Source organism: Anarrhichthys ocellatus, unplaced genomic scaffold (assembly GCF_004355925.1).
Source record: "Anarrhichthys ocellatus isolate YVR2014 unplaced genomic scaffold, GSC_Weel_1.0 scaffold1, whole genome shotgun sequence".
NCBI lineage: Eukaryota > Metazoa > Chordata > Actinopteri > Perciformes > Anarhichadidae > Anarrhichthys > Anarrhichthys ocellatus.
Genome location: NW_022280031.1, coordinates 15,501,906 through 15,646,084, shown reverse-complemented (window position 1 = coordinate 15,646,084; position 144,179 = coordinate 15,501,906). Strand labels below are relative to the sequence as shown.

General features: G+C 43.0%; 2 protein-coding genes across 6 annotated transcripts in view; both read right to left on the bottom strand.

Moving 5' to 3' along the window:
• Positions 1–23,513, bottom strand: part of cntn6 (contactin 6) — an 88,050-nt gene extending 64,537 nt beyond the window's left edge. For both annotated transcript variants that reach the window (XM_031866838.1, XM_031866999.1), the window contains exon 1: positions 23,375–23,513. The gene's annotated coding sequence lies outside the window, so the exon portion shown is untranslated. The remainder of the gene's footprint in view (positions 1–23,374) is intronic.
• Positions 23,514–76,708: 53,195 nt separating this feature from the next.
• chl1b (cell adhesion molecule L1-like b) lies at positions 76,709–138,947 on the bottom strand. Of its 4 annotated transcripts, none has more exons than XM_031853696.1 (27): positions 138,739–138,947; positions 104,295–104,484; positions 102,833–102,850; positions 101,394–101,502; positions 101,011–101,201; positions 100,341–100,463; positions 99,556–99,726; positions 99,257–99,283; positions 99,004–99,115; positions 98,678–98,859; positions 97,733–97,864; positions 96,785–96,925; positions 95,798–95,909; positions 95,353–95,519; positions 95,087–95,252; positions 94,842–94,966; positions 94,370–94,471; positions 93,851–94,048; positions 93,555–93,625; positions 92,555–92,777; positions 91,541–91,653; positions 91,176–91,380; positions 90,921–91,043; positions 87,305–87,484; positions 81,100–81,231; positions 80,079–80,151; positions 76,709–77,933 (listed from the first exon to the last, which is right to left on the bottom strand). In XM_031853696.1, the coding sequence occupies exons 2-27, from the start codon at positions 104,386–104,388 to the stop codon at positions 77,729–77,731; spliced, it is 3,495 nt and encodes a 1,164-aa protein (XP_031709556.1). In that variant the 5' UTR covers positions 104,389–104,484; positions 138,739–138,947; the 3' UTR covers positions 76,709–77,728. The 4 variants fall into 4 exon arrangements, with proteins under 4 accessions (XP_031709556.1, XP_031709646.1, XP_031709822.1 ...); XM_031853786.1 differs by lacking the exon at positions 138,739–138,947 and adding an exon at positions 113,734–114,171; XM_031853962.1 differs by lacking the exon at positions 99,257–99,283.
• Between the last annotated feature and the right edge of the window lie 5,232 nt (positions 138,948–144,179).

The window sequence follows — 144,179 nt, the reverse complement described above, 5'->3', positions numbered from 1 at the left end:
CTGTCGGAGCCTGTTGAACTATTTGAGGCTCCACACCAAGCCCAATTAGTTTGGTGGCAGGACTTATTGTAATGGAACCGGCGCGATGCAGAACAAGAACCAAAGCACTTCCTGGTAAAAAAATAATGTTTCATGTCAATCAAATGCATGTCGCACAGCGTCAGGGACAAAAAGTGAAACGAGGCTGATTCAAGCCGCTGCCACACTATGCGGTATTACTGCAAACACTTTACTGCTAAATGTCCTCCTTCCGTGCTTTCCGCTTGTGATGCGCATGCTGGTTATTTAATGTGGCAGGAAGTCACGCTATGACATTCATTAAATACACTACCGCTGCTTTGAAGCAGGCTCATATGATGCAATGGCATATTTCTGACAGCCAGTATGCTTTAACACTGTAAGTACCTTTAAGTCACTCTCTATTGAAGTCTATTGATGGTAAATGGAAATGGACTTGCATGTATGTAACAGAGTGCACAGGATGTAACCTGATGTCACAGCCACAACAGTAACAGCCAGAAAACCTTTGCTAGTGTTCACATCCTGGTCTCGCCAAATGGCGAATAAATGACTTCCCGATTTGTTACATCCTCCGGACCGCCATCTACGTAATACACTGAATATAGATAAGTAGCTCATTCAACCCCACTTCAACAAATCTCAACCATCTCTTTAATTCCCTCTTGTAACGACAGTTAACTCAACACCAACAACAACGCATCAACATGGCACACTCCACAGTTTCACAATGACCTTAAAACTTGCCCATGGCTCATGTTGTAAGAGATCACTTTCATACGTCTAGGTTGGATACATACTACAGTTTATAAGTGTGTAAACACCTGAGCAGGGTCAGTACAGGAATCACAAACAGGTATTTTATCTGACTTCAACACCTTATGAGTCAAGTTCTTTCGCGATCGGGTAAGAAAAGTTAAATGTGATGTCAATTACATGCCGCCAATGTAGTCCAGACCACAGATAACTGTCTGGGTCCTCAAAGCAACACCTAAGAAATAGACTGGTATTCATATGGAAGCTGTAATAAAACTATGTTCTTCAAAACAAGCGACATTTAAGACAATTCATCGAACTATAAAGCAAAATAAAGTCTGTGTGTCTGTCTGTGTGGGTATGTCCTTCGCATAGCTCGAGGACAATTCATCTGCTTCACACTTCACAAATACCTGCAGCGTCGAAATGTGGTTCAATTTGGACATGCTGCCTGTTCAATATTATCACACTGATTCATAACTGCGGTGATTATGTCAAGGCCAGCACTAATATGTCTACTTGGAAAATAATACATTCACTAAGTGTATTTGAGCCGGACTTGGGTGTTCTTTTTTCCCAATGAACCACAGCGTATTTCTTCGATGTTTCTGACTGTGAGAAGCCGGACTGGGGTTGTTTCCAGTGATATACAGTGAAGCACAGCGTATTTCATCGATGCTTCTGAGCACGAGAGCCAGACCTTTTGTTTCTCCTGTGAACCAGACTGGGAGAAGTTGTTTGTCTGAGCATTTCTGGAGAAAGCTGCGAGCAGCAAAACGACTGTGCGCCAAGCATTCCGAACAGGCTCGTCTTGGACGGGCACTGCACTAGTGATATAAATGTAGTCATATGTTGAAATAATTAAAATGGCAATTCAGCGGAAAAATATCTTTCTTCTGATTATTTCAGTCAACGTACAACCTCCCATGGTATACTCATCCCGTTCTTTCCAAGCAACATTGTTTGATAGCAGGTGCAGCTTGTTTTATATTCCATTGCTAGTCCAGTCCTGTAATTGGATTTGGTAGCACCGAGGTGTCCGTGACCTTTGTCGAGAGCCAGCTTGTTTAAACTGGAGATCTTGTAACCCCTGACACCTTTAAGTCCTCAGACAGTCTGATGACAGGCGAGATGACAACTCACCTGAAAGGTTAGTTCAGTGGTAATTTGTAAACCAAAGGGTCGCTCCCTTCTGAGTGGCAGCTGACAAAATGACTGCGAGAGCAACGAACAACACCAATGCAATCCTAATTGAGCTGAAAGTGAGTATATTCTGTGGATTTTGTCAAATAAAAGTTTATTTAACTATGCTAGGTTGTAAATTCAAGGAGTCAATTAGACTAATCCTCTAAGGTTGCTCTGTAAAATCTGAATATGTATTCAGGGATTTCTCGGGCTGTTATGAAAATGAATTATTAAAGCCTGTCCAGCGGCTGCAGATAGTAGCAGGAAACCTCTCACAGCTCAAGAGGATTTAACATGCATCATAGTTAATGGCCACCGCATGAATGTTTAAATATTTCAAAAGGTTATGTACCCTGTAGCCTTTTCAAAAGGTTATCCACCCCACGGCATCGGAGCCCATCACCTGGCGGAAGTCCTGAAGTAACGCTGGTCTGCTGTGTGTGTCTGGAAGCGAACTCAGATCAGTATTTGCCACTTCACTTTTCCTCAGGACTGGATTGAAGTCAGTGCAACAGTCTGTTGGGAGTGTTAGCCAGTGAGCTCTGGTGTGACTCTTTGGTGAGGCAGTTTTTCATTTCCCAGCTATATAATTGATAGATTATATAGATAGACCTCTCATCAGTCCTCAAAAACCCCTGCAACATCACATTCTCAAAGTCCTAAAGGTGGGTGGTGTATTTACTCAGGAACGTGTACTTTACTTCCAAAGATTATATTTTATATCTTTTAACTTAGAACATTTAAGAAAGAAAAATTGTACTTGGCCCACAACTTTACTGTTTTGCTTGCTGTCATAGTGTCATTTTCAGCCGCAGCTGTTTTCAGTGAAAAAGCTTTAAAAACTCCTCTGACAACTACCTGCTCAGCAGACAGACACACTTAGCAACTAGCTGGTGAACGTAGCGGAGCATTTAGCAGCTAAAGAGACAGCTATTTCCCTCAGGAGTTGCAGAGACAAAAAAAAAAAAACAGAATCAAAGGAGTGTGAATATTGGGAGAGAATAGGATCTGAATACTTCTTTCATCACAGCTACACTCAGCAAAAACTCCCCCATCCTATCATCCTAAATCTGCAACGCAGGAGAGCGTCTTACACCCACTGAGAGCGAACGCACAGTTTCGCCCTGTTCATCTAAATCAAATTTGGAAAGTGTATACAGTTCTTCGCCCCCACAGGCACAACAAATCCAAACTCACTGCTAAAGCAAAATTTCAAACTAACAGGAGCGGTAAACAAGAGCTGTGTCCAAAGAAGCCTGACTCATTAACACCTTTTGCTTCACTTTGCTGTGAGTCATCGCAGAGCAGTGTGAGGAAATAAGTGTTGCTGTGTGCAGTTTTTCTGACAACACCTTAGAGGATTTCAGCTTCTTCAAAATGTACATTTTGTCCCCGTTGGCCGTAGCATTTGAAGCGCTTAACACGAGAGGTGGCCTGCTTGCAGCTTCGGGTATAATAGACAGGTGTGGAGCCTAATCCAAGTCTTACTCATTACAGGTTTCCTAACTCATCAAATCCCCCCCGAGTGGATTTTCAGCATATTGCCAGCATTTGTAGACGGATCTGTTTTTACAAACGGTAAACCCCAACAACAGCATGAACATCACAGGAAGGTGATTTACAGACGTCTCTTTTGGCCTGTGAGGTGAGAGCGGGGAAATGGAAATATTATAGCAATTAATCTGGTCTGCAAACAAACAGTTTCATAAAATATTTGTAACCTGAGCGAACACAGTAATTATAGTATTGTTTCTATTTAAATATATATAAATCTCAAGATGAGTGTCAAGCAATATGATTGCATTGGTGGCGTACTGTATTACATGTAAAGCAAACACTTGTCCATCATCAGAAACGAATGCAAACGATTTTCCGTAATAACAACACATTCATCACCAAACAGCACTGGATCACAGCTGGTAATGAGTTTGGACTTTAATACATCATGCTCCATTAGAAGTCCATATATTACATGCACCCATAACCAAGCCACTTTGACGTGTCTACCGGTCCATACACAGGATATGCTTTATGTGCTGAAGGTCAGAAACGATCGGAGTCTGCAGCGCTGGTTGTTTGTTTTGAATATTATTTTCATCCGGGACAATTCAAATGGGAACGAGAGGCAAATACTTTAAAGCCGTGTGTTGCGCTGAACATCATTGAGATGCAGACAGAGACAAACCTTCTGAGACAAATTCCCATTTGACATTTATAGTCCTTGAGAGCATAATGCAATTTTTATCTTTCTAAACATGCGTATATCTCGGTGGGTTCTCGGTAGAATTAGGAGTTTTTTGACCGGCTGTGTATTATCGAAACTGCTCGTCATTGTTCAACTAATACTGGACTGAGTGAAGTTCAAAGATTTATACAGCGTTGTAGCAAACTGCAACCTCTCTTCTCTTTTTATCAATTAAGATCGTTTGACAGTACAAATGATGCACCGTGTTCGTAACAAAACAACTATTAGAACCGCTCATTTAAAGATCATACATTATGTTAATCTGCGTGAAGCAAGAATTGATTGCTGCTGGTTAAATTTGATGAACTGTTTGTAAACAAACCGACTGCACATCTTAAAGTCATCAGGAATTTTTGACACTATCAATAATGACCGATGAGACTACGATTACAATGGCTGTGGAAATGACAAACAGGACTGTGGCTTCATCTGTCCATATTAAGATAAGCTCCAGTGAGAATTGAGGAGCTTAGGAGAGGCATTCAGTCGGATGCTGATTTGAATATGATTAATGGAGGGCCAGGTCTTCAAATCCCATCCAGCTCCCACAGCCAGGCTGCCTCTGATAGGCCATGACTCAAAGTTGCTTTTGCTATCACAGCGAACACTCACCGTCTGTTTCTGCCCAGAGCTCAGGAGGGGGGGATGTCTGGGTGCTGTCTAAGCCCAGATCACAACATAAAGGGTCAGAGACGGTGTGTCCAGCTGGACTACAGTTCAGCGTTACAGCGGCTCAGCCAGTAAGAAGAAGCGGGCATGAAAGTTCTCAATCTGAGACATTCTGCTGTTTTGTTTCCCTCTACTCAGCCTTCACTGAGTTTAAAAAAGCAGCAGTGTTTTCTGTTCTCAACAGTCAAAATCTGATGGCTTTTTCATAGGAAAAGAATTCAGCTAGGGACAGGAAATGATGCCTTTATCATGGCTGTTCTGTCTGGAATATATAAAAGAAATAGGTCGACAGCATGAGGACAATTAGGTGCAAGGCCACGTCACATAGCCGGTGTGTCACCTGCAATCACGTCTGCTGACACGCAAGAAACGACACCAGAAATTGCTGCGTGCGTCAACGCTGGAAAATCCTGCGTCAGTTTCCTCATAACAGCCCCAGTGTACACTAGTTAGTTACACACCATTTAGGAGTGTATATATATATATTTACCAACAATGCAGCCAATATCACATTCCCATTCCCAGAAACTGCACTGTCAAATACGGTTCGAGGGAAACGCATTTCCTCCCGGATTACGGGTGTTATTGACCTATTACAAATATGTATCTATTGATAGTCTGCAATCGTCCACAAAGGGAGGAGATCGGGCTGGATAAATCAAACATCAGGACATCACCCTGGAGACAGCTGTTTGTGTCTCGTGTGAAACTAAAAGTCAGTGATGACTTACTTTATCTTCAGTCTGTAACTGTCACGGGGGTTCACAGTTAGGACCCAATAGCAAGACCACAGGAGACAGGAGTTGATATAAACAGGTTTTATTTAGCCTGAATAAAGAGGACAGGAAGGTGTGGAGCCCGTGGTCCAACACCAGAGAGTAGGCAGATCGACGGTGTGAGTCCCGTGGCTCGACACCGGAGGGCAGGCAGCTCGATGGTGTGATGTCCCGTGGCTCGACACCAGAGCGTAGGCAGATCGATGGTGTGAGTCCCGTGGCTCGACACCGGAGGGCAGGCAGCTCGACGGTGTGATGTCCCGTAGCTCGACACCGGAGGGTAGGCAGAGCGGCGGTGTGTAGTCCGTAACACAATGGAGGGCAGAGCGGCGGTGTGTAGTCTGTTAACACAAGGAGGGCACGGGGGATTCCCGGACCGACGGACACCAGAGGCAGGTGCTCCAGGCAGAAGGTGATACAGGGTTGAAGTGGGTGAAAGACGGCACGACCTGACAACCCCAGACTGCAGGACCAGAGTTTATATATTGCCAGGGGAATTGTTAGTGGGACCTGAGTCTGGTGTGTCAGCCTGCAGGAGGTGATTAGCTGAAGTAGCTGCAGCTGTGTGGCCATGGGAGGTGTCTGGTCTGACAGGGATCCTGACAGTAACTAAATCACCATAATGTTTTAGTAAACCTAACCAAGTAGTCTGGGTTGTATTTTTGTTCTTTGTTTCACTTTACAACTTTAACCAATTTTTCCCTCGAAATGTAAGAATGCAGTTTAGTTGCATGGGAACTTAATTGTGTAGGAGACAGGGCAGAACAATGCGTTGTTTTTTACAGTTGAATAAGTGACTTCGGCTACTGTTTTGGGAATAGCTCCCTCTAGAGGCCCCCCACCCCATCCGTCTTATATGTACGGCCCTGTCAGTGTCTCTGGGCACGTAAATGCAATCTCCTCAAAATTCATGACACATCTTTCTCCTCTATATGATGCAACATTAGGTACTTTTACTGTAAAAAAGAATTAATGATAACCGTATTAATATTGGAGGCCCTGGCATTACTTCGTATCAGATAGATATGATATTATTTCTGAGGTAAATTTTTTCAACTTTGGTGAACTTTGACATGCACATTTGCATGTTGACTGATTGCCTCAGTCGACATTTCCTTCTCCAATATATTGGGGCGTGAACAAAACTTCAGCCACTGAACTACCCACAAGTAGTCACACCGCTACGCTTCCGCCACTACCTCTTTCACAAGGATCCATAAATGTGTTTCATTGAGCCACTTTCCGGTGAGGCAGCAGACTTGGGCGTCACTGAACTAGAAATAAAACTTTACATAATGGTCCAGTGGACAGGGTGTTTGAATGACATCTGGGAGGTCAAGTATTCAAACGCCACAGCAATGACTATGGGCAGTAAAAAGAAATGTCAGCAGAAGGAAAAACAAATTCAACAAATGTTGCACTGGCTGATTGCTTGGAATTGAATCTGTCATATTTTCTCTGATAGCGCAGAAGAGAAAGCATCGACATATAAAACGAAGCAGGGAGTGATGTGGCCTGCTGAGAGCAATGAGGCTGTGGGGGAGATTAAAAGAAGATTGCCACACTTTGGACATTAAGGCAAGCCATGTGAAAGCCTTTTTTTGTCTTTCCAGGGAGCATGTCGTTCGCAATGAAGGTGAGGCTCATTGCAAACATTGCGAGATGATCAAATTTATTGGTTTGCCTTCCCTACAGGTTTTGTAGATTCATTTTAATCTCAGTAAGCTGAACTGACAAGCGTCTCACGGAAATACAGCGACGTTGTGGGAAAGCTAAGCCAGTTCACCACTTTCTCATTTGATGTTATCCCACTTCATCCCGTCTGGCTCACGCGGTCCAATATGTGCATATTAAAACGTGAACTGGCCTTTAGACATCTGGAATAACAGTCACTTGCTGTCTGTATTAAACATGAACTAATCAATTAAAATCACCACCTTTGAAGCGAACCATTAGCTTCAGGTGAGGGTGTATCTATGTGGTCAAGCCGGTTTGACTTTGTAAACGGAATGACCTCCTACGGTAAGTGTAAAAATGTAAAACAAAAGCTGTGCATCAGGGGATCCTGATATGATGAATCTTTGTCCAATGCTGAGTGATTTCACTCCACAACCGGACAAACATTTCATTCGGAGCACAAGCCGTGAACAGACAGACACAACAGCCAGCTGGTAACTTTAAACATTACAATCTGTCAATTTTGACACTCGGATAAAAAGTAAAGTAGAAAATGCAGTCAGCTGAAACCAGATGTTGTCCTCTGTCCCTTAGTCTAAAGTAGCAAATACAAAACAATGTAAAAACACACAGCCGAGCAAACGCATGATTTAAAGCGTAAGAAGCAGTTTTGATTGTCCACCGAGGTTGAAAACACGGACTAATGTCAATCAGGAAAATTCTTCTGATATTAACTACCTCGGCATGCTATTCTTTTCTTGGTCAACCCATAATTTAAAAGTACAGATATAAATGCATTCCAGCCCTTAAAACACTTACAAAGACTGCACTACTTCTATCTTTACTCTTTTTTTTATGTAACGTAACGTTTTTTTTGTGAAAATGAAGAGTTGAAATTGAGAAACTAAAGAAAAATAGCCTTTGGAGAGCTATGCTAGCTATTCTCCCTGTTTTTTGTCAAAGCTGAGCTAACTAGACACAGCTTCATATTTAGCACACAGACATGCAACAATGAAACCTAACACAAAGTAATGCAAGTAGGCTACATTTTACTTTACACTAAAGCAAAATTAGGTGGTATTTATTATCTCAATTACGAGTGTCCGGTGAGATGAAAGCTAATGTTGCCCAAGCTAATCACAATTAACATTAACAACCAATTTGCAGCTTTAGTCACTTTTAGCTTACTTTAGCGAAATGAGCTAATGAGTTGCTTGTGAACTAAAAGGAGAATGAAAACTTACATTAGTCAGGCGGCCAGAAAAGGACCCCAATGGGATGATAGTGTTGACTTTTTTCTCCTCGATACAAAGCAGTGTGTGGCCAGCAAATTTAGCTATTTAGCATGTTGATAGCAGCTCTTGACATGAAAGAACTTTTCAAATAATGGACACACTACGTAAACCTGAACAGCAGTCTACTTGCGGCATGTAATGTACTGTGCGTTTAGGCTAAATGTTAGCATGCTATCAAGAAGCACAACTCTTTATGGTCACAGTTGGTCTCCAGTCCTCTTTATCCGAGGCACGGCTGAAGGGAAAAGAATTATAACTTTTTTATGCACCCGTTTAATATATTTAATTTAACTTTAGCTGTTTTCTGAGTGTCTTTTTATATTGACTTGTGTTTCTTTTATATCTTCTCTTAAGGCCTGCCTTTTGTCCCGCCAGATGCTCGGAGCAGGAAACGCACAGTAACTTATATCGTTAACGATGGCTCTGTTCCACTAAAATGTTCCAGTAGGTCAAGCCGTCATTAATGTCATCATATGCTCTACACCTGTGGCTTTCCTGTTTTGGAATGTTGAGATGTCCACTGTTTAAAAATATGTACTGATTTGCAGTTGGTCACAGCCAGCCTTACTTAACAGAAATACTGCGACCAATATACAGAGATGAGGTTGGAAAAATGGTGAAGTGTCACTTTAAGGGAGGACAGCCTTACCTAAACAGAATCAGTATGGTGGCTGCTGAGTCTTACCTTCTAGTCCATGTCACTTTAAAAGACATCAAAGGCGATGTCAGCAGAGAGCATGTCATCCCTATCAAGCCATACACGCATTCAGGTCAACCTTGACAAAGTCAACATCATTCAGCTACTGAACTGGTCCAACCTGCAAACAACAGCTGACAGAGTCTTTATGGCTCTGCTCTTAGTACTTCCTAGAAACAACAGTACAGTGCAAAGCAAACACATTAAAATAACCACTACTAGCTAACCAATTTCTGAAAATGCACAGCAATTATGGACAAATTCAACCTCAGTCTCCAAGTCAAAACACATTTATCTTTGAAAAATCTTGTGTGGAAAATCTTGTGTGGTTGCCTTTTAGTGTGAGACTCACATACAGTGTCTATAAACACAGTTTTTACAACATGTCATTCCCCAAAAGCTTTATTCCTGTGTTGGAATACCTACTACACATGCGGCGAACTTCTAAAATAGGTCCGACCAACCTGTGTTTGTTTCACACAACCATCTGGCTGCTCTAATTTGCAAGGTCACTTTTCACGCCCATGCACTCCAAGCGTTCTCTCTAATTGTAATAAATCACTAAAGTGTGTCACAGAGAAATTAAATCTCTCATTTTTACAAGCTAATCTCGGGTCACTTGCATTTGGCAAACAGTTCTTCACAGTTCTCTTTGCAATTGCAGAATGCCTTTTTTTCAAAATAGTGTCAACGGGTGGAGAACATGTCCAGCTTTGCACAACTGCCACAGCGGCGTCGGTAACACATGGAGGCATTTGTTTGATAAATGCACTGAAATAGACTCAATCACAATTAATGCAGAACATTATGAGCGATGAGCAGTGGAAAACAATATAAATCCTCTGCCAACAAACATACAATCAAAGGCTGAGAAAACATATCTTCTTTCTGATCTAGATTAAACGAGACACCTGGTTCAGCTTGTGACGCTCGTCACTTGGCCAACTGTGCACCGGGGCTTTGGGATTTCTTAGTGAAACCAGAACTAATGGGGGTATTGTTAGTGTTTGCCACAGTTTTGACCTTTGAAAAAAAAAAAAAAGTTCGACTGAAAATGTCAGAAATAAAAAACAAAAAGAAGAAGCTTACTAGAGAACTTCAAGTCAAGCTTACTGTTGAGTCTGTTCTCAACCTGCTCACATCTGTACCTACGAAAAGTAATGTAATTCTTATAATTCCTATAAACTCAATTCGCACTTAATCTACACAATTGTGAACCAGGAAGTACGACGCCGGACTTTCACCTAGGAAACAGCTGTTCATGTCCTGTGCGAAACCGGTCACCACTGACATGTAACCTCTTAAGTAACACCACTTCTATAGTTATTTTAAGCCAAACCATCTTTTCCCAAATTCAACCAAGTACTCATGTTGTTGACTTTATTGTTAACTAATAGATAGCACCATGAAACTTCTCCAGCTGATTACCTACATTATGACAAATATTTTTGTTTTACAAGTTTTCTGAAATGGTATGTTTCAATATGCAAATGAGGCATTTTCTCATACAAACTTTTGGTGAATGTGGGAGAAATCTACAGAATGGACAGCGTGTGGTAAAATAAACACGTGAATGTGTGTAATAGATGTATTTTGACCACAAGTCTGAAAGAAGACATGCAAAATAGCCCCAAATCCAAGAAATTGACCAGTGCATGAAAAAAAACAATGTTTTTGCCTGTGGTGTCTCACCTTAAGGGCTCAGTCATGAACAACTAATATAATATACATAATAATATAAAATTAAGCGTTATGAGTACTAAAACACAGAAAGATGTATTATTACCGTCCAGTAAAATGAGAATGAAATCATCTAGTGTGAAAAATGAGGTTTCAAGATCGGGAGGAAATAAGCAGTCTCTGCTCAGAAACGCTGGAGGCGTGTCAGCCGATCAGAGGTGAGAGCTGTACACATTACATATGTACAGTTACAGTATATACAATATATTGGCTACTACTGCAGAATGTTAACACGCATGCTGTATTGGCAGAGCATGCTCACCAGAGACTTCCGCCGGCTAATTGCCATTTTAGCCCTATGACAACGTGAATGGGGATAAAATAATTCAATAAGCACGGCTTTTCTAGACATTCCAAATGTTATCGGACCGAACTGATCAAATTCTGGTGATGAAACGAATCATTTAGCGGGGGATGTGACACTCAAAACAATTCATCCACCGTTTAAGAGACGAAACAGTGGCGACAGAGTAGGCTACAGTGGAGGCTGTAACGTTAGCACACAAAGTGCTCCTTATGCTAAGGATGGCTCCTCAGCCATGATTTAAAAAATAATAATTCTAAACAAAAAAATGGTACAATTCTATATATAGTTCACATGTTTTCAGCAATTATTTTCTAACATCTGTAATGTGTTTAGAAACAAATCTCAGATTTTACTTGACAAGGATTTAAAATGTATTACCTCAATATATTTTAGTTAATACTTATGCAAAATGTAGAAATGTTCAGACCTTTTCTTGCAGTCGAGTACTTGGGTACACCTGGTCCCCTTTAATTCAGATAACCGACTGACCAACCAATACCCTCATTAAACATGTGAAGACAAGGAACCTCTTCCTATAAGCTACAGTGTAGGTATGGGTCATTAAAATGCTGTTTCATCTCTCTGTTTTTATTTAACAAGGGCCTGAGATCCTGCGCTCTCGCCCCACTGCACACTGTTAAAACACGAGGCACTCTGTGGTGTGCGACTCAGATAGGAAGTTGTATCTCATTTTAATTAGCGCACACGGAGGTATGATCATCTTCGCTCTACGTGTTCGTAGCCTTGAACACTTCCAGATTCTGATTTGTGATTATTTAATATTGTCTTATACTATAATTAGAACAATAATCATCAATCCCCAAAAAACTAAAAGAGGAGAACGGGACAAACAGAAGATCCTCACTCTCTCACACTCTGGTTACACGTCTTTAATCAAGACAAGGTATTATTATTAATAAATAATAAGGCTTGTCAATACTGTGCAAATGTCTGCATTATAATTGAAATTCCTGCATGCACAGGATTCAGCAATTTAACATTTTGGTGTTGAAGCGATAAAAGCAGATTGTAAATAACATTCACTCAATATTTATAAATTTATGCTGTTAATAATCTCAACAACAACAAAAAAATATCACGGTCAGATTACTATTATTTTTGCCACAAAAAAAGGATTTTTTTCAACACACACCTGCATAAAATCCTCTGAAAGGACACCATCTGTGCTCCTCCATCCATCCATTATATTCTATAATCGATACACAAACAGCGGAGCATGACACGCCTCTCAGGGTGGAGGCTCTGCGGACTCGGCCGAGTTCCCATCGCTGGGACTGTCCACTCGCACCAAGTAATGAGATCATCCTGGGTGAAGTGATGCTGAAAATGAATCATCTCCTCCCTATCCCCTAACGGCACGGTGGGCACATTTCTGCTGGACCTTGTACTCTGAGGCCATCCATCCTCCGCCACCGCGGCAAGGCGGTGGCTTCACTCATCACAGGCCATAGCCCAAACCCCCCCTCAATCATAGCTCCAGCAACAGCTTTTCTATAAGAAATATTATGACTTTTTTTATTTTTATTATGACCATTATGGGTGCTCATTCACTTAAATTCAACCACAAATTGTAGCAGCCAAGGTCCAGCTATTGTTGTGTTTGGCCGGGGTGACGATCTATATGTGTTTATAAAAGGTGTGTCGGCACAGTAGATACACAGAAATGCCCTTGTATCTCCGGGAAGTGTTTTCTCTACGAGGAAAATGGCGATTTTTAGTTCACCCAATTTTGAGATAAAAGTACAAGAACATTCCTGTGGGTAATGAAATCACAATGCACAATCAGTGGAAGGGGGTTGAAGGATGGCTGCGGTCTTAATGCATTAGACCCCGCAGCCTGTTTTCACGCTGCCCCGGTATTAGGACGAAGCGCATTGATGAATTCCTGCTAGGAGAGGCTTTTTTTTTTTTTTTTTTTTTTCTCTGGACGGACACAAACATAAACAATCCCGTGCAAAAAATAAGAGGTGCAATGTGGCCGTGAAGATAAAGCTTAATCCATCACAACTCAGTAAGTGTTATAGGAAGAGACAGTTTAAAGGTTTGGAATAATCACAGACGTCAGGGGCTATTTCTCATTGTGCAAAGGCTATGAGATTTCTCGGAAATCTTGAGGAGCCGGGCTGGGGCTGAGGCTGTTGCTTGGGGAAAGTCAGGGGGGGTAATTGGTGCAGGTCCCAGGGACAGGTGACATGACGGCGCCCCTGGAGATGAAAACAACGCAGCCAGGCTGCCAGTAGACGGACCCCTAACGGAGGACAAACGGGCCTTTGACCGGCTGACCTGCTCCAGAGAGCGGGGAGTATGCCCCGGTCTTAAAACAAAACTTGAGAAAAGCCGAGGCCGGTATTTGTGATGGATGACTCACTCTGGTCACACAAATTCACAGGAATGAGCCTGCGGTGGCTATTTGCCATGCAAATTCCCGACATAAAAAGAGCGGGAAGAGCCACACCACTGTCGGGGTGCCAGCTTAATGCGAGCGTAAGCAGCTCATCACACGACTGGTTCATTGCAAATCCATTTAGTGTGCAGTGCATTAATCATGCTGCAGGCTGCCAAGGTTCACCGTTTATGTTCCTCCGTAGATTACAAGAGAGGGGTGTTGGAAACTCTCTTTTAATGGAAAGGAAGCTCTCATTATGCTCCCTGCTTTCTCATTCATGTTTGCAATGTTGCGTGCAGTCTTTGAATGCACGCTCACAGAAGTGGGATGCATACAGCCGCTGACTGATACATTCGTGCACAGAATCCGCAAAGAATCTTTTAGATTCAGCCTCCTCTGCAAGCTAAGCATCGCGTTCACAGAAGTTTAAAAGATGTATTTCTGGGCCCATTTGTGGAAATAGCTCGCCGTACAGTAGACATAGATAACGTTACGAGATTCTCGATCCTCCATCGAACTCTCCGCGGCTCTCTCTCTAAATTACAGACTTCTTGCTGAGTGGGGTTCTGACATTAAATTCAGCACTGAGGTGATGTTACCACATCACAGAATGAGATTGCATTAGAGTAAGATTACGTGGGTTAACCCAGATGCAAAAATAGCAGACAAATGCACCCACCCCAAAGCACCCCACACATGCATACAGCTACCTGGGTGTACACTTATTGGATTAATAGTTTTCCATTACGAATCATGCAGCGGGAAAGCAGCTGATTGTCAAATGCTATCACGATCACTTAGCCAAGGTGTCACACTTGATCAGAACCAACCCCCGTCCTTCAGAGCTGAGGCAAGAATACATGTATATTAAAAATAGCTGGGGCATCGAGCATCAAGGAGCATGTGGAATTCATAAAACATCACACGCGCTCACATTGTTTGTCAACATCTGATAGGACTTAAGACAGGGTTTGATGGATGGAAGTGCCAGAGGGAAAGTAATTTCCACTAACTTCTTCTATCTGCTGTGAATATGAAGAGAGGAGCGATGGGAAGGTGGACAGGGTTCCGCACAGCTGGTAGCGGCAACGTAAATACGAATCACCAAGGGCTAAAATTGCAGAGCAAAAGTGGAAGAAATGCATTTAACAATGATGGTCATACTAATGATGCATTCCATTTACCCCGGAAACATGAATTTGGAGCTGGGAATGACGTCGCACCCCAGTTGACTGCGTTCTAGTACATTAAATCGGAAAACTTAATGGTGTTTGCTAGATCCAGGTTAGCATTTAATAGCAATTCCAGTTGATAACACATTACGGCTTCATTTTGCACATACAAACACCGTAGCAACATGTTCGCAGACAGTACAGTTGAACAGTACTGGATGTATGAGTTATTTAATGGGAAATAAGTAAGAGACAAGTGCTAATAAATAGCAGTTTACTACAGCTTTTTTACTGTTGATGCGCAGAGCAGCTATCTTGGATTTTGATTGGTGGGGTTCGTCCGACTTTCCAAATTGAAAATCCGACTTGAGGTGGTGTTCCACTTGAAATTTCGGACTGGGAAATCGGAAATCCTTGCTTCCCAGTTCAAATGGAATGCAGAATTACATTCTAGCGACAGTGTGTAGGATTTAGTGCCATCTAGCGGTGTGGATGCACATTGCAACAAACTGAATACCCCTCCGCTCACTCCTTCTTTTCCAAGAATGTGGTAACATGGGCTGCCGAGTGCCATTCGCCTCGCTAAGAGGCCGTCCTTACCATGATAACAATACTGTCGGAGCAACGGAAGTCAGACAGTGATAAATTAATAGCAGGGAACAAACAATTATTTTTCATCATTGTCAGCTATCCCAATGACAAAAGCAGGGAATCCTCACATTTGAGAGGCTGCAATATACATTTTTCCATGATCAAAGACTCAAACAATTAACTGATTAACACATTAGTTGTTGCTTAATATTCTAATGATCAACTAAACAATTACTCAATTGTCGGAGAACTACGACAGACTTCAGGTAACGTAAAAACGCAAAAGCCAGTGTTTGGTTTGTCCGCTCTGGGCCACTGTAGAAAAATGGCGGTGCAACATGGCGGACTCCGTGAAGAGGACCCGTTCCCTACAACAATTCTTAGTTACAGGTGATCATACGCTAATGAAAGCATAGTTATAGAACATTATATTATAGACTTGACGGTCACCTGGCTTCGGCTTCTCATCTACCTCCGTCTGAAATAAATCACCTACTGTTTCAGACATTACTACGAACTTCAACGTTACATCTGCGAACAGCAAATTGCATGTTGAAATAGCAGAATAAGAGGCAGGCTGCCAGCCACGCTGTGTGAAAGATTCACGTTTGTGTGTTTTGACATTGAGGTGTAGAGCAGCAATGAAGAAATGCAAACCGCTGCCTGGAGAGAAACACAAACTGTCATTTCCAGGGAGACCTTTCCATCACGGGGCACTCCCTGACCGACATCGTTTGCCTCGTGCTCAGCTCTGAATAGCAATAACCATGAAGAAGAAGAATCCCTGCGAAGTTGCGTCTTTTGTGAATGAGAGTGAATGCGTGGCCGGATGGACTCCGGTCGTCATTCTTTTCACGTGACAGCTGCTGCTGTGAAGTCACATTCCTCCTCGAAATGTATAGCTTGAAACACATTCTGGCAGGAAAAAAAATGATGTGAAGGGTCGGGATGAAATTTCCATCACAGACTGAAGCTTCCTATTCCAGATAGTAAAATCCATACATTGCTCTAAAGGCACAAAGCTGCTCCAGGGCTGCACACCATCCTCCACTAAGTCCAGTATGTCCTCAGTTGGAATAAACCAACACTTCATGCAAGTCCGGGTTTTATCTCACTAACAAACTATCAGTCTTATTTCAGCTTCCAAAAATCCACACATCACTCAACTTCTAAAACATGCTTTTGGAATGACTTGGGAGGACATGAATTATTCCCCCGAAACACATTTTCTCGTGGGGGAGGGGGGTTCCATTCTAATGATGAGCTGATACGCCACCTGTTATGAGTACCATCTATTTCAGAGTTGGCACAGGCGCCGTGTGACAGGTTCATATTACAGGCTTTCTTTCTATCAGCGCTGTGCAGGTGTTGCTTGACTTGAAGTAGAGTCCGCTTTTGAAAAAAAACGCGCACCGGCGCTAATGTGCTCGTGACGCCGGGGCAACAGAGGATTTGTTAAGAGGGAACTAAGCTCAGCTCCCGTCTTCTTTCTGAGGTTTTATCGTCAGTCATCTCTCCCTCACACCTCGGAGTTTGACTGAAAAGCCTGTTCGTAAATTTTCAAGCTTTCACTGTGGCTTGTGCTGATAGCGGGTATCTGTTGCTATATTTAGACTTTGGATAAAACTTCTTTCCCTCATGCTATTTTGTGAGCTGCTACTTTCAATATTGGTTTTGGTAATTCTGTGTTGGAATGCAGCTACAGACTTAGACATTGGTAATCAAAATCTGGAATATTGGCACTGGTGCTAAGGTGAAAGAGTATCTAAACAAAGACATACTGTTACAATCTGCTCCCTGACAAACATTTTACTGTGAGGATCCTTTAACCGGTTTAACCGGTAACAGTCTAAACTTAATACTGACGCCTGGATATCACCTCCATAAGTAAACGAGGCCATCAACAAGAAGATTGGCTATTTCTGTATAATTCTTAATGCTTGTCGGTGCCACAAATTCCGATTCTGTAGAATTAAATCATGCAGGTTCTTCAGCTCAGACTCCAACGGGGCCTCCGGCAGCAACCTGCCCACCGTGGACAGGCCCAACTCCAGCTTCGCTGCTGCCTTCAACCTGCAGTTGGAGGTTCCGGCGGGAGGTGGAGAGCTCCGCTGCCGGCAGCATCTCTTCCTCCGGCCAGGAGCAAAGCTTTGCCTTGCTGCTCTGCCAGTCCCCGCAGGGAGCCACCACGGACGTCATGCTGCTGGAGGCCTGAGCTGTATTGCTGGAGGGAAGGGAGGCAGGGGAGAGCCAGAACCAGGACTGACTTGCTGACCCAGCTGCAGTAAAATGAGGTTTTCTAAAGAGACCCGGTGCTTGCAAACACTACCGCTTGTGTCTGCAGGGACCGTCAAAATCAACACAAAATGAAATATCCTCGTAGCAGCTTTAATAAACAATAAATAAATCATTCTCTCGTCAGATGATATATTTCTTGGGATATATCTGACATAAAAATAATCTGCTGCTTTCCAAACACAAATATGTCGCATGGCTAAGAAGATTAGTCTTGAATCGCGGGTGACCACTGAGTGAAGGTGGCCGTCTTACGTAACGGATAAGCAATTGAAGTTGAATTGTGCCAAATCCCGATACCATTACTGACGGGTTCACAGCCGTGTTCATATGTATAGCTGATAGTCAAAAACTATTGTTGTGGAAAACCACTACAGGAACTGGAATTATTTATGAAATTGTACATATGTTTAGCGATATGATGTATAGAAAGCACTTTTCTGTTGTCGGAATATTTTTAGCACACGGGAGGGCAAAAAAAAAAGATGAAAGTAGCTCCCAGTTCAGTGTGGTACAGTACATGGTAATTCCATTCGCTATCCTTCAAAGCAGTTGAAAGTGAGGGCTCTGATTTATTCATAAGCAGTGCTTCTTCTGCCAGAGAGCATTAGACAAAGGCAGATCACACAGAGGTAACGGTTCTGCTGAGAAAAGCAAATTACAAATCAAACCCAAGTACAGTTAACATGTTGCACTTGCACGGGATACACTACCTGCTCCACTCAACAGCTGACAAGTACAACTTTGGCATGTGTTCCAAGCAAACTTTAAGGCGGCTGTTGGTCAGGTTCTTTCATTCATTCCAATACTCTGCTGTAAAATGCTGCTCTCTGTCTCTCGCAGCTCCATGTCAGAAATAACTCAACATGACTCTGGCTGCACAGCCTCCATCACGCTTCTGTCAGTGTCTATCAGAGAGCGAAGGTCACCACTCTGTCCTGCTTACCTGGCCTCCTGCAGCCCGACCACATGTCCTCACATTGCACCTCCAGCCTCCCTCTGAATCTCGCCTGACTGCCGTGGCTTGAGATCAGAAAACATTGCATTTGTCTCGCGGTGATGCATCCCCAACTGCAATATTGGCCCAGACTAATATCGAGTAGTCGCAATCATTTTGTGTTTTTGCAGGATTAAATTCCTGCCAGGCTATAAAAGCCTCTTAAACAATATTTGGATCATTATGGGTCAGAAAATCTCTCCACTGAATAACAAACTGCTCCGAGTTTAAGGTTCAGCAGCTCTTGGAGGCATTAAATAAAAGGGTTTATACTATTTTTTATTTTTTTATGGTTGAATACGCTGTTTGAGATAGTTATGGTCAGAAAGTAACTCAAGCTGAAATGATTACTTGATTCATCTGCAAGTATTTTGATAAGAAATTAATCCTTGAGCCATTCTTCAAGCAGAAATGCCAAATGTTTTCTAGTTCCGGCTTCTTGAATATGAAAATCGTGTTTTTCTGTAAAATAGCAATAAGGTGCAGCTGTAGCCCTTCATCACAGACTCAGGCTGTTCATACTTATACAGAACCTACAAAAAGTAATGCATTGTTAATCCTTTAAAACCTACGTGCAGACCACTGTTCACGTCCTGTGTGAAACCAAGTCAAAGTTGACTTATTTCACCTCAGTTTTAGTACATAAATTACGTCCTTGACTAACAAACAGTTATTTGAACCCAGAACACAATCTCTTCTTAAACCTAACTATGTAGGTATGCTGCCTAAACAAGTTCTGCACCCGAATTTACAATGCTAGTTAACAGATATTAGCTTATGATATATGGGGATAATGTGACAAAACTTCAATACATAAGAAGACTACTCAGTCAATTAAGAATAGTAGTTCAGTAATCAGATGCCTCTCCTGAAGCATCTCCAAAGGTAGACAAATAGCAAAAAAGTATTCATCCCTTGTGTACATCATTGTTGAGCACCATATCAAGAAGATCAAATGCGAGCAACAGATGAAAGTTCAAAACAATTTCCACCGATCTATTTATTTTTCTGTGTTCGGCTGGTGACATTTTATGATCAAAGTTATTAAAGTGCACGTTGATAGGCATCAGCCGATCAATAATAATAACCACACTTGGATTCGTCTTAAACTGACAGCAATCAAATTAAATGACAACATCAAATAATGTATGCCGTCTCTGGTGTGCATTCCTCCGTTGAGTAACTCGAGCCTCTGTGACCTAAAGGTCATTTTCATAAAGAAAAATTACTTTTAATCTCAAGGCTGCGGGGCCTCTTAGGTGTGATCTGGTCACATTTGATTGATATCGTTCCTTCCGGTCCTTCCTCCCGGCTACAGTATGATTACGCTGACAAACAACAGGATCGAAGACACACAATTCTTTCTATTCTTTCTATTTCTATTTCTATTTCAATAAACCTGGAGATTTAGGTTTTTAAAATTGTTACAAATTAGCTCACTCACAAAGCAAAATATTCTATCGATTGAAGATTGCAGATATCAAACTTAATTAAAGTTACTGTGAGGAACTTTTAACTGGTTATGAAAGCTATCTAATCTCAATTTAATGCTGACGTAAACTAGACCATCAGCGAGATGATTGGCTATATTTATTTGGTTATTCTTAATGCTTGTCATCTGTGCCACCAGGTCGCAGCTCCGGCGGGAGGTGAAGTGCTCCACACCAGCCAGGAGCAGAGCTTGGCCTCGCTGCTCCGTCGCACTCCACTAGGAGCCACCACCGACACCATACTGCTGGAGGTCCAGGCCGTATAGCATGGCCCTCTGGAGGGAGGGGAGGGTCAGGAGACCTAGAACCAGGACTGAGCTGGGCAGACTGTCGGACCCTGCTGCAGTAAAATGAGAGGTTGTCTAAAGGGAGTCTGGCGCTCAGAAACACTACTGTGTTTGTCCACAGGGACCGCCGCAATCAATACAAAATGAAAGTTCCTAGTAGTAGCTTTAATAAAAAAATCAGTCAGAAGATCAGAGATTTCCAGGTGTAGCTTCTCCTTTAGGCCAAAACACAGCCATCAGTTTTACACAGTTTGGCGATTTTTTGTTTTGGTAATAGAAGTTACCATATGTGAAATGCGGAGGAGTGACGTAGAGACACCGTATACGGCCTGGTAGCGGCAGTGACCTGTCAATCACAGTAAGCCCGGCCTAAACATACTCTTCTTCATGGTCTATTTGACTCTAAATGGATCATAATTTACTAAATGAACATCATGCTGTATTGAAGAAGACTTGAAACTAGCGATTGAGACCATAAACTCATGTTCACAATGTTTACTGAGGTAATAAATCAAGAGAGAAGTAGAGTCATTTTCTCATAGACTTCTATACAATCAGACTTATTTTTGCAACCGGAGGAGTCGCCCCCCTGATGGTCATGAGAGAGAATGCAAGTTTTAAGACACTTCCGCATTGGCTTCACCCGGCAGAACCAGAGGTTGCCGCCAGGTTTTACAGTAAAACTGAAATAAAATGCAACATAACCACGTCACTGTATCCACTGGCTGCCCGTCTGGCTGGCTAGCGGCCAATAAGGAAGTATTTCACTTGGAGAGCAAAAGTGACTGACAGATCCCGGAGCTGCAAAGCAGCATTTATTAACGCATCCGCTGCTTGCATCCACCCGCAGCTATTAAGACAAGCCAAATCCCAGGCATGAGAGGAGCTGGCAGAAGCAGCACTCCGGTATCACGCAACCTGACCCCGCTAGACAACAGTCGGCTCTGGGTGTTAAACCGCCCCCATCCGCTCCATACATCACTGTTATCTCTATCACCGGTGTGAAGATTAGCTTTCAACCCCGCGCTACCTACTTGCTCAGACTGTTGCTGTTGAACAAAAACCCAGAGACCCCGGGCAGAGTAGGTGATAACCTCAAAAACAACAACAAAATAACAAGGTTCGGGTTTATATTCTGAAATGTGGAGGGATCCACTGAAATGTACAGGATGCCTTTACTTCATCCTCCAAAAACTGAATCCAGTAGACAGCACTGAATGAAATCAAGTCAGGGAGTTTCTGTGTAAAACCACATTATCAAAGCATTTCAAATGTGTCATTTTCACACAGTTCATCATTGTGTTCACCTCTGTTGAATGAACGGCGGATTAACTGAGTCCTCATCTAACTCGGGTTCCCCCAGAAAAAAACGCCCTGAAGCACACCTGGAAGACACATAACTTACGTGCTCATTTTGCAAACACCGAGAAGCAGACTGAACTTTATGTTGGTTACTCAGCTGTATTTTATGCAGACAGCACTGCACTCCTGGTGGAACAAGAATGAAACGATACTCTTGTGAATTGTTTATGCACTGTACTCTCTCAGTGTTTCTTCTTTCTTTACACGAAGGGAACCTTGGTGGCCGCCTTGCCTCCGCCGTTATGTGCCGATAAGGATGTAAAGGGGGCCGTATGTATTCTCTCGATGACCCCCCCGTGAGTAATAGATGGGCCTACATGGACGTGGCAGGTTTATTAAGTCAGAGCTCAGAAATTAAGCCGGCCTCAAAGTGGAATATGAATCATTATTTCACAAGACTAAGTGACAGAGGAGAGTGATCATTGTTCACAATGTTAGGGGTTGGTGGGGAATGGGGGGGATTGCATTTCACAATAAAACAGGCTGGTGGAATATTTATCGTGCTGTAGTTCCTTACTGGTTGCTGGGTGAGTGTGTGTGCGTGGGGGGAGTCAAATTTTCTTTTAATGATCCCTTTGTATGAGAAAACCATAATTAAACTAACAGGAATGGCTCAAGACGTCTGCAGAAGGAGGTGAGGCAGTGACTAAGCACTTGAAATGTGAGATAAACATCAGAAACTGCGAGCACATCCAGGACACGCACACACTCACACACAGTCACTAAGAAACAGTGTAGGTGGGCGATTCTTCTCAGGATAAGCTTTTAAATAATTTGCTATCAAGGTCTTAATCACCCACTCGTTTTAATTCATATGTAGGATAGTTGATACCTAGAGTATTTGGATTTATTATTTGTGTGCATTGAGAAAACAACAACATACATCTCATAATAATGCACGAGAAGGCTGCCAGAGTAGTCGGTGAGAAAAAAACATTTCGTGAGGTGTCTCGCGCGCGTCCACCTGATCAATTAAAACGGTGGTGGCATGAGGAGAGGACAATGCGCACTTCTACCTCTACATATGCGCACACCTCATGTGCGTCTAACAAACTGACTTATTCTTGCATCAAAGCTAACCCCTCTCCTCAACGCGGGCAACCACATGCCCTCGTGTAACTGTGCGCAGCAGCGTGGCGGAATGCGCAAAAGGATCACGATCTTTGCCTTTCCGGTACGAGTCTTTAACTTTCTTTAAAAATGCTTAAACAATGGGGACGCGTGGAAGTGCAAAGCGCATCAAAGGGCGATCATCTCACACTGTAAGGTTAACGCGCTACCGGTGCAAAAAAAAAAAAAAAAGCAATGGCAATGCGAGGCAGTGAATACGGCGCGCGAGCAGGCAGATCCACGCCGAACTGTAGAAAGATCGCACACTATTGCACAATAACTCTGACGGATGTCTTACCTGTACCAGAAGAGGAGACACGACGGTAAAGCAGGAGGAGAGAGGAGGTCGGGCGGAGAGCCGAGCAGCACAGCCTGCAGTGTGGATGAAAGGACTGCTCAGAACTCCAAAGTGCGTCTGTCTGATTTTTTTTTTACGCCAATAAAGCACAGCGAGGTTCAGACCAGCCCCCTTTATATCAAACTATGTCCAACTGTTTCCTCCTCATCACCATGGCATCCGACCTGAGAATCACTGCACCATGCATGCTTAGCGTGTGGTGGCCTGTGTGCTTTATGGAGGCAATGTTCTGCATTATGAAATCATTTTGCATCAGTTAAACTTGAATACACATATGTGCATCATATACTGTACCTTCAGCATCTGGGTCTGACAGGTGTGTAGCCGTTCATTAGCTTTGAGTCAAGTTCTCATATGATTTTATTTTTTTCATTGAATCCCTAACCTTGGTTTTTGGAACAACCATTCTTATATGAATGATGAAAAAGTACCCATTAGAATGTGTGGTTTGTTTCTCATAACAATAATTGAAATTATTTAAAGGATACATATCACACTCATGTTCAGGTTCATACTTGTATTTGGGGTTTCTACTAACATGTTTACGTGCTTTAATGTTAAATAAGGATATTATTTTTCTCATACCGTCTGTCTGAACATACCTTTATTCAATCGTTGTCTGAAACACCCTGTTTTGGCACCTGTCTCTTTAAAGCAGCTGTATTTAACATTCAGAGCATTAATATTGCAGCAAAAAACTGATTGCCATGTAAAGATATAGCGGGGTAATGCCTACCTGATCCGAGTACGAAGTCGCTCTCCCTTTGTGTGTGTTGTTATCTGAGCTTCTCATTGCTTTGTTGACATATAGCCGGGCCGGCTGCGCGTCCTTTTAGTGCATATTAGTACGCGTTAATGCACGCTCTGCCCTCATACGGCGTTTGCAGCTGATAACGCCGTCCTGACTGATGGCAAGATTGAGGAATACCTGGGATATGAAAATCCTGAAATATCAGTTTACAAATATTCCAATCCCGCTTTCAATTTATTCAAATAAATCAAAACACGATAAACTCACGATAAGACCTTGAAGACCTGATGCTTAATGTGGATGATAAAAAAGGAAAGTTTCGGACAGCATTCTAATTTGATTCATTAATACACGCTGAAGAAGAGGCGTCTTGCCTAAAACGCCTGTGTGGCAATTTAAAAAATAAGTCAAATTAGAGTGCTGTCCTCTTTACTTTTTTATTCAAATAAATCAAACATCCGAGTCTGAAAGTCCTTCTACTCTGGACCTCAAACCAAAATCAGGGTGCTTTACCTCATCCACTGGTGTCACCACTTTCACCCCCCTGTCCTCTGCTGAAACTTGATTCATTTGTTTGTCTCCTTTGTTTAACTCAAGGTAATGACTTTGAGCTTCACTGATTTTTTTTTAATTGAGTTCTGGGCGAGCAAAAACTATTTCTAACAAAAAAAACAACAACACACAGACACAAAAGATAAAAGGTAAGTGGATTAGAAGTACTCGAGATAAATAAAATCGCACGAGAAGAGAAAGCCTTGAAACCCGTGTTATTAAAAAAACAGTTGTGAATGATAAACAAATGATGCAATTAGGCTCTTACTGTGAGAGTTTACAAGAGATTAGAGTTACAAAATGGAACAATTCTTGGTTTGGTAAGTTTCATGTTCAGGATAAAGGTTAACCCGGAATATCTTTTTATCCACAGTAACACCATTTTCTCATTGGAAATATAGCAGCCCTCTTAAAAATCGACACTTCACCATGCTCTGGTCAAATTCTATTACAGCACCCGCATGGAAATACTGATGAAAACCTGAGACGTGACACGTTTTTTTTTGCAGGGGTTTTTTTTTCTCCTTGTCCAGACAATAGAGAGCAGGCATTTGGTTTCTGGCCTCATTCTGAAGACCTTAAAGCAGCAGAGAGGAAGAAAAAGTCATTATCTTTACAGACGATAACTCCAGGGGCCATTCATGTAAGGACAAATCCCAGAGGAAGGTACTCCTGCAGCAGGCACATCATTATCAATAGAGTCAACTCCCTTGTGAAATTCCAACCCCCACCCCCTAAAAAATAGAAAGGAAGCGACGAGGGTAGATTTCAGTTTCATGATCTGTGGAGAATGTGCTCATGATCCAGGAATACAAACTACACCAAGGGCAAATATGCAGTTATCAGAAGCGTCTACATAATTAAAGTATTCATTTCATGTAATTACTGCCTAATCCGGTGGGACACCAAGTGTTACATTATGAACTTCCTGATATTGAAGAACCTGGGTAAGTGTTGCAGAGCACAGTAATATTAGATGGGCTCAAACATTCTGGTGAGAAATAGTGACGGGCTAAGCATTTCTTTTCAGTGTTCTGAATGATGAGATCATGTTCCGTAGAAAGGTGCGTTCACTGAACTGAACCTGGCTGAACTGAAGCACGACTGATCTTGAACTTGACTAACTACTGAACTAAGAACCGAGAATCCAGTTGGATAAAGATATCGTTTGCAAATAAAAGCTGCGTGCAACCAAGAGTCTGGTTTTTAGATGCGTCTAATTATACTGAAATGAAAACAAGGACGAATAAATGTAGGAAATATAAACTACACTGCAAATTAAAAACTATCGACGAGAAAAATATCAGAAGATGTAGACTACAGTTGTAGTGGAGAATCGTTTTTCACTGATTCAGTGCAGTTTTTTCATCCAAAAGATTTGCTCCTTTCACACTAGTGACCTTTTTTGTATCATTGCTTTTTCCCCTTGTTTCCAGTCTTTGTGCTAAGCTAAGCGGCTGCTGTTCCTTGAGCGTTTTTTACGGATTTGCTTAAACAACACAAAGCAGTTACATTTAGGGAAAGATCATGTTGGTTACATGTTGAAAGAATCAATGATGAATCAAGACGTTGTTTATCTTTCTGGTCAACAGCGTCCGCGTCTTCCACTCGGTACGTTACCAAGGAACATCATCTGCATAGAAGTTTACTCCAAAATGTACCAAGCAAAACCATTTAGCAGTAAATCAACTTCATTAGACTGATTAAGCTCTCCAACATATACAATTGCACCATGATTGTCAGGGAGGAGGACTGACTCATTTATAGACATCTCATTGTCGTCATTAGTTTGAAATGGAGCAAAGAAGAGTTTGAAGAAATGCTCCTTCTTATTTGCCACCTTCATAAACTGCCGAGAGCAAAAGCACTCGAAACTCCAGACGCTCCAGTGTCACCTGCTCTGCACTTGAGCGTTTTGTAATGCTACCAACACACTTTAAGAATGCCAGTGTCTGTATGTGTGTGTATGATTGCTGTGCGAGCTGTTTAGCTGTGCGTAAGACACTTTACAACAAAGACCAAGCTTAGCGTTGAATCGGCTGCTGTTGTGACGCAAAGGACGGTTTAGTGCTGAAATTCAACCAAATCTCATCGATTGACTGGGAGGAGAAAATGAGACAGCTGCCTTTTGATGATCCCATTGTCATTTGCATAATTACATTCATTCAACGAGGGTTCAATTGAAAACATGAAGGGCAAACACTTGTGCTATCCACCACTTTAATGTTGGAGCCACAATACGAGCTTTGCATTCTTTTATTTTCATCACCGCTCCATTACAGAGACGCATAATGCAACATGTTCTCTATTTCATTGTTGTGTGTTGAAAACAGAATATCTAAAAGTGCTTACTCACCCATCACCCTAACTGTGTACTGCACTGCACATTCATAATTATAATGTATGGTATTTTAGTAACCGATGCAATATGAGAGTCCTGCTGCTTTGTGTCTCTCCCTGAACATCTGTTGCACTTTGTGATATCAACTGGGTGAGATTCTCTCATTTATTGCACACTTTAAAAATTTAAAATAAATCACAGGATTGTTATCACAGGAAACTGTCAAGCAAGTATCGTTAATGATTTATTGCATCCATTTCCTTTATCTATTTCAGAGAAATATGTAAGGGAAGACGAGTATATTCATGCAACACATTTCATACACAAAAGCAATTCAAAATGCTTCACATAAAGCAAAACATCTGAAAAAGAAAAGAAGACAATTGATAAAAAGGAAGAATAAATAAGATGATTAAGGACAATAAAAAAAGAACATCAACTATTTGAGAGTTGGCTTGTTTGCTGTTTTAGCAGGAGTTAAATGGATGATTATACACAGTAATTTAACACATGACCTTCACCCAGGAGACCGCTGATCGAGCCCAAAGCGAAACCAAAAGTCAACCATCTACTAATTTACATTGACTACCCAACTCATGTACATAACTTAAGCTACATAACAGACTTACTTATTTCACCCCAAACCATCTCTTCCTTAATGAAACCAAGGTTGTTTTGTTTGAATTCATAATGCAAACCACATTTTTAATACTGCCACTGTGCAACCCTGTAAATACGTTCCCATACAGGTGAACAGCATTCTCAATTACATGTCGAGGGAAATGTTCTCCTTTATTACGGTTGCAGCTTTAACCATGTGGTTTACAATGTTGTAAATTGAAACAAAACAAAATTACTACAAAATAATTGGTTAGATTTAATGAAACATCATGATTTTGGCTTAAAATAAGTGTTTTTTACATGATATCATTTACAGACAAATTAAAACGAACAGCGGCTTCCTGGGTCGACCAATCCATGTCAAACACAAACATAAACCTGGGCTAGATATTGTAAATTTAAAACGCAGTTTCGTTGTATGGCAACCTTACTTTTAGACCTGGTTTGTATGTGACGAGTTGGCAATGACAACGGCTGTTCATTCTACAAATGCAAAGAAAGGCTGTTGATGGTATGTAATTAGGCTACTTGTTAAACCCCAATATTTTGTTTTCTATTCTTACATGTAGAATATAGGAGATGCAATGTGTGAGTAAGGCTGCTGGACTTGTTGGAAGGAACCTTTTAACGAGGCTGTGCTGAAAGTAATTTAACAATGTAACGATTTACTTTCGCTGAATAATGCAATTTGTTAGTGGGTAACGAGTAATTGATTACAATTTCTTAGCAACTTGCACTGTAAGAAGTATTGAAACGCAGTAACAGTTTTCATATATCCACTCAAAGTTAGGTTGCAGTAAAATTAGCCATCTTCCTCATATAGATACAGTACATTTCTTTCTGTGACCATTCCAGATTTTGCAAACCCTGGTATGATTTCTGTGTGACATATCCAGAGTCCTGCGTGCTGGACACTGTGGCTGTAATGATTCGTAGCATGTCCTCCCACTCGCTGTGAGCAACATTTCAGAGGAAATAGACAAATCAGAGATGCTTTTTATATCCAGACCTTTCAATCGGGATCTGACCTGTCTGTAATAAGTGACACCCAAGCCCGGCCGTGTAATTTATGTGCTGCCTCAACAAATTGCTTCACATGGGACCAGAGGAGAGCCTTTCCTTTTCTGGCAGATAAAACCCACAGAGCCTTCCCATACCTCAAAAAAGTTCAAGATGATCACATGAATGCTTTTCCTATAAACAGCTGTGCAACTGAAAGGGAACATTATGGCCGTGATTGTATAAAATCCCACCACCATTTGTCATATTATTATAGCTGTTGCAGCTTTAATCAGAAAACCACACGGTAATGTGTCTGTGGTGGCTTCCTCTATTGCCTAAAGTCACACTTCTGTCTTATTACATCTCTGAAATTTTATTTGCTTGCTGAGGCAACACAGGTTTCTCCCTCTAATTGTCTCTTCAGGGAGAGGGCTCTTCATGTGTGAAGGAAGGGGAGCGAATGTGGGCTTTTGGCCCATTTTTTTATTTGGCCACAGACAACACAAGGGTGACTAACAACAGGAGTTTGAAAATCCTAACCGATTTTGAAATCAGGTAGCAATCTTCGCAGATGTCTCTGGTCTCAAAGATGCACACACTGTACAAGACACAAGCAGAAAATAATGGCTCACGACAGGATATTATCAAGGTTATCGTGGCAGACGGAGCAACGCACCACCCCGTGTCATTTCACTCACATGCTTTTCATGAGAAAGCAGATGTGAACATAACAGACGCGTATAACTGATGTAGCGCTACAATTTAAAAGAATTACAAAACCAGAAGGCGAAACACCGACAATTTGTTTTTGACACCGAAATGGTTGGGGAGACGTGGTCAACACCTCTACTTTTCTAATCTTCTGAGATTTTAACTGTCAGTTGTAACATCTATTAACAATGCTATGATAGCTAACGTTAGCTTTAGGGCCTGGAATGATTACCATTGCTTGGAAACACCTGCTCCGGCTTTCCTCTCCCATTGGCTAGTATGGTCGAGTTTGGAAAGTAGTGATGTTGGCATCCATATTTTAACTTAAATATTAAACATGTTTTCATGAACATCGGTACTGACCAAGGTCCCCGACCCGATGAAACGGTTGTAAATTGGCCCAAAAGTCTTCTAGTCAGAGCCAGGCCTAAGTTAAACTCTATTCTAAGCATAATTGGTAAAAAAAAATTTGAGATGCAACGCTGCCGATACTGACACGAATAGCTGAATGTGGTGAAGCCTGACCTGAGTGTCAGCAGTTTTGCCAGTGTGAGACTCCTCTGTTTTGGCCAGCGTTATCATCTTGTCGTCGCTGGCCGCTAACTGAATGTGAATCGCTGAGGCCTCCCTCCACCAGAGGGCGTACCCTGCAAAAGACCCTGATGTTGCCCTTGAGCTCCTGTATGGTTGTCACGATCAGGATTTGCCCTGTGTGTTCTGTGTCTTTCTTTCTGTAGCTCCTCACTCACCTAATCAGTTCATTCAGTGCACCTGCCAGTCACACTCGCCTCATCAGTTCATTACGCTCACCTGCTCACTCTGCCTCCTTCACTATTTAAACCCCTGCCTCACACACACCCACTGCCAGATCATTGTTTTGTGTTCCTACCTACCCGCCCGTTTTGCTCGTCCCGGTTTCCCAGTCTGCCTGCCCTGCCGGATTTTCCACCTCGTCTTTTGTCTTGTCCTTGGATTCCCTGTTTGTTTTTGGTTATTCATTAAAACCCTTTTTTCACTACACCTGACTGTCTGCGTTTGAGTCCTCATCATGCCCCGTGACAATGGTATTGTGGAGCCCCCTGCGCTCCATCTCCCCGGCATGAAGCTCGTCCTTCTGCTGGACCACAGTGCCCTTTAGAGAGCGGGCGTCTTCCTCCGTGTCGCTGAGGGTCACCTGTAGACGGGCCAGAGTCGACTCCTGCACCGACAGCCTCATCTTGAGCGTTTGCAGCTCTGTCTCCTGGCTGTCCCGCAGAGTCTCCATGACCCTGTATTTGCTCTCTAAGTTGGAGAGCTCCTTTTCAAGAGTGCTCTTATCACTAGACACCATCTCCAACTCGTCCCGCACTCCTGACAATGCCTGCAGGTCCGCCTCAAGGACTTGTACGGCAAGTGGATGGCTCCTGAAGCAAAGACAAAGGAACAAATTGGAGACACCATCATCATGGAGCAGTTTCTCAAAATCCTGAATCCAGACCTTTGTACCTGGATTAAAGAGCGAAACCCAAAGACTCCCAAAGAAGCAGCAGAACTGGCTGAAGCTTTTTTAGCTGCCCGCCGCCCATCAAAAGAGTACCTCCCAGCCAAGTCCCGCCCATCCAACCCAACGAGTAAGACGTTTGGTAATGAATTTAGAGCTAACGCAAGACATAGTTTCTTCCCCTCGAACTCAGCTACATATGAACCGAGAAACAAAGCCCTCTTAGCATGTCATTCATGTGGCCAGAAGGGTAATTTTAAGGCAGAGTGTCCGAATGTACGTGTTAGTAACAATTACATGTGTTTTGCTCCTCAGTTAGTTGTCAGTGAATTAGAGAGGAATAGTGGCTTGGAATGTCAACGTGAAGAACTTATAATAGCTGTGTTAATTAAAGACAGACCCTGTGTAGCTCTCCTAGATTCAGGAAGTAATCGCACCCTAGTCAGACAGGACAGTCTCCCGAGGGATATCATTTTTTGTGGAGGGACAGTTGACGTTTTCTGTATTCACGGTGACAAAGTAGGTTACCCCATAGCTGAGGTAGCTAGCCAGGTTGAAGGTCAACACTACTTGCTTTCAGTAGGAGTATTTAAACAACTGCCATATCAGGTTGTGTTGGGCTCTGATCTCCCTATCCTTGCTGAACTGATAGCCAAGCAGTCTTGTGAGGCTAGAGCTAGCTGCACCAGTGAAAGTTTGCTAGCTGTCACTAGGTCAAAAACCAAGCAAGAACAAGCTAGTGCAACAGCGGAGTGGGAGGAGTTACCGTTTGCGAATGAGGAAGTGCCTAGTGTGGACCACGCCAAATTGTGTAAGGAAAGGAAAAGCAAGAGACAGAGGAGATTGGACAGAGTAAGAGGAACAAAAGTTGCTGAACAGGTGTCGAAGCCTTTAGAATTTGATCATTTTGCTATTCCTATCGACATTGCTAAGCTACAGTGAGAGGACCCCACACTTACACGTTGTTTGCTAAATGTGTGCTCGAGTCAACCCAAGTGATGGATAGGGGAAAGGAAGCATTTGTGGTCAAGGGAGACATGTTTTATCGTCATGGTAGGAACTGAATCCTGCTGATAGGAGGCTCTATATAAAGGTGATGACTTTGACTGAACAAGGGGGAGAGAAAGGAAGATCGGTGTGTAGCTGTGTACAGGTGATTATGTTACTTTAAGATGAGTTGAGTTTTATTCAGTTAAGCTACATTAAATGTTTTTTGTTTTATTTGTATATGTTTGGTTACACGTGTAGCAGGGCACTTTTATAAATAAAACACCTTTTTGATATCTGAACAAAGTCTCTCGTGTCTGCCTCTTACCACTTCAGAAGCCACTCAGGTCAGGCTTCACCACAAGCTGAATCGGGTGTCAATACCATTATATTAATAAAAAACAATTCAGTACATTTATGCGTTCCATTTTGTTAGGAAATTAATGTTTAAGTCAAGCCTGATGTTTCTTTAAACAGGTAAGAATGATCCCAGTCACCTGCCCACAGTGAGGCATACAGCTTATTAATTAAACACCGATATCGGATCGGCAGTCGGTATCTGCCGATAACCAAAGCCCTGGATCAGTACAGCCGTATAAAAAAAAATGTGACAGATAGTAAAAGTAGTGCAAGCGTAAATAATTCACCTTCAGTTTGGCCAGATGGAGGAATAGCTTATGTTTTCATTACACTGCCATCCATATTGTATAGAAAGAGCTCAAGAGACTTAATTCTAGTACAAACTGTAGTTGTGAGGAGGAACACTTTGCACGGACTCTCAATTTTCTGGAAGAATCCAGACACACTGCTAATTATTGTGACAATCAAGTGGAATTACATTTGCCTTTACTCTTTTTTTTTTTTACTGTTCTTACTGTCTTGTGCTACATTATACGCCACATGCACACTGTACATTTCTATTCACGTCTGGTTTTATGAGAACCAAGCCGGTTTAAGCACTGTCCAGTGGGACACGATATGCACTCCCCACCTTTGTAGCAGTGTGCAGTATACGCTGTTCCAGATTGAGAGATGATGGACAGTGCATCATTTTTTCATGAAAAGCTAACCGTGTGCCTCGTGTCTGTGCCGTCTTGTCTGACATGCCACCCCCAGAGTACCAGTGAGGTTTCTCTGGGCAGGAGAGAAAGTGTTCCTTGTGAAGCACAGCAACGGATCCTCAGACTCATCTCCTCTCCTGCATCTACATTAAACACTGATGAGGCTCTGAGACAATCCGCCTGAAGGGAAACAATTAGTAACAACTGCGGGGAGAAAACTGCATGTAACCTTGAATTGACAGCATGTGATTTTCTCTAAATGTGCAATAATAGTTACGCTGATTTTTTTTTTAATGGATTTTAAATTTTACCAAGTGGGCTGTTTCTTGCCAGCAGTATCAATTGTCCTTTTGGTTTGTATCCGAAGGTGTCCTCGACAATCACTCCTGAGAACTGTTGAGTGGACTTTTTAGCCCATAATAGATTTATTTCTATGTAAATGTTCTTTGCAATGATCACAATCATAATAATGTCAGCTGGAAGAGTATTCGTAGAGCACAGACATCCTCAAAGGACGTTTCGTACTTGAATCCACCCTGTGATTCAGAATCGCTCCAGAATTTATTGAGTTCTTCCTTGGTCATTGCCACACCCTCCCACCAAGTTTCACGACAATATGCCTGGTAGTTTTTCCGTACTCCTGATGACAAACAGACATGCAAACAAACCAAAGTGAAAACATAACCTCCTTGAGGTAAGAAGGCTTAGCCATGTTGGGAAAAGTTCATTTTCATAATGGAACCAAAGGTCTCACATTTAAGCCCTTGTTGAGCACAGTCCGAATCTCTCCAATAAGCGCTATAGACTAATCCATAGAAGTAGGCGGGAAAAACCTGCCATAATCCTCAAAACGTCATCGAAAGAACAGCTGCCATTGCTAATGTTAAGCAGGTACAATGTTTACTATATTCACATCTTTGTTTGTATTGCTTTTATATTTGTTACAGATGTTTATTAAATGAGTCATTGTGAGTCATATCCTGTTGAGGGCAGTACAATGTGACAATATTAACTGATAATTAGTATTTATTCTCCTGAAGCTATTGTCATAACCAATTATAGACAGGTGTTAAAAAACAGAATAAAATCTACTCAATCATAGACTATGTTAACCTCTCAAAAGGGACAATTACTGACTGTCAGCATACAACCAAACATTTATGATGAAACAGTGAAACTGTGTGTAGACCAGCAAATTAGTCTAGGCTTATGTTCATAGGCCAGCCAATCAGTGTAATTGCTTGGACCCCCTACCATAACACCAATAATAGATGGGCAGGGAAAAAGACAGCAATGCTTTCACACACCAGAATGAAGCCCACTTGGTCTGCAGTATGCTGTACATCACCAGCCTAGTGGGACACCTATAGCCCCGTACCCCAGAAGGGTCAGTAATCATGAAGGTGCGACGGGTAGACCTCGCTGCAATGCATTGTGAGATCTAGCAGTTCTCTCAAGTGAAAAGTGTCCTCGTGCTGTATCCTGTATCAAATGCAACTCATCAACGTAGCCGCGGTACGTAGCTGATGAAGCGCTTTGTGGCCATGAAACTTAAAAACTCTTCCTTCTAGAAAGATTGTCTCCATGAAACTTTTTCAAAACTAATTTCAAAAATGTTCATTCTAACCACTATCGTCTGAATTAAATCTGATCATTTGAACTACACGTCGAGTAACTTTAATTTTAATGACACTATGTGCATGTTTCAGCCTGGATATTATATAATGTGTATATTTCAAACATTATTTACACATTGGCTGCTCTTCAGATGAATTAAAAAAACTTTTAAATAGGCCTGGGCATATATACACAATTAGGTTAGCATGTCAGCCATCGCTATAGCGCGCCTGGTTTCATGGGGGCCAACCGGCATCCCAATTCCCCGTCTGATCCCATGCGGAAACACGGGCAGATAAAACAGAAGCAATGTACACGGTGAGCCAGAAACCCCGGCATGACAGAGGAGGGAACACCGAGGCTCATTAACAGCAGCCGCCTGGACTGATCCCAGTACTCAGTCTGGGGAGTAAGAGCCAACTTGCTCTATTACGGGGAAGAGAGAGACTTCTAAAGGGCATGACCATCTGGAGCGAGCCTCACTTGTTTTTTCTTTTTGTAATGGGTGGGAGGCAGAGCCCAGACTCATCAAGCAGGTTGATAATCAGGTGCCACCGGAGCTCATTCATGTTGCACTGTGTCGGGTCAATTGTGGCCGCTGGTGAAATGTAGTAACTGGATGAAATTAAATGAGGGGAAAAGAAAAGAAGCTTTGAGGTGATATTTATGCAGAGAGGGTGTGCTCTGAAGAGCTCAGCGTGGGTGAAATATCTTTTTATATGAATCCAAAGCAGCCCAATCGTTCAAAGCAACAGGACTATATGTCAGATAGAAGTAGGACAAGTTTTTAAAAGTAGGAATAGATGCAAGCAACTCTTTTCCCCCGTGTCGTTCAGAGTCCCGGAAATAACAGTGGGATGGTGCGGGGACAGGTAAGAACTGTGCTGCGATGACATTTGTCCCCTGAGGACAAATGGCTGCATATGAAAAATTGATATGGGGAGAAAATAGACCTCCAGTAAAATAGACCTCCAGTTCGATATAGAATGAGGGAGACCACGAGACCAGGGCTCCAAATTATAGCCGCACAATTTACCCAAATTAATTATTCACTGGCGCAGGAGCCCGGTATCAGTAGACACATAATTACAAAGACACAAGGTCGGGCTTGTTTAAGGGTACATCCAGAACAAAACTAACAAGGACTGCCACGCTGATTGAACACACGGTCCTGAAGCCATTGGTCAGTCCCCCTTAGCTAGGAATCTGCTGAGAAACATGTCTAAGTATGAGAAATATAAGATGAATGAACGAATGGATGTAATGTCTTTTTCTGTGAAATTATGGAATGGATGTTCCTTAGAAATGATCTGCCCCGCGACATATTGTCAGCAGTGTTGCTGGAGCAAACCCTCAGGAGTCAGAAAGAATAAAATAATTACCTCTTCAGAATTACATCACATTATACATGAAGTGCCCTGAAAAATGCTGCTGCAGTTTCCCCATTGCTTCTCAACTCAGGGGAGCTGTTCAACACTCTCACAAATGACAGCGAGCCTTAATAAGTCAGCCGGCAACCACGCTGCATGGAACACTACTTCCACGCTCGGATCCGTGCTCAGGACAGATACATAGATAATCAAAGCGTGACAGCAGGTTTTACATTTCAAATAACCCACGGTGCATTACCAGCAGTTATTTACAGTGTAAGCATTGCTCATTAATTTTTAAACAGGCCCTTTAGGTCTGGTTGACAGACAAAGCGGGCCAGCAAAAGTAGGGGAATGAACTGTTGTTGTTTTTCAACTCACACAATACGAAACGCAGTAATGGCACCGAGCAAAGTGCTACGGCATGCATTATTAATGCGTTGATGATGCAATATGTAAAGGTCATGGCCACTATCTCTGCACACAGTCATTCATCATATGGCTTCTCAATGTATGATGATATACAACATTGGTGTCCAATTTGAGAGATTTAGCAAATGCTTTTATTCGAAACAACCGTTTAGATGCAGGTGCTGCTAAAGGTTCATGTTTTAACTGTTCCAACACTATTGGTAATTGATTATCTGCAGCAATATTGTTTATGGCTCCAGACTTGTAGTTTCAAATGAAATCCCAGCAGGAGAGAAAAAAAGAGAGCTTGGCAGATGTATTTTCTTGCCATAAACCCGACGCCACTGGGAGTAGCGGGAGTCCCAGACGCCGCAAATGAGACCGCGCAGCTGGCGCGTCTCCATCCTGCGAGCCCGGCGTTGTTGGGAATGTAAGTCGGGCTTGTATACGTGCAGATGCGCTCTGTCCCGTACCTGGTAATCCTCCTCTCTGCTACAAGCTTTGAGATCTCATTACTCGTGCGTGTCTCATTAATTCCTGTCGTGGCCGCGCGGCCCGCCTCTGTGCTGCTGTCATCACCTCGAAAAGATCACGCAGCCGCCGCACGCCAGACGGAGGCCTCCAAACAAAGCAGGGGGCGAGGAGGGGAAGATGTGGCTTGTGTAGCAGCCACAAATCATTGATGAGGGTCAGAGTGTCTCAAACTGTGAGAACTCACCTTGGGCTCGGCTTCGTGCAGCCCTATAAATGAAGGCTGGTGTGCTCTTTGATGGATGGACTGCAACAACATAGGAGGGAATTGTCTGTCCATGTTGAGGACTGCTTTGAATAGCTGCAGGGTCACATATTATATGAGAGTATCTTTGTTTAAATGAGGGGTACATTCAGTGGATTCTTTCAGTTATCACTTGTTGCATTAAACATGCATAGCTGAAGCTGACATGACGAGGTCAATCATACTAATTAAACTAGATGGAGCTGCGGCTTGACTATGTGTTGTGTAATGAGGGTGCTAATGATGCTTTAAAAGTGTTTATTGAAAAGCTCGCCACACAGCGCTTACTACACCCTGTTATTACACAGCTTCATGACCAACCTCAAAATCTTCAAATGACAACGTTTGTCATCGAGATTGCACAGATGGAAGTCGACCCGCTGCGACTGAGTTTGCAAAGTGAAACACACAGCTGACTGTAGAGATGATGAGATTGCTTTCTTCTACAATAGAAATATGAGGACAAATAAGAGGGCATTTGAATAAGGGCATTCTGCTAGTCAGAATACGCATTTTAAAGGTTTTCACGATTAATTTCATGCCACGTGATTATCATTACGAAACAGCTTTTTGCGTGCCAGTTAACGCCATCTGAAACTGTCGTAGGTACGTTTTAGTAACAGAACTACGATAACGGTCACAGTTTAGGCAACAAAAACTAGTTATCTATAGTTCGGAAAAACATCATTGTTTGGCTTAAAAAAAAATAAGAAAAAACTTCACATACGTCACTAACGTAACTTAAAATATGTCAACAAGACCTGATTTCACATGTGTCATGAACACTGGTCTCCGGGTCAGTGTCCTGTGTTCGTGTTCCCCACCCACTTACTTAAGTTGTCTTTCTGGCTTTTTTTGTATTGCATTACTAGCTCTGAGTCTCTCCCATTGTTCTACATCACTAGCTCTGAGCGTAGCACGTTCAAGCAGATGTTTTCACATTGCAGTCAACACATGGACAAGAAAGAAATGTCGTGACATAACTCGCCAAAAGCAAGAATGGTGTTGTGGTAGCATGCAAAATGACTTAAGAAATTGTCTAGTTACTCAGAGTTTTACGGTTTAATGTTGTATAGTTTCCATTTATATGACTGGATATAAAGTAGTATGTTCAGTAACATATAAACATGGAGTGGGCGGGAGAAGGTGAGAGCTTTTGTCGGAGAGCGAGCAGCTAGTTCCTGGAGGCAGTACTTACCAGTGAAGACCCAGTACCAATCAAATGTGCTAAAGAATACGTTTATTCAATTTTGAGCAGCTCTATTGTCACAATTGGATACATTTTACAGTTCACTGAAACCAAATACAGTAGACTAGAGCTTTCTTTTAATTCGGTGAATTGTATTAACGCTGATTTGGGATTTTATTTGGATAGTACTGTGGCTGAATGGGGAATTTCAAGCCATCTCAGATCCACAACTAAGTTAACATGAGCAACGTTTCCCATTTAGCTGCTCGTAATTACGGTGTTAATTCGATGATTTAAGTGTGGCATTACATATTTTTTTGAATGATTAGTTTTTAGCTAGTTAGCAATCCATTTGATTGTCTCACCACTGGTGTTTCTTGCCCACAAAAACTGAATTATGCTTTAGATAAACAATGTTTAAATACCTAACGCATTGCTATATTCAAAGACAAGATGAGTTTAGCTCTGTTCTGTTTTTTGGGCTGTATTGTAAGTGCAGGTAAAGTATATGTCCCCCTTTTGCAGTAATATTTTCACCAACACTTCCAAAGTTGCTCGCAGAAATAAGAAAAACAGCAGCAGCATCAACCTGATGGGGGTTTCATGATGCAGTCACAACATATTCAAAACCTTTAACACATCATTTCCATGCTCTTCTACCGATTTTCTGTATGAAAATGAGCTTTTCATGCCATGTGCAAAAGTCCAGCCTACATGATGTGTTAGTAAGTGGTGTGTTTTGACAGCCAGTCACTGTATGCACTCCAAAAGCAAAAAACAGTCATTTTTTAAGCAATTCCAAAACCATCTTTCAGGTGGTTAAAGTGTTGCCACAACCGGTGAAAGCATGGATGACACTTTCAATAACATGAATCCCTGAAAGAAATGAAATGAAAATGAAATGACAAACTAGAAATGACTGCTAGATGGCTTTCCTGTTGCTTTGTTTTCTCTCTCCAGAGCTGCAGATTGGAGAGATTGGAGAGTAATTAGCAGCATGGGATACACCTGAGACCAGTGTGCAGTCCTTTGGTGGGCAGGTTTCCTCACCACTCTCTGCATTGTGTCTTTTAGTTTCCTGTTCTTGACCAGTCTGAGCCCAGCCTGGTATCATTCCCTGAGCTTCAAATATCAAAGTTTTGCCACCGCAACTGATAACGACCCACAACACACGCTTTAGAGTCTGTATGAGAGACGCACTGGGCTTTCAAGTAACTCCAATGTTAACTCATCCACAGCAATATAGAATGCACGAATGAAAGAAATGAGTTAGCTTATTTGAAGTTTGCACTGGATCCCTCATCTCAAAGTCAATGAATTGTTTAAATGGGTTTCAGTTAGATGCCCGAAATAAGGTCTTGCAGCACAAGCTTGTGCTAACTCCTTGATGGCCGGTCCACCCCTGGTATCAGCCTTCAGAGAGCGAGCATCATGTTCTGATGATGAGGCTGTACGTACCAGTGAAGATCCTGTACGAATCAAACTCTCAATAGAACCAGTACTATTTTTTTTCATGTGACACATTTTTAGTAGTTGAAAGAAACCAAGGTGTCATTTTTTTTTACATAAATATTAATGTTAATGTTGGATTTTTTGGGGATGTAACTGAAAGTGACTGAATGGGGGTTGCTGTGATTTCACACCATCTTTTGTCCCAGCTGCTCTGAATAACGGTTTTAATTCGATTATTTAAGAGTGTCATTTCATTACCTTAGATGTTCAAACATGGGTCGACAGTTTCCTGTGCAACGAGGGATTATTACTGACATCTAGTCCACTCCAGTTTTAACGGTTTAAATAATCTGGCTAAACTGTTAGCTCGTTAATATCACCCAGAATTAATTTCATGCAAAAGTTTTGAGTTAAAAGGGTAATTTCCTTATAATTGCAGAGCCATCACAATTGATAGTTTATTCTGGACCAGATCTGAAGATATTTTGTGAAAAGAGCTCCCAAGTGTTTGTGTGTTGGTCTAAAGTAACGTACCTGCGTCTGTCAGCGCCTTGTCCTCACTTCGCCTTTTGTCTCCTTCCTCTCCGGGTGTTATTCACGGTGTCAACAGAGCGTTCTCGGTGGCTGCTCGGGTGGCAGGTTGTAAATTGTTTCAATCTCTTTAATATCAGCAATGAAATCTAAATTCAAGATGTAATCCATGTGACGAAGACAGATAGAGAAATGAATAAACAAGTCTGACTTGCTATGAAGAACTTCTGCGTCTGTCAGCATCCTGTCCAGACTGCGCGTTTCATCTCCCCACATTCCAGGTCTTACTATCATTGTGACTGGAGCACTCTATGTGACTGCACAGAGTATAAATTGTGTCATTCTCAACAACATTGTTCCCTCCGCACCGAGTACAGACTTTCCTTTGCCTCACCTGTTTCTACTACTGCCCTGTTTTTTCTCCGGACATTCAGTTAGCCTGTCCTCTTTCTGTCTGGACCGAGGCTGTCCGGCCTTTTGCATGAAACTAGAAAGTTGTATAAATCACCAGAATCTTCACCTCAGGAAGTAATCCTACATACAGAGAAGTGATATAACACTTATGTCTGATACCAGCTGGATCAACAGCCTCCTATTTCCCCATGGAGTATTCGGTGGGACTGGGACTCCTCATGGGTGCATCCATCGTGTCTTGGGACTCAGGTGGAATCCTCAGCTGCAAGGTCTGCTGGAACAATTTCCCTTCAATGGCCCTGGAACCAGAGAAAATACTCCTCTCTCCTCTGGACCGAGGTTGTTTGGTCTTTTGCATAAACATTAAAAAGTGGTTTGAATCTCCAGAATCTTATCACCACCAGATAAACATCAATAGAGGGAATTGATACAACACTTCTGATACAGGCTGGATCAACAGCCTCGCAATTCATTTAATAAGATCTTCGTTTGGGCCAGAAATAAATAGCACTTCAATGTAATTGGTGTAATCTAGTTTAAGCAAATAAAAAGCAAATCACTTATTAAAACCGGGTAGAAATAGTCATTTGTGGACCGTTTACACCCACTGATTTCAAATGAAGTGGCCTCTTGCTTAATTTAGTTAAATTCCTGATCACATTCCTGCCTGTCAAGCACCTCCAAGCCATTGCACGTTATTCATGTTTCAGCAGACTATGACGAACTAAATTGATAACTTTTGGGATGGAAAACAACTATTTATCTGCTTATTTGTGTGTCTGCTGTCTGGGCTCTATATTAAATGTGAGTACCTCAAATAACAAATTGTTTTATATTTACATTGTAAGCAGCCGTTTATAATTACTTTGACCTTTGAGGAAAGACTTGAATCAGTTTGTGATGGACAACAAATAAATTAACAAATTGAAGGAACTAGCCATGAGGTCACTTGGCCTCTGCAAGGTGTTGAAGCTCGTTCCAAACATCTTTGCTGATAAAAACAGTTGAAAACTGAATGTCTCTTTGTGTGTCTGCACTCCACGTGTGACGATACTGAAATGAAAAACCAGCCCAAGATGTTCTCGCCTGTAGCATTGTGCTGTACGTTTCCAGATCCATTATTAAAGATGTATTATCATTTATACGTTTTAGAAGCTGGAAAATGTCAGTTGGAAGAAAGAAAAATCTAGTAACATTAAAATGTGCTTTTCTGCAAAAACAATTCATTATGCATCATCTCTTTATAGTCTTCTATATGCTGATGACCCATAACTGTACCTCCGAGGCAAGATGAGAGACAGAACTGAATCTGCCTCTGAGACATGTAAGAAAAAGGTCAAGAAAATAGTGTTTTTTTCTGATCAAACGGTTCATTATTTACATTTGTCCCCGTAGCATCTCTTTATATTCTTATGCTAATGACCAACAGTTGTACCTCACAGTCAAACTAAGTGAACATACACTAGTGCAACGGTTACAACCTTTTGTACCATAAGGCCCACTTGTGATTGTTTTTGTCCCCGAGGACCACCTTCCCAAATAAATGACAAGAAAAGGAGAAAAAAAAAGAACTGTGCTGTAACTGTGAAATTGTCAGCTGTAATGACCAATGTACATTCTCTGCCTCCCCTCGCCCATCACTGCCTGCCATTATGATTCCAAATTGAATGTATTCAGGGACATATTTTCTCACCACATGTTTGGAGCTTTCAATGGCACAGGGTTGTCTCCCACATCACTTTTTGTTAAAAAAAAACAACCCAATCCATTTTGTGTCACTGCATCTGAGAATACCAAGGTCCAGTCTTTGGCAATGATTGTAAAGTCCCCATCCTGTGGTGTTCAGAAGATGAAGTATTGAGCTCATTGTTGTAAATAGGATACTTAGATTTCGGGTTGTCTGTCTGTGCGTACCTTACGTTACGTTATATCTCAGGAAAGGAATTTCTTCAAATTTGGCACAAATGTCCACTTTGACTCGAGGATGAAGTGATTTTGGTGGTCCCATCTTCATGAACGCAATATCCCAGGAATGCCACTTGGATAAGGTGGAGGCAGAAAAACGTGAGGCGGTTCTGCTAGTGCTGCTACTGGAAGTACTTAGTAGGTGTTCTTTATCAGGCAATAACCTGCATCCAATCACGATCAAGCATTCACCCAGACCATGGGCCACGGACTATCAATAGTAGTTGACGACTCAGAAGGACAGAAGTAAAACCAAGCCATGTTATTTTACATTACTTGGCTACTTAGCTCCTCTACCTTCATTTTGGGTTTGTTAAACAAAAGATCCGGATTACAGGGGACACTATACATGGAACAATAACATAGGAGCCAGGGGTATAGCACACTAGACTATTATAAAACACAAACATGAATCCTGTCTTGATAGCCTTTTTGTCGAATTAGAAAGTAGTTTCACATATTGCTCAACATCGTTCAGGAAAAAACAATGGGAGTTTTATTGTTAGATTTATATTTATGATTAAAAGATTTTGCCAGCACCATTGCCAAATTGCTTATGAGAAAAATTGGTTTCTTCACAAACACCACATGTTCTTATAATAGTAGAAGTCTCATTAAGACCCATGCCAAAATGTCTTGGTGTGAATACAGTGCCAAAATAAATATAAAACTATTTCTGAATATTTATCAGAGAGAGCGCAGTTTGTATTTATAGTTTCTGCATGTAGAGATTGGCAGGGTAATGTATATTGATAATGTTGAAGGACACTTCCTAAGCCTTGTTTACGATTCGGTATTTATGAGGAAGCATCCAGACCTTCTGCCAATATGCCACGACTTATGAAATAGAGATACATCTCTTTGAAATAGAGTAGGTATGGCTCTATTATTATTTTGGTGATGTAGTGAGAAGCCAAGTAGGGTTATCTCTATTTTCTTATTAAGCAGTAAAACAATGACTAACAGGAGCTTCCTAAAAACAATCACTGTGGGTTCTGGATGGGAATGAACCTTGCGTGTGTATTATGCGTCACTAGAAGCCAGTCAGTCCACCGAGGTGTGACGCAGCATCCAGTACATTCAATTGGAAACGTCCTCTAATGCCGCGGAGAAGTCTGTCTCCCGTGCTTGTATTCAGTCCTGGGTAAGCGGAGTGCAGAAGCCCCTAATCCAGATTACACTGTTAGTTTAAAGCCCCTCAAAGCTGCTATAACAAGTTAACTGGTGTGTTGGCTAACGCGAGTAGCTCGCTTACTGCTGGATTAAAAAATAGGGAAATATAAATCTGATAAAAGGAAAACTAGACCCTGTTGAAAATGCCTAAATAGTAAGTGTATTTTTCTGTTTAAAAGGTTTTAATTTATCTTCTAATATTCCCTTATATTAACCAAGTGCATGGAAATCATCATTGCGCTAGTGAAATGTCAATATTGTTTATTCTGGTTGTTGATTGGTTAGGGAGGACATCCTCTGTTTTGGCCGACAAAAGATTAGCATGAAGAAAATGATGTACATTAAATAGATATAAACGGTCTCGCTCCCTCTCCCTCTCCCTCCACTTTCTTGCCTGTCTTGCAGGTGTTGCTGTTGAACCATTTTATTCAGAATTGCTGTGACGTTCTTTTTTAATTTTCCAAAGAATATAGATTATTTAATCGATGATAATGACATTTGGTAATAGTTCATTTCAACCAAGTACTCTTCAGCTTCTTTTTTAAATTTTGATTTCCCTCTTGCATCTCAAAAATAGAGGAGCAGTAACGTCTTTCACCTCTAAAGAACAGGCTCCTCTAATATCAAGGGTTCACCAACAGTTCCAAACTCGCTAACACGTTTAAGGAAAACAACATCAGCATGAGCAAGACCCTCAGGCATCTCTCTTCTTTTTATACATCAAATCACAATCAGTTCTTGTGTACTAACAAGGGATCATGGTACCCCCTTTCATGATTAAATCAATTGCATTCAATGTGTTCGCAACCTTCAGCACATAATTTCCATATACTGCCTCTTCTAATGGGTTTTCTGAAAGCCATGTGCCAACGTTCAGTGTACATGATGTGATGGCAAGTGTTGTGTTTTGACAGCACGTCCCTGAACACACTTCGCAAGCTTTTTTAGCAATTCCAAAACCGTGTTCCAGTTGGTTTAAGTGTTGCCACAACCGGTGAAAACGTGGATTTGACAGCTTCAATAACACGAATCCCTGAAAGAAATGAAATGGAAATGAAACACTCATGTGGCGTGTGTGAAATTGGTTGCGGTCGATTACGCAATCGATTACCGTCACAGCTGGATGATCTGATGCCAACTTGATGACACTGTGAACACAAATATCAAAGATTGAACGACATTTTTTTGACTCATAATCTTACATGTTAGCCAATCAATTTCAAGACATTGTTATAGCCATAAAAATAGTCATAGTCCGTACTGCTCTTTGAGGTCATGTTTTTTCTCCTCTGTTTCGTGTCTTTCATTCTTGTTTTGCGTTTTTTATTCTGCTACCCTGCTCTCATTGCGGATCACTTCACTTCTTGCCTTTGTGTGTTTTTCCGGCCAGGTTAGATAAGATAAGATAGAATTTTGTAAATCCCGAAGGAAATTCATAAAAAAACTACACCCACCACCAGCTTCATGCATCCCTGAACGAACGCATACATTTTTTTCACCACCTATATGGTGTGGAAAGAAATTAGAACACTAGACACAATGCAAGTAAACTATTCATCACCTTCATCCTACCAACCCGTGTTCCCACAAACCCCAGAGGTCAACGTTTTTGTCAACTCTCACGGGAGCTTCATTCTATCGTTCCAATTTTTCATGATTTAATAAATCAATTAGTTCCTAATGACTTCATATCATTGTTTTTTTCCTGTTTTAATTTGTGCTTTTTAGATAATTATTTTAATGTATTGGGATCCAATTGCAGCAAAATAGAACAGATAGATAACATGTTTACCATGGCTCATAATTCAAAGGGTAACACTCTATCAGTGGGGTAGGGGCACTCTCACACAGACACGGATGCAGACACACATTTACTCGTGGGCTCTGACTGCTTTTGTTTCACACAATATGCAAAATAATAAAGAATTGCTTTTTTTTTTTTACCTCTGACATTGATTACATAACTAATGTTTTGAGAAGAAAGACGTTAACAGTTTGCTATGACTGTTGTTTCTTGGAGTTAATTCTGTTCACTCAGTCTTGATGGATGAGGATGAGGGTTAAATGGTGTAAGTCGTACGGAATAATTTGTGAATGTTGACGACCATTTCAAAATCATAACAATTTATTTTGTTTTAAATCAGGAGAAAATTACAACTGAACTCACTGTCAGCAGTTGAACAGTTTGCAGACACTGTGCGTGTTGAGGAAGTAAAGATGTGTTAAGAGTAACTGAATTACTTTGTCATTTTACTTTAGAGATTTTTGCAAGAAATGGTTACCATCCAAATACCAACAGCACTTGATATCAGACTGTCAGCTGTCACCTCTTCTCACTCCCCTCCGTCTCTATACTAGCCCAGTGCCTTTGCTCTTTGTCTGTTCGTCTTCATCTTTTGTTTGTTGTTACCTGTTTGACCTTTCCTTCTGTTTCTTGCCTGTCGTTTGGACTCTAATCCTGTAAGCCACCTACAATAAATCATTGCATTGTTCCTCCCGTCTCCTCATCCGTTCATCTCTGCGTTTAGGTCCTTCCCCTGCTGTCTGTTTTCGACAATGGAGACCATCGCCCAAAAACATGTTTGGCCACCACTGTCCTAAACACAGTCTTTAACAATGTTAAAGGCTGACCAAAAAGTCAGGAGCAAATTCTCAAGCAAAAGGAAGAAAATAAACTTAATTTCAGAAAAACCGAATACAGTCGTTTTTACGGTCGAGTTGGAAGATGCTCCAAATCATCTCAGCAAGGCTATACATTCTCATTGAACAATCATACCAAAGAATCAACGTGAGTTGATGGTATTTATGGTGTCTTATGGAAATGTATGCATTCTGGAACTACTCATTCTCTGTTGTACTCAGATATTAATTGTATCTCATCATCTCAAATGCAATATTTATATCTATTGTTGTACTGTAGAATTATAGTGGCTATTATGACTTTTTGAAGTGCAATTGTTTTGGGGAATGGGACACTGTTGGATTCTCTGCTAACCAGCACCTGACTATTTAAAGGCACATTTGATGACAATATAGTGCTTCTTAAAACACAGAAATAAGTTTAGCTTTTATTTGTTTTCACTCTCGATTCCCTCGTCTCAAGGTCACTGGGTTTTTTGAATGAAAGTTTGGTTAAATGCCTGGAAAAAGGTCTCTGTTCTACGACGTAAAATACGTCAGTAAATATCCCTTAAAAAAGGCGGTTGCTTACATTTGGCTGAGTAAGACTTTGAAACGTCATCACGCTGAATGCTAGTTTGCCTTTATCTCAGTGGCGGTGAAGTGAAGTCACGGGAACACTTTACTTCAAGCATTTGCATTCACGCTTCGAAAATCATAAAAGTGGTGTTAATTTCAAAAAGAATAATTAGGAACGTTCTTTTTGCCACAGAGCTTATTTCATGCAATAATCCAATGGAGAAGTTTCATTGGCTTTTTGTGGAACCAGTGTAATACTTTCGTGGTTGGCCTACAAACATATGTCATCCCTGCAGCACTTTATCGAGCACAAAGCGAATGAAGCATCATGCGAAATGCGATGTTTGCTCCTCTTTTAGGCAAAGGGAAAAGCCCTGAACATGAAAAAAAAGCCATCAAACAAATGAATGATATCAGTTAATAAGACACATTTTACTGATTACAGACACTAGATGTCAAGACTCTTCTGGGCTCCGAGCGTCTCTCTGGCTCTGCTTATTGCACAAGGCAATCAGAGTAGGGGAACCGAAGAAATCAACACCTGACAAACGATGCCGGCACACTGTGTGGATATCTGTGGTCATAAACAATCTCTGGTTAAACATTTTAATAGTCTGTGTTCAATACTTTTTAAAATAATCTTTACCTGCCAGAGGTTCTGGGCCATGGGCCAACATTTAGAGTAATGAAGCCCAACTAAGCTTTGAAGACAACACCAACTAAAGCAAACCCCCAGCCCAATGCATCGAGTGAATACAACTGGAAAGTACAAGTCATCCACTGCGGGGGCAGAGGAGTCAACATCATATACAGTAGAGACATTATAAAACGATAAAACCTAACATATAACCTGCTTTTGTGCTTCATTAAACCCATAATCCACAATCCAAGCTCCCCCACCACCAACACAATGAGACTGTTCTTGTCGCAAAAATGAGTAGATAATAAATTATGCTTTAAATGCTTTAAATTAATAGCTTAAAATGAATTTCAGGAGTAATCTTTAATATCCAGCATCCCGTTTCCTATCTGGACTTCTCCTACAACTACTCCAATAAAAGGAAAAATAACATCATACACCAGTATTTGACAATCCGCATGGAGTGACTCAGCAGCAGAGACCCCTCTGACCACCAGGGACTCCATCAAGAAACATTTGCGACTGGCACCATGAGTGATGAGTAACATTTTGCCGAAAAGGGTCAAGGTCAGTGATGTTCTAGTTGACTGCACACTGAATACAAGGTCTCAAAGCTCAGGGGCCAAGCTGTTCTTGGTTAATCAAGCTGTGGCTTTTTTCTTTTTTTTGCTCTGTTTCACTGCTGGATGACAGATCACAGCAGGGATCAAGCACCAAAGGTTTTACATTTGTTGGCATAACGTCTGACGTCTTTCCTGGAAAAAAAACCCTGTGGTGCAGAGGAAGTGAAATGTCCAACGAGAATGTATAAATATTCTTTAAGTAACAAATAATAAAAAACGTAGGTCGTTTCTCGGTATCTTCCATACAACACGTGACAAGAAATGGGTTCTTCCAAAGACCTGGCAATGTGTGGTATTCTGTGTCCTTTCTTATGAAGAAAAGTTAAAAAAAAATATTTCATGCACGTGCTGAAGAAAGTGCACGTAGAATGGACAGTGTCAATACAGGCTAAATGTCTTTGATCCTCTCTCTTTTGTCCTTTACCCTCTGCCATTTCCAAGAGGATTTGAGATGACACGCTAAAATGCAGGGAGCCTCTGGGGCTTCTCACAAGACACAACAGAAGTCTAAAAGCTGCATTACACGTCCACTCTCGATAGAAACTGTCAGACACGATCAGGGGAAACAGAGCTCTTACAGGATACAAACATGTGTATGTGGAGTTCATGCTGCGATTAAAACCGGATGTGTTTCCAGACGTGTCCTGCAGGTCAGAGACGGCGGATAAGAAAGAGCTGCCTATATATCACAAATCCCATTTTGCAGATGACAGTGGCAATTGCTTTTTTTCTGCTTTCATCAAGTGTTTAAGGCTTTACTTAGATGTGCACAACTCCAAACTGTGAAAATTGTCAGCAAAAGCAAAATCCCACCCCGCAGCAAATAAGGCGTTTCCCATTTCCCCAGTGTCGGCTGCATAAAAACACTAAACAGCCCTGACGAATCTTTCTCCTCTTCATTTTTTCTCTCTCTATTTCGAATCGACTGTCAACAGATCCTCGAGAATTTCAATTTTGTGACATTTGTGGGCGAGCAATTCAAAGCCCAGACACTGTCAAGAAAAAAGCATTGATATCCGCAGAGATACTGAGAAAATGCAATGCATCCCCCCCCCCCCCCCCTTCCCATAAGAAAACTTGCAATTGGAAGTTTCAGAGAGGAGGCAGTGCCCTCAGACAGAGCTCAAAGACATGGTTACTGGACTGTTCAATACTAAACGAAGACTTTTTCCTCTGGAGACCACTGAAGCCTTCCTGGAGCTCAGCGCTGCAGACTTCTCCTCTGTGGCAGCCTTCAAGGTGCAGGAGATAAGAAAAATGACACTGTGGGGAGGCTGAACGCTCTTGTTCTGGAAAAAATAGACGTGCTCTCTCCAAAGCATTGTTTATTTAGTCTTTTTGTCCTCAGGAATAGTGTATTTTGTAGGCTACCATTGATGGTCCCTCGCAGAGCTATTCACAATAAATTCATGCCCTAGTTATATATTAAAGCAGCAATCGAGAAGTCTTTTTGCTTAAACTTGCGCAATAATGAATAATGACACCATCAATTCAAATTGGTTCCCTAAAAGTCCCGCTTTCACTATGCAATTCTGCCCAGCAGGTTGTGATCTCATGGGGAAACGATGGCCTGAGGGCCTCTAGATTAAGACCTCTTTGTTTTACTGCTTATTTAGTAGCCAGTAGTAGCAACATGTGTCGCATTTATAATAATTGTATTTATAACATGACGCCGTGGGTTGGTTTTCCTCCTGTCGGCACTGTTGTGTTATAGGATGCTAGCTTTGGTCTCTTGGATGAAACTTGCAACACACCTATTCACCGCCCTGACTTTCCGCCTCGCTATATGTGGCACACTACTTCCTAAATTAGAACTGAGCGATGGCGCTGGATAAACTGTGAGGTGCAGCAGTTATTGTTGGGGATACTGGGACTTACGGTCTGGTATTTCTTCACTTTAAATGATGAAACAAAAAAACTTCAAATGGTCTAAATGGAAAAAAGGGCCACAGTGACTAGTAGTGAGTGTGAGGCCATGTTATCTGCACATCTACAGGCGCGTTTATGCAGAATCTAAACAGGTTGTCATGCTTCTCTCATGTAAATACAGAATCTCTTTGTCCTTTTTTGTGCACAGAGCAGCAACTACTCATTAACTTGTGGAGGTAAAGAGATGAAAACAAATGCTCTGTGCAGACAAAGAACTGACAGCTGCTGTTTCTGAAGACAGACAGCATCTGAAACATTAAAAACTTTTTGAATAAAACATCGCAATCCGTGTTCTTCGAAAACACAAAAGCTCTGATTCCTACAACAAACAGAAGCACATGGCTAATTATTATGCATAATGACTTCCTTGCAGTCCTTCCTTTTTCCTACTATGGCAAAGGCATGACCCGCCCTACTTTACCTCCGATTGGTTTACCTAGTTACCCTAACCAGACTCACTCCTCATGCCGAGAACTAACCGACCCAACCAACAAAGTCAAGAAGTATTATCCAATCAGAGACAATGGCCGTTTGTTTTTGGGATAACGCTGGTGGACAAATGGGTCCAATGGGACATTTTTTGGACTATTGAGGTTGTGGAATTGTGGGAACAATGGGCAGTCCCTGTAGAGGGTTGAGTCCACACAACATGACACTGGGGAACATGGTTTATATCTCACCCCTTACAAACGGGTTCAGTTCAGTTCATGGCTAGGTTAAAGCTTGGCGTGGTTTCCTTTAATTGTGAAGGTAATCTATTCATAACCTGAACCATGGCCTTTTCCATCTTTTAGAACCTTACCAGACCTTAACCATAATGTAAGGACCACGCTTTAGTGTATCTTTGTCCTACTGATGGAGCACTAGATCAGCAAAAATGCCCATGTCAGTCCTTTTTTATGACTAAAGACCTGTTTAAAAAGGTAAGGACAGTCACTCACTCGTGGCCAGCCAGAAAGTTAGCTTTCTATTATATGTATAATTTTTGTGTCTTTCCTTTTAAAGCTGTGGATCAATCAAATCCAACAACAGAATTAACCTCCCACCACATTTCAGAATCCAAAGTTAGTCAAATTTCCATTATGCCCAACTTGAACAACACATCATGTTGTTCAGTTATATTTTTATATTTCCATTCTCCAATGGCCTTTTAATTAACCTCATTTCATTCAACCTGCAGGCAGTGATTATCTAGTGAATACACCCGTTTAATAGGCGTTTTTAAAAATTATTGTTTTGATTTATGCCTCATCTTGAGGCAATTATGCTTCTAATTATGTGTCACTCTCGCAGAGATATTCCACCTGTCATAAGAATTGATGTGTTTTGTATGTCAAACACAACACGGTCTGCTCTAAAAGTTACGGAGAGACTGAAATGAAAGTGAAATGGAGGGGCATCTCTCCCAGCGAGCCGGAGCCTGAGCTGGAATCACGGCTCTCCATTTTGAAATTGGCTTCTCGGAGAGGTTTGGTGCTCCCTGCGTTGGCGACCGCGTTGAAGGGAATGGACAGCATCTGTGGCGCCAGCTGAGTTGACTTAAGCCTCCTGGCAAGCGTTTCATTTGGAGAGCGGCTGTGGCGGAGAGACAACACGACACTTCCACACATCTCCATGTTTGTTTTTATATTACGTGGTTTGTTTCAGTCAAACTCCTGTCGGTCTGTTTGTCTCTTTTGGGCAAGACACACTACGGTGGAAGTCTTCGGAGAAGGGTTGCTTAGCAACAATGGTTGCGGTCAGGGCAAATTTATTTATAAAGTGTGTTTGTCAAAGTTTGTCGGACTGCTTTCAGGAACAAACAAGTACAAGGGAGTACACTATTAGAGGACAAATATGTTGGCATCCACCTTATTTTCTGAGTCATAAAGTGGTGCCACAATAATGGCTGCACTACCCATATATGGTCTGGCAATGATAAGAAATAATAAACACAAATCTGTCAGTTTGCTTCTTTAATTCAGTGAGCAACACCCCTTCAGTTTCATGGTTTAGTCTTTTTAACCTTTCACCAAAAATCTAAGCAAATCTGTCCAAAAATGAGTAAGATGTGTCTTCAGAATAACTTATTGAAAATGCAACAGAGACACAGTTGCAGCCCGGCCTTATTTCCATGGAGTCAAATATACTACAGATGCTTTGTCACCGCCCTCTGTGTCTGATACCATCGCACACGACGCCCTTTATCGTCTGTTAGAGACGCACCCATTGACTGTATATAAGAAGTAGAGGTACCATGGCGTCACCCATTGGTTTGTGGACTGATGTTTTGAAGCCTCAAGTTCGCCATTGGCCGTTGCCAATTTGGATTACCACTGTCGCCAGCTTGGTTTTTGGCAAGAGGCGACAAAACAGAGTGACACATTTGTAAATAAAAATAAAGATTCCAACTAACTTTAATGAACTGAAAACATGTCACTCAGAAGGTAGCCACGCCCTAAATCATACCCTGCTTTATGGTCTATTTGACTCTAAATGGACCATAATTCACTAAATGAACATCATGCTGTATTGAAGAAGACTTAAAACTAGCAATTGACACCATAAACTCATGTTTACTGAGTTAATAAATCAAGTGAGAAGTAGAGTCGTTTTCTCATACAATTCTATACAACCCAGACTTCTTTTTGCAACCAGAGGAGTCTCAAGCTCTCCGGAAGAGACAACATAGGGAGGAGGTCGGGGTGGATGGCCTCAAGTGTCCCTTGTGAAAACAAAAGTTACCGTTGGTTTGTTTACATTGACATTTTAATTCACGTAGACTTGATATGTGCAACAAACTTACTTATTTTAACCCAAACCATGATCTTTTCCTAAACCTAACCAAGTAGCTTTGTATGAATTCACAATGTTTACCATGTGCTTATAACTGCGACTGTAGTGATGCTTCATAATCAGACACATAGGGCTGCCCAGGTTGTTAAAAAGTGACGCCAAGGGGTCTTGACCAATAAGTGTCAGTATGTAAGTTTGGAATAAGATCGAGTTGGTCTGAACCCATGTGGATCATACAGACTAACCCACAGTATGAGAAAAATGTAATGTTCAGGTTGTTACAGGAGAGGGGACAGGTCAAATTCCTCCTTTGAATTGACTGGAGACATTTAATTTAATGTAAAATATGTATCAAGCTTCACAGTAAAATACAGCAGTGGTCTGTTTTGAATATCGGCAGAATGTTTTCTCTAAAATGACGAACAACAGAAGACTCCCTGAAGAATCTCTGCTCTCAGAATCTTATTCTCAATCGGCTGAGATGGATGGTTGTTGCGGACAAAGGTTAAAAGACTCAGCCCACAAGTTGAATGAAATGTCTGCATTTTACTCCCCTGTGCTGAGAACTAAAGACAGAGCTGAATTAGAGGAGCAAGTTGACAGATGGATTTTTGTATTTTTGGACTGTGTGCTTGCATCCCATTCTTTTCTTTTTGAGTCTTTGGTTGAAAACCTTTTAGCTTGATGTTTAATAATGACAAAATAAAATCTGTCTCAGGTGTAAATTCAAATAAAAGGCAGGAATGACATGAAAATCATCATCAAAATGCCAGAAACAGCTAAAACACATCCAAAGTTGTGCAGAATTCTTAATGAATGGCTCCTCATAACTGTTTACTTGATTACAACCTACAACATTACATAATATGAACGCCTCCATATTGATCTAAGGCAGGAAAACTGCTGTGCAGGAGGGCCGTAATTCAGAGATGACGCAAAGAAAAACCCACAACAACTGTGTCCTCCGGCGTACAGTATGAATTAATACGCCATCCTTATTGTGCGTTCTCTACAGTTTCATCAAGTCACGAAGGAGATGAATGATGTGCGAGGAAGCCCTGTGGAAAAAGATCGGCTGTGTGAGGCGGCAGCTCCGGCTCTGTTTACTGTGCTTTGTAGTCACCAGGCCCACGGCCATTTGTCACAGTGTTGGCGCGTCGGCATACAGTAGAGCCCGCCCCGAGCTGCTTCGTCGTTCATCAAGTCGAAAGCTGATGAAAGACTTTTGACTTAAATGAGACAAAACTCAATAGAGCCGTTTGCGTCGTCCCAGTGTGAGCATCCTTTTGTCATTTAAATGCCTTGAATTCAAATGACCCACATTCGCTTGTCCCGGCTTCCTGGGTGCGGAGAAAAAATTCGCAATGACACAAAATTATCATTTAAATGACATAGTTATGTTATTTGTAACAATGTCATTATCTTCAAATATGCCAGGCATAAAATTGCAATGTGATTACCCTACCTCCAATTGCAATTTAAATAAATCAGCATTACAGTGATATGAACGCGTTAGAGTCTGAGTGAGTTGTTTGACGAAATGTGAGACAACACGAGGAACAAAAACCAGAACGAACAATATACAGTACAGTTCTACTGCAGCGACTTCTTGCGATACAATAACAACAAATATATCGTGTGGGAGAGCTTTCATCCAGCTTTCATTTACAATGTAGTTTTTGCACAGACAGTAGCCTTAATAGACCACAATGCAATTCAGCCACAAGACTAAGTAGTATATTTTTGTTCACAACCCTCGTCTGTGTCGCTATAAGTTATTCTGTTAAATATGATAAATCATAGTTTACATTTCTATAGCTTCATTAGCAGGACTAATATTGTGTTCAATACAGCGTCTGAGGCCTGAAGACATTTTGAAATGAAACCTATTCGTTTTCAAGCGAATCAAAGTAAAACAAACCGTAGCCTATTATTACACTTAGGTAAACAAGGCAGTATGGTTGGTTGGATTAATAAGTGGCCATCGTGTGTGCCGTGGTGATTCGCTAATTGTTGTTTTGTTCAGTTTTTCTTTACATCTGGGGAATTTTTAAAGTTGCATGAATCAGTTTGGCCACTTGCAAGTAAAACAGCTCACACGTTTGAAATAGTATGACCTCGAGCTCTGTTTTGATCTCCATCAGCTCTTTGGGCCGTTATCTCTCCGGATGCTCCACCATGTTCCTTAGCTTGTCACTAACTGGACAGACTTGAAGACTGACTAGTCTGCCGGTCAGTGCTGGACAGGTCGTGTTACCTGCTGTTGTAAACAAGGTTGATGAGAAGGCCTTTAAACCAAAATAATGAGCTGAAAGACAGTAAAAACATTCTCCAGAGCTGAGAGGAACTTCAGACTTTCTGTCGGTTTGTATATCAACCAAGTCACCAGGAAACAAATATTGGTATTTTATGGATATGTTGAATGTAGACCTTTCATTTATTTATTTATTTTAAATGTGGACGTTTTTGCATTTCAGCAGTGCAAGTGATGTATAGTTTGAGTGACTGTTATTGAAATTTATGTCATATAATAATGAGAATAAAGAGTGAGAAAGTCCACAAAGGGGGGTTGGGAGATGATCTGGATGGGTTACACAAACATTGGACTTTCACCGTTAGTCGTGATCTTTTTGCTATCCTTAACCGAGTAGTTTTGTCTCTTAAACCTAAGCAATCGTTTCACAACGTTGACCTCGTGGTATTGTGTATTTTTGCAAACGTGACACGAGCCTGATATGAAACATATGCATGAAACACATTTTCTGTTAACATTCAACGTTATCCGTGGTTTGCAAAAATCTACAATGCCAACACAGAAGCCTGCGGCTTAAAAACAATCACAATCTGATAAAAGGGGAAAAACTGTCAAGTTAGCAGCACCATCTGCACTCAGACCAATATCAGCTGTAGCCTCGTATGTGGAGCCTGTTTGGAAAATATGTTTCTGAAGCATCTTGGCTGTGTTTGCCTTTGGCAACATCAATAGTCATTGTTCATGCAAAAATATTCCAGATATTTCAGGCTTCATCAGGGTTTTTTGCGAAGGGAATACGACTGAGCTGCTCGGAGAACAAAAGGAACAAAACGTGCTGCGTTTACTGTTATCTACAATACAAATGTATTTGGAGTAATAGATTTCAATCACGACTGTGCTAATGCTATCAGAGGAGGCTGGTCTGTCCATACAGTTGCTCCTCTGTTGTTGAGAGGCCAAAGGGAGATCAGAATATAAAAAAGAGTAATTGGTTGAAATTATCTCAATATTATTCATACAATATTTTTCTTTCTTCTTTAAAAAAAAAAAGGACGTTATTGGAATTCTGATTAAAATGCTTCAAGAGCGACTTGTGCAGGAGCAAGTCATGTAGGTGTCAAATCTTTATGGTGCAGCCTCCATTTCACTGAACTCAAGGTAACTCCTGCCTCCCTCAGGGCGAGGCCTTGCGGTTTCAAAGGACGTTCAAGTTGTGCGTTATTTCAATGTCTCTAATATCTCCTGCTGACGCACACAAGAATAACTATTCATATTACTACTATAATCAAGGACAATTTCAGCTGTGTTCTGGGATTTTTCCATCATGTTGCATCAGAGTGCGCAAGAACAAGTCCATGGCAAATGACCGTACTTTTAGAGATACAAAATGCTTTTTGTCGTATTCTTTTACACTCGCCCTATTAGCCTAAATCACAAGGGAGGACTACAAAGCTTCTGTAGGACAGGACAGGACATAATGGGACTGGCTGGGACAATACCTTAAGAATCCCAAAAGGGGATTTGTTGTGCTAGGGTACAATAAGGACAGGATACCAATGAATGATAAATGCACATGAAGCAATAAAGAAAGGCTATTAAAAAAAGAGCATAAAACCAGCCCAGAGGGGCACATAAGTCGCTGTAATTATCCTATTCAAGAGCAATAGTACATGTTAAGATTCACCCTATTTGTCCTTGTGAAATTCACGTAATGCATAGAAGCTTCTCCACCCGCAAAAAAAGGACCAACGTTTAAGATTCAAGACAAATGTAAATGATGTGGGAGACACTGCTCAGACCTCCCAGGAACTTACACCTGGGACAGGTCCTCGCATTACGCTCTTCAGTGTTATGATCCTCATCATTGTATTTTGGGGACATTTGGTGGCGCGGTAGCAGTTAATGGGCAGAAATCCAGTAAGTCCCATTGATTGATTTTTCCAACGGTGGGTGCTGCTGTGTAGCCTCCGGTTCAGACTTTGTACCATATGTTCCTCATTTTCAGCTCCTCTAATGTTAACCAGTTGAGGGTGGGTCGGTGTCGTGTTGGGGGCTCAATATTAAAGCTAGAATTTCAATCAGAATACCACATGTGGAGATCTCCACGGAGGAATTCTGGTACTGGGCACATAAAATATTGGCGCTACAGCATGTTTAAGTATTAATCCTTAAGATTTGCATCATATCAAACCCTGTTTTTGATTCTACTTATGGTCAACTGTTTTATAGCAAAAACCATTCAATATATTTGCATTAAGTAATTATTTTTCCACCTTTTTTTTTTTTTTGGCAGGGACCGCCATTCACGTGAAACAATGCAACATTGAACCCTGCAATATTGTGGTTATTTTGGTTGATTCATAGAATTCACAGAATCTGCAGGTCATGTTTTGTTTACTTTTGTAGTCTGAGTAGCATTGACCAATCACATGAATGCAATCCTAAAACACATTGGCTGTTGTCGGAAAGCAATTTAGCTTTTTATTAACTTAAAAAATTATTTGTTTACTGAGTTTAAACTGGCTACTCGTGAAACAATTACAAATCTCAACTTTTCTCACGGTGCTAATCTGACTGTAAACAATAACCAGCATACAGAAGAGGAAGTCTTGGCCTGGACGTCCGATCCCCGTCGACCGGATATCAGCTGGCAACACCGGAACCCATAGTCGTCCCCAGGGATCAAGGCCTAGTCCACACGCGTACTAGTATTTTTGTAAACTGTGTTTTTCCTCAAAAATCCTGTCCACTCAAGCACTGTTTAAAACAAAAATATCTCCATCCAGATGAAAATGCAACAACACAATTGAAGCAATGTCCAGGCCAGTGGGCAGCGCGCACACACAGTTGTGTTTTCATGAGTTGTGGGAACATTACATTGACTCACACTCCTTTTCTGGAGACTGCTACCAGCCTAATGTGTGTGTCATTGGACACAGACATGGGACGTTATCATTGTTGGATAATGTAGCAGTAGTGACACCTGTAGCATATTCTGGCACCTCTGTTACTCAATATAGTGGAAGACTAACTGTACATTCACTTGTAAACATGTAAATGGTCTTGTTAGCAAGGTTATTTGCCTTTGCTTGACATGTCGCCTCACTGGCGACGCCTCACAAATCAGATAACGGCGCACACTCTGATGTTACGAGCCAAAAACTCAGCTTTCCTCCGTCAACGCGTTAAACGGAGTTTGCTGGCAATCAACAACTTTAATGTGGAAGTTGTATTGCTGTAGAGTTGATCAAGACCTTATTCTTTTTAAATATCACTCCTATTTTGGAAAGTGTGGTCCAATAATCTGCAGCATATAGCTGAATTTGTCAACCGCACATGTCTGTAGCGACTCCGACAGTTATGTTTAGTGTAACACCCAAAAACCTCCACACTCACTAACTGGCAGAGTAAAAACTAATTCCCTAAGAAGACAGGTGAGAGAATGCCACGTGTTTGCTCAGGAGGTACACGCCGCTTGGCGAGTATTTGTGAATGTGCTGAGTTTGTGTTGCCGTCACGTTGCTGCGACTGGGTTGGCATCGGCTTTACGGATGTTGGTAAGCCTTTAATATGATTTGGCATCTTAATTATGACCTTTTGTTTTAAGTGATTGCATTGTGCTCCAGAGTAAACCCGAGGATAAAGAAAACACACATTCCCTCGAGTAAAAATTCTTTATCTCATAGCAAACATGATATTAGTCATTGCTTAAGTTGTTTGCTCTTTTGTCAATTCAAATACCATCTGGGTACACACAGTCCCCGCTGCCCATCTGTTTGCTCAAATTTTTTTTTTTTGTCAATTTCAAAGACAACAACGCTGCTTATAACTTGACAGGTGGGAAAGGTGTGAAATTGGCAGCTTGCCACAGCATCACAGCCAGCGGGCCGGTTGCTCCTGCAGTATGTTACTGTAGACGGAAGCCATTGGACACTGATGATAATCAACACGGTTGGTGTCAGAGGTAACCACAGAGGAAGTTTTAAAATAATACGTCAAATTGGAGCCAACAGCGTGAAGTTTGACTTAATATTCTTGTAAGTGGACCTTTCCGGTATTATTTTTCTCATTGTAATACTGTGTGATGTTTGTCTGGCAAAAGTTTTTGAAGTGGCAGTTTCGTATCATGAAAATATATATTTTTTAATATTGTTCTTAGACACGAATTCCTGTTTTTGCTTTGGGTAAATAACTATGTGAAGGATGTGTGTAAAACACCTACGGGTATCAGTCACTCTTTGGTACTTGCCGACATTTCCCTTTTCCCAATATACTTTAGCTGAATGGCCCAAATCCCAATGTCCCCCCTTACGGACTCACGGACTTTGAGGTGCGCTCCCGCGAAGTCCGTGAGGGTTTAGGGATGTCCCACTGTCAAATCATCGAGTGTTTGAGGGCTCTCTGGCAGACATTATGAGCCCTTTATGAACCCTTTCTGTAAGTCAGCATAGGATGCTGACTTTACCTAAGGGAATTACCCACAAATCATTGCAATGTGACGTTAAACACGGGGTAACCAGTGGACTCATGGAGACGTAAAAAAAAGTAATCTAAGAGGACGGCTCACGTGTGTTCAGCTGGTCTTATTAAGTTTACTCAGAAACATTAAGGGTTAAAGATGGAACAAAAAATAAATATGAAATAAGAGAATATTTAAATATTTATTCATCAATATTTGATTTTGTCATTGAAGCTGTTTTGACAAAAACGAGTGAATAGATTATATGAAATTACCTCTCATCTTGTGAGGAAAGAGCCTGAAGACGTTCAAATCAGGGAGTACAAAGTATAAAATAAATACACACAATTATACATCATATCTTTTGTCGTTTTCATGGTAACGTGATATGTTGCAGCAAAGTGCTGTCCCTTTCCTACTTATACCATCTCAAGCCCTCACAGTCTCACACACTCACCCACTCACCAGGTGACGTCAGTGAGTCCTTGAGGGTTCGGGGTTTGAGGGTTTAGGGGGACATTGGGATTGGGCCAATGTCTCAGTCCCCTGAGTTGATTGGAGGGTTATTCAGATCACCTGTTGTGCAGGGTGTGAGGACTTGCTTCTAATTAACAATTGAGAGCAGCTTGGTGCATTTCCCTGAATAGCCAATCAGGGTGTGACTACGCTCTTTCTTTAGGGCTTAAGAGAGGTGGGGGAACTGAACACAAAGGGCTTTCTGCTCTTTAGGCCCTTGAGACTTGTTTTCTGGATTAAAGTTTGTGATTGGTGTGATTGAGATGGTTTTGAGTGTTTTAAACCAAGCTGGAGTGAATATTAAATAACAGCTTTCCTCTCAGTTACCTGCATCAGGACACATTTTAGAGCTGATCTTTCATGCAAGAATAACCTGCTGCACATAGGCTGTTTTGTTTATTGGTTTATTTTCATTCAAACCCCCTTTAAACACGGTTCATTATTATAAAGGAGGCATTTTTTCATTGTGAAGACACTTGTGAGATTTGTCTCTCCCAGTAAATATTTGTTTTACTTGGAGTGAAGAATCTAAATATTTCAGGCTTCGTCAGCTGTAAACTGGGTAATTTTGCCACTCAATTCCCATGAAAAGACTAATACCAACAATATGCTTCACCATCTGGTACTTCAACCTACTCTGCTGTCAGTAGGAACAAGACCATTGGTTCCTATTCTGTAAATCCATAAACTCACAACTATTCAATGATAGAGGAATTCCACAGTATTCTTGGCTTTTACTTCTTGGCGTATGATGTTACTGTGAAAACATTTTTTATAAAAACTGCTTTTCTGCTGAAAATTAATTTAGTTGTGTGTTCTTGGATTTTGAAGTTTTGGCCCAGCTACATTATCTGACCCCTCCTTTTTAAGGAGATTAAGAGCATTAATTTAGAGGAAAACAATATATCTATGTAAAACTATAGATTAGTAATGTCTGCCTAAGCAGAAAATGTCTCTCTCTTTCTGTGTGGTTGTTTTTGTGCATAGGAATATTTAGAAAAATGAGGTCCCGGTCATATTTCATTGCTCAACTGATCTGTTTCGTTTGCTCTTTGGTGTCGGGCAAATACTTGAACCGAATATCAACATGTTTCAACACTTTAAAGGAATATAATACAACACATCTTTGTAGTGTCATGGTTCCACATTATGAGCCAAGCTCATCAACACACCAAAGACGGTAGGACGGTGTCCCATCAATGGAAATGGGACCATCCCAGGAGTGCACTCTCCATCTCGAGTACTCTTTCAAGACAATTCCTGCCCATTCATTGGTTGTCCCCAGTTCTATGCTCTGAGCGACTGCAGCAGCGTAGCAGGCAGCCAGAACACTAAAGAGTCTTTAAAAAAAAGATTTGTTTGTTCATTTTTGCCCATCACTATTTGCATTTTTTTAATATGCCGGGAGGGTTCCAACAGAGCTTGAGGGTGTAGTTGCCCTTTTTTAAGGACTTGGATCAGGATGAGGGACAAAAAACCTTGATCGGAACATCCCTCATACAGTATGCATCAGATGGACCAATCACATGCTGTCAGTGACTGTCATAGTCTGCATGTCACGTTAACAGAATCCACTTTAAAAAAGGGAATGTGAAGAATAATACAGGAGGTAATTGAGGGCTGGTTGTTATTCATGTTCAATCCACCGTCCTTCAACCATTGACTGACTCAGCCTTGTAAAGACTGCAGTACAAGCGATGGCTCGGTAATGATGAGCACTGGTCAAGAAGCCAGCAGAACATGAAGGCCTCCCTTTTAAAAACAGACTTTGATAAAAAGCATTTGTATTGGGTTGTAATGAAATACTCCTTTCTTTTTATATTTCCTCCACGGCCATAAACTGCTCTTTGCTGGCTCAGCAAACATGAGATGATAAAAGGACGGCGGATGCACATTTGATTGTGAAATCTCCGCCATAAACGCGAGGATAAAGTGATTCTAAATCAACCATAAAATTGCAGATGGTAATCCAGTGCACGCCAGTAAATATGTTAAATGACTATTATCATTATCGCCTCTCCCTGCCTGACCCATGGCATACATCATTAACTTATCAATGAGATGGAACTTCATCTTTCTTGGAGGGAAGTGTTTTATTTGATTTTCACACAAAAAATAAGCAGTCAGTGTAATGTTGTTTGTGTTACAAATACAATATCTAATATTCCATAAATTGTTGGGCCGAGAAAGTAAAACATTACTGCTCTGTAGACGGTGAAGTTCAGGCTGTACTTATTAACCTTTTACAGTTGCTTGAACATCCTCAAGACACAAAAATAAACGCAAAGCCTCAAATTGATTTATAGACCGAGATCAAGTTGAGATGTGTGAGCTCTGCAGAGCAGTAGCAGCAGGATTCCCGTCAGTAAGACAAGGAAATCAGATAATCTGCTCCAACATCAGATAAGCGTCGACCTGTTAGCTCCTTGCCTCTCCTCTCATGTAGAGAGGATCAATGTCAACGAGGTCGTCATTCCTGAAAGTAATCGTTCCGACGGCACTGCTGGTGGATGATGTCAAGTTCTTTTGGCGGTCCGATGCATTGCAAAGTCCAACTTACACATGGACAAGAACACAGTACCACTGTGAGCTTCTAAATGTATTCTGGGTGATCTGCTCGTAGTAGGGGGGTGATACAGAGATGTTTCAAATTCAAAACCAAAGTCAATACGTTTGGCGACAGAACAAAAAAAAAGTCATGAAATTGGTCTCCATGCCACATAAAGGAAATCCTGCAACGGAGATGTATTTCCACAGAGTGCATGCAGAATAATTCATCAATAAGGCGCTCGCGGCATTAAAAATGACATTAACATTAACCCAGGGGTCGGTAACCTTTTCCATATGAAGTTCCATTTTTACATTTTCTTAATCAGTATCAGGTTAACATTAAGGTTAATTATGACACCACATCAAGATTTAAATGTCCGCTTTGAATGCAGTTAAGGTGCATAGCAACTTTTAAAAAATAATTTTCTTGATTCTTAATTTCTTAATCAGGACATTGTTATTACACAAGAGCTTGATACAAGAAGGCTGCGTTCCTTATGTCTCCCTTTTGAGGTGTTTTAACTCTTTCTTTGGTCGAGCCGTCTTGTGGGCGTGTTTCAGCCGCTCAGCTGTCTAACTGATGTCTGACAAACTGTAGCAGATGTATGTTAGGACAGCAACACATTTTTGTTGTGATTTTGTTTGTAAAATGAACACAATTGTTTTAATTTCAATGAACGAGGCAGAGACTACTTGTGAAATAAACTGAGTAGATATTTTAACACCAATTTGTAAGTTCAAGCAATCACTTAACTTAATACACGGTGCACAGTTTCCATGCTGGCCATTCAGCTAACAATATATACCAATTTAACATACATATAACACAAACTTGGGTTTTTGCTTTCTACTCAAAAAAATGTAAGTTACACAAACAAAGACATGGAAGTTGTACTCAAGCTTTAAATCTCACATTGCTCTGAGTCATTTTTACTTAATATTGATTACTAAAAAATAATGATTTCGTAAAAACACAGACTGGTGGTTTTATGTTAAGGAAGCAAAACAGTTTTGTGTTCAACATAACTCTGCAACTGTTGTGTGATATGAAGATTAAAAGAAATTGAGTACATGTTTTACAACCAAGCATAGTTTAATCAACTATCAAAATATATAAGTGCACAATGTATGGGTTGTCAATTGGCCTTGAACTTATTAAGCTATATATTCGCTTTTTGCATTTTTGTACAACTAAAAAATCTAAAATTGTTGACTTTACATAAAAACAAATTTCACAAGGGACGAGTGTTTGTGTCAAGTAAACGTATCTAGTCCTGAGTGTTTGTGTAGACTCTACAACATTTCATGTCATGGATGGATTGGGGTTTTCAATGTTGGGCAGGAAATATTAGGTATCTGTATAAAACCGTGGCATCTTGTCTGCAATTTTAAATAAAAGTTCTGTGAGTTTGAACATGCATTGGGAATAAGCGGCTCTGGCAGAATGAAAGAAGATATCGGAGGAAGAGATGCTGCGCACGGCAAATAGTTGGTGAGGGAGAGAGAAATTTGAATTTGAATGTGCATGCCAGAGATGAAACTATGAAGCCAGAGCGGCACGTTAATATCAGGTGGAAAGGGTGCCACCGCCCGAGGACATTCTACCCTCTTTACTCTCTCTGTAACAGAGAGCCAAAGAAAGACGGTGAGTTTTGACAACCAAAGTCTGTAGGTGGAATCCTCCCTCCCTCCAAATTATTACGGCCGTATGTGTCGGCAAAAGTAAAGACTTGTTTATTATTTCTTTGCTCTCTATTTCATCCACTCCCCCCCCCTCCTGAAGGTCAGAATCAACAGAGACTAAATTGCTATGACTGTGGCGCATCGAGGCTGATCCTCTCAGAGTAGGAGGGTATTTCAAAGTGCCGTGTTAGGGACTCGGCTCAGAGCTTATCCCACGAGTAACCGGTGTGAAAAATGCGGACCGAATCTTTTGAAGGACCTCTTCTTGCCTCTGCGCTCCCGTGCAGGTGGTTGGCGGCACCAAGGAACTCACAGCAGATAACACAATCCCTCACCTGATTGGATCATAGTGGAGGAGCCTTCTCGGCAGCACTGCAGCAGCTGGGAGCCAGAGGGGGGAGGGCCACGGTGAGGCTCAGGCCACTCAAGCCAGAGAGTCATTAGTCTTACTCCGAGCTAAGACCGGGGCCCGTGGGGGAAAACGCTCGCCTCGTACCAAGCAGCGTCAGAAACGGGCTTTTTCTGATCGATTACTGTACAGAAGTTTTTGAGGCATAACATACATTAGTAGAATTAAAAGGAGCATTTTATAACCTATATTTGGTTAGATGAATTGGCTGCGTTGTAGGAACGCTGAGGGGGAAACTGCAGCAGCTGACCCAAGATGCTGGATTGATTTTTTTTTTTTTTTTTTCAAATGCCAGAGACTGTTTTGCACAATTAGCACTTTATATTTGAACATCCGTATTTCACTCTGCTTTGCTTGACGCATCATTTTGAGTTTTAGCAATGGGTGATTTTCTTCTTTTTTGTCTTGCCAAACTTGGTCATCAGACCATCCATTTTCCCCAGCGTCTTGCAGAACTGCAATAAAACTTTCATTTGAGGGAGAGTCGCTAACGCATGTATTAGAACCCCACATACTCTAATCCAGCTATCTGCATTACACTTCCCCAGATGGCCTGTAAATTATACAGCTAATGCCCTGAGCATCTCATGACAACAGATACAATGTGTTAACATATGTATTGCCATACGCTTACATTAAGAAGTCTATTTGTCCTTTGCAGAGGACGATGTATCCAGTGTAATAATTGTCAAACCAACAACAGTGAACCGGGATTTGCAAAGAGGCATTAAAGGAAATTTGTTCAGTACCCTCAACAGCACTTCAATAAATAATACAAGCAGCTCTGAAATTGCAGCGTTATTGAATACAAGCCGGGGGCAATTCCTGGATTACCCTTATTTCCCCCCACCCCCCCGTGTATCAGTTCACATTACACAGAGAGTGGGAGTGTTTACTGTGGAGGGACTTTATTGGATTTAATCATCATTTGAACTTTTGACTTTCTTTAATCATCCTCTAATGCAGCCATTACGTGTAATAAGGGCTGTGACTGTGTTTTTATGATTTCGTATGGATATATCGTATTTCCAGGGTTTTAAGTATAGAGACCATACTGATAATTAAATCTACGATTACTTATTTGATTGGCCACTAGCGGGCAGCGGAAACAAGTTGGGAACACATGGTTGACATATCGCCTTTACAGCCAGCTTTGTGTCTCTGATGGTAGTTTGGTTGGGGTTTGTACTGTGGGTTTTTGGCTACTGCGACTGAAAAATGACACTTTCAAGGCGTGAACCAGAATGGTAAAATTGTGGGCCAGCCAGCTATACAATGAACTGAAACTCACTACAAAGCTCCGTAAAGCTGAGAGGAGCCGTACATAATCCTCTGTAGGCGCATCACTGCGACAACCCCTTTCACGTTTCCCAGACTGTACTCATGTAATTCTCACATATAATATAATCTCATTGTAAATTGTAGTAATCGTGAGGATGTGCAGGACTGCCGCTGAGGAAGTCGTGTGACGTGGTATATAGAACAACATAATCTGCATTTGGAGGTTGGATTGGATTGATTTGGTCAAACTAACACAGGACTTTAACCCAGGAGACTGTTCATGTCACATATGAGAACAAAAGCTGATACAGACTTATTTTATTCCTTGCCAACATGCTCACAGCTTATTGCTGTTGGGGTTGTTTTGTATTGGTGTTTATTTTTTTGTATTGTTTTAATAGGCAACATCCAGATTACTATATAAAAGTAAATAAATGAATGAATTCCTGTTTAACATAATAAAAAATATGAGAGATGGGGAATAGCAAAAACGTTTGTATTCATATGAAAACAAAGGAATGATTAAGTGAAATGTGAAAATTGGCGCTCCTAATCAACGGAGACTTATCACCCAACTTTGCAGCTTGACTCCACCGGGACTTTTTAGCTTTTTTTTTAAACTCATTGTTTTGGTAAATCTCTCGGAAATAAAAAGTTGAATTCACAAGTAATAAAGCCAACTCTTCCGGACTCCTCCTCCTCCTGTTGGAGAGCAGGTATCTCTTCTTGTTGCTCTTCCGTGCAGTGCAGAACAAGGTGCGAACACGTGACTGCATATGAATGGAGAAGTGAGGTCAGTCATGGAGCCACCTTAATCTGACGAGGCCGATGCCTCACTCCCTGACCCGACAGTGTTGGGCTGTGTCCAGGGAGGGGCTATCTGAGATGTCTAATATAGGCCCATCTGCCATCCTCCCCGGGGTCCCCCGCTACCTTTGCCCCACCATGTGTTCCCCCGTAGCCTACATTCCCAAATCGGTGGCAGCCCACATTCAGCATCTGTCTGTGCTAGATACGTTTGTCTGTGCTCCCCCCGCTCGCAGCCCCTTCACAAATACTGGAAAGCTTATTCTCGCATATTCCCAAACCTCTCCAGTAAAATTATCACCTCCCCAGAAAGAGAGCGCTGGGTAGCCCGAGTTTGGATTGCGCATCATCGAGTGCTGGGCCCAGGTGGTTGACATTGCTGTGCAATCATCATTACCCTCACAACTGCCTCTCAGAGTAGGGTCACAAGGAAGTCAGCGCTCGAGTATCATACGATAACAGCTATGTAAATGCTTGGATGTTCAAACTGCCCCTCGTCTGCAGAAGTGCATTCTAGTGCCTGTTTAGCTGAGCTCTAAAGAAACTGTGGTCTGCGTATAACCGGTTTTATTTTTATGGCTTGTAATCTCTTCAGCAAACATACAGTGCTGTATATGATGAGATTTATATTTAGACCATGAAATGGTGTGTACTGTCTGCCAGAGGATGAAGAGACTACTTGAATATCTACATATGCTTTGTGTTTGCATAATTTGACCTTGCAATTAGAAATGTGTCTCCTCATCAAGTTTTTTTTATGTTTTGCTTGATTCTGGAGCCTTTCAAGAAACTGAATAGTTTCTATTGAAACCCGGAAACAAGATGGTTTGTAATGTAAATAATCCTACCTTTTCCCCATGTTGGAAAAGATGAGGCTGATCCTCCCAGAAGACTTCATATCGGCTCAATTCACGAGTGTTTTTCAGTGCAAGTTGTTCGACACGTGCCTGGATCAGAAAACATGTGGTTCTGCAAGCCAATCAGATTCGGCTCCCCTTCCTGTGTCGCCTGCGGGCTCCATTAGAATATACCTTTGCAAAGGTGCGCCATATTGTCCTCACAAGCCAATCAGAGCAGACTGGGTTTTTATTTTTTGGGAAGGGGACTTAAAGAGAGAGGCAATAAAATGTAGCGTTTCAGTGTGTGAATACAGGGACAGACCCTAACAGAAAAATAATGTGTTTCTTTGGAACATTAAAGCATGTGAACATGGTCCAGTAGAAAACCAAAATGGAAGTAAGAACCTTAAAAGGAGCATGTCTCCTTTAACTCATCATTTTCTGCCACTGCCAAGAAGTTTCCAGACAAGAAACTTGGTTCTTTTTTAATTACTAACACAAGATACTTTTTTTTAGTCCGTGCACAGCAGATCAACTGACAATTCAGCATATTGAGCTGAGAATTGACTATCCTTTTTTATTGGAGACTTCATTCTCGATATAAACTGAATTAAGATGTACTTGGTTTTCAATGGTGCTTGTCCATCAGTGAAATTATTATTATTATATCCCTTTTATAATTATTGCTAAATGTTTCCAGGAAACTCCCTAGTAGATTAAGGAAATACATAAAGCCCAAATGCATCCTTCCTCTTCAACTAGATAGACTTCTAAACTGTAAAATGTTCCACAATGCCACATGGATGTTCAGCATCCCCCCCCCCCCCCCAAAAAAAGAAAAAAGTTTTGCCACATTTCTTTCCTACTTTTCAAAAGTTGCTGCTCACAGGGTAAAAAAAAATGTGTTGATGAATGAAGCTCTCATACAAAGTGAGTTGCTGACAGTTCCGGAGACCCCGGGGGACCAATTCATTTGCAGCGCGATACGTTGCGATCGGTCCCTCAGATGTCCCAGACGCCTGAGCACTTTGAAAGAGTCACAGGACTGTGCTGGCACTGGGAATTCTGTGAATCTGTGCTTTGGAGCGCAGAGCCCCCCCGCTGCCACTGTTGGGCAGGATTTCTCATTAACCGACTGTATGAATCAGACGTCCACTGGTTTGATTTGCACTTATAATTTCCGACGCAGACTGCAATAGGCCGGTAAGTGGCTTTACGTGTGTGTCTGTTGAAGAAAGATTGTAATATGTGCGGCTTTATCAAGGAACATGAAGTCATCTGGTATGAGGCAACGGCATGCAGACGTTTTATCACTGCGAAATGATAATTGGATCCACTGTTTCCTTTTGCTTTTGTGATGTCGGCCTCGCGGCGTTGTTTTTTTTTTTTTTTGGCAACATGGGAAGAAATTTATACGGCAGGGGAAAGGGTCCATTTTCCCTCTTTACTTAATGCAGCGATTCCTTTCCAGTGTGAGACCTTCCAGGCAATTCTGACGAGTCGCGTATAATTTATAACTCTGATTTCGGTGAACCGCTGTCGGAGCGCTTAGCCTGGGAAAGAAAAAAAAGGCTCTTGCACGTCATTGGAGCTCTTAAAAGTCCACCTTGTGCTTTAAGTCATTGACCCTCACTCTCCTCTATTCATCACCAAACGAATGGCGATGCCCGTAGAGAGACGCTCGCCTCTATTACCCGCTGTGAATTCCATTAGCGGTACGGACACACAATATAGCATTTCTTTAAGCCTTTGACTTTGCCATTGTAATGGACTGGAGGTCATGGGATGATATGTTAGGTACAGTGCATGAAAGTCTGGTTAAATATGATACTGTAGACTATTCTATGGCTTTCACGTTCCAGGCTAATCCTCTCACCTCTATCCCAAGTGCTGCTCCGGGGTCGTTTACCTGAATACAAATTAATCATGTGACCCCCGCGACCCCGACGCGCGCTAACACAATGTGTTGGTTTGATAGTGGCATTCATATAAGTCAGCATACCCGCGGTTCAGCTGGGGGCTCTTTCGCGAAACCTATATGGCGGATTAAGATTTCATAGTGTTCCTGGCTGAATTTTAGTTTTATGAAAGCAGTGGCACATAAGTTACCATGGTGATATCTGTTCCGTGCAGCTAGCCTGCTCCACACCAGGCTCACAGCCTCAGGACTCACCCTGGTGCCTTTTCTGTTCAGTCAGCAGTCACTGCGATCGGAAACCCATGTGTCTTTACAGTTATTCCATGTTATGTATGTATTTAGCCTGCAGTTAACATGTCACAGGTACATATTGCATTACAATGAAGTACTATTGTAAGTGAGCGATATTATTTATTTATATTATATTTTTTCATCTAACAATTGTCATTGACATTAGCTATATAAATATATTGTTAGAGGTTTGATGAACATATTAGGCTATTGGTTTGTAATATTGCTTTTTAAAGGCTGAGTTGCAAAGGAGTTCAATCAAGTCCATAATAAGAGCATATACAGTCCTATATACACAAGAGTTTCTTCCTTTTTATGGCGTTCCCTTTTTTTACTCGATGATGAAGCGCTCGCACTCGGAGGGGCTTTTGCGGTAGAATATAGTGTCTCCAGTTGGCTTTTATTAACTACAACCTGCATGAGCGATACAGATTTTCTTGGGACGGCGTACGTGTGCAGACTGCTGGGTCCCGAGATTCAGCATTTACATTTCTGTGCTCTCGGGTGAATTTTCCGGCGTGTTCCTTGGAGACGAAGGGTTATGCCTGTCAGCCATTTCTACTCGCTACCTTTTGCAGATCCCCAGCCAGCAGCACAGCACACATACAATCTTGCCCATGCAAGAATAAGGGCCTGAACAGAAATGGCATTCGGCCTTTTCAAGTCACCCGAGAGTCACCCTGGACAAGGCCTGTGACATCATTGTTGACTGCAATGTCCTTCATAACATTCAGTATCTCGGGAACCAAAGGTTTTCCACAGTAGCATGAAGGTGGGCTGTGACAATATTAAATGCAATATGAAAATATGCTGATAATGGCAGACTGGTCAGAGACCAATACGTGGTTTTTAGTTAATGTATTGCTTTTTGATGCATTATTTATTATAGATTATTATGTGTGTGTGTGTGTGTATATGTATGTTACTCTTCCATGTGTATTTATCCCAATTTGTGGTTATAAAGATTCATAATTGTATCCATTCCATATATTTATTTATTTATTTTACATATATATGTTTTTGAGGAAATTGCACTTGGAAGATAAATACACAGTCTCTTTTTATCTAAGTCCTGACATTTTCAGTTGTAATAGTTTTAGATTTTCTCCTCTGACAACTCTATTAGTTTTGTGTGTGCGTGTGTGTGCGTGTGCTGCACAGGCATCTGACAGTTTCTGACTTGTGTAAACACACACATCAGATAGCAGCAGGAATGGTGCACGGTGTGGATGTCCTTCAGGTGATACTAACTGCGTTGTCAGAGTGGCTCTCAGGCTCTGTCAGAAATATGATATTTTCCTATGAGCGCCGCATCCCCGACATCTTATGCATTAAGGACTAAATGAGCATATCCACGAGACATGATACGTGCATCCTTCTGGAGTCCACCCCCACCGTCTCCGCACCGCGTGCAGAAGTGCCTTCACCCTGCCACATTAAATAGAACTTAGTGTTGACCTAGTGGTGACGGGTGCTTAAGCCTTTTTAATGAACAATACTCACTGGATCAAGGTTATTGTCTGGTGACGCCACAATAGTAAGTGTGTTGCCAGACACTGCAAGATGATGTCAGACTGCACACAATCATGGAATAACGTCGGCGGCCTTGAATGAAGAGTTGGAGTCAAAGCGTGATTGGTAACCTTCAGATGGCTGAGAGTACATTCTTATATTCTGTGTATTTCGTGCTTCCTCTATACATATGTGTATTTTGTATGAAGTCATGTTTTCTACATGAAGAACAAAACACTGTACAAAGGTTTCAAACACTGTGGGGACATCGACTAAACTTAAGGTTTAATCACTGAATTATTATTATTTTGGGGCCAAAACTAATTCAAATGTAAAAACACATTTGGTGTCTGAATTATACTCACTTTGTCTGACTATAAAATTGTCATTATTGAACTGTTAATACTGGCTCTGTCCCAGCATCACACACCGTAGCTTCCTCCTGACCCCGCCTCCATCTAATGCAAGTAAGTGGACGTAAAAAGAGGCACAGAAAATGTCACTCTGAAACCGATACAGCAATGGGATCCAGAGGAAGTATTTAAGACCTCACACAAGGGAGACTGTCCCCGTTGTCCTCGTATCAATAATTGAAGCTTATTGTTGCAGGTAGTGCTGCCCGGTGGTGTGGTGGCTAGCACTGTCGCCTCACAGCAAGATGGGGTTTGATTAAAGATAATGGATGGATGGATGGATGGATGTTGCAAGTGGCTGAGATTTCGGATGGAGTGTTTGCTTTTCTCAATCGGCTGTTGAGTAAATGTTGGTGTCAAAGCTCAATGCTCAAAGCTAGCCAGCATTGCTCATGTGTAAAGGGGAATCCCTGAGATCCACCAGTTACATTAACACCAGCTGTTGCTGATGTAGACACTATGAGTAAGTAAATAATCAGAGCTCACATCTATAGGAATAGTTTAACATTTTGTGAAATACACTTTTGCTCTGAGAATGAGATGATTGGATTGATGTTGGTTTTAATTTCTGCATGTTAGAGTTGGCGCGTGTTTAGCTTAGCTTAGCATAGCTTAGCATAAAGACTGGGGGCGGAGGGAAACAGCTAGCCTTTCTACCAGTCTTTATGCTATGCTAACCCAAACAAACTTGAGCTCAGTCGTTAAACCGCAGATATTGATATTATCGATCTTTGTTGTCGATACAAAATTAGAATTAACTGTTCCACTCCCAATGAACTGGTCGCCGGATTTTGATTGGCAGAAGTCGAGCTTAATCCTAACTTCTCCCAAAAAAAGAGCCGGTTCAGCATTAGTAGACTATTTTCCCTAAAATTCCTGTGTATCATTGATCTTCATTTATTCATTGTTATCAAACAGCAAACACAGGAATATGTACCAACACATTTAGGAGCAGGAGGTGAATAATCCTTGTAAATATTTAGTGAATTATTTATCTTTTTTTTAAAAGAGTGCGCTTGTGGCACCTTTCTTCATAAATTCATTGTGAATATTTTATTGTAAAATACATAAAGTTGCAAAGTGTCAATTCTTTAGTCAATGAGTTAAAAGAAAAAATGTTGGTTGAAAACTATTAGTAACATAATGCAGCACCAGTACAGAGGCCTTTCGAATGTAAAGATACTATGCACACACACACACACACACATATTAAGCTAAATGCTATGATAATAAGGGCAGGGTAAGTTATGAGCGTCAGACACATTATTGCAAAGTGGATGGTACCGTGTCCTTTGAGAGGGGGTTTGTCTATACACGGATTATTAACTCCTCCTAATGCTGAACCAAATTGCGAGAGGTAGAGGCTCCACTCTGTGCGGCTCCGAGCAGCTTTACGTCATGTATTTAGAAAAGTCTGTCCAGAAACGAGCAGCAGGGAACATTACATGACATCATCTTCTAGCCGCCTGCTACTCCTGAAAACATTCTGTGGCTTCCCACCACCCTCAACACATTGCTGTCAGACATCCACCGTGCTAAATAAGATTTTTTTTGTCATTTCGAAGGTTGCTGTTAATGGACGAGCAACACAGTGAAGGATGCCGAAGCCTCCCAGACCACATGACGAAGAATCCCCAAGGCCTTGTTTTGAAGCTTTCAATGCTTCCATCGACAATTATCTTCATTTTCATTTTTTCAAGCTGCAACATCAGCCACATATGTGAAATATGTTATCTTAACTGTATCCACTGATGTCAGCATGTTGTTTTTGTATGCGTCTGTCTGCTTGGTGTTAAATCCCCAACTGGACGTCAAAGACTCTGGAGTTGTCTGAACGATAGCCACTGTATGAAACCTAGCTTGTGGCTTTAGATATAGTTTTGATTTTGCTGTTATTGTCATTAATTATATTCATCATGTATTAATTAAGTCAAGGCACGTTCAGTAATTCTCGCACAAATTTGACCGCTGGAATGTTTTATAGTTTATTTATTCACCCTAACCAGCCAACATAATGTATCAATAGTGCAGACATGATGTGTACGACTGTATCTGGGGACTGTGCTAGCATGCTGTTTTTGAAAATTATTACTATTTTAAGTATAGTTTTAGTCAATGAAAACTGTTATTGTCGTCAGATTACATTCTACATTTAACTCATTGTAGTCTAGTCAAAATATCAGCTGGTTTCTTTCTCCCAGGCCCTGCTGTTGATATTATTAATTATTATTATTTGGTCCTCCTGACTGTGCTGCTGCTGTAGGTCCTGTTTCCTGTGCTTTCCGCGCCATATCAGCACTGCTGCATTGAATGAAAAATAGAAAAGTCATATTTTGTCTTTTTTTTTTTTTGTCAAAGGAAACGAAAAATAGTAACTTTATCTCTCTCTTAACTACTTTTCACTCGTCTTTTTCGTCAACATTGCATGTTGATGCAGTCACAGTAAGTGTGTAATGACGCTGGCGCCACCTTGTCATCGTGTTGTCTTACTCATGGAAAAAAAAGGTAGTTGAAGAAACATTTAGTCATAGTTTTTGTGAACATCAAGACTGCTCAGAACTCAATCGGAACACCTAACAGGCCTAACGGGCACAGACCCACGTGCACAAGGTAGGGGCTTCCATGAGACACAAATCAACAAAGAGACACAAATCAACCAGGTGGAGATTTAAAATGACCCCAAAGAAACATAAAATGACTAAAAAGAGGGACAAGAAAGGGACTACAAAGAGACACAAAACTACACAGAGATATACAATGACCACAAAGAGACACACAATGAACACAAAGAGACACACAATGAACACAAAGAGACACACAATGAACACAAAGAGACACACAATGAACACAAAGAGACGCAAAACTACAGAGATATACAATGACCACAAAGAGACACACAATGAACACAAAGAGATGCAAAACTACAAAGATACACGATGACCGTAAAAGGGACTCGCAATGACCAAGAAACAAAGCAATGTTTTGTTTTTGCTCAAGTTCAAACATTCTCAATTCCTCGGACAACCACAGGAATATGATAATAATGAATATGTACGCAATGCACACTCTAGAATTCACTTTGCATTCTGCCTGAACAATTTAAAACGGCACTTATGAGTCCGTACTGTTGAAGGCTTTCTGCTTGCTTTAGACAAAGTCTTGATGATATTGTCGCGACTTCATTTCAGCCCGCTAGTTTCCTTCATCTTCAGAATCGATTTTCACAAAGAGTAAAGGCCTGTGGATTTCTCCCCACAGGAAGGACTTATCACTAAAACTCTAAGTCTTTTTCAAAGCATTTCCTCTGAAAGGCTTTGTCCAAACTGTATATTTCTCTAGCTGTGCTGTAACTCAGCATCTCCACGGAGAGCATTAATTGTAATATTGCAGAATTAGCTGCTCCCCCCGCAATGCGCGTCCAGCTGTTCGCATTGTCGCCCAAAGAGCCGAGGACCTTCAGAATGGCAGTCAGAGGGTCCATTATCAACACCTGAAGGTCGCATATGTGAAAGCTGTCATCACTCAGCAACGGCTCGCATTAGCAGCAGCGGGTAGAGGCTTCAGAGTGTGTGAGGCAGATGTGGCCCACGCGGTGAGAACCCTCACAGTGACACTCGACGCTCCCTACCATCAACCATCAGACATGATTACAGCCCTCGCTCCATGATCCAGTGCCTGTCTGAGCCCACTCCTTTGGTTTCTTACGATTCTCTTTTGCCTCCGAAGCAATCAAACCAGAAGCTCATCTCAAAGAAGAGACGTGACCCCGGCCCGCGACATTTGTAAAAGTCACACCACAAACGGGGAAACAGTTTGTCCAACATCTTCTGTTTTATTCATAGGGAATGAGGACGTTTCACCAGCAACCGGTGTCATATTTGTTTTACCGCTGACTGGAGGTGGAGGCAGAGATTTATTCACCCGTAGAGGCATACAAACAGAACTGCATGGAGAACATTAATATTCTTCCATCAGTGACGGCTGGGACCAAACAGGCAGTCACACCATTACCAGGATGTAAGAAAGTAAAGCAACTTTAATGACGTCAAAAAAAAAAAAAACACCAATCGACATTCTTAACATGCAATGGCTGAATTTTTACAAAACATTGCAATTTTTCTTTTTCTGATCATGGTGCTAATGTTAATGCTGAGCGACGTAGTGACTGTGTTTTGCGTGGCAGTGTATTGGAAGCAACAGAGTAAGGCTTGTTAAGACTGATGTAACGGTGACTACAGTCTATTTCATCTCAGCACGCAACCAGATTACAGTAATCTGATTACATCAAAAAAACAAGGTGTATCCCATTACAGGTGCTGTGCGCTTTCTTCTTAAAGGGGCACTTCACCAACACTCACATGGAAATCTGAATAGTACTCTATACGATCACATAGTTGTATAATGTTCTGTGGCTCCGGAGGTGCTTTGTCAAGAAGACTGATGATGTCACAGTGATGTGTCACTGGGATTATCCCAATTTGGACTTTGAGGCCTCAAGTGACTGCGTTACAAACTAGGGGAGTGGAATTTAATGGATTTGGGTGTTTATCGGGCAAGATGAATTATGGGGAGTGTAAGATCTGGTATTTTTGGAGCTTGACACAAACTAGGGGCCGCTTTCACTTTAACCATTTAAAAAAAAACATCTCAGCTCCAACATTATTGGAGTACAATACTAGATCACTGGAGAAGTGCTTTAGAGGAATAGTTTGATGTTTTATGATTTATTATCATGCTTTGTAGACAGATTTTGTTACCTTTTTTAGTCTTTATGCTAAGATAAGCCGTGACTTCATATTTACCGTAAAAAAGCGAATACGTATATTTCCCAAAATGTCAAACTATTCCTCTGAACACTACAGTATGAGGCGACTTCTTGAAAAACTTAATTTGAAATACCGGCTATCGGCAATAGTGGCATTGTAAAATAGTCCGTCTATAAACCGGATTCAACTGTAATGGTGCTTTTAATACAAATTCGGGTATAAAAGTGATTTACTGGACTACACAACAATTTCTAATAATCAGATAAATAATGATGTATCGTATCATTGAATACCTTCTGTATCTGGTACGGCAGTGTACGGCTTGTTTATAGTGAGCAGACTGAGGCCTGTCATTTATTCTGTCCAATTAATCTAAATGCGAAACAAGACACATTATAGCTACATTTCACTTCTCTTCTAACATCACAGGGAGATTGATGACTCGCTGTTGGTGATATGTAAATTGTCGTTATTTTGTCAGGTACAAAACCACTGGATAGAATAAGTTAATAAGCTTCCTTCTATATACATCTTCCATCATATTTAATGAATCCATTTCAAATACAAAAGGTCAGTAACAGTCGGCTGCAATTTGAAAAATATCAACTTGATATTCCCACTTATCTGAGAGGCAAAGCTGCATATAATGATGTGCAGTGGAGAGTGAAATGTTCCGAACATTTGTACAAAATACACAGCAGCTGACGTAATGGAGATAAAAAAAAGAAAAGATAATCCAAGCCCTCTACGTATTTTTTGTGTAATAATAATTATAAAAAAAAGACACTCGGCACATACAATATACACTATATATACACAGTATGTAGTAACGGTCATCCTGTTGCGACTTGACAAAAGAAACGCTGTATAAAATGAGAGTGGCAGTGTGCAGTCGGCAATGACACATTACATTTGACACCAAACGTGTGTGCTCGGTATGGATCATGTCTGTTTCCCACTTTCCACGTGTTCCTCCCGGCGGGGGGATTTGATGAAAACGTTGCCCGGGAGTTGATGGATGGCGCTCCTCACGCCGGGGTCTGAATGGCGGCCTTGATCTCGGCGGACGCTCTCTTCGCCTTCCGCCCCGCGTACTCGCCGATGAAGGAGCCGTCCTCGTTGAACTGGACGTCCTCGTCGCCGTAGTCCACCAGGCTGTCCCCGCTGTCCCCGGCTTTGATCTCTCTGCTCAGCGAGTGCTGGCTGCCCTTCAGAGGCTTCTCGTCGTTGTCACTGCGAGAGAGGGCGCAGTGGATTTAGAATCGCCTCATGTCACCCATTGGCTTCACTCTATGGTTTATTGGGGGGGGGCACAGGCTGCAGCTATCACTGCCTCTACGGTGAGCTTCTGTGACTGACATTGACCTATCTCGAGCTGACCAATGGGAAATCATCGCACGGACCCACATGTTGTGACGGTGTTAATCCTCACACTATACGTGCATCAATGCATTTGACGAAGTGATGGGAGATACTGAGGGGGACATTAAACCGCTGCTGACTATTGCAGCTGAACAATCTTTGGGTCTGTGACGCATCCTATTGGCCAGACGACTAAACCGCTAAACGCGCTTTCATATGATTTAGGTTCATAAGTAGTTCAACTAACATTATAGCCTTTGACATGAAGTTAGCGCCGCTCGCTCCCAGCTTTTAGTCAAATCTAACCTAGTTAAATCACAAGTATCTGCCAAGTGGAAATGTAGGCACTCATGTATTCCCCTACATATATTTATTATGAGCACCACTGATGAAGTTTCAGATGCTCAGTAATATCCTGTGCTCTCGTGTTTCACCCAGATTTAGGCACTCCAAACATGGAACAGAGGCCAGACAGTTGAAGTGAAGCTAACTGGTTACTAACAGGTTTGGTACGGGTCGACACGCTAACACGCTGACGGAGTCACTGTTTTTATGAGGAGGGAGCGCTGCGCCAGACTGTGTTTGAAATAAATAGCTTTTTAAATGCTGCATTGCTTGTCAGCAACCGGTCACAACCGGTAATTTAATGAACGGTTTGGCCTTGTGTTTTCTGATTCCTTCATGCAGTTAATAGGCGACACCAGTCATTATTTTAGTTTTAATGAAAACTGGTGACACATTCTTCTTTTAAATAAGTGCTGTGGTCGATCTAAATTCTGACGATGTGAAGAGGGTTTCATGTGGATTTTGAAAAGTAACTGATATTCAAAGTAACTTAAGTGTTAAGTGTGCGAACAGAACTGTGTGTGGTAGTGGACATGCACATGCAGCCTGTATCCTGTTTGCTACCAAATTGTGAAACCAGGTTGTCGTTTCACTGAGGGACCTAATGACACGACTAAGCACACACATGTCTCTACATATGCATCCAGTATATGAATGAAACACAACCATCAGTGAATGGATGATTTGTTTCCCTTAAAGCAAAATATTTTGGAAATACACTTTAATTTGCACTCTTGCTCAGTTAGACGAGAAGGTCGATACCACTCATGTCTGTACGGTCATTATGACGCTACCATCACTCCTGTACTGTCTCTAGAACCTTCTCTGCAAAGGCCTTGGTTTGGACTATGGAGCCTCCGGGTTCTTTCATAAATATTATTCTTTTACAATTCTTGTTCTTGATTTTCCGCCCTGTAATATTTGGATTATATATGAAAGTATTCATGACAAACACTTCGAAGAAATATATCAACGTGCAAATGAATCGCACAAAAAACCAAACCCGGCCGGCTGCCTTTAGGCGGGAAGTATAAAGGCAGCGGGCCGCCTTTCCCAAACAAGGTACAGACATCAGATTGATGGATTTTCTCATCTAACTCTCGCAAGAAAGCCGACAAGCACATTTTCCAAAATGTTGAACTGTTCCTTTTGAGTTTAAAGGACCACTACCACAGTTAACCGCTGGTCTGAAACCAGCTCGTAGTTAAGAGAACTTAGGAGGGACTTTACACACAAACAAAACCGTCAGGAGTCGACATGACGGAGTATAAATCCCGTCACACGCTTTCAATGACACTGATTGGTTCTAGCCTGCGTCGCCGCGGCTCCTAACACGACCCCACGTGCATCACTAGCAACAACACAACACCGTATCTAAGAGCACCTACAAAGGGATGCTACCACTCGGACAACACCGATGTGTAAACAGCTCAGGGATGCTACCTGCTGTTTATCACATACTTTCCGGGTACTCGGCGGGGGGGGGGGGGGGCCATCAAATGTCTCGAGCAGCGGAAGCGCAAGGCTGCACCTCGTGCATTCTGGGTTGTCTTTTCCGCGAGAGGAGAGAGAGAATAGCGGAGAGAAGAGGACAGCAGAGGAGGATTTCATACACTGTTGCACGTGAATTGCAGTGAGGAGGTGAAATAGCGCTCCGGGGGCTCCGCTTACCTGTATTCACAGAATGTGTCGTCATTCATGCCCTGGGACTCCACGTCTGGGTGAAGGTCCTCTTTTTCTTTCACTGCTCACAAAGTGAAAAGAAGATATCAGCGATTTCCCCCGAGAGACGGCTGCCGATGAGGTTCCAGCCTCGGTCCCCGATTCCCTGCACTTATATTCACTTAATGAAAGAGCACCGCAAGCCTTGGGAAACGATTGCGACATTTCAATCAACTCAAAAACACCTTTTACATCTAAGTTCTGTCATTATAAATCTCATTTAAGATCATAATCAAGCTGCACCTTGAACAAACTGTTTTTTTTTTATATAAATTCAAACAGTGTGCATTCATTAAGTATACTTCTGTATGTGATGTAACAGGGGAAAAAAACCCCAAAACACGTAAGGGATTGAGAGAAAAGCTTGTCGGAGCTGCGGATGATAATGAGAAGTTAATGAGAAAACAAAGGACAGGGCTGCGTCTCGCTTTTTTTTTTTTTTTTTCTGCTGACGAGCGGAGTGATCGCTGCCCGGACGACAACCTGATGGCCATTAGCCGTGAATAATAAAGGCCATAAGGACCCTCATGTCCCCAACAGGATGAATAACATTGAGGCACCGCGGAGCTTATGTCATCATTCCCTGCTCGGCCACCCCGTGTGCAGCATTTGCATGTTGTCTCGCTGTGGGCTTTGTTTAGATTGCTACTCGGAAAAAAACAACAACAAAAAAAAGCTGCGTGTCTTAATAATGCCAGATTCAAATGATGGACATACAGTAGAAAGGCTTATTTTCATATCTGTACACAAGCCTATTTCATGTGTGAATTTGCATGAAAAAATAATTTTGTGGCTGGAAGCAAACAAAAAAAACCTGCTTCCTGTAATGGCTGCAAGTTTGATTAATCCTTTCGCTCTTGGCAACAAACAGCTGAATAGAAATATAATGATGCTCCCAGCAGCATTTACTATTCAAGCAAGGTGACGTGTGTGTGTGTGTGTGCGTGTGCGCTTGACGGCGAGCACCTACCGGAATACTTCCCTCCTTTATTTCTGTTGACAAAGCATGCGATCAGCACAATGAGAGTGAGGAGAGCGATGGCGCACATCAGGCCGATAAACCAGCCCTGGGTGGATATTCCTCCGTGGACGCTGGCCAGACCTGAGGAGGACAAAACCCGGTGACTTTGACACGCCTTGGCCTTTTCACCGTGGACACTTGATTGAATGTTTACATCGACAGAGCCTATCTGATGCAAAAGGCAGAGGGTGGCAGGGCCCGCCGCTGATTGGAAACGGTCCAATATTAATATTAAACAGCTAATCCCGCTTGTCTAATTAATCAAGTAAGGGACGCTGTACAAATGTAATTCCTCTCGGCGGGTCCGCGCGGCTGAATTAAAATCCGAGTGACAACGCCGAGGACCACGCGCCGAGGCTCGAGTCACTGCTCAAGGACGCGGAGGGGTGCACCACGAGAGGTCATTTAGTTTTGCCTGCTTTTCCTTTTGTGTCTTCCTTTGCTGTTTGGAATCCCCCTCCTCACCTGTTGACCCGGTCGTGATAACGTCTTCAAATATGCTAGAATTATCAAGCCAGCTGTTAGGAATAAGGCGCACAGTGTACTCTGTCCCGGGGTCGAGCCCGTCGATGACGTGGAAGGTCTTAGAGGTGTTTAAGGCCTCTGATATCTTCCAGACACCCTCACCTGTGCAGAGGGCGAACGGTCAGGACGGGTTAGTACCGGTGACCACAACACACAAGCATTGAATCCAACAGTGTATGAATGAAGAGACACGGAGGGACGATTACAGGCACAACACACTGTCACTAAAACTCACTCGTCACAAACTACCAGAGACTAAAAAAAGAGAAGAGTAATATGAGCTTACGGTTGTTCACATGTGCAATATAAAACTCTGTGTGCTCTCCTCCAGATATCCAGCTGATATTTGCAAAGCTGTCGCTAACTGCTGAGCTAAAGCTCAACAGGGCCGGGGCTGGAGGTGAGATGAGAGAGAAGAGATATGGTTAAAGAGTGGTTAGTGAAGGACGCAGCAGATCGAAGCCGTCGTGGAGAGGTTGTTTTGAGATGATGAGGAAGTTGCTCGTCACCTTCTATTAAAGAAAGCCAGAGAGCTCTTTTGTTTCCCAAGACTATTGTAAGGAGGTATCCATTACGTCTGAGAGGGGGACATTGGGTGAGTCCCTCGGGACAAGAGATACTGAAATGGAGGTTAAAGGAGATACACAAAGATCTCCTGGGAGATTTGCCATCCAAACTCTTTGACGATTATTAAATGTTCAATATAGTTTGAAAGAATTAATAACATTCTTATCTTTCAAATCTGTAACTCTTAGAATCTGCAGATATGTGTGACGCACGTCTAATATCTTTCTATATCATTCTATCCTGTCGTTCTTTCACATACCTCCGACTATAGACGTGTAAAAAGGTAATGTGTCAATTTATTTCAAGAGACATACATGAAAGGGTCCCTGGTATATTATCTCATGGGTCCTTGGCTCTGTCAAATTCCGACAATTTTTTTTACTTGCCAAAAAACATAAAATGTACTTTTTTTATCTCATATTTCCTGTAATGTCTGGTTGTGAAATATGTGTATTATATTCCTTTGGGTTTATTTATTGTATAAAAGCAGTCAAATTTAATTTCATTACCTATTAATCTACTGATCATTTCCCCAATGACTGATGAATCATTTAGTCACTGAATATAGTGAAGAATGCCCAGCAGCTGTTCCCAGGCCCCGAGGTCACGCCTGCACGTCTCATTCTGTCCAACTCAGCTCCAAACACAAATACATTTTTATCCATGTGTGATATAAAATTGATAGGAGCAACAAATCCTTTACAATTAATCAACGATCAATGTTGTTTCTGTCGATTGACTAATCAAATAACAGTTTCAGCTCCGAATCTTAGTTTAAAAATATATAAATCTGAATCCGCCTTTGAAGCCAACCATGTGTAATTTAATACCCATTAAGAACAGTGAGGACATGAGCCCTATGTCCTCAATGGTAACTACAGCCCTGGTATACTCCTTTTCTTTGAAGATCCAATTACAAGCGGGCTTTAATAATTACATTTGATGTTATTTGCTTTGAAAGCAGGATGAAACTCCCTCTGCTTTAAGCTTTGCCTGCCTCAGACATATCATGTAATGTAGCCTTTTGATACCCAACTGCGAAGACAAACAATCTAATAATGGAGTGAATGATGTGCATCATTAGTATGGGGGAAGTGTGCTTTGACAGCAGCTGCCAGAGCCAGTCAACAAAGCACAATCCACTTCATTTCCCCACGGCAAACATGCAAAATCTTCTGCCGTGTCTCCAGCTCAGGTGCATTATTGGCTCAGGTGATAATTCTCCACGCAAGGACACCTGCGGCGCCCGTCCCAACCACCGCAGATGACACTCTCGAGCTAATGTTGATGGATTAGTCTGCGAACTATGGTAATTCCAATCACTGGAAGTACCCCGATGACTTGGACTGACAAAGGCCCCCCAAAAGTAAAAATGTCCCAGGGCCGGCTGCCGTGTTTTGTCACTGCGCCCCTCAGCTTGCTATTAAATGCTGCAGAAAGCAGCTGCTCGCCCAGCAGGGAGCTGGTGCTTCAAAGTCAGACGGCTTTTTTCTATTTAAGTTTTTATAGGAGAGGCCAGAAAATATTCGGATATAGGAGCTTCCAACAGCTCCCACTTATCCACTTATCTCAGTGTCCCGTAAATATCACCCTCCCAGTTTGAGCTCGCACCTCCCCCCCCGGCCCGGCCCTCTCGGCTCGGTTGGTGCGCCGGACGACTTCTTGTCCCTGAGCAATGTTGCTGTTTACCCAGTTGAAGATTACATGGAAATGTCAGGTGACTGTTCGGTCAATACTCTGACGCGTGCAGGGGAGGGGGAGGGGGGGGGGGCCGAGGCCCAACAAATCAATCACTGACAATTAGACATATCTGTCCCCTTCAAGTGACTGCAATCTAGCGCTTCACTGTCGGGCTGGCAAATATAGATCTCGTATCTTAGGTTTCCCCGCGGTACAGCCGGGAAATTAAAACCAGCTTTTTCATCAGCATGCTACCTACGGAAGCCCTGTGAGGACACAAAAAAGATCTGGTGACCAATTGTTTGAGTCTGATCGCATTAGTTTTGCCAGTGTAATCATTCTAAGTGAAGTGTCTGACCTGCAGGTTTTGAAGTGTTTTAAACGGCCGAACGTGCACCCAGTATTATGAGTATTAAGCATCATGAGGTCAAACCAACTCTACTCCGACCTTGCTAAAATTTGAGCACCCAGCCACCAAAGCTGTTTTTTCTGCAGGCGCTGTTACTGTTTGGAGAAAGCTAAAAGGTATGAAAAGCTGAGGATATTCCCCTGGAGGACCATGTGTTATTACAGTAATAAATTATTGATTCATAATGCCACTGTTGCTTTTACTGGTTAAAATGACAAACAACGCTGGCGTTGGGTCACATTTCACTGAACGTAAACTCCGTTTGTAACTTGACGGTGGGTTTCCGTGCTTCTCTCTGACTGTACTTATGTACTTATGAGGAAAGAGAAGCTTCATTCAGTAACACCACTGTGCAAACAAGTGCAGTGCTTTCATAGTCCTAAGAACTCTCGACAGTGATACATCTTCAGCTTAGCGAATCACATGATTTCCCATGATCTAGTACACTTATTTATATCATATCAATAATTTAAATTATTATGTGTTTAGGGGTATATGAATAATACACAAATTTTGCCAAAATAAGGAACCTTTTCTCAAAATACTACTAATGACCCCAGCTAAACTTTTTAAAATAAAAAATAATAAAAAGGAACTTGCAAAGATGATCCTGGCACCACATCACCTGTTCCTAAGTCATGAACACAGGTGAGAAAAACATTTAGATAAGATCTAGAAAATGGATCACCAGAATTTCTTCCCCTTCTTTTCTCTTCGGGCTTCCGTACGATGCACTTGTCTTTTTTTACAAACTATAAAATGGCACAAAGAGAGAATCTGAAATAGCTAATCGGCCTTCGTATTTAGTTTCCTGCTTTTCTATCTTTTACTCTACAGCTCTGGTTTGTCTCGGTGGAGGGATGCTCGTTGTGTCGGAATGTGCTGCCGCTCTACCTATGGTGGAGCGAGTGCGTTTGGTCACTGGGGACTTTGGAGTGCTTGGAGGTGAGGGGGAAGCTGACTTGCCTGAAAAGAAAGACAGACCTTGTGGTTATCAATCGGGACAGAGCTCGGGGCGCTACGTTCTACTGTTAGCACGCATGCTATTTTCAGCTAAACTCTAAAATTAGTAACTAGTCACGTCTACTGTGAAACAATCTAGACTCGGAAAACAAAAAAAAAAACATTTTACAGATTTTATACACAAGGTGAGATGTTTTTTATTTGTATTTGACTTGATCTATCCTTCTTAAAGTGAACACATTGTCTTTGTGCACATCATTGAGAGGGAGAAGAATGCATGTCAGATGCTCTTCCTCTTAAAGCATCATTTATTTCCTCAGCTTGAGCTAGACGCATCGCACTGAGTCTGCTGTTGTTAGGATAAAAGTCAATATTCGTTTACAGTCACTAATGAGCCCAGATTAATATGAATTTATAATTGGGTTACTCATTACCATTGCTATTAGAGAGGAAGCCACAAACTTTATTTAAGAAGTTCTAATGAAAGGAGGCATCGGAGTGCTCTCCGCTGATGGCAAGGGCAAACAGCCGACAAGGTCAATTATCTGCGGAGGAGCCGAGTGTTCGGAGCTTTTTAATTTGGCACAGGAAAAATAAAGCGCGTCGACCTGTTCGAGTGTCAAAACCTGATGATTTATTCAGGCCCTGTAGCATCCACACCTGTCCACATTTCTACATCTAAAAAAGCATGCAGCCGCTACCTTACACGATAACCACGACTGCGGAAACATGTCACACCAGCATACAGCGAATTTAGAAATTTCCAAATGAGGCGTTCCCGTTGTATGTGCAAGGTGTGACATGCCACAGTTTCTATACGTGAACACAAGAGCTACATACTGAGGCCGACAGTGGGAGCCAATGTGGGAGCTGCGGGGGAGGGGGGAGAACAAAAAAAAGGAAAGACAGAAAGAAAGAGAAAAAAGACAGAAGGGACAGGCAATGCTAAGCAGATGTTGACACACACTCAGACATTTACAGTACACACTGCGGGACCAAAGGTAACGCTCAAAGCTAAGCAGGTTTTAGAGGCATGAGCGAAAGACAATTCACAGAAACGACACCGACATAAACACACGTAGCGACAGCGCGTGCAGCAGCTCCACAGAACTCAATACAGAAAAAATGTTCCTCTTCCCTGTTATCATTTCTTCTTCTTTTTTTTGGCTGACTTTTCAGCATGCAAATAAACAACTCCCTAAGAGCCAATTAAGTTCCTCTCCGTGATTGTGAGGATTCTTTCAGTAAACACTAAGTAATCGCTCGCAAAACACCTGCAGCGTGTTTCAACATTAAGTTGAGCCGTTTGTTGTTTTTTTGTTTTCGCATAACACGACCTGAATGACGCACTTAAAGCCTTCGGGGTGCGTTTGTATTAAGAAGTGCCCCGGCCAATTATTTCTGCTGACAGTATCTGTTCCTGCTGTTTCCTGTTTCATTTCCCGTCCGGTCGGTCATCACACCCGCCGCCCCGCAATCTCACTGAGGCTCGACTTTTGAGTTCTCGCCAGCCTGAAGTGCGGCGGCGCGCAGTCCTCAACAAATGATATGTAATTGAAAAGAAAAAGATTACAAGCTGCTAGCCGGCTCATTGTGATTACTTACCCGGCAACTCTTTTCGTGATTACACAATTCAGTATCAGAACCTTCAGTTTCCTCTCCTGCTCAAAGCAATTTTCTTTCTTTGCTGATTGTTTCATAGCTCAAATTCCAATTCCAATTTCCAATCAATAAGCACTTGCTCTCTTGTGACAGTGACAAATGAAAACCTCCACTGCATCCGTATGAAATTGTTTATCCACAAAAATGACTTACATGGAGATATGAAAAGCTTCGCTGCTCGGGGGCACGGATCATACGACGCTAGTTCAATGCCCTTCTTTGAAATAGTGAAATGGCTCCGTCACCTACTTCTCTCGGCCTGAATGTGTTTTCATTGTCTCCCACACACACCACCCACACACACACACCACCCGGTCACTTGCTTTGCGGGACCCTCCCATCACTCACTTGTTTCTAGGGTGGTGGTGCACTCCTCGCTGACGACAGGCCCGCAGCCCACCTTGGTGCAGGAGCGCAGGTAGAGCTTGTATTTGCTCACGGGCTCCAGGTCGCGCAGGATCCACTTGGTGGTGTCGGGGTTGCTGATGTTCACCGTCTGCAGGGGCCCCACTTCCTCCGTGTCGTTGACTAGTTGGAGAAATAAAATAAAAAACATATACATATGGTGGATATATACTAAAAAAACGTTGTAGGCCTCCTTTCAACCAGTCAAGTTGCAGTTTACGTCACTTTATAATGTGATCCTGTTGGACATTAGTGTGAAATCGTCAGAACTAGCATTTGAATTATTGAGTTATGAAAAAAAACATCTTTTGTGAGGTCACAGTGACCTTACATGCGTCAGATTCCGTTGTGGCATTGACATAAGGACACTTTCTCACACGACAATGAGTAGTGACGGGGCCTGCAAGAGCCTCGTGGTACAAGGGCGGGGCACTATATCGATGTTATATTGATATACGTAGATATCTTCTGAGATTTTGGATATCGTAATATGGCAAAAGTGTTGTCTTTTCCTGCTTTTAAAGGCTGCATCACAGTAAGTGATTTACCTTCACCAACTTAGTCATTATATCCACATTACTGATGACTATTTATCAAAAATGTCTGAAGGATGTAGATTGAGGTATGGGAACTTAGTTTACTACATTTTTATAAATACACCATAACCAACCTAAAGGTTGTAAATATGTTTTTGTACTGGTGACTGTGTGATTCCTGTACTTTTTGCCAAACACTGAGATGTTTCATTTCCAGCTTGCACTCTGTTTTGAAGCAGAAAACTTCCAACTGACAATCACAAGACATTTCAGCGATTTCAAAGAAAGCAAACAATGCAAACGCGCATCTCCCTTTAATTTATCTCCAGCAAACATAAAACGTGCTTGTTTGGCTTAATACCCCGTTTAAAATGTGCTTTGCATTTAACAAACAAACAGCTCGTGGCCTGCACCTTCACAACTAGGATTTATCAGTGTTGTGTGTGTCTACGTTACGATGGGGTCTCATTTTTCACTCCCTAAAGCGCCGCAGTAGGCAGGGAGGTGGCATTTATGTTCTTTGTGACAAAAACAAACGCAGCAGGTGTTCAGGCGACCTTTGCTGTGAAAGAGGTGCAACGGAAACGATGACAAGAATGTATCGGTCTGCCTCTCTTTTCTGCCCAGACACCCCCCGCTGTTATCAGAAATCAGGATTTTTATCTTGTTGTTTCTAGGGAAGGGAGAAAAAAAACCCCGGTTTATTTTTGGTAAATTATGCAGTCCAAGCTGTTGCAGAGAAGAGGCCACAGGCGTCACGCTTCGACCCTTGTGGACGGATACTTTCTCACTAATCCGGAAGCACTCAGGCCTGACCGCCGGCACACGCGGTCGTATAGAGTGAACAGGCTGAAGGCTGCAGACTTTGGCTCTTCCACTGACTCCAGACAAACAACAGCTCCAAATATTCCTCAGCCCCCCCCCCCCCCACACCCCTTGGGCCAAATATCGTTGGCCGTGTGTATTGTGAGACGGACCCAAGACTGAAATCTGACAATGACCCCACGGTTAAGAGTTTAGCTCAACGGGAAAGAAAAATGGAATGAATTGAATCTAACTCCCACTCGCGTAGATCCGGAGTGCCAACTTCACCCGGCCCACTCTTGATGAGTTTATCCGCGGCAACTCTAATGTGGAACAGTGTGGCAAAAGAAATTGACACACAATTCACTTTTTCATATGTGTATAAAGTGCTTTTTTTGATTTGATCTATAGTGTATTTGATGCCATCCCATCTTATCCTACATTTCTTTTAATCATGCTGTTATTACGACTTTTTACAGCCGAGCGGACCCGTTCTCTCATCCAACACATTTCATCGCAACGTATGGACATATTAAAGTTAAACTGAAACTACTCTGCCACGCAGCAAAGAATAACGCAGCAAAGAATAACGCAGTAAAGCGCTCCGAGCCAACGAAGCGACAGAATGGATGGAGTGAGAGCACTCGTCTTCACCTCCGTGACACACTTGTGTTTGTCAAGTGGTGCGTCTATAGCTTCCAGAGAGGCAGGCTGCTGCTGGTGTAGTCTGTACTGGCCCGGCTCTGCTTCAGGCTTCACAGTGGATTATTAAGGCACTGTGACCGAACCACCCACTCTATCTGTGAGATACATTCAGAATGTATTCAGGGATGTAGAAAATAATATAAACTTTCTGTATGAGTTCAGTGAACAGCTGTTATCATTGCTATAAAGTGTACTAGTAGAGGGAAACATCTGTATCAAAACAACAATGTTTTGTGTCGCCCTAATTAGCACTTGATTCTAATTTAAAGTAATAATCCTAGTCACTATCATCGAAGGAGGATCACAGCTCTGAAAACCCTGATGTGCGTGTATCAACAAAAAGACTCCAGAGTGCTAAACTCTGAGTGAAAACAATGGAGTACAGAGTACCAGGACTATAATCTTAAAGATTGCCACTTTGACCAACTTAATTCCAACTATTAAGTTGACACCGTGATCAAAAGGTTTCAGGACAGAAAATGTGCCACTTCAAAGCGGGTTAGTTTAACGGCTCAAACGCCCGGTTGTCCCGCCGTGCTCGGTGTGTTAAACGGTGTTACAACAGGCCTTCCTGTGAAAACCTGTGAGACGTGAGGATCGGACGTAGCCCCCCCCCCACACACACACACACACACACAAGCAGTTGTGCTGCAGCTCCAGATTCCATTTGTGTCGCTGACGATGCGCCGACAGCTGGCTGCATTATCCTTTACAATTTTTCGCACATGACTTCCCTCAAGGGGACTTAAAAAAAAAAAAAAAAAGAAAGAGAAAAGTCACACTTCAGACAGCCCATCAGCTTTACTGCTGTGGTACAATGAAAACGTCCTCTCCTGAAAATACCGCGTGGTGCTTGTGCCCCTCTTGTGCGGCCAATCAAACTCAATTAGCCGTGGAGATGCCGCGCTAAAGACGACGTTGGAAGTTAGTCACTGGCTTCGTTGTGACTTTTGTTTGAGGGGCGGGAATGCGCTCAGTGACGGTATCCAGCCCGACGGTGACTGCAGACCTTAACAGACTACGACACGGTGGCCTTGGTCAGCACTGGCTGAGCCCTGATCATGACGCGCAGGCCAGCAGGCATCACCCTGACATGTCTCCTATACACACACACACACACACACACACACACACACAGCCTGATCCCACCGTGACCCCGGCCCTATTAGAGCGGGGTAGGGATTTTCCTCGCCTTGTTGAGGATCATGGGTTAGACAATCACAATGATCCTGCTCCTGTCCTGCAGCAACACACTCCTGTACTGTAAATACTCGCCTGTACAACACAGAGGTAGAAGCATTTCAAACAGCGATGCTATTAAAGTCTACGCAGTCACTGTGTATAAATTGAAACACACGGCCTGCGTGTCTCTTTTCTTCAGAGGATACAAGCAGAAGAGGAAGAGGAACACAGGGATGTGAGCGCTGTTAAACACAAGTGGAAAAGCAATACATTCCGAGGGGGCATGGCCATTCTATCTGAGTTAGTTAAGCATGAGGCGGAGGGATACGTACTGAGCTGATACTCGAGGAGGTACCCGGTGAGAATTCCATTAGGCTCCAATGGCGGGGCCCAGAGCAGTGAGACGGTGTGCTTCTGTACATCCGTGACCCTGAAAACAGGATTTTTCTCCGGGACTGCGGGGGGGGGGGGCAAAGAAGGCAATGGACACAGTGAGCAGTCGAAATTCTGCTACCCGCTATTATTTGACTTTTCCCCCTCAGTAGTTGTGAATCAATACACTCCATGCTGTTATTCCACAATCCTACCTCCCTCTGGGGTTTTGAAGTTGAGGGGGTGGCTGCCGGGGCCGTTGCCCCGCCCGTTGAAGGTCATGACGATGAGGCTGTACTCGGAGAAGGGCGTCAGTCCCGGCACCGTGCCGTGGCTGCGGTCCCCGGGGAACACCAGCGCGCGCTTGTCTCCGTGGCTTTTCTTGGAGTCCGCCAGACTGCGCAGACGCCACCAGTTTACCTGAAGGAAGACGCACAGTCATCCTCAGCGGCAAGACGTCGAACCACGTATATATGCGTGAGAGAATGCTGAATGAGTTAACGAGAGACGGAGCGGGGTGAGATGAGCAGACGTTTAGAGCAAGGTCGGGTGCAGCACAGGTCTGCTTTTGAGGTATTACCCGGTAGCCTCCCAGATGTCCGTGTAACTTGTCCTTGTGTACACGCGTCCAGTTAACCTTGACCACTGAGCTGTTCATCACCTCCACGGCTACGTCGGGTGCAGCAGATGGAACTGCAGAGACAAACACACATTAGAATCTGGAGAAAGCTGGACGTTTAGTCAAGGAAAGATAGCCAGCTATGATTTCATTACTATCACTATACAACTGCCTAGATTTAGTGACCAGCTATTAGGGTTTGCTAACGGTGGGCTCTACCTACAGTCACACAAGCTAACGTAACCTTTAAGCTAAACGGTGTAAACGCTGCATTTAATAGCACCACATTTAAGAGAGGACACAACGAAGAGAAGAGTCACGACCTGAGGTTAGATCCTGGGGGCAAGTCCAGAAGAAAGCTGAACAACAGGAAACACAGTAAACTTCTGCACGTGCTGCTTCTCTCTTGAGAAACTTACGGTTAACGACCGCGAGACTCTCTAAATCTAAAACATTTCAAAACTTATCAGTAAATCATTTCTGAAAGTCCACCCGAGTTCAGCAGAAAGGGAGTGACATGTTTTCTCCTTAAGATCATAAAGCTACACTGGCTACAAATGGTAGCAATGGGGGGGTGGAAAGTTTGTAAACTTCAATACCCAGAAACCAACTGCAGACACATTCATCACCTGGTTTTATCCACCACCATCTGCAAAATGTTTCCACTGAAAATAGCCACAAGGAAACTACAGTATAAGTCTGATCTAAATTGTGTGTGTAACTTTTTTTCGTCTGTGAAACAGGTTGGGAAACATTTCCAGGTGAAAAAAGAGGTTTTGGCAGGTGTGTGTGTGTGTTTGTTGTTGTCAGGATCATTTCTCAAGTGTTTGTTGTAATACTCAAAAAACACTTTTCACCTGTTCAGAAGTAATAATCAGAGAAGAAGAAGAACAATTTAGGCGAGACTTGTTTTTCTCCCTTGCCTCTCAGGGCTTCCGTAACAATCAGATAAGGTCAACAAAGACCACTACTCACAGTCCTCCCCTGAGTATCCTGTCACTATCCTGGGCTCGGGGCCCCAGCCCTGGTGGTTCCTGGCTTGGATCTTGATCTCGTAGGGCACAAAGGTTGGAGTGTTCTTCACCACAAACGAGTGTCTCTTCACCATGTGCTCCCTCCAGTCCTCCTCCACGGCCTGTCTCCTGTAACTCACCTTGTACTCCAAACCGGGGCCATTGTGCTCAATGGGCAGCAAGGGCTGAATAATGGGAGGAAAAGAAAGCACAAATGAAAAAGGTGTGAAGGGCATCCATAGAGACATTCGCAGTTGCTTTTCAGCGCACAATGTCACTGCCTCTGTGGGATTACAATGACAACCCAGTGAACTCTGCTTGGAACACTGGCAGTGTTTTATCCTGCCAATCAAATAACGGAACAACTGACCTGGTCTAGCAGCAGCATGGCTTTTCTTTGATACGGGGCTTGCTAAGACGTCGCAGATGAAAAGATTTATCTGCTCACAGAAGTCAGACCGTGAGAAATAGAATGAGAGACCATTATCCGCAAAAGCAAATCATTAACAGTGGGAGAGCTCATGAATCCAGGATCCGTGGGACTATACGCTGCGATGACAGGGCAACCAGATAATGTGTGAGGGAGAGATTCATCTTTTACAATAAAAGCTGAATATATTACCGTATGTGTTTTAAAAGAAGAAAAAAGATAATTTTCACAGCTCTCCTTTCTCTTTTCTAATCAAAGAAAAGGGGCAGCTTTCACTGTGAATGCATTCAGAGTGATCCTGGAATATGGCTTTTCTCAAGATCTGAACCCACAGAATGAAATATCAGAAGTGGGCCGTTTCTATTAAATTAGGTTCCTATTGCTAATTGCCTATGAAGCATTGATAAAACTTCCTCTCTGTTCTTTGACTTGCCAACGGTGTAGCAGATGTGAATAACTCACCGTACAAAGGTAGCTGACATTAGAGAGTGTGCGGTAAGAGGATAATAAAAGACCAAACTCTCCTTCTTACCTCCCAGTTGATATCCATTTCATGTGGCAAATGACCTTCGATTTTGATATTTTCTGGGTTCTTGTCAGGGGCTACAGAAAAGAAGAAATATAGATTTTGTCGCTTTTGTTAGTGGAAGAAATCTCCGATGAAGTGGGCACACAAGAGAGCGTGTGTTTTTTGTTTTTTTTCCACGAGCGGAATCAATTATGTGGTGGGTCTGAGTCTTTCAGAGTCCGCGGAGCGGCAGCTTAAGTGGCCTGGAGGACCTGATCAAGAAGCACGACAAACAATGAAAAAGGACCAACGCCTCTCACCTGCCGGCGGCGGTTTGTATCTCTCCGTGGGCTCGCTGGGAGAGCCCCTCCCCACAGCGTTGAGGGCGGACACACGGAAGCGGTAGTCCACGTGGCCGTGGAGTTTGGGCACGGCCTGGTTGTGGTTGCCCGGTACGCGGAGCAGCTCCTTCCAGTTCCCCGGCTCCCACTGGCTCTCCTCGTACTCGATGATAAACTCTGTTGACAGGCAGAAAGACAATCAGCGCGGCCCCTCGCTGCCACGGATCTTGCCGAAAGGATTGCTTATCTAACCACCAGCTGTGCAGAACCCCCCCCCAAAAAAAAATCCTCAAACCCTGCTCTGGGCTTGTGTATCCCTAAGGGAGGCTTATCATAATCCATGCTCGGATGAATCAATAATAGACTCATATTGTACAAGATGGTATCAAAGAAATCTATTAACCCCAAAACGTCACATATTCAGTGAAGCACTGATTCAGTGTGTACCATGCTGTATGTACTGACACCTGCACACACAGATGCTCAATTTTCATTTACCTGTGGTGGAGCTGTTGTGATCGTCCCCAGGGATCCATTTCAGTTTCACACTTTTGCTCTTGTGTTCAGACAGTACCAAGTACTCGGGTGCATCGGGGACGTCTGAAAAACCATCACAACAACATGACTTTTTGAAAATCACAGACACATCAATCTCTGCGGCAAAAAAAAAAAAGGCCAACGGGAACAAATGTTCAATCAAATCAACCCCGAGAGCCAGAAGATGTGGAACGAGCTGCATCGCTGCATAATTCTTTTAAACTCTAACACGTTGCATATATCTCTTCAAAAAGAGCCGATTGTCAGACACAGCAGTGAGCCAATAAAGCCGTGTGCCTGCGTGTCCATGCTCTGCTCCGGCTCCCTGACATATTGATCCCTTTATGAACGCCTCATACATAACTGTAGAGCCAGGGGTCCCTGATCCTTTAGGCCCCGGAGCAGAAGTATTGTTGATTATTTGTTGGCTCACCTAGCACCATGAGCAGCATCGAGGCCGCGTCTCGGTCCACCGGGGTTCTCGCCACGCACGTGTACACGCCCTGGTCCCTGTGGCTCACGTTGATGATCTGGAGGATACCGTCCTCCACAAAGTATCTGTGGACAGAAAGGATGGAGGACGCAATATTGATTGACAAAGCTGGAGAGTAAAAATCCAGCTGGGATTAAGTCTGAAATGCTGTAGAAAAAGATAAAAAATAAAATGCAGCATCCTACCTTGAATTCTCAGTGTGGTTGAGGCCTATCGCCAGATCGTCTTTCTCCCACAGGAGCTCAAAGTCGTTGCTGAAGGACTTGTCGTACTCTGCGAGGCATGAGAGCTGTGCCGCGGTACCTATTAAGATCTGCAGGTCCTCCTGGGCCACCACTATTCTGGTGGGATCTTCCATAGGCGCAACCGCATTAGTCACATTTCAAGGACTGTGAGCCACTGCCAACACTTTTTACAGGAATAATACAAAAAACAAAGAAGAGCTGTTTACCTTTCACGTAGAGCATGGCGTTGAGGGCGGCCGGTCCCTCTGTGTTTTTGGCTAAACACGTGTACTGTCCCGCGTCGTCTTTCACGGCGCTGTAGATCTCCAGCGACCCGTTGTCGTGAACGGCAAACCTCGGCCCCTCCACGGATTCAGGGGAGTCGTCTCTGCTCCTGGGGGATGTTCAGGAGAAAGTCCAATTAAAGTGCTTTTGATTCCAAATGAAATAAGAACACAGTGGGAGTCTGACTGGAGAGACACACACACTGTGAAAGTTGTAGAACAGAACAAGTGTGAAGTGACAGGGTTACTTAGAAACAGCAGGTCACCAATAGACAAACACGCTGTGTGTGTGTGTGTGTGTGTGTACAGAGGGACTGTGTGCATCCAGCGGTTGAGATCTACTGCTCTCTGCTGGTGTATGGGAGGCAGGAGCAAACTGCACACTTACCAAGTGACGGTAGAAGGAGGAGAGCTGAAGACCGAGCAGTGCATCATCACTCCCTTCCCCTCCACCGCAGAGTAGTCCTCCCCATCCTTGGTCAGAATCATGGGGGCCAGATCTGTGAGAGGCAGAATCTGATCATCAATCTGAGGTTGTTGGAAAAGCAGAGGATGCCCTGATGTGGATAATCCACCGTGAAAGAACCGAGTCGTGGCCCTTAACTACTGTGCTACTTTCAGAAAAAAAATCTGAAAGCACAGTGGAGCAGTCTTAAAACCGGACGAAAACAGGAAGGAAAGGAGGCAGATCCTCACGGGTTAAATGAGGGGACAGTTCTGTTAACTGTCGGCTCCCTTGTGTCCAAAAAACGAGTCAGCTGTCATGTTGTCTGCAATGTGTGAATGCAAAAAAATCAAAGACGAAAACAATGGAATACTAAGTAAGCCGGGCTCGTGCACCTTATCAGTTGTAGCCAAAGCCTCCTATTAAAATGCTCTGTCTCTCCTAATTGTTTACAAAGGCAGCCGCTGGGACTTAGCATTCAGCAACTGTCCAGCTTTATTAACTCCTGTGTCACCGAGAACAAACTCCGCAACTTTCTTTCTTTTCTTTTTTATCTGCACTTGTAAAGCAGCACATGTTTGTCTTATGGCCCTGGAATCAGTATGGAATTGAGGAGGGAGGGGGACTTGTTAGCATATAAATGGCAGGGAGCTGAGGCTTGTTGCTGCACAGGGAGATCCGCTAGGGCCCCGAATGACGGAGTTACAGCTCGTAGACAGCCCTCCTTTTTTCTGGGCTCCTCGCTGCTTTATGGGCACGTGCCAGCATCAGCGCCGGCTCTCCGGCTTGACACATCAGTCAGCAGCGTCTCTCCCGATGACTCACTGCGAAATCTGACACTTGCTCGCAAACGGAATCTTTGGATCCTGTTTTTGACGGTGAAAGTGAAAGTGAAAGTGGCGACGGCTCGCGGAACCAAGAAGCACTTACTCATTATCATGATGTTTGCGTTCGACAGAAGGGTCCCGTGCTTGTTGGAGGCCTCGCACTGATAGACGGCGCTGTCAGACGCTTTGGCGTTGTGCAAAACTATGGTGTCATCGAACGCCTTCCTGTTGGCTGCAGGGGCCCCTGTTAAAAAAAACAAAACACAGATAGTTTGAGATCATCACTATTCATGCCACAACTCTGTATGCACTAGGGCTCCTCCATTCGGGCAAAAATATCTTAATTGCTATTATTTAACAGGATTCATTTATTGACTCTGTAAACATCAGCACAAATGAAGACGCTGTGTCCATGAAGAGCTTTGTGCTTCTGTAAAAATAAATCATAAACGCATTGGTTGTCGAGATATGAACGGTGATGACACGGAAAAGTCACACCCACGAAGCCCGATAATAAGACGGGGTCCCTGTTTCAGGGGGCCTGTCCCTCCCCCCCATCGAGCACCAAGTTAAATCCCCCCAGGACAGACTGCACACAGACCCCACTTGTTGACAAATGTTTTGGGGTCATTATGAAATGTATTAATGGGCATTAAGGATTTATAACACCAGACAAAACGAGAGCATGGTTGCGAAATTGAATGCGGCACAATAATCCTTTTGTCTCGATTATCTTCTCTTCATAATCAATAAATAGCCACAACAAACACAGATTAATCACCCAGCCCAAGTATGTACATTAAAGTCTGGACAATTTGGATCTCGCCTTTAATTTCTCCAACAACCTCTAAAGTCAGAACCATATTTAAGTCCAACCAGCCAGGTCTACCAAGCACTTTTAAACACACTCTCTCTCTCGTGTTATAAGTTATGTGATAAGTTGTATTTGAAAAAAATGAAAGCAACAAAACAAATTTTAAATCCCGGAGTCATCGGGACTGACTCAGTAGAAAGGTTTGAAATAGTGAGGAGGTTGTGTCGTGGGACTCACCCTGCAGAGGTTCGCCGTTCACCCTCCACGTTATCGTCGGCTGAGGGGTCCCACTGGCGGAGCACTTGATGAGCACGTCGGAGCCGATCATACTGAGCTGACTCTCGGGCTCAGCCACCCACTCCGGGGGCTCTGGGAACACACAATCAGCGTGGCATTAGCAAACCGATCGGTGCCATCGTGAGAGAGACACTTAGCGCTCACAGAGAGCGGACACAATCACGGGAACGGTTGGCCGATATACGAGTATGAGAGTCCCGCTGCTGTAAATGCTGCATTCAGGGGTCTGGCCCCCGGCAGACACGAGAGGCCCTTCAGCTGCCTACTGTCTCACCGGAGACCTTGAACCGATTCTGTTCATAAGAGTGCATTTGCATATACACCTATCAGCAGAGAGAACATTTACTCAAGTACAAGTACCTCAAAATCATTCATCAGTACAGTGCTTGAGTATTTTGCATATTCTACATGGTTGTATCAGAACTTTGCCTTTTCTTCTTTTTTCCTGCTTTATTATTCATGACATGACCCCTCAGACTCATCATGTGACCCTTTGGTGGGACCTGATCCTTAGGTTGGGAAACATTGGACCATTGCATCAGTATAAAAATGTAATTTAATAATATATTGGTCCCAAAGGCCATTTTTTAACGTAAGGAGTACTTTTACATTGTTTCCTCAAGTAGGGGTAGCTGATAATACTGCTGTACTTTTACTCTTGTAAGCATCTGAGTGCAGGACTTTTACTTATACTTTACTTATCATTTTTACATTGTCATATTCATACTTTTACTTCAGTAAAGTATCTGAGAACTGAATCAATATATTAAGGCTTCTTCAAACAAAGTGCAGGTCTATCATCAGTCTATTATTCAAATGATTTGACTGCTGAATTGATTTGAAATACGTCCGGCGTGACAACACCGCTGTGACGTCTGTCGTTACCTTCCACCATCAGCGTGAAGTAATGGATGGCATCTCCCAGCGCGTTCTTCGCCTTGCACATGTACTTCCCGCCGTCTTCCTGGTCGACTCTCGGCACAATCAGCAGTTTCCCGTGATTCTCCAGTTTGGCTTTGACTGGGAGCGGATGACCCATCTTCACCCACTCAACCTGTGGAGTTGGACTAAGAGAAAGGGGGCAAAGAGGGATCGAGGTATTGACTACACGTGACACAGAAAATGACATATACAACGTGTGGCGAAAGAGCAAAAATGTTGGACAAATAATACTAAAATGCGTAGGATGTTAAAAGGGAAGCGCTACTTACAATCCCTCAGCAATACATTCCCATTTCAGGTCCTCTCCTTTGACCAGCCGTGTCTCTGATCTGGCACCAGAGGGCGTCAGAAATAGGGGTCTTCTCTCAAGGATTGCATTAGCTGAGGAAGCATAGCAGAGAATTAGGCGGTAAAACAGAAAGCTACACTTTTAAATTCTATACATTTGAACGCACACATCTGCCTCGTGCATGCAGCTGTTTACAGATGAGGTGTGTTTTACTCTAAGAACTTGAAACTTACCAGTTTCAGGACTCATGCCACTGTTTTCTGAAATGGAGGTGGATGACACATAAAAAAGACAATGAACATGAGGACAGCGTGGATCAATGAGACACATCACCGAGATCAAAACCACAACATCAAATCAAGGAGATGCACGTAAACGAGGCGGCGTGACACTTTGATGGCTTTTGAAGTGCAGCTATGAACACGGACGCATCGCTGAGCCCGTCGGAAGCGATCGGCGCTCTGAAAATAAACTCCAGGGGAAATCGGCCACTGGGAGTGTAGAGACGGAGACGCTGAAGTGTGACACCTACTCGTCTTCACAACGACGGACATGGCGGTCTTCTGAACAATGGTGCGTATTCTCGGGAAGGCGGCGAAGCAGCAGTAGTCCCTCCTGCTGTCCTTCTCCACGGCGTGAGAGAAGTAGAGGTCTCCGTTCAGGCCCATGGACACCCGCTCGTCCTGCTCGATGTGCTGGAGGTCTGGAGCACAGAAGGAGGCAGGTCTTACATCCTGGAGCGTTTATCAGCCAGAAGACACAACTGAACTCTATTTTCTACTCAAGCACTGTACTGTGGCACAATATTTACATATTTATTTGCTTGAGTGTTTTGCAACTTCCACTACTAGTTGATTTTTAGATTAAGATGCCACATAAACAATAGTTACATTCAAGAGATATCAACTGTTATTCGTCCTTTGAAAAGGTAAGGAATAAAATTTTAATCACATTTCATTCATTATTTCAAGTGTATTTGTTGTGTATACTTGTGTGTGTGTGTGTGTGTTGGCAACTGATTGGTGAGTTATTCCTGCTCATTTTGTGTGCTTCTTGTTGCCATTGTTGAATTTCTGTAAATTACTTTCATTTTTTTGTCTTTTTCCTCCACATTTCTTATTCTTTCATTATCTGGATTTCATGCAGTCTTATGTGGGTGCAAATGAAAATGAAAGTTGAGAATGTGAGGAGATATTTTGCTGTCTAAATAAACCTAGAGCATGTCCTGGGTGGGAATGAAAGGGCGTACTATTACAAAAATACATTTCTATTATGAACTAAATTGCCCTGTTGATTTGACTCATAAACATGACTTACTGATAGTCATCCAGTAGATCTGGAGCGGAGGTATTCCTTGAGGTGGATCACACTGTAAAACAAAAGCCTGGCCTTCCTCCACCACCAAAGGGTCAAGTGTTTCTTTAGGAAACTTCGGAACATCTAGAAGAAGAAAAAAAAGAACAGACATGAATGAATCAAATATAGGATGCAGTTCTCCTCTACTCCAGGAGATGGCAGTGATATCATTCTGGGATTTAGTGGGAGGCTTTGTATCATTCAGTCATTCACTCTGGGATTTTTCTTTTTCACTTGTTGGCCTGCAGAAACAAAACAGACATCACTGCTACTATTGTGTGTGTCTTGTCACTGCTGCTGAGCGACTGAAGCCCAGACAAACGTAGTCCCCCACGGAGCAGAGTGTATGTACTGAAAAAAAAAAGATGTAGCAAAAGTAAATGATGGAGAGGCTGAATCACACTTCCTGCTTTTGTTTTTTTTAAATCCAATGCAGTGCTATAGATGAGATGCTGCGGTGGGTGGAGAGCTCGGGGAGCTTCAATGACTTTCTGCCCCGTACAATACATTGAGAGGCTCACAATGGAGAGGTGCAGTCATTACACACGACTGCTGGCCCTGAATCAATTTGAAAGCACTGTAACAGAGCACCGCACACACACACACACTCACACAGATGTATGTTACTCACGGGGCACAATGAACTCAATCTCCTTCGATATGGCGGTCCCCAGTTTGTTTGAGGCGTAACAGCGATAGGTTCCCTGGTACTCTGTAAGGTTCCCATTATTGGGTATCACAAAGGTCCCAGAATTCTCCTCTTTCATCAGCCGGGGGTCCAGAGAGGGGTCGAATTCCTGGCCATTCTTCGTCCATCTGAATCTACATGAAGAAAGCCGGTATTGAAAGGTCAAGTCCTTCAGCTAAGCCGGCTCATTTTCCAAACGATCTAAACCAAATGCAACATGTTGGTGGCAAACTGTTGTTGTTGTTGTTTGTTTGTGACGGGTGTGTGTCTGGCTCTCCGTGCTCTCCCTCTTCCCATCCGGAGAGACGCGAGGCTTCGGTACTCACTCTGGCTCGGGGTTCCCTTTGGCTTCACACGTCATGGGGAAGCTCTCGTCAAACGGGAAGGCGATGAGAGAGCTGGCCGACTGCTCTGTGATGGTGGGCAGCTGCTCAACTGGGCGACAAACACAAACAAGAGCACGGGAATGTGAGAGACACAACACGGGCCTGAAATGCAGCGCTCTTTTCAGAAGTATCATGATCAGTGTGACACTACGGGCAGTGGTTCCCAACCGCTTTGGCTTGTGACCCCCTTCACCGCAGGTTATTTAGCCTTAATGGTGACACATTTGTGAAATCAATCTGAACGTAACTTTTACTTTTAAGAAGCTTGATATCGTAAAAGTGTCCAGAATTTCATAAGAAATAAACAATAATGAAAGAAAAGTACAGAATGTTGTCAGAATTGTTTCGTTCTTTCTTTCTAAGCCCTTTAATCATCTGGTGATCACTTGGCTTCTTCTTGGGGCCCCTTGGGTGGTCTTGACCCCCAGGTTTAGGGCCTTTCCCTGGCTCAGAATGGGCCTTTTGGGGGGTGACTACGCAGCACGGTAAGCATGATCGACCCCCGTACAATAAAGGCAATGAGTCCGTGGTACCTTATTTGACAGAAGTCTATGCATTTTGCTGTTATCTCTGACCATGCCTGAGTAAATGAAACCCAAACCTACGGACTACAAACCAACGTTAAAGGTGGATGCCGCTAACTTCTGTTCCACCAGCTACGTGAAGATGCCAGTTGGGGAGCCGGCTAAACAGCCCGACTCTGGTCGGTAACGCTGTGATCCCGTTAGCACTATAGCTCCACAGCTTCAGGCCCAGTCGAAACAATGCAGCTTAGCTGGCTTATCCAGCCAAAGCTGCTTGTGGACGAGAGGGGAGTAGACTGCAAGAAGTCAAAAGATGTCGTATTTAAATTGATGTTGTGCTTGTTCAACAGTTGTTTGATATGGTGATTTTTCTTTGGCGCTGGCTAAAACCCCTTTTGGAAGGAGTGACAAAAAAATTCCTCCATTCAGGAAAAACCATGAGTTTGGGAACCACTGTGATGATGTCGATGATTATATCTCTCTATGTCTCTACATACAGAGTTTACGGTTTGCCTTTTAAACGAATCGGCCGTTTTGTTAGATTTGTTCTATTTTGGCATAGAACTCGTTTGTTCTTGAGTTGTGACATGAGCGAAGCAGGGAACAAACACAACACGATGAGTTTGAATAGTACCGTGACACCACGTGTGAAGGTAAGATGAGGACATGCCATGAGTCACACAAGCTAGAATGCCAACTAGTACGGAGTCATGACTGATGACACAGGAGGATGAGATCCAACACATATGGCTGTGAACAGAACCGCCGCTGTGCTCGACGACGAGCCGAGGAGATTAACAGACGAGAGCAGAGGATGTCACTAATACCAGCTACGGTGCGGCAGAGCGAACTTACTGTTTATATGAGCTAAAACTACAAAATCCATGGCAGCAGGAGAGGGGGGGGGGGGGGGGAATAAACAAAACAAAAACAGTCAGCGGTTTGCAAATAATCTCTTCATGTCACAGGCATTCTCTACATAAACCCTTTTAAACACACACATGAGTAGTGCAAAAAAACAGGGCTGAATTAAAACGCTACTCTGACATCAACAAAATACTTTTACCTTTTGTGAAAACCTGTTTGAACTGTTCTTTATCAGCCCCTTAGGAGATATTTCTGAATAATTCAGAGGGAGAGGTTTGATATGTGTTTCCAAGGAAACTGTGGCTCCAACACAAAAGACACACACACACACACACACACACACACAAAACAGTGACTCAAAGCAGAGAGTAGCTCTAAATATATTCCATTCACAGAACGCTTAATGATTGTAACCGTCCTCTGTAGTGCGATTCATCTGCTAAATTATTCGACACCTCTTATCCCGTTAAAAGCACTTCAAGATAAACCGAGGACAAGTCCTCTTTAGATGAACATTAGGAATTCCAAGACTCCCTTTGTGAGACTCCTGTCCTTTACATCCTCTGCTGCGGCGTCTTGAAGTAGCTTTTAACGTGCGTTTGAAAAGTCAGTGTCTGTCCGTGTCACAATTCAGTCGATTCATGCTGAATTGTTTCACTGTAAAACTTCAAACAGCAACTGAATGGAAAACAACTCATCTTTTATTATTAACCTAATATAAATGGACTTTTTGAGAGTCATTTCAGAACTAAGATGTGTTCATCAAGACTTGAGATTATGATTTGAATGAATGTGCCGCTGAGTGTTCATTAAACGCATCGAATTAAGTTTCTAAACAAATGTCAGCATATTAGCAGACTTCCCAGCATGCATTGCATGAGGGTTGAAACCTTTGACTGTATGTAAGAAGTGGTTGTAGTGTAGACGTCACCCACTGGTTGGTAGACTGCCGTTTTGGACACACTGTGAAAGGGTTTAAGATCTAAGTCGAAATCACAGGAAACTCTAGGACCAGACAAACGCCATGGTAGCGACCTGTCAATCACAAGGCAGCCCCGCCCAAAAACATACTCTGCTTTATCATCTATTTTATTTTAAATGAGACCATAATCTACTACATGAACATCATGCTGTATTGAAGAAGACTTTAAACTAGAGATTGAGACCTTAAACTCATGTTTTCAATGTTTACTGAGGGAATAAATCAAGAGAGAAGTCGGGGCATTTTCTCATAGACTTCTGTACTATCTGAATGGAATTTTTCTTTTTGGTGTCAACAAAAACTCTACAGCAAAATTGTCTTTGCAGGAACAATGTCCCCTATTTCTTTGATAGAAAGCAGTCGCTATAAAAACTGCAAAACATTTTTTTTGTAATTTGAGTGAACTGCCCTGTTAGCAGATATTGAAACAAACGTGAACCCTCCTTCATAACCCACGATGGCACTCACCCTCCAGTGGGATGTCGACGGCTGCAGTCGTATAAAAGGCACAAACGCAGGCGATCAAGCCCAGCACGGCCACCGATCCAGGGTTCCTCTGCATGGTCTCTCCTTGAATCTCGGACGTCCTCAAGAAACGAGTGCTCTCTCTCCTACTCGGTCCTCAGTGCATTTCCCTGGCGCGCCGAAGATGATGTACCTGTGAGGGAAGCACAGACGGAGGAGGCCCCATGAATCCACTCACGCGCTGGCAGACGGAAAAAAAGGCAAACCCCAAACACAACAAATCCCCCGTGACTGGGGAGCCCGACTGCTCTCTGCTCAGCCAGGCATAACCAGGCGCGCCGTACATTTTCATTTGCATCAACTCTTGTTCTGCGCCGGTTCAAATTTTGCTGCGACAAAGAAATCTTCACATAAAGGCCTCCCACCTTCCCCTTCCCCTTGAGACTTGTTTTGTAGTTTGATGTCGGTGGAAGTGTGTAGCAGAGGGTGTATTTATTTCTCGTGCGACAATGGAAATATATAAACAAACGAAGGGGCCTGTGGATTTATTAATGCATGGCAGATGTTCAGCATTAGTGTGGGGGGGGGGGACCAAGCCAAGATTCAAATCACAATCACCATCAAAAGTTAGGATGCTACTCAGCCGCTGTTTTCCTCCGTGCCTGCATGTTTCCGATAACAATGACTCAAAGAGATTAACAATGCGGCTACACATTTGCCTATTATTGCAGCAAATGTTGCTGCCTGAGGGGTGCGAGGCATAAATGTCTCACGTATTTAACAGTCAGTGAGAGTAAGCAGTCTGCACTCACACACTGACAGGCTGCGGAGGAACAGAGCACTGGACCATTCTCCAGCTAACAGACCGGAGTCTGGACTATGATTAGCACATGATTGGTCCGGAGTGCAGAGCGATGTATGGGTACTTCAGTGTGTGCAGCAGGGCTCTACGCTCTGGGGTGTCAGTTCATTAGTCTGACTCGTGTTGGCTGGGGGATCCGGCTCGATGGGTCACGCTGGAGTAATTAGCTGAACAGCTAGCAAACACCATAATAACACAAAGAGAAGTAAAGGCAAAAATATTAGATCTTTAGAGGAATCATAAAACTGCTGGTCTGTAGGAAGTGTTCATGTAAAACAAGAGCGGTTTAACCTGCAAGTCCAGCAGCTGCAATTACTGCATGAGTGTTGATAGGGCTTTGAGGCGTGTGTGCATTTAAGCAGCAGTAACCAAGACATGTACAATAGCTAATGTGCGCTCAACCAGCTCTGTAATGTCTAGAGAAGAGCACACTGTTCACAATAAGGCTTGAATCCAACTGTGGCTTCTTTACTTGCTGCCTTAAAGTCCCCTTGAAATGCAGGTTACAGCGCAAATCAAGAGAAAATTCACTTTGTTCGACACCTTTCTCCGTCTCAGCAACACACTCTCGAGATGTTGCAACTGACACCCAAGCTAACTAATTTCCGCAACGCTAAATGTGGCGGTTAGCTGTGCAAATATCTCATGTTAGCAAAAGAAGAATATAAATACATTGTTTTTATCCATCTACATATCTTTCACAACACTTCCAAATAAGTTGAAAATCCTTTGTGCGTAAATTGTTCAATCGGTGAACCGGGTATGTGATCTCAAGGGTTTCATCTCTCCTTTAACAAATTCAAGAGGAAACAATGGAGCCAAACTCCGGTTCAAGGGATGTAATTAAATAATTGATCATAGGACAAGAGAGTCGATTCCATTCATTCCGTGCAGATCTGTTTCCAGATGAACGTGCACTCTGAACTTTCCAACCATGCCTCATGTTAATGGTATTAACTCTATCTGTGACTCAATGCCGGCCCGCTGAACCATTGTGACCCCTGCCCCACCCACCGACAAGGCCAGAGACTCTTGAGTGTGCTGTACATTATAGAAACCCACTCCGCTCAATCACAATTCAGGCCTATTGACTTTGTTTCCAACTGAAGATTGGTGTCTCAGAGTTATAAGTCATTACGAAAAGATAGAAGATGCCTTAGGCTTTCCTTTTGTTTCGTTTTTTCCCAGACATGGTGATTTATGTAACTGAACAACAGATTCAAATCAAAAGGTAAGGGCTTTGTGCTAATTGGCTTGTGGAGAGGGAGTGAGGGGGGTTACAATCCCCACAAGACGTTGTTTTCTCATTGTCCTATTGTGCCGGCCAAAATCCTTTACGAACCGAACACCACCTTAGATGGATTACATTGTTCAAACTGTGCTCGGGCATTTGCCTCCTGATTTAATTTGTTCTCCCGTCGTTAAACATTTATTGAGAACCAGCTCGGCCATCTGGTTGAGGGAGGTCCGCTCTTGGGGTTTAACTGCTGCAAGTGATGATGTCTACATTCATGGGGTATGGTGCCTACCGGACCCATGTGATGCACGCGGGAGGGCCCCCCCTTTCAAGCGCGCCTGATTTACAGACGGCAGGCTGTTCCTAATCCCCGCCCCTTTCAGCAGCGATCACGCCTGCCTGAGATTGATGAAGCTGGCAGGAGGTTAAAAGCTGCTCACTGTGGGAAGGCCAATATGAACCCCTAACCTTACTTAGCCAAGGCTCAGAGGGGACAGAAGCTCTGGAGGGGAGGGGGCACAGAGAGGGAACTGAAGTCATGTGGGCCAAGTGAAATGTGCCTCCGCACTTTAAAGCTTTCTCTGGATGACGGATGTAGAGCAACTCTTCCTTGTCAACAACAACAACACCAAAACACTTTTGAATGTAGACCAATTTGGTACAAAGGCATTGTAACCTCATTTTTCCCATCATCATTAAAGTGTAACTTTGGTATTTTTCAACTTGGACCCGATTTCCCCATGTTTTTGTGTCAAAGTGACTAATGGGGATAACAATTCTTCAAATGCCAGTATTGAAGGAGAATGCTGCAATGTAATCCTAAGGGGCAAACCACTAAAAGTGCTTGTTTTTGCCACTGACGGGCTCAGATTGTTATTTAAGTGTCTGAGAAACATTAATGCAACCAGAGAGAGAAAAAGTGTGTGTGTCTAACCAAGTCTCGTTCTGAAATCTCACATCGCATCCAATTTGTCTAAATCAGTTAAATATTCAGCAATGACTGAAACTCTTCTCTAAGCTACTCTTTCTGTACTCTGACAACGCCAACACTCCTCTCTGCAACTCTCGCTCAGATTTCCACATTCTGGTAACAAGTCACCTCCTGCAAGAGTTCAGAAAGACACTTCCACTTTAGGTGAAACTTGATTCGACACTTTCACAAACGCACCAGATCAAGCAGAATGTAAAGAAAAATGTTATATTTCTCTGTAGAGTCCTTTTCATAGTGTTGTCAGACACTTCTGATAACAATCTGAGCCTTCCAGTGTTAAAAACAGGCACTTACTTACTTCATACTGGCACAGTTTCAAAGACTGTTGCCAGTATGAGACACTTAGATACAAAAACATGGAAAATAGGGTCCATGTTGAAATATACAAAAGTGACCTTTCAATGCCTTTTTCAAACTTCCAACTTTTCCAAATCCTGTCATGAGTTCCATGCTGTCAATGCTGAGTCACCTTTAAGCTGGGTGGCATGGCAACAAAAATGATGGAGCTACTTTTCTTCAGAGTCAATATAGATATCCAGTATATATGAGCTAAAAGATTCTCTTCATCTTGTATTTCTAAATCCTTAAATCTCACAGTGTGATGTGTTTATATCCTGGAAGCTTGTACCACGGGTCAGCCATGTATCGGTTAAAATCCCTCATGTCCAACAACATCTGATGTTCCATTTGCAATTAAAATAGCAACAACTTCTGTTAAAAATCTGTTGATGAAGTGACAGCACGTTGTAACGTTCCAGCTGGACGTCGGTCGCCGGGACGGGTCTAATCGCTGGCTTGCTCTTGCTCTATCAGATGGTGATGCATGTAGTTTGTGGTATTTCCTGTCTTAGTGAACAGTATACGTCACCTGTCTGATTCTGTTTCATGTCGGCCTATTGCAGCTGATAGGAACTGTCTCGGAGTGTGCAAACTGGCTTTTAAGTAGTCGCAGTATCGTCACACCACTGGTGTCTTCCTGTCTTCCACAGTTCTTTACACTGAGGAGCAGTTTGTGTCTGTGACTAGAAAGAGTTTCCTCAGAGGAAGCACTCGTCGCGCCAACTTTCGAAACCGAAACAACATCATGCGGTGTGTTTAGGTGACTAAACCAACCCTTATTTAGGGAAGTGGTCTTTCAGTTCATTAAGAAAATGGCATGCAATTGGTTAGAAATAGCTTTGAATGATAGGATTTAAGTACACTGTTAACAATGTAACATTTCTTATTTTCTTATCATAAAATACTCTATGGCTACTACTGTTTATATCGCTCTGCCCTACTTCACCTCAATTCTCTTGTTAGAGTCTTTCAGCGTTCCCCAAACTATTGGAAACTGTGTCCTCTTATCGCTGTGCCGCTTCCACTGACTTTGGCACACTTCTGCGGTAGAATTGGCAAGCTCTTCTCTGTTTCGTGACTCGTATGGTTCGGCCATCTGGCACCGCGTTACACCTTAACTTTGACCCCTAAACACGTTCACAAACCTATAAAATGGAACCCACGCCTGTAAGGATCACATGGGTACGATTCCGAAGGAAATAAATAGCACAACAACAAGCTGTTTCCTCCAGCATTCCACACACTTGTGGATGTGTTGTCTAGTAACGGGGTGGGGGTCCAAGCGCAGTTCACTACAGTAGGCTCTTGAGCTGGCACCATCTGCTTCTCTCTCACACAAAGACAACAGGCAGAGACGTGTGGGCCTACTGTAGTTTAATGTGCGAGCCTGTAATAGGATTAAGCAGATCCTCGTCTTGTCAGCCTGGATTAAAAATATTCTCTACGTTAAAGACCTGAGACGGGGGAAGACGGCAGCCCCACACTCCCCCTCTCGCCGTCCCGATAATGCCTCCACACTGATTCCCATTTGATCACTCCAGAACAATTAAGACAAAAGGCCGAGCTGATTAACACTAAGCGCCGATTGACTCGCGTTGCTTCTGATGTGCGTAATGAGCGCAGTTTCTTTGCTCCTCGTTTTGCTCTTTTTTTCTCCAATCAATAGCTCATTTAGCTTGCAAGTCTGACGCCCTGCGTATAGCTCTCGGTTCAAACACAAAGCTCGTGTAAGATTCTTTTTTATAAATTAATTTCCGTCTGTGTTCAGACTAGATTTAGTTTCCCCCACTTCAGTATTTGAAATAGATTGTATTCTGACCTTTGGCAACAATTCACACAATCCATGTTCTACTTGCTTGGCCATGCAATTCATCTATTATTGAAATATCAGTAGCGGGAGAAAAAAAAAAAGAAAAGCAACAAAAACAAGTCGCTGAATGAGATTAGGAAGTGGGAGCGATATTAGATAATATGCTCGAATAATTGAGATTTGTCTCGTTCTATTGCTGCACTTCGGAAAGCGTGGCAGTTCAATTATCCCAGCATTAATATTTCAGGGGTCTGTGGCTTTGGCGGGATGAGGGGACTGGAGCTGGGTGGAGGGGTGGCAGGAGGAGGGTGGAGGAGGTGGAGGGTTAGGGGAAAGCTCCCAGGTGTGGAGGAATGAGAACGATATAGAGCAGCTGCACTGATGAACCGTGGGGTTCCTGACCCCCCGTGTTCTATATGAACTAATAAGAACGACCTGAGGTGAACTCTCCTCCCCAGGGGATACACCACGTCTAACCTGCAGCGACCCCGCACAGCCTTGCGTTGCCGCATACAGTACCACAGCAGGATGATCATAAACAAGTGAACGTGTGATGCGGTTCATTTGAAATCAAATGCACAGACGACTGAAGAGGTTTTCCAACCACTAGAGGTTTCCGTCTTGTCAGTAATGGGCAATTTTCTAAAAGCTTTAGATTTTTTTTCATGAACAAAGAGCAATGAGGCTCCCCGGCGCCTAATTAGCTGCTCCTTTGTCTGTGTGAAAGCTGCGTTTGTCTGTGTAAACTACAAAGTTGTGCACAGAGTAATCGGGCCATACAGTACAGTACAGTGCAGTGATATCTCTACATTATGGCCGGGCATTAAAACGGGCTTGAAAAAAATTCACGATACAATCTTCCATGGTGAGGATGATGCATTCATGACATTTATTATCGATTTAAGTTATTTTTGAATCAGTTTTTTTTCTCTACCTGCAAAAACATTAGCGTAACATGAACAGCCAACATGTTGTAGCCTCCGTCATCGCTGCTGTTGTGGCTGTAAATGATATAATGCGTCACAACCCCCGCGGAATGACTCGTTACAGCATCAGCATCTGATCAATTCGGTCCGATAACATTTGAAAAGTCGAGAAAAGCCTCACGATTGAATTATTTAATCACAATTTAAGGTAGCGCAGGGCCAACTGGAAGCTTGACTAGCGGGCAGCAGCCTCGTTCTGCTAATAAATAATTGTAAATTAAAAATTAACCTTCTTTCTTTAGTGTCCTTAGGGCTCTGTCCTGAGGAGAATACTCTTAAAACTGCAAACCACACCATGTATTTTTGTATTTTGTTTCATGTCAGTATGTCAATGTAAATGTATGCACATCCATAATGAAGATGTGGTGGCCTTAGTTAATAGATGAAGACGTGTTATGCAATGTCAACACACTCAATTCCCACATGTAATGTCTCCTTAATTAATTAATGCAAAGGGGGGAAAAAAGGTAAACCAATACAAATTTGATAGTAAATTGAGCTGTATTATTATAATATGTCTTTCAGTTCTAGTCTTATGTCTGCTGATTGAAAACACCTAATAACATGACAATAAATCATGCAGAATGTATGAGCTACTGTACTGTATGTAGAACAGCATACCAGGTGCTGTCAGAGTCCTCACTTTGAACCTGTTAATACATTTAAAGCAAAAAGAGAGTTTCTGAAAGTGCACTGCACCTGTGCACATCACAGCTTACGGCTTTTTTCTCGTTTTCCCTCTGATCTGCTCTCTTTGAAGTCCCGCAGGAGTGGGCCCTCGCCCAGGACAATAATCACATTAGTGTGTGATCCTCGCCGAGTAGCCGGCAGAGAGATGAATTCACAAGCCGGACTGCAGGGACTGGAATAATATTTTGTGAGAGCTAACACAGCGTGCTCCGCTCCGCATGCATCCACCTCGTCTGACTGATGCTGGCAATTTCCCCAGACGAAACTGTGCCACAGCAAGACATGATCGATGGCTCTTATATATATATCCCAAATGCTCACCTCCATCAGGCCCTCGAAGGAATTTATTTCCCACCAAACAACCAAGAAATCCTGATGTTTCCAGCACGCACTGAGCAGCAGCAAAACCACATTTTTACAGAAATCCCATCATCCATTTAAAAAAAATAAATCCCTTCAGGTGTCTGATACATGTAGTCGAAATCATAATTTCAGTTTGCGGGATTGGAGTTTCTCTGCTCACTGTAATTCCGGTTCCGTGCTGGAGCCGAGCATCTGGACAGCGTTACTCTGGGTAAGCTGTTTGACACAGCTGTCGGATGTGTGGCCCACTTCCTGTGCCTCTCCATCACTGCGTAGGGTCGGGCCGAGGTTGTGTTGAGACATATCCAAGAGAGACACTCGTGATTCACGACTTTAAAATCGGACAAGGTGGAGTCTCACTATTCTCATTGGATGCCCTACAGAGACAACAATAGACCCATCACGCTATAGTCAAGGAATCCTAACGAGCTCGTTAGGTACGCCGAGCCAACAGTCCTGCAATAAAGCCGTTATTAATATATAATGTTCATTTTGGAGGCTGCAGTTTGTGCTGCTGTGGGATTGTACAGTGTTTATTATTTATGTCCAACACTTTTATACTAACAGTTCAACGGCAGCACAAATTACATTCTCCAAAATGACCACGCAGTTGAATCAACACATCTACAAACAAAACTTAACAGTCTGACCTTCATTTTGCAGGATTTAGTTCATAAACTACGGGTGTATGTCACTGACTGTTTGTTCCTAATGCACACAATGTTTCCAAGCAACAGCTCGGACGAGACAGTAAAGGGCATCATTCGTCCGTTTTGCTCTCTAAAACATTAAAACCTAATAAACCTGACAGCTATCTTTGTCCCTGTTCCATCACCTGCCTTCCACACGACTCTCTTAAGGCAGGAAACCGATGGAAGCACGATGCTTCTGCGATATTTGCATCTAAAACAAATGAGTTTGGTTTCACCCACAGATGCTAATACACATACACAATACATTGCAAAGCTATAGCAGCTCATACTGTAGCTTTAGCCAACCATCAATGTGTTCAACAGTCAAACTTAATGCACATCTAACATTTCGAGACAACTAACTTGGGATGAGAAGTTCAATGTAAATGTTTTTAAGCCATAACTTAAATACGTTATCTCAAAATCTGAATATCTCTATGTTACATGTTATCATACATGTAAATAGAGATGTTTGTAGGTCCATAGTGATGCTCCTGGAGGCCGGTTGATGTACGTTTGCTTTGGCAGGGGGCAGAATGTACTTCCAGTAAGTGAACGTGGATCTGTATTTGTTTAGCGAGTGTTCCAGAAATGACACTGAAATACTGTTTATAAAGTGTACGTTCAGTCTGCTGTACAGTCCAATGCATCGGATCCAGTGAAGTTAGAGACTTTTGTATCCTACGAGGCCTGAACACGTGACTTCAGAACTGTTTGAATGTGATGAAATTCATCCTGTGAAACAAACAAGAGACCTTTAATCTACATCAATGAACTGGTGCAGCCAGCTGGCGTAATTATGTATTTATTTTCTATGTCTAATCTCACTTGTTTGTTTGTTGAGTCAATGTACAGAATAATGTGATTAATCATCACAACTTAAATCAACTAAAGGAAGCGTTATCTTAATGAGTTTTGCATACTTACAATAAACAGCGCGATTCCAAATTGACGGCTGCAGATGGTACTTTTAATGTGTCTCACGTCTCCCATGAAGCACTTGTGAATGTTCTACAATTCAACTATCGGCCTAGTCAGATATTTGTCAGACTTCTTGGTAAATAAGACAAGAACATCTCATGAAGTAAACACTTATATAAACTGTTGATTTTTTTTCCTGCAACAGTTATTTGGAGTTTTGAAGGCTTTGTTTAGTCATAGAGCTCACTTGGCTCTTAGAAGTGACCCTGGTGGGTGTGTGCTGATAGAAAAGAATGAATTATTAATAAAAAAATCTTTTTTCTACAATATGCCACAAAGCTCATTTTTCACATTTAAGTATTTTGCATTTACAAAAAGCAAGAAAACAAGCAATGTGAATCATCAGCTTTTGTAGAAAACAAATAAAAGTATATATCTACTGGCTGTCTCCCGGAGTGTCTCCGGCTGCACACAGAAAGACCAAAACAAGCTCAGCCCGATTCTGCTGCAGCAGCTTTTACAGACGTCCCTCGATACTACGAGATACTTACTCCACCTCATTCTCAGCTCTGGTCCCCATGAGAGGGGCAACCGTTCTCTTCCAGGTAATACCATCCGCAAGAAAAAGGGGGAAATAACCGTGAGCTGGGTCAAGATCAGATTTGCAGAAACACGGAGAGTGCCGGGCCCGTACTGCGTCGGGCCATACCCGCTGGAACTAAGACACTGTAGCTACATGTGTTGCCAAAGCTCCTAGCTTGGCTTAGAGGCTCATTAAGCTACTGACAATCATTCCCACAAAGCCCCATCCAAAGGCTATTCACAGTGGGCGTACAAAGGGGAGTGGAGGAATGCAAGTTCCATCTCGCTCCCCACTTCCCTTCAGTGTCATTCATGAAAGACGTTCGCCGCACCTGAAAGTCGCGCTGAAAACTCTTTCATATCCAGTGATCCACTGTAGAATGAACATGCAGAGTATACAGTGTGTGGGGGGGGGGTCGCCTGCTGTGTGAAAATCTGTTTGCCTGCAATCTTCTTCTGTCAGCCGGTGACAATCTCCCTAATTGCTAATGCTGCTGAGAGGTTGTCACTCAGCGTTGGTCCGCTGTTGTTGGAGCGACGCTCCTCTCTTCCTAACCCTAAAATGGGATTTTTGGATCGAAAAAAATCTGTGATTTGTCGCATGCAAGCTGGATTGGAAGGGACTCTTGATTGTTCCACGCTGGTGAACAGAGACCCGGCTGCCAGACTATACAGAAGGAGTAGAGCGGAGGCTGGTTGACATGTCAGGGGAAAGCTCAGTGCACAGGGAGTGCTGAAACTGTCGATAAGAACCTAACAACACACACACACACACGTAAAAAAGAAAAACGCAGTCTCTCTCCCACGACACATGAGGGGGGGGGGGAGCGCCCCTAGTCTGGATGATGTATGGTGTGGACCCTAGTCTGAGACTTGGGGTTTTAACAGGGAGAAGTGCAGAAAATGAAAGGGGGGGAGGAGGGTCATGCTTGAATTATGCTGATTGGGGTCGTAACCGCGGTAGGAACACCAGCCATGGGCGAGGCTGCTTCCACCAAACCTGCAGCCGCAAATAACAAGGTTATTATCACTCACAAATGCTGACTGTTGGGGAACGGTGGAGGTGAGATTTGAGTACCTTTTTATAGCACCGGACACATATATGAAGCCGTTTAGCAGCTTGTTATGGGCAATTTCAATTTAAATGTATTTCATTTAATTATTACATTTAATGGTAGATTGCATGCCTTTTCTGCGGTATTGAATTTAAATTGTCTTGATTTATTTTGCAATTTTGTGAATGGACTTTTCATGAAACCTTAAAGTTTCCATTTAGCAAATTGGGTTTAAAAGGCAGGCGAAGAACGCGATGATGCTGATGCTGGTGGCTGAGATTCGGAGCTGTCGTGGTGGTGGTGGGGGGGGGGACACTGGTCTTTTCATAATGAGAGCCAAAGTCAGTAACTGAGAACACTCACACGGCTCTGCCGCGCCAGCGCTAGGCCCTCGGAGCCCATAAGCACTCTTTGAGCTACAACAGGATGGAGCTGCCATTATGGCCACACAAACAAGAGAACTTTGCAACGCTTAATGCTCCGGGCCGGACAGTTCTGGACGCCGGGGGAGATGGGTAGGTACCGGGGGCGGGCTGCCAGTTCCGAAAAGCTTAGTGTTCATGCACTCGGGCCAGACAGACCTGACATTGTCCTGGGCACTGCCCCGGGGGAAAGCCTCTTCCTCTTTCCCTGGCTCATTCGCAACTTCCAGCCCAGTTGATTCACGGATTTTGGGACATGACTTACGGGGGCAAGAAGGCAAACATTTATTCACACTCTGAACCGATTGTTAAAATGCCATAAAAGGACGTCAGGGAGAAAGTATAAGCAGGTCGTGCAACTCAATAAACTCTCGTAAATTCCGCTTCTTTTGCTGCCCGTCTGTCACCGTGCGTCGCCGGCACTTGATTTGTAGACAAATTCAATTTATAAATGAGATAAGCCCCCTCACTGCGCTCTCACGGAAACACTTTTCTTTACAACACCTTTAATTCATGACACATCTCTTGTCATGAATTACATACCTCCCTCAAGCAGCAATCACTAAAGGTTATCTGACCATGACAAGATGCAGCCGTATTGTGTCACTGGAATCAAAATAATGCTCTCTTGACCTGCTGTCCCCCCCCCTCCTCGGGTGAGACCGGGCCGAATGAGAGGAAAGTGCAGAACGTTCAAAAGCCATATTGCCCCCCCCCCCCCCCCACACACACACTTTCTGCTTTGAGAGCACAGAATGAAACATGCAGGTGGTAACAGTCCATGGCCCTGCACAAACCTGAAAATGTAGCTCACGTGATGCACACAAATCTCCTTCAACCTGCCCGGTGAAGACAAACGTCACAGCGTCAGAGGGGATTTGTTTAAATGAGTTACTCTGAAGCCATCGACTTCCCTGAAGGACAACCAAATCGCTGAGGTAGCACGGAGACCGACTTACACGTTTCCCACCATTTGGTGAATATGCTTACCGCACACAGTGGCGCTTTTAATTGAACTTTGGGCACGCGGCCCGTTTTTCTGCTGTTCAGTCTGTCAAAAAAACGGTCAATAAGCCTCGAGCCTGGCAGACAGAAGCAGGCCAGCCTGCCTTTGGCTGATACCATGTGCTTTATTCTCTGAGCTCCGAATCAATATGAGAAAACCCATTTATGTGGCATTTCTGTGTATGGTTTTTATAAGTTGCCATGGTAACAGGTGCCCCTTATCTTTCACACCGATCGCTGAGGCATCTGATGAAAAGTTGTCCTGGTGTTGATGCATCGTGGAGTCGAGCATGTTTGTTTCAGGTCGAGGTTTGGGGGGGAGTTACGCCTCGGACAATTTGAACTCAGCGACAACCAGATATGCAACCGGGTACCGTTTATGACCTGTGACGTCAAAATGAAAAACAGGCGGAATTCCGGCAACGAAATTGCCCACATGCGTGCACAATTCTCCGTTATCCGTGGCCCTTTAACAGCCTTCTCAATTATTTCCAGATCCGCGTTGCCAGTTGATTTATTCAGCGCGGCACACTTCAGAGAAGCTGATCAAACAACATGTGTCTTAAAACAGATAAATCAAAAAAGAGAAGAAAAAAAAACATCCGCGAGGGGGCCGCATGCTTCATGTGGGTTATCTGAAATGTTTACTGTTGTAATGGCGACGTAGCTTAAGACGTGTCGGAGAGGCAAGTGTTGAGTGGTTCCAGGTTTTTTTTTTCTTCTGCAGCCCTGTGAGGACGGGGAGAGACCGCAGCAGACTGTTCTCCGGCTCTCTCAGCCAGACTGCCGGTCATCGGAGCACCACAGATGGTGCGCTCAGTGATCATGGCAGCGATCAGAGGATCCCGACTCCTGATTAGCACACCTACTGAACACAATGTGCACAACGTCTGTTCCGTCTCTGGCTGCACGGCACCTGTGTAGAAAGCCAAGCGAACGTCTCCAACATAATCCAACACACAATTCAAGTTCAAGATGTAAAAAGAGCAGGTGAGTGATTTTCATCTGCAGGACTAATAAACCGGTATTCTCCGTGACAGTAGTTTCAAGACTATATGTTGAACAAAACTTGTGAAGCCCCATTTTCTTTTTAATTAAAATTGGAAGTAAATGCGACAATCTATTTCTAACACGAAAAAGAATAGAATGCAATTAATTTAACCACATCAAAGAGGACATAGAAGTGGACCAGAACCCGGACAAAAGCAGACCGGCTCCTATACTTTCCTATTCTCTCCTGTGGAGAGTTCAGATGAAGTGTCCACTTAGACCTCAATTTAATCATGCCCCCCCCCCCCCAAGAATCAATAAGCTATTTCACCCAAGTGACTTTTAGCAATGGAGAAGGCCTCTGCTCAATGGCTGTTTAGAGTGTGTACACAGCTGACAGAGAGGACGGAGGCAAACATAAGCTTGAAAATGAACTCGTTAAGATAAACGCACTGTCTCTTGGCCCAAAAAAAAAAAAAAAAAAGTGTAGGCATGGTAACCGGGCTCTGCTCTGCTTCCAGACGTGCCCTGGACACGCACGCAGGCCTTGCGCGCAAACACACACAGACACACTGCACACACACTGCACGCACTACAGTCTGAATCCAATCCCCTTCTCCAGAGAGGGTGACTCGGTTGTAATGCAATCGGAAGGTCCTGCAGGCAGGAAGCTAAACTAGAGGATGATCTCCATCAGTGGCGGCCCACCTGTCAGAGACGACGGCTCATGAGGAAACACTCCAGGCGCCTAGCAACGTGTTCTCCTCAATATTATTATCATGCCAACAAGTAGGATTAATTATTCCCGGAAAACAGGCTTTTTTCCGCCTATAGTCCTGACAAGGGGAGATGATTTAGTTGCACGCCCACTCGTGATAAGCAGTAAGGATCTAATAGCCTTTTAAGGAGCGTCATGCTGGCCACCTCTTCACGCACACACACACAGACACCTCGGGGTCAGCCCCTTTAGGTGCACTGAGGCAGAGCAGCCCGTCGCGCTACACAGTTAATCCTGCGGTGGAAAATGTCGGTGGGATCGGTCGCGCATGGACGCACAGCGAGAGATGAGGAGGCAGACCAATATTTGAGACGAATTAAAGAGTGTGTGTGTGTGTGTGTGTGTGTGTGTGTGTGTGGGAAGGGTTGGGGGTGTTGAAGGCGAGGCTTCCTCTGTGTGTGTGGGTGTGTGTGTGTGTGTGCGCTTTTGCACAGACATGCTCATCAATAGGCTGGCTGCACAACTTTTCATCCTCATGGCCATTCACTGAGCACATAAAGAACACTGGCAGGTCTACATCAGTGTGTGTGTGAGGGTGTGTGTGTGTGTGGGCTGGCAATATCGTCTAGATGTTACTTTGCCTCAGCAATAATGGGGAATCCTTGATTCTCCAATATTTGCTTTAAAAGGCGTCCAGTTAGGAGAACCTGCCGTGCAACAGTACCACATGCTCCTTAGTTGTCTTTCATTTTGGGCGTTGGGAAGCGTGAACGCAGTTGTGGGAAACGTGTAGCTCTATTGTTCTCAGAGCCAATTAGCACACGTCAGGTGTGCTAGCCCACAGGCACAATTCTATAAAGTACATCGGGAAGTGCGCTCCCATGCAAATATCCCTTCTGGCAACGCTTGATGGATTGTGCTTATCGGTGTCTAGTTATATTTTTATGCCGCATATGTTCCATGAAGAAGAATCCATGGGCTACATGGGGCTCAGGGTAGTGGTGGCTTATATAAAAAAAAACTGAAATCAATATAAATTATTCACTTCAGCTTAATAAATTACAGGGTACCTGAGACATTTATGGATGAGCAAGAGGCAGCACCTGGTGACTTGGGGCAAAACAGACACAGTTCTCTCTGGGTGTACTATTGAATGGCCAGTCGTAAAAAACAATAAAGAGCTATGTTCCATCGTTATTTCACTGTTTCTGCGCTGAACTCTGGAACAAATGACAAAGTAGGAACCACATGGATAATGTAGGTATTATGACGGATGTGAGGCCAGATCACGAGCTTAAAGCTCACGATGTTTCAGAGAGCCGTTGCCACTTGAAAGGATGCTCGAACAAGTGAAACAAATGCCTGCTTCAGACTGAAACAAGGGGCACACCCACAAACGTGTCTTTTCACCACTTGAAAGGACACATGGGGGCATTTGGAAAAGCCAGTGAAAGGTTCTTTTGGAGTTGCTGCCTTTGTCGGGGCTAACATCAAACGCTCTGCCTGAAGACAGAATATAGCTTTGTGTTTCCTGTGTGTGGGTGGAGGTCTGCTGTTTGTTGTGCTAAAAGCCACATAGAGGATAAGTAACCGCCCCTTTTATATTCAATACACATATACACTCCCAGATAGTTTTCTTCAATAAAACTGGATAAAGCCCAGAACATTTTAGAAAATGGTTTCCTCAATGTAAAAAAACAAAGACTTTAGCATACATACACATCTCAATAAGTAGCAGCACAGTGCATTGAGCTCTGGAGGACATGATTACAGCACCCATCTGTAGACCAATCAAGCCCGTCTGTGTCCGGATTATGAGTCACGAGCGACCCCGGCTGCAGTTCTCGTGTTTCCAGTTCTCATTATTTAACGTTCATTTTGTTCATGCCGGTTTTTAAACACAGAACAAGCTGCATTTACAACCTCCAATGTTGCGCGCTGCATACAGGGTTAAGCCGTGGGAGGTCGAGAGGTAAAAAGCTCCACATTTCAAATGAGCAAAGAGTTCAGGTCTCAAGAGGTGTCGAGTGGTTAGGGCAAAAGGAGGCCGCCGTCCTCAGGTTCTGAGTTTATGTTCAAGTGTTGCAGCTGCCATGCTGCGGTTCGGCATCTGCGCTGAGTGGGATGAAATCTAATTTGCTTAACGGTAAAATCGAACCTTCAACAGGACAGGGTGAAGCGAGGAAATGGAGATGAAGATCTTTAGTGTCGGCATGCTATCTGTATCTATAGCCTTGGAAAGGAAAGGTGTATTGCAGTCGTGCATGCTACTTCTATAAGTGGTGTGATATAGATTTGCTTTGTGGTCTGGACCGCATCCCAGGGAACAGGTTGACCGATTGACGAGCCGGGGTGCACCAGCTGACCTCCCGGTGGCTCCATGCGGTGGCTGAATAATCAGGTTAACTGACGATTGAACACACGGCATTGTGAGCTCCGCGACAGGCCATCCAAAGGCAAACTCAATCTAATTATGTCTTTTGATGCACATGTCAACCCATTAAAAGCAGTGTCAATGATGTCACGGTGAAGATGCAGTGTACTCTCTGTATTATATAAGAGAGGAGCTGTGGGACAATGACAACAAAGGTGGGTCATCAGCAAGCATGCAGCGTCCGCCAAGCAGTAGTGAGGGATTTTTGTCACGGCACAATGGGAGTCTATTTGTTGTACGGGATTGCTTAGAACAGCAGCCTTTAGACATGTTGGGAAACATGCACTGATGACTCACAGTACTTATAACATTATAGTATAATACTGACTTTTGAATATTAAAAAACATGTTACAAATATTGAATACAAAACTAGGGATTTTTCCCACTCCAATATCTCAACTCATGGTAGATGGCAATACTGAGTACCTTTCCGATACTAGCGCTGTTTTACGCACATTTTAATCTGTACACCAGTACGCTCTACAAACAGATATCTGCATATGACTGCAGAATCTGTAGGCAACAAGATTTCGGTATCGGAAGCTTTCTGGTTTACGTTTTTTGTAGTCAGTTTGTAATCCGAGTAGTATTGACCAATCATGTTTGAGCAGGCTTTGGTTGCATGCCAGTAAACAGTCCGTGTGGAGAGCAAAAGAGGGAGAACGTATTGGTTGAAATACAATCTCAGAACCCATCACCTATCGTCTGACAGCGATTTAGCTTTTATTTTTTATTGATCTGCATTCATATATCTGTTTAATTCCAATTCCATTCTCACATCTCAAGTTGCTAATCGGACTGTAAACAATGAGCGGCGCACTGAGGAGGAGGAAGCCTGGACCCGGACATCCGCCGACTACACCGGAACCCCCAAAATATGTTCCAACAGTCATAATGCTCAGGATAAAGACATGGAAAAAGTAATTCACTCGTGTTAAAACGTAGCATTGATGGCAGCTTGTCACTCTGTTGTCCAAGCATTGCCCAGTCCATTTACACTAATGTTTATCAAGTACTTTCCATCAATAGGACTGTTGAGAGTGTGGTCTTGAGAGATCCCATCTCACCCTCTGAATAGTTCAATAATGTCGATCCAACGTTTGTCCCGTCGACACTTGTCTGTTTGAAACAACGGCACGCTGCGGATCATGAAGTGACCTATTGAAAACAGGAATTAAGAGTTCAGAGAAAAAGTTTGACGTACTCCGTTGTCCAATCACTCAAACTGGTCGATACAATCTCGAACCTGTTCCACAGGTTGACCAGAATGTCACTGAAGAAATATCATTTGAGCAGCTGACACAATATCAATCCAAAGGGGCCCAGAGGCCGGAGCCCGGCCCTGCAGACCACCTCCCTCCCAGCACCCATACAGATAAGGAGTAATTACTTTCCCAAGCAATCACTAAGCCCTGCCTGCCCTTCATCTATTTGCTTGCAGAAAGTTTCTCCAATACAGAGCCTTGTGTTGCCATCATTTACATATGGGAGCACATAGTTACTGGAATTCAATATTACCCACTGGAATGGCCCACCGTTCCAATGACGGGCCACTTTATTGCCTCTTTCCCCCCCCCCCCCCCCCCCCCCAAGTCCACACAATCTATGACAACACTGATGTGTGGGGCTGTTGCAGTAACAAAACCACACAATGCCTGATACTTCTGAAGATATTTCAAATGTCAGGGTCCATGTTCGGCTCGGTTGCAGTGACCATTGTGAAGAAAAGAAGAAATGTTCAGTGTGACATAACATGCTTTCGTGCATCTTCCACAAGGAAAAAAGGGGATTCAGAAGCCCCGTTACCCAGGAAACCAGCAGTCCTGTTGTCATATTTGTCATGTTCTGTTATGTGTCTGGCTTTTTCATGCGGTCCCCCCCAGCCACAGCCACATTAGGGTGGACCATGCCATGTCGTGACATGGGAACCCTTATAAACGTGTTAAGAGCCGAAGGCATTAGCATTTTGGACGCTACTGAATGGGACCATTTGTTCCTCTTCCTGTGCCTCCCTGAAAGACTCTATTAAAGGGAGGTTTAGGAATTGCTCTGTTTTGGACATATTGAAGTTGGGGCAGCATGGAGGGAACAAACAGCAGATTTTCCGAGGAAACATTTTGAGTTTATTCTTTTAGAAATATTTGCCTGTCGACATGTGAATGAATACAAATAATTGATACCAAAAAAGTCAACCTTTCCTTAAGTTTTAAACATCTTTGCTTAGTTTCAAGAAACATTGATGCGTTTTTGCTGCCTGTCAAGGTTTAGACTACAGATACAAATACTCCATGTTTAATATTGTTCATTTGTGACCTTTTCTAGCCGTGACAGAGGACAAAATCAACCACAGACCCAAATGAAATGTTTCCCAATACCGTCAGATGTAACGTGTCATAAAGACAGAAGTGCTTCATGGATTACACCTTGTTGCTTTTTCCAGGGCGCTTGAAGCTAGCAGACTGTTGGCTTCATTAACGAAGGCTTCGTTTGATCTCTGATTCGATCTCACGCTGCGGTCGCAGCGGGATCTGTGGTCAGTCCGAGGCCGGCTCTTCACCGTCTGGCATCCATTCTGGCTTTCATCTCGAAGCCTCTAACAGTTTATGTGTTGCATCTAGAATGACTACATCATCCATAATGCATATTCCTCGGTCCTGCATAATGATGAACAATGGTCAGTATACTGCATCTTAGCAACATGCACACACAATAGGCGGCTTTGATTCTCTATCATCAGCATTCTGCTGCTCAGCTGCTGATCCAAAATGAGGTTATTGAAGAACACAATTGATCGAAATGCAAGTGAACTAGAAACAGTATCTCTAACCAGCAATGGTAAACCCATGTCAATACATGGGACATTTTGGTTGAATGTTTTACAATAAAAATATTAAATTTACAAATGACTTCTTATCATTACTGATATTTAAGATAAAGTCTGGTTACTTGAAAGCAAGAGGGTGAGGAGGGTTTTTAATCAAGTGTCAAAAAGGGATTAAAGACTGTGTTCTCTGTGGAACAAACTCCTATGTTTATTTCAATACCCTTATAAAAATTCAGAGCATGTCCAAAAAACACATTAATCTGTATCTTGGCAACCATTTTTGAGGCTGCATTCGTAAACAGCAGCACTATGAAAAGGACACGTTGGTCCGAGGACATTTAGGGAGATTAAACCACAATTTAACTACCTTTTGGAAAAGTGACTGTAGCCGATGATGTGATTTTGGTTTTTCCACTTCCATAAGACTAATGAGATTAGCCTTATTGGTCAGGAATGAAAGGTAATGAGATCAAAACCAAGAATTAGAGCCAGGCTGATACGGCAGCGGGCTGATATCATTGGCGGATATTGGCTTAACGAAGACAGATTGGTATCACGATACATGTGGGCAGCATATTACAGATGAGAACAAAAAGAGTGAGTTCATTCTTTAGCTGTGAAATACCCTCCCTTTTATCACCTCTCTGTGATAATTAAAAGTAAAGAAATATCAGCTGATTTAATGCCATTAGGGTATCTTTTTTTATCTGCACAAAGGCAGCACCGGGGATCCCAGCCTCGGCTCCTTATGGGGGATCGATCTCCTGCACTATGAGTATTGATCGGCATCAGGTAGGACAGAGCGCAGCCATTGGGCCAATCATCATCAATGACGCCCTATTTGCCAGAATCCCGTTGGAATCAGCATTCAAATATACAGCAGGCACAGAAATCCTGATAGATCCAGACAAACCACAAGTACTAAATGTCTCCATTTCCTATTTGGTAACCCTATGAGTGTCTTGCAAAGGATAATAAAGTTGAGGGCCATTATGAAACATAAAGATTCTGCCATGACATCAACTAACCGGCCTGTTCAGTGGTAAGGATGACACGGAACCACACTGATCTAATTCTACCCTCGGTATGATACAGAGTGAATTCACAGCCAGCTCTCAGGGGCATGCAGAGTTAAATTACTGGGAAAGGCTATTGATTTATAAAGTGTACATTTGGAGGAGGTAATGATTGTGCCCAAAACCAGGGGAGAGGCTACCCACAATGACTGCAGGCCCTTCAGGAAAGAATTCATTTGGGTGGCTGAAAATCTATACTGCACACTACAGTCCCAACAGAAAGGGGGTCGGACTATGTCCGCCTTTGCATGTAATTGGAAAAAGATGGCCATGTAAAGCTCTTCACCGTGACAGAAGAAATAAACAAACTTGATGAATGTGCCTTGTCGTGACCCTGTATTGATTTCCAAATATTGCATTTAACAGTTTCTTGAGAAATGGACGCGATAAATCTTCATTCTTCTGAAATTACGCATGCAGATATTTACCGCCCCCGTCTTTAATGCCGGGACATTTCCCCATTTTAAAAGGTGCTCATATGGCTATTTGATATAACTTCAAACGCAATTAGGAGACCAGGGATAGCACATCTACAGCACATCAATTTTACCAGCCCCATCCCCCAGTTTAACACTGCCGCCACTGTTTGCCCCCCCCCCCCCACCCACACACACACCTCAATATTGAAACGAGTAAACAAACGCCATCTTTTCCAGGCCTTTAAATGAAGATAAACGAGGACAATCTCCCCAATTAGCCTCCTTTCATCATTCGAGGGCAGTTGAAAACCGCGAAAGGCACTCGCGGTGGTTCTTCTCGACAAAAGCTTCTCCACGTCCGGCATCCTGCTATAAAGCGGGAACAGGAAACCATGAAAATTCCTCTCTATTGAATTAATTCATGTGTTCACACACCACCCCCCACCCGAGTCTCAGATGAGCCTTCTGAATGTGCCGAGGCAGCAGGAACGGGGACAGCCATTAGTGTCCACAGCAGCACAGCTCTAATGATGATGGCTGTGGACTTGCTGCGCTCTGCATTCTGGAGTGCCGGAGCGCCTCGGCTCTGGTCAGACGGGGAAGGATTCTCCAACGCGCTCTTCTGAAGATAGCCGTCTCGCTTACTGGGTCAAGAAAGGAACCGAAATGGCTCCGAACAATATTCCTTTGATGCAATGAAGCACATACAGCTTAAATCAAACCTCTTTTTTCTCTCTTTCCTGTGAATGTTTTACACTGTTTACATCCTCACCTCATATCCCTTGTTCTACAAATAGGCAGTGCGAAGGAAAAGCATCTTGACAGTAAAAGAATCAAAGCAGCAGACTGCAGTGGCCGACCCCGGGCTTCTAACTGGGTACTGTTTACTGACAGTGACAGAGAAGCAAATCTATGCCATCACTCTAATGGCCCCATCTCCTGCAGCAGGAAACTGGAGACATGCAGACTTATAAATCAGCCACTGTGTGGGGGGAAAGAAAAGCCATTTTGATACCATTTTCACCACTTATTGAGCAAAACAAATCCCCCTCTGGTTCCTGTTGGAGCCGGCGTGGGGTCTTTATCGTGGGCTCCCCCACCTGGAGCTATGCTTATAGCTATGCTTATGGTCGGCTTCGTCAGTATTGGCGCCCATTTCACAGTTTACAGAAAAGGAGACAGACAGACGTGACTGCACTGGCAATACGCACACGCCCAGCAACGGTATGCTCCTCCAGACGCATACAATGTGAATGACGGTCTCTATACAGTAGATGACTATCCATCACTCTATAGCAGCACATATGCAGTGTTTTTTTCCCCCCGTCTCTAAGTAAGCATGCACGTGATGTAGAGCGATCCAGACCTAGTAGATTATTCTGTCATTTTGTGACTAATTCTTTCAATCACAGCTGTTCTGCCATCTGTGTTTGAAAACCATGAAGATAATTTAGATCACAGCTCAACACCAGACAGTGCAGGCAGGGCGGTTGCACTGGTGCCCGTGGGTTGGGTGGACCTCAGAGCGAGTTATTCCAAATACCGTAGCCTAGGTATGTATGTGTATGTATCTGTGTTTCATAACTAGTAGCGGACAACATTCGTACGGATCGCTGACCGGTTCGGCACGCATGTGAACCGTGGATTAATTACACAGTTTAACGTTAACCATCACAGTGTGAAATAAAGTTTCTGCCGGTTTTTGGTCGGTTCCGTCACGGCAGCTTGAGCTATGTATGCAGAACGGCATGAATGGCATGGAGGGAGGAGGACCCCGGTCATCTGCAGAGCTTAGAGCGGGTCCGAGGATCAGCAGAGTTTTAATTTGACATTAGATGACCGGGCATCATCAGTCCACTCGATGGGGGCATATTCCTCAGGCTCTTCCCTCTGGGCATTCCGTTTTTCTAAACTTCTAAACATACAGGTAAAAGTTGACCTCTGCAGTTAACCCATCCTAAGCATTTAGGCTGCTGTGAAGCGCCCTGCTTCGATGTCTCGCTCAACAACACCACGACGGTAGGAGCGGGAAATCCAACTGCCAACCCTGTGGTTGAAGGACAACCCCCTCTACCACCTGAGCAACAGCTTTATTGATGAAGCTTTACTGGGAGACATGACTTCAATGTGCACCCATCACCAGCCTCAGGTAGCCAGCCAGAAAATTATAAAACAAAACAAAAAATGTAATTAACATTAGCTGAAAGGACTACGAACTATTCAAAGCATTTTGATCCATATAAGCGGTCCATTGCTGTAACCGAGATTAATATAAACTGTTTCCTTACACCACTGGCCAGTATCAGTGTGTACCAATGACAGATTAATATAGCGTTACATTTTCAAGCAACATCTTTGAATAATATCTGATTAGTACAAATGTTTTTTATCTCTATCGCGGTGTGTAAAAAACCAAAGACTACAAAAAGCGTCCCTAAAGTCCTTTACAACTCCCCTAAGCAGCAGATCAAAACTCCACCGCTGTGATTGCTGTAAAAACACTCCTCTCTTCACTGTGATGCTAACATGCCTCTGTCAATTTACAAACGGAGCATCAGTTTCTCTTTGTGAAGTAAAGACACACACACACACACACACACAGGAGAACACGCCATGTTTTTGAATAGTTCTTTACACTCTGGTCGTGTAGCGAATGAGAGGAAGGATGTCGCTTACTTCACGACTGAGGCGGCTGAAACCAACACAAAAGAGGAGCGGCTTTGGTGTAAACAGGGTTGAAAGATGAGGGTTGCGTAAATGGGAAGAAAAGAGCGTCCCACCGTTGCCAAAAAAAATAAGCATGAAGCTTCTTTGAGAGACAGCAAAGTATGTCCATGCTCGCTGGAAGGAATGCGGTCTGTTCTTTTATGAAGAGGGGAAGTGTCTGCCAGAGGGCCGGCCTTCAGAGAAAGGCACAATGCACAGGGTTAATAGCAGTGCTTCTGGCACACTTTCGACCCTGGCTACAATCCCATCACACTGCAGGTGGTGGATAAAATAAAATAAAAGGGGGTCTCAAGTATTAACCGGGCCTCTGTGTGTTAGTAATGACGATTCGACACAGAACAACAGAGGAAGACTTGCCCGTAACCTTCAAACTCTCCTCACCTCTTCCGCTGAACCACAGGAGGATGCGAAGCCATCTGTAGCTTTTGGTTTCGGTTGCGAATGGGGAACCGGGGACTGATCTCGCCGCTCGGGGACATGATCCAAATGTTTCGACAGCAGGTGAGTTAAACCACACAGCAGAGCCGAGGGGCCTATGCAGCACCAGTTCGACAAGAAGACAAGAACACGCACCCTGGGGGGAATCAGACTCCTGGACAGACCTCCGCGACGGCATGTTGGCCGGTGCTTCACCCCACTTCACACTCTGAAAAAGGAGAATCACAAATCCACGACACAGGGCGCAAACTGTGCCTCAGCTGGGACCAAGTGGTTGTTAGAAAAGGGGATTACTGAGGTGTAAAACGGTTTAAAAAACAGGGGGTATGAATTTATTATCGGCGGCGGAGGGGTAGGCACGCGTGAATTCATCAGCTGTCAGGTAACTGACAGACCTCAAGGCTAATGGTGTCAATTATACGGGCTTTCTGGGGTGATCTCTGCAAACATCCCGCCTCAAACTGTCATCACATAAGCCCCCCCCCCCCTCCCCCCGGTATTATCATGACCCCTGCGGAGCTGGCAGTCTCTTGTTTGACTACTCTGTGAGAGGTGGATAAATCACAGGAGTGACATCAACATGACTTGAAAGTTCCAGATTAATATGTGTATTTCTCAAGTGGAAACATATGGAAAACAGGTGTTATTCCTTTTTTAGTGACACCGGAGCCACGGGGGATATTGAGCCCCATTTTAGGACTGCACATAAAAATCAGTTTGCACTACAATTCAATCTGTAGCATAGAGTCAAAAGAGGCCCATGCTGTACAGTGGCAGAGCTCTGATGTAGTGTGAACTCTCCCTTGGTGTTTCTTTGTTAGTGTTAAAAGTTCATAGGAACACCACTCTGCACTTTCTCTCCAATGTGAAGAAACATTATTTTTTCTTTAACTCTATTTAATTAATTCACGAGAAAAGCCACCACACATGAATGACTACAATTTAATCTTCAGTTTTTGAGGGAACTTGTGAGACTCGCGTGGTCTCTGGGCGGTGTGCGGCTGCGGCGCACTCCGAAACAAAGTTAGACGACAATTTCGCCGAGTAATAACCCCCCCGCTCCTGTTATCATACGTTTGGCAGATGCAAGAGAATTAGAGGCAAAGCCTCCGACAGAGCGCGCGCTCTCTCTCTCTCTCTCTCTCTCTCTCTCTAAATCACGGCGGCCTGAAGTCAATTTAAATGCAAATGTCAACGTTTAAGACAACGTGCCGCCTACAGAGTTACAGAGTTCAAGGAGTCGCGGCACGGAAGTTGAATCATACGGCAGAACACCTCCCTGACGTCCTTGCCCGGGAAGATGACGCACGAGGCCTCTGGACATCGCGACACACCGGCGGAAACCGGAAGGGTCAGCAGAAAGCCCCGGAGCAGTGAGAATCCATCCAAAAAGCCTGTGTTGCATGTCACAGGAAGACTGATGGGGCATTTCCAGGCTGAAGCCCGGGATATCAAAGCAGGATTTCTCTCGGATCACCTCTATTGATCTGTTTTTGTTTCTCAAAGCCGCCGCTTCAAGCCTCTAAGCCATTTCAAATTGGCAAAGCTCTCACACTGAAGTGGTGTAGGGTTTGTTCATGCACACACTTGAAGATTTTGATGGAGCTACAAAAATTCTGGCTCGGACCGATGTGGATTCTTGCCAGGTGCTGAACTACTGGAGAATGTAGTGAACCCAAAGCAGATTCTAACACATGTCAGCTGTTGATCAAGAACCGGAGGAGTATTTTATCATCTCTGCTGTGGAAAAAACAGTAAAATAATGTGTAAAATCTGCCAAAAATAATTTGCAAGGAAGAGTAACACAACCCCAGATGAAGGGATTCTACATTGATGAATGTATTACTGAGCTGCTATAAAGTGTTTGCTCCTCTTAATATCAACAGGATTAATCTGAAACAAACATGTGTTTCATTCCCGCAACACATCTGCAATTCTCCATCATTTGGCAGTTAATCACGTGTTGTCTCTGCGACAGAACAATGTCATCATCATTTTTCCTGCTCCCCTCCCGTTATGAGATTTTCTCCTTACGCCGTGCATTTTGTTAAGTTTACTGTACTGGTTTATTTACAGACATTCTTTATTTGTCTTGCCTGCTCTGGAGAAATAGTTCTTACAACGCACACAAATATACAATGTTTTCTCCCTCTCTGGATCACGGCGGATAGAAAAAACCTGCAGCTGTTTCTCTCTGGAACAAGGCATGGATGCTATTTCAAGAAGAACCTGAAAAGGCTTTGGGTCAGTGAACCAATTTCACTATTGCCATCTATTTTCTGCTACACTATAAAAGAGAAGTGAGGTTCAAACAAACAAATGCATGTAAGTAATCTACCAGTGCACTATCCCAGCATTGAAAGAGGAGTTCAACGCTGCTACGTTAGAGTGTTTGCTTGCTATTTACTAAAAGGAAAATAATTCCAATTATAGCGGGTGGCATTTCATAATGAGCACTAGACTCCGAATTAGCCTTACTCTAGTAGTTGTGTTCAGGAACGCCTGCATTACACTGATTAGCTAATGCAATTAAAGCAGTATTTACCCCTTCCACTTCCCTCTTGAGCGTTCCAATGAGTCAATTTGTGACTAAAATGCTCAATAATTTAGTACCCAGCTATTTTCTCTAAGCCTCAACATCATAACAGCTCTACCTAACCAGCATGAGAGCCCATGACTGGTCTCATTTTGCCGGCAAAACCATCCCCCGACGTTCATTAGAAGTCCACTAACCGCGGGAAAATGTTACAAGGTGATCGTTTGCGAACCGATACGAGGCCATAAAAACGTGCTCTGCAAGAAGTCTCGGTTTCTACCCCCCCAAAAAAAATCTGGAGCTGTAAAAATAATGAGGTCAAGGGGATCTGTGGTTCATAGCTGGTGGTCTTCGGGTCACACTTGTAAAAATAAAAAAAGAAATGCAGAGTGGGGCTCCCCCCAAGCTGATGAATTAATTTGGATTCATACCAGCTTGGCAAGATTCTTTCACTCAACATTTGCTGGATCTGGGGGGGAGTGAATCTAAGAAATAGACATGCTGAGTTCTGGCTCTTTGTAGAGGGCCCTAAAGGACCTCTGAACAGACTTTCACAACATTACAAATTGCTGAAAATTGTAGATATGAGGAAATGAATCAAGTTCGGAGACATAAAAAGGGCCGTTATGTCCTTGTATCAAAATACTACAATGGTGTACCGAATGGCCAAAACCAGAACACTGCTTGAGGACCACTCTCTCTTATCAGGGTTTTTATATTGTGAATTAAGATCTATAAAATCTTGTATCTCCATAAGGATTAGGAGAATTTGTTTGTCCGCACCAGCTACGATCAAACCTAAATGACATTTTGGTGCAAGTGAATCCACGCAGCTGCGACGGAAAACCAAAACAGCATTATAGTCCTTGCCCGTGAGTTAGCCCACTTAGCAAAATCAAGCTTGATCTGCTCCCTAATCTTCCATTTGGAGGATAGTGCTGTGCTTGACTCCCGGGCCTTGCTTGGCCGGTAAACGGGCTCTCACCATGCACAGCAGACACCCGGGCTCGCATGTTCGCACCAAATCAACACAGGTGGAGCTGCACCGACTCGGGGCCCCCAGCGGTCCACTTACAGCACCCACCGGAGCCCGACGCGGTGTAATGAGGTCCCCTGGGGAAGCCTCTGGACATAGAGCGCTGCTGCCCTCACTGCAGACCCCGTCACACTGACACATAGTGCTCGCCTACTTCGAGACAGATTGCCACAGTATCTCGTAAAAATTATCAAGTACACATTTGCGAGGTACCATATCACATTCTTGACATTTTTTGGGGGGGATATATGCAAAGCAAATTTATGGTGTCGTGTGAATAGCGGAGGGAGCTTCCTGATGTGTATGGACCTTTTTCAGAGTAGACATTTTGGCGTGTCATAGCAGGGAAATAATTAGTCATATTCATTGTCCCCAGATGACGGATTTTCCTCTAACAGCACTTTGAGGTCGATATTTGTGGGATGAAAAGTCTCGACAATTGTTGGATGGATTGCCTGGAAATCTGATGCAGGCGTTGATGCCTCCCCTTAGGATGCATTGTATTAACTTTGAGGATCCTCTTTCATCAAGTGGCACCATCAGGCGAACAGTTCTACTTGTCCAATATTTTGGTTTATGACCAGACACATGCATAACTAATGGCACTCCCTTCAGTCTCAGCTGTACTCTGTTCAGTAGGAATGAGCAAGTACACCATTATCTGTAACAGTATCTGTTCAACCAACTGAACTATCCATGTCTGTATCCTACTCGCAATGGGCGGAGTTTAAACAGGAAGCGGGTGTGGCTTGACCAGAAGTCGATATTTAAAGCATGAAACTGATACGGGTTGATCAGAAGTTGCTATATTTATTAATTATTATAGAACTATTTACAGAGTTCTTAGAGCTAGCGGAGAACATGGTAAGCATTATACCTGCATCAGCATATTAGCACTGTCATTGTTTAGCTTAAAGCTAGCATGGCTGTAGCTTGTTTCCTACAGAATCCTTTTATTCTACTTAAAAAAAAGAGGCCAAATTTCTCAAATATATGCAGAAGATGAAGCAGCCATTAAAGTAGATATATTACTAAATATTAAGCATTTGAGAGTTTTTTACGCGGAAGTCAATTAAATGATTTTTTGTTGCTGCTCTGTTTTATACGATTGATTTTGGTTTCATACTGCTTTTTGGACAAAACAAGCAATTTGTTGCTGTGGCAAACCGTGATGGACAATCCCATCAAACGAGCTGCCGAACAGCACAGCATCGTATTAAGAAGCGTGTTTCACTTTCTGTCCCGGTACGTCCCCTGCCTGTCACATGTGTCCGGCTTCGTCCTCGGTGCCCTTCACTTCCATGTCCCAGGGGTCCCCTTGCAACCTTATCCGAGTGGCCACGCACAATACCCTTCATGGGACACAAAGCCAATGATACCGCGCTCCTCTGTTCCATTCTCTACATTTGTCACTTTTATTCCAGCGGTCTTTGTTCGCCTTACCTCCGTATGCATGACTTATCCCAAATTGAGCCTCGCAATTGAAATGGAAATCATCCCTGTTTCCCAGTGACTTAAGGGCAATAACTTCTTACTCTTTGAGGCATAGATGTCATGTTTGTTGTTCCTTGGAGAATCTTATGATTGTGTTGCCCTTTTCACCAAGGTATTTTTATTTATTTTTATATTTCTAGACGACGTGTACGCTGTGATTCAACAGCAGCTTTATAAATCTGAGCGGGCATGCAAGAATGGGGACAACACGATTGGAAAATGGGTTTTGAAGCTGACAGCAATGCACAGCGGGATTAGAATTCTCCTCATAAAACACCATCGTGTTGGTTCTCTTTAATGGTTACGGTTGTCATGTGAGCATAATCTGAGTTGATTAATTAAACATAAAAGAAATTACAATTCTAGCGCCATGTGAGGCAGAAGAACAGCACTGTCTTTGCACTAAATCCAGTAGAGGAAGGAATACTCCCATAAAAAAAAAGAAGCACATTCACAAACAGTCTGGAGAAAAGGATAACAACAAGTGGAGAACGTGTGTCACTTGGGCACAACAATAACGCAACATTCTTATTTATTTCCTTTTCTGAATGAAGACATGTGAACACAAGACATTACGAAGGACATGAAAAGCCTGAAGCTGGAGGCAAACACCAATAAGTCAGGGTTTAAAAATGCCTCGGTGCCACGGAGAGAGGACGATCTATACCTTCAGTGCGTAACACGCCGGCGGTGTGGGCCGCTGACCCCTCACCCCCTGCTGCTCCGAAAAAAAGAAGCGCTGACGATATGAGATAACGCTGACCTCACTGCAGGTTTGTCCTTCAGTGTTAACTGCACCGATTAATTGTTCGTGCAGCGCGAGAAGCTATTGATCACGTTAACCCAGTGGCCCCAATGATGCAGTGGGCTGTTAAAAAATAAATAAACCTTGATTCCGATGATAAGCGCCTCTTATCTTTGCATCTCCTCCCCCATCAGAGGCTCCGCGTGCAGGGAATCATCTCCAACACTCCCCTATCTCTCCTCTGAACCGGTCGCAGGTTTCATAAAAATAAATACAGAAATCTGGCAGATAAATATGCACACTGACGGAGAGCATGCGAAGGATATGAATATTTTATAGGGCCAAACACATTTTCAGAACACGCTGGCTCGAGTGTGCCTTCCCTGGCTGTCACCTGTGACAAACATGAAAGAGGAGGGCTCAGGTACGGCACTCTCAACTCTGCCCGCGGCGCAGGAGGGGGGGGGTCGCGACTGTGATTGCTTGTAGTGCCAGGAGCCTGACCGGAACCTCAATCAGGGCCCCGGGTACTTGCTGGGCTCCGCACCTTCCAGCCAACACGCTTCTCAACATCTCAACACGGCCTTGTATCAGGGCAATGGTTGTCATAATCACAGTTTAGGGTTGAGACGTTATAGCCACGGATCGGCGTACCTCACGCAGCTGCGAGGACAAATCTTCCCCAAATTTTTTCCCAAACACCTTTCAGACGCTTAAATGGACGATCAGCCTGACGCAGCGATTCGCTCCCACTTGCTGTTGTTCAGACTGCTCTTTTCTAATCTCAAACAGCCATCTGATACTGCAGATTCCATCTGACAGACTGAATCACAGTCTGAAATTGCATTGCCGATGCTCATGAAGAGATGCATCTACTACAGTCGGTGCACAGATAAGACACAGTCGAACATTTGGGAGTGGTTTGAATGCACACATTCGCAGACGGGATCTATCAGAAACCCTCTAAATCAAACGCTGAAAGATTTGGGTTTCAGCTTCACTTGCACCTGTATCGTATCACCAGGGTTGGGGGGTTGGGGCCTCGGCCACGCTGAATCTCGATACATACAGTACATCTTTCAGTCTGCACTGTTAAAGCCCAGGTGTACACAGTTACAGCACAATGAAAGGGCTCTCTGTGTCGCTCCCTTTCACTCTCGACCCCTAAAAGAGCGAGCACACACACTGTAAGCACCAACATTTTCGTAGCGAGGCAAACGCAGAACAGGTGAAGAAATGATCTTTCACATCTTCAATGCGCTTCACTCTGAACATATGGCCAGTTGGAGAAGCTTGTGTCGAGGGTGGTAAAACAACACAGCAAGTTGTGAGGTGAGTTGTGGGGTGTTTTCATCACTCGTCTGTGTGACTTTTAGGCGAACTAACTGAAAACACACTGTGAAAGGTTAACAGGTCACAAGGTAGCCCCGCCCTAAAGCATACTCTGCTTTATGGTCTGTTTGACTCGAAATGGACCATAATTTACTAAATGAACATCATGCTGTATTGAAGAAGACTTGAAACTAGAGATTGAGACCATAAACTCATGTTTACAATGTTTACTGAGGTAATAAATCAAGTGAGAAGTAGAGTCATTTTCTCATAGACTTCCATACAATCTGACTTATTTTTGCAACCGGAGGAGTCGCCCCCTGCTGACCACTAAGAAGAAATGCAGGTTTAATGCACTTCCACATTGGCTTCATTTTCAGAGATGGAGGTTGCCGCCTGATCAGAACTCTCCGCTCTTGATCTCAACTACACACCTGTAGAGACTGACAGCTTCTTACACGGTGGCGACACCATCATGAAGACAAAATCTGTCCCACGGACAGACATGTAAACACCTGGCAAAGCACTCAAAACCACTTCTGTGGTAGTCCCTGCTCCAGTTGGTGTTCCAAGACCACATTTTTTAACCACGATGACTCACACACAGACTCACAACGTGACACAACAACACCAGCCACACACAGCCGCATGGCAATTCCTATCGCGCCCACTTACTCTGGAATAATCTCTGATATTAGACAATCTGACTCCATCGACATCTTTAAATCCAAACTCCTATTTTTTTTCGCCCTAACTCTGTTAGTTGCATATTCTTTTGATTGCTTCCGTCCTGTTGCCATTAACTGTCTGGCTAGCCGGTCTGAAAGCCTTAATAATGATTATCAAGCCGAGTGCCTCATGTTTGTCCTGCCGATGAGAATACTTCAAACTTTCTGAAAGCCACTGCCTCTCTCTAACCCTGTTTGTTTGTGTCCCACAAGAGCATGACTTTCTCTCTTCCTCTCTCTCTTCTCCCTCTTTCTCCCCCTAGTCTCTTCTCCTCCTTGTTTTCTCTTTTCACTCAGGCTTCTCCATGCCCCTCTCTCTCTCTCTATTTTCTCTCTCTCTCGGCTCTCTGTACCTCACTCCAGATGTTTGGATCTGGCACTGGTTTTCTTTCTCCTACCTGTGTGAATGCTGTGCTTGAGCTTTGCCTCTAGTGTGTTTGTGTAGCCCGTCCCTCTTTCCAGCTCGCCATGGTGGATTGAAGATCATGTGGGCTCAGGTTTGTCTGAAGTTGCCCGACATCCTGCCGGATCCTTAGTCTTTACCTGTGTTTACAATCTATGTGTCATCCTCATACTTAAGCTATGTTGATCTATTCCGTACACACATCTGTTGCGTGTCCGTCCGTCCTGGATGAGGGAACCCTCCTCTGTTCCTCTTCCTGACATTTCTTACCTTTTTTTTTCTCCTTTTAAAGGTTTTGTTTTTGGGAGTTTGTCCTTATCCGAACCGAGTCTTAGGATAGAAGGTGTCATTTGCTGTTCAGGTTGTAAAACCCCTTGTGGCAATCTTTTGATATTGGGATATATGAATAAAGTTGACTTCACTAGATATCCACAGTTGCTGTAACCGGGTGTATCTCCACATATGAGCTGACATTTGTTGGCGGCGGAGAATATGGCAAAGAACGAGTTGGGCTGCAGCTACAAAGGATGTTCTGTTTCCCGTATTTTGTAATCTAAATGATTTAAAAAGGCTGAAAACGGTCCATGAAATGCGTCGGGTCGGAGCTGCATATTAAGTGGTCGAGAGGGGGCCGGCTGACACCGACCGGCTGGGAGATGGTCGACACTTTGCTTGTCCAATTACTGGCTCTCGCTCAAATTGTTTGGTGAGAAGCATTCGACCTACTTCTGGAAACAAAGCACCACTGCCCTGAATACAGAGAGGCTGGGCACCACGTGTGATGACAAGTGCCATTAGAGGCTCTTGTCTTTGGCCTAGAAATGGAATCCGGCCAACTCACCTGATGTGGGGATCATTTCGGCTGGGAACACAGGACAAGGTGTCGGCCTGACGGGATGACCGCGACACAACTCAAACACTACTTAAGAGCAGCTTGAGATGATTGCATTCACTAATGGCAGTCTGACCTTCAGAAGGTCTTTGTGTTTAACAAGCACTGCTGGTTCTACTAGGAGTGTTTGTTTTTTTGTTGTTGAAAATGTACCACAAACTGCTACACGCAATATATAGGCCAAGCTGATTTTGTTGTGAGCAATAACAGAAAAAGCATCAAAAGGAAGGCAACTATTAGAATATGGGTAAACTATGAAACACGTCTGTTTCCTGGGATTCCCTCAAAGGCATAATCTATAATGAGACACTACACAACAACGCTGAGGAAACATTTGAGTTTGCGGCACAAATTTGCATACATTGTAAATATTCATACTGAGGGAAATCACTGTGTTAACCACGTGAGAAACGCCTGGTGTACAAATGCAACACGTCAGGCACAGGAGCCCGATGCACAACGGTTCCACCCGCATCCCCGTCAATTACCAAAGCTCTGTAGGAAGCCAGCACAACGCCAAGCCTTCTGATGTGAATATCACTATAATGCGATTTTAATCGCACTCATCTGCGCCTCATCGCTCATTCTAATCACAGGTCCGGCATGCTTTTACACTTGTGCAACAGTGTAGTGAAGAGCATTGTAATGTTAGTGTGGAGAAGGGTTGTAGTCTGTGTTTTCTTTTTTCTCAAATATGCATTGTTAGTGCTTTGTCGAATGAGATGGAAAAACAAAATTATTTTTCTTCTCCAGAGTAAAAAAAACAACTTTCACAGGCTTTCAGTGCTGTTCGAGTGCCACACGACACCACTTACCTGTTCACAGTAAAATAATAAATCTGCTGAAATGGCACATGCAGTTTTTACATTAAAAAGCTGCACACCAAATATCCCTGAAGCTCAGCCATCAGCAGGGCGTCTACACAGATGCATTTCCCCTACTGAACAGAACTACCTGCCACATGCAGGATGACATGTATGCATTTAGATAATGCTATTCACCACACTGGATGACGAGGTTATGATTCAGTTCTGCGGCTCAGCGTTCAGCACCAGAGCCGGTGATAAGCAGGCTGAGATCACTACTGTGTAATGGGCAGTGTGCTGGTAAATAAGAGGGATGGCAGTGGGTGATCTCCAGACAGTGATTATTATCAGGCATCACAGGCAGTCACAATGAATAAGGGAGAGAAAAGAAATGTCAGAGTGACATTAATTCACACTTATCATCTCAAGTACAGCATCAAGTAGTTTGAATTTTAATTTAAAATGGTCTGAAAGCTCCATGATATTTTTTTTCCTTGTGGAAAAAGAGGGATAATTCTGCACCTGCAAGGTGTGTGAACCTGGTTAAGGATAGCCCTCCACCGGCTCATCTCCCACACTGCGAGTCCAGTTATTTATTCCACTCGTGAAGATATTACAACAGCAGTCGTGACTACACCACCCCCCCATTCTTTACATGCATTATTTTATTCCAGTTTTCAACCCCCCGCCAAGAAGAGTAACACCGACACGGTGCGCACGGTGCCTGCTCGAATCCCGGCACCCGCTCGCGAGCTCCGCGGTCAAAAGCTGTAACAATTTGTAACAAGTGCCAGAAACTAACAACACTCAAGGGGGAGATAAAAATGTCAAAATGTACTCTTTTTTTTCTCCGGTGATGTAAAAAGCAAACACAGAAATGGCATAAAACTCACCTTTAGGTGCAACTCATGTCGTGGCACAGCCGTTGAGAAAGTTGAATTTTCTCCTCCACCGCTGGAAGAGAGAGGAGCAGAGAGGGAGGATTTCACCGTGCGCGTATCGCCGCTTTGCCTCGCAGTTGGTCTGAACCGGAGTACCTCCCTCCTCCCTTGGATGCTACTATCACTTCACCACCACCAGCACCACCCTCCACCCCCCTCGCCTCTGTAAGAAAAAAAAAAAACTAATAGCGGTTTCTTCCTCCTCCTCCTCCTCCTCCTCCTCCACAATGACAGACCCAAAGAAAAGAAGGGACCCTATCGCAGTCAATAGGTTTTACAAAACCCCATGGCAACGCTGAAAACCCGCGAGCAACTTCCCCACGTTGTGACCGGGTTAAAGCGCCCCCCCCCAAAAAAACAGTGACAGCGATGTTATTCCCACCGAGAAGCAGGGTTTGTTTTTGTTTTTTATAGCGGGAGGAGGCGAGACTGGACGAGAGGAGGGAGCACTAAAGCTGCTCACATATGGAGGGGACGAAATAACACTTAAAGTCCGTGTAGCGCCGGTGGATGAAAGGCGCAACAGACGCCAAGTGGTTTACATCTCAGTAGTGAACTTGTGTTACCTGCTCATGGTCCTTGTCATACACATAATAATGTGTAATATTCCTATTTGGGTGTATTGGTTTTGGTTCTATATATATATATATATATATATATATATGTAACAGTTCTATTACATATTTAGATTTGTATTAAAATACGTGTTTATTTTACTAGTAAAAGTTTACCAAAGCACTGTCCTGTCCATGGAATGCATACTATATTCTTCCATTGGCCCAAGATGGGAGGGGGGGTTGGAGGAGGGAGGGGGGTCACCCACTCCTACCCATGCTATACCTTGTTGCATAACTCCATCTGACACATTTTTCAAATAAAATGGTGTGTTTTGCATTTGTGTTGTATATTTGAGATTAAACGATAAAAACTGTTTTGGTGTTTAAAGTCCAGTTTTTGCTCGAGATTTTCATCAGGGTCAGATCAGGGTCGCCAAGTAAATTGGGAGAATTTCTTCCATTATCTTTCATTCAACATCCATATCCGCAGTACACCGCTGAGCCACATGAGGAAGCCTGAATCTTCGTATCGTTCTGATAATTGTAGCCATACTTTTACCACTGAACCTAACAGGCTTGCATAGATTCTGTCTGTTTAAGTTATGAGAGGACAAAACGAGAGCCTGTTAACGCTTAAACGCGCTCTTATGATTTACTCATAAGGCCTATTGTGAATTGGGTCGCGACGGTTTCTCATTTTGAAAAAGTGGAAACAAGTTTGAGAAACACTGCTGTAGCCTCCCAGCCTCAGACTGTAATGAAAAATCATGTTATTCACACCTCTGTCTTCAGGACAAACTGGGCTATCTGATTATCTACGCTACAGTGACATCACCATGAATACTAAAGAAAAACAAATAGAAATTGAATCTCAGATAGTTATTCAAAGCACACATAATACAATGGTGAACGAGGCTTTTGGCTTTTAAAATGTGTTCTTCTGCTTTGATCCGAGGGGAAAAACAAACAAACATTGTAGCCAACATAGATCTAGAAATATGTACATTACTGGAGCCCAATAATATGTATGAAAATCAACTACATATAGTTAATTTCTTGATGTGCTCACAAAACCACCTGTTGGCGAGTGTAGAACAGGCAGAACTATTTCAGATGATCTCAACCATGTAGTCTGTGATATGGGCTGCTGTAGTTTGTGATTGTGTTGTGAGTCAATTTATGAAATGTGTGTAAATTAATCCTTTAGTCAAAAATTGTATCATAATATAATAATGTCAGGAGAGGCAATATTAGTGTTGTAAGTGCCATTGTCATGTTTGTGAATGTGTGACGAATCTGCCGACAGTCGGCAAAAACACTGTAAAATCTACACAGTCAGATCTACACAGTGAAAAAAGTCCTTGTTCATAACATCAGATGGTCTCATTTTTTGAGATGCAATTTTTGCAAGAACAAAGAATTATTTGAGCGACATTGTGTTCTACAGCTACCAAAGCTGAGAGCAGCACTCTGTAGTTCTTCCTCGTTCCAAGCGCGTCAGTGTGATGACGAAGAACAACAGATTTGCAGCTGCACCCTAGAGATACAGAGAACAAGCTGCAGGTGTGTTTCACACCATATACCCAACTTGGTTAGGTAGAGATATGTTTTCCATTTAGGTCTTGTGTTTCACTTTTTACTGCTCTGTGTTCGATATTCCCACCTGTTATTTATTGGGATGTTTCATTTTGTTATCTCTACTGCCTTTTGCTGTTAACATGTTATTTTATCTGATTTAATTGTACAGTACTTTGGTCAATCTGGTTGTTGGGTCCTATACTGTCTTCTGAAAACATGAATATGATTAATAAATTATTCCCTTATCTGTGAGAAGCTGAAAGGCAAAAACATTATCGGCCAGTTCTCCTCCTCTCCATTGCAATTTTTAGCCCATTTTTAAAATCGTGATGTTCTATTAGACTGTATTATGAAAACATACTATGGACATGTTCATGCCCATGAACAATAGAAGTAGATTACAATGTAAAGTAGATACAATATCTCAGCACTAAAAATTAACCATAATTTGATGTATCTTTCTATTTAACACAATTTAATCAACACCACTGAGGAGTCTATACAAAAGCAAGCATTTCAAGCGTGGCAAATTGTGTTCACTGCGTGGCTGTTAGATCGGATTGCATCGCGTTAACAAGTGTTCACGTCATTGTGTCAAGCGGCTGCATATCAACACTGTTCACTCCTTCCATCATAATGCCAGCCCGTGCGTTGTGGACTAATAGTGTCTGTGGGGATGTGTGATTTCGACACCTCTTGACACCGCAGGATCATTAACAGCTCTTTGCGTCAGGGAGAGGGCAGTAAAGGTCGGCTACAAATCAATTTATCCAATAACCTCAGACCCACGGACAGGAATGCAGAGGATTTCCAACCTGGAAATGGCAAAGGCGGGATCTTAGAGCCCTTTCACCGTTGCCAGTCGTGCTTGTCGGAGAAATATGAGCTGGCTAAACTAAACATTGACAACACGCTGTCTCCTTCTTTGACGGGGCGAAGTATACGTGTCAGGATCCCTGTGTGACCCGTTGTGTGTTACCTCTGTTTCCCCTGATCTCCTCTCCTCATGTGTTCCGTCATTCCCCTGTTTGTTATTGTGTGCCATGTGCTCTGTGTTTTTCCTCTGCCTCCAGACACCTCCCATGGCCACACCCCTGATTAGTGCACAGCTGCGGACACTCCAGCCGATTACCTCCTGCAGGCTGACACACCAGACTCCCACTAATCATTCCCCTGGCACTATATCGACCCTGGTCCTGCAGTCTGGGGTTGTCAGTTCATACAGTCTTTCACCTGCTTCAACCCCGTACCGTCTACCACCGCCCGTACCGTGCCTGCACTCCGGTGTCGGTCCACGGGTAACCACACCGTCGACCCTGCCTTCTGCACAGTGTAAAATAAAGTCTGTTCTGTACCTGAATCCTGTCTCGTGGTGTGTTATTGGGTCCTGTCCTGAACTCCCTTGACAGTACGTCTCTCTGAGGTGTATTTATGCTCCTGTTCAAGACTGAGAAAGTCGTCAGACTTCCTGAATCCTATGTGGATGAAGGAACGCTGTCCCTCTTCAGCTGAAAAGAATCCTGTGACTCTGTTTGTACTTAGTTGAATCTGTTAGTGCTCATGTTTGAAGACTTGTACACCCTTCATTTGTCTATATCTTATTCTGTAATAAATTGTTGAAGACGGAGAGCTTAAGATACTTTTGATTTCCACCACAGTGCTCAGAGGCTCGCTCACTGGCATTTCTGACTCAGTGGGTCCTTTTGAATATCTCTCTTATCAGACAACTGCGCTACCTAGTGACTGGTTACAGGGTCAACAACTAAAAGATTTTGTATTTAATAAAATAATCAATTGTTGTAGACAAGGCGTCTTGTCTTGATATAATGTCAAAGTCAGGAGATGGCTGTCACCTGTGCCGAGGTCTGTGTTCAGGTTCAGTGTGAACCTGACACCCGTCTAATTTTAGGTACACTACTACTACTTGTTATAATCTTCCTTCCCAACATGCTGTAAACACTGAAATTAAATCCTCTGGATTTTCTTTTACTCAAGTGCATATTTCCAATAGTATTTGTTCAGTTAACCATTCCCAGGATGAGATATACTATAAATGCTGTTTCACAGCCTTTCAAAGTCCACAGCGATCACTGGTCCTGAATCTGGGCTTTAACATTGCTTCATTCTAAACGGTGAACCTTTTTTTTTTTTTTTTTCTCACAAATATCTCCAAAGACAAGAGCTTTGAGGACTTTCCCACTGCAAACTGGTTCACGCTGTGAGGACACCTGAACAGGGAGGGGTCAAAACAGGGCTCAAAGGTAACCAAGTCACGAACAGAGTTCTGAGCCGGGTCGTCTTCCCGTTCTGTCCACAGCGGATTTGTCTTCGCCCGACTGGCACCACAAAGGGAAGAATAAGCCCCTCTCTGTTACACAAAGAGGGGAAATGAACAGATTGACTTGAATCCAAATAACCTGATTTGGGGTATCACAATCACACTGAATGGATTACACAATGGGTTTGACTGAGCAATAAATGTAACACGATACCTTTGTGAGGTGCTCCGTGTTTCGGTGAGTGCTCTTAACAAATCAAATTAGATTTGGTGGAACATCTGCTTCCTTTTTCTTCTTCTGTAAGCGGTAAATGCGATACAGTAGCTTAAGGCCCAGTCCTCGGCTGACCCGGCAGAGGCCCAGGTTAAAAGGTGGAATTCTATGAAAGTTGATTCAATATGTTCTTATTTTACAGATGGTGCCACCCTAAGAAATAGGTTACAAGCGCTGAAAACCCATTTTGGGACGTTTGGGACGTACAAAACACGTAGTTTAGTCATTTCACATGAAAGATTTCTAGTTTTTCATCGCTGTCTGCCCTCACATGTTTGAAGTGGGTGGGGCTTTGTTGGTAAAAAGTGATCTCACGGCCCGGCCCCTGTCAACCAAATCACAAACACCCACACAATGTTGTTGAGCAAGTACACTGAGTGCTTGGAGTGTTGACCTCTAAATAAATTATGCTCAAAAAGGTTGTTTTTTTCAAAGTTATTGTAACAATCAATAAGATAAGACATTTTTCAGCAATCGGCATTCAATATAATTAATGTATTTACATTAAAGTCGGTAATGACTTATACATAGTTGTTTTCATTTAAGTGGCAGAGTCCGCCATTTCCACGCTGGATTCATATATCGCATTCCGTACACTGTTTGCCAACATTTGCCGAGCTTCGCACAACAATCTGATGGACGTTCAAATCACTCACAATATGGACAGAGCGAAAGAAATGCTGGAAGCTGGAAGACCCTCATGCTG

Excerpts from the sequence above, each read along its gene's own strand:
- chl1b (XM_031853696.1), bottom strand. The coding sequence starts at position 104,388 with ATGCAGAGGAACCCTGGATCGGTGGCCGTGCTGGGCTTGATCGCCTGC. Across the intron at positions 99,116-99,256 it reads TGGCATGAGTCCTGAAACTG|CTAATGCAATCCTTGAGAGA; the intron begins GTAAGTTTCAAG and ends ATGCTTCCTCAG. Across the intron at positions 93,626-93,850 it reads ATACAAACCGCCGCCGGCAG|CCCCTGACAAGAACCCAGAA; the intron begins GTGAGAGGCGTT and ends TCTTTTCTGTAG.